Raw genomic sequence first — 144,179 nt, 5'->3', positions numbered from 1 at the left:
ACCACAGAACTGCTGCTCACTGGATCTTTTTTGTTTTTTGCACCATTCTCTGTAAACTCTAGAGCAGTGGTTCCCAACCTGGGGTCTATGGACTCCTTGTTCAATGGTATGGGTCCATGGCATAAAAAAGGTTGGGAACCTCTGCTCTACAGACTGTTGTATGTGAAAATCCCAGGAGTTTCTGAGAAACTCAAACTACTTTGTCTCGCACCAACAATAATTCCATGGTCAAAGTCACTTAGTTCACACTTCTTCAACATCTTGTTCAAAAAGATAGCATTTATGGAGTGATTTACAGTTGAATTCATTGTCAAATTTTGTCTGACAAGGTCACTGTGAAATTGCAAATTACCGACAAACTAGTCAAGAAGTGCACAACACTTTTTTGTTCGAACTTCTTCGAAGTCCATTACAAAGAGCTTTACAGGGCAGAAGAGACTAAGGTTTAGAAAGTGGATTCTAAAAGTTTTGGCTTTGGCAGCTGAAGACATTTTTTTGCCACTGGAGGTGTGCAAGAGGCCAGAACTGAAGGATCGCAACTATCTCTTGAAAGAACTACAGATGCTAGAAATCTGAAATACAAACAGAAAACACTCAGCAGGTCAGAAAAGCTGCCTGGTAGGTATCTGAAAAGAAGGACGATCATTTTTAATTTGAGCTATTGTCATATGAATAGTTCCAGTACATCAGTGCAAACCCAAAGGCAGTCTCTAAATGTTAATAGATTGGGATTGGAGCTGGATGATTGAGAAGTGCAAAGGGTGATGACAAAAGCAACCAAATCCCTAATTATTCTTCCATAATAATATCTTACTGTATTTGAAACTCCTATTTGTACAATATAATATCACTTCCATATTTGTGAAAGAACAAAGGTTCTGAGATCATACTTTTGAACTTGTTTTCCTTAAAAATTTCAAGCCAGAATGTGTACTAAGTTGCCGAAGATTTCAGCAGTCACTGGGCTAAATAATTTTATTGATAATTTCAAAGTAAGAATTTAGTAGCATTAAATAAATTGCTTATATTATATTGAATCAGAGGGGATAGCTTCACTCAACTTCACTTGCCCCATCGCTGAACTCTACTCACAACCCATGGACTCACTTTCAAGGACTCTTCAGCTCATGTTTTCCATACTTATTGTTTATATATTTATTATTATTATTTCCTTCCATTTGTATTTGCAGTCTGGTTGTCTACCTTGCTGGGTGCGGTCTTTTGTCGATTCTATTATGACTATTGGATTTATTGAGTTTACCCACAAGAAAACAAATCTCAGGGTTGTATATGGTGACAAAAATCTACTTTGAAATTCCAACTTTGATGAGTTCCATATTTTTTGCCTCTTCTTCTTTTTATAAAGATTGACTCCTTAGGGGAATTGAGGGTGATTTACTCCCACTCCAGACTCTGAGGTGGTTGGTGTGACCAATGTTGGAAATACAGACTCTTTCCACAGATGAGCAGGAGGGTCTGTTGGTGCTCAGTTCCTTCCATAGATATACAGGCCCCATGGTTTTTGGTTGCATGGACTCATTCGCTTTCCAGTATCATGGAATTCTTCTCCAAGTGTCTTCTCTGGATGTCCATGTTCATTTCCAGCAGGGGGCAGTGGTTGGCAACATGAACCTCCTGCTCGGGTTCCTTTGTGGACACTTATTGCAATGAATTATTTCAATGAGCAACAAAGGCTGATTTTGTTCAGAATAAAACAGTAGCGTTTGTTAATTTGATCCTTTTAAATAACAACCAAACAAACTAAACTTTCATTGCAATTATGATTGGTGCACATCTATATCGGAATATACCTTGGTATAGTTACATGCAGTGGCACCACCTATTGTAACCCAACCAGTATTACATTTGTACTACATCACTTAGCAAAGACTTTCTGCTAATACCAGCATGCAGAAACTGGCCGATCAGTCCTAGTGGAACTGTTGTAGCTGCACACACTTCTGTTCTTTCTGAAGATCTGCTATCGATGGCTAAAGTGGTATCATAAATAATTCAGTTAAACAACCTAATATTGCACAAGTTCATGAAGATAAATAATAATTCATTTCCACATATGAATAAGGAAGAACCTTGGGTGACTACTTCACTTATTTTTGCCAGCACACTCTCAGGGCTACTTGTCAGTGACTTCCCTCCTCCCTACCCCATCCTGAGTAAGTAGATGAACTAAATCAAATTACAAAGATGAAGAAATTCACCAGGTTGTGTGCTACTTATTTGCAGAGAGAGCAAAGTTCTCAGGTTTGAACTCTTTTCTGTGCTGAGTACTCTCTCACCATTTGATTGTGAACAGGATGGGACCAGAATTGCAGTTGATTGGATAAGAGACAGAAGCAGACTGAGATGCGTCTTTGACAGGAGAAGAAAATTGGTTCATCATTGACTTAGTGTTTCCAGCATGCCTCAAAGTTCACTCACTCTCGGAGCAGGCACAATTGCCTCACTAAGTACATTTTGTTTTGCCTGCTGCTGAGTTCTTTTTGGGCTTGTTGGATGTGGATATGGAAGGTCAAATTAATTTTCTGCTTTATCATCAGAAATTAGATAGGTAAGAGACAATCATTTCCTGGGTGGAAAGATCGACAACAACAAGCATCACATGCACTCACTAGTACAGCTTTTGAGCCTTTCCTGGTCAGTTCTAACTCCTAATCTTTTCAAAGATTTGCAAGATGGTGGGGACCTGTCCCTCGCACAACCACACCTGCATCTAGACCCTTGATGTGAAAGGATGGACAGAAATGTTGACGTGATTCCACCCAAAATTAATTTTACAGATTAAAATCTTGCCCAATCTAGGCTTTGCTCTGTTTTCTGTTCCCCACCAAGGATCCCATCCTCCATCTTGCACCTTAACAGTATATTGAGGGCTAATAATATTTCAGCATTGCTGAAAAAATCTATAATAGTTTCCAATGATAAACAATGTTTCAAAATGAACCGCATAGTAATCCATTCATGGTAAACCTCTCCTCTTCTGTCAGTTCAAAGTTTAAACTAAATTTATCATCACTATATACAACTCTGAGATTTATTTTTTGTGGGCATACTCAATAAGTCTATAGAATCATAACCATAGCAGAATCAATGAAAGACCTCGTAACTCTGGCGTTCAACCAGAGTGCAGAAGACCACAAACTGTGCAAATAGAAAAAGAAAGTAATAATAATAATAAATAAATAAACAATAAATATCCAGAACGTGAGATGAAGAATTCTTGGAAGTGAGTCCACTGGTTGTGAGAACATTTCAATGATGGGGCATCTGAACTTGAGTGAAGTTAATGAAAAATTCCAAATTATTTGTGGGCCGAAGGGCCTGTATTGTGCTGTAGGTTTTCTATGTTTCCATTCTTGGAACACTAGTCTGAAGTTAAAAGTTGTTCCTTTGGAATTGACTGTTAGTCAAATGATGTAATTAACCACCTCTTAATAAATTTATATTTCACAATTATTCACCTTTGCACTATTATTCAAATAATGCAGTTAAAAATTAAGTACCACTAAATAAGCTTGTACATTACAATTCAAGCAATTGAATAATTACTGTGTGTGGTGCAGAATATGGTTTAGTTCAAGGTCATACTGTATTGGAAGCTGTTTGTTAATCACCAGGTAATATATTAAATAAATATTATATGCTTAAACATATGCTTCATCAGCACATGGCTCGGGATAGCACCTGACTACACTCATGTCCCTCAAATGCACAACAACATTTAATACCACAGCGAGGTAGAGTAAACCATGGATGGGTGAGCTTACCTCAAAACCAACATGATGAATACTTAGCAGTGGACAGCCTAATCCTCTATCTCAAAAATTAATCTCTTTACTAAACCCGCCAATGCAGTGACGTGGTCATTCTGTGTAGCATTACTTTTCTGTTAATTTCTATTTGATGATTAAAGCATAATTTGGTAAATTAATTTGTTTTGTCACATGTACCAAAGTACAGTGAAAACTTTTTATGCAGCACGCCATCCATTCAGATTATTTCATTGCATCAGTATATTGAGGTAGCACAAGTGAAAACAATAGCAGAAAGCAGAATGAAGTGTGGTTGCAAAGTAAGTGCTGTGCAGGTAGAGAATAAGGTGGATGGCTGTAATGAAGTACATAGTGAGGTCAGGAGACCATCTTATCAACCTACCGACTGGCCCTATGAATTGTGTCATCCAGCAACCCATTTATTTAACACTAGCCTAATCACAGGACAATTTGTAATGACCAATTAACCTACTAACCAGTACATCTTTGGACTGTGGGAGGAGACCGAAGCACCTGGAGGAAATCCACCTGGTCAGGGGTGAACACTCCTCACGGATGGCGCTGGAATTGAACTCTGAACTCTGCAACGTCTCGAGTTGTAATAGTGTCATGCTAGCTGCTATGCCATCGTTACCGAACTACAGGACTACTCAATGATCTTATAACAGTGAGATAGAAGCTGTCCTTCCGTCTGGCTGTATATGCTTTCAGAATTTTGTATCCTCTGCCTGATGGAAGAGGGGAGAACAGACAATGGCCTGGGTGAGTAGAGTTTTTGATTATACTGGCTGCTTTTCTGAGGCAGCATGAAGCATAGACGGAGTCCATGGAGGGGGAGATGGCTTCTGTGATATGCTGAGCTGTGCCCACAATTCTCTGCAGTTTTTTTTTGCGGTCTTGGGCAGAGGAGCCAGTACATTTATTTTAGGCTGGGGTTTTTCAGTTTGGAGTGGAGGATTAACCTCCTCAGACATCTAAAAGCTTACCCAGGTGAGCACCCATTGGTACTGCTTGCTGCAGAGAGGACCTACAGCAAGGAAGACACAACCCAGAAAGGAGTTTAAAGGGACGGGAGATGGAAATACCTTTCCCAATGGAGGCCTCAGGGGTGGGGTGCAAATCAGGTGGATAATTGAGAATCCTCAAGATAAAAATTGGTTGGATTATACTGTATTTCTCATTGGCCTGCTATTCCTAAAGCACACAACACAACATTCTAAAATCTAACTGAGTGCTGTATGAATTCATGTTTAGACTATTGTCAGAGTCACTCATAAAATTTTATATTCCATACCTGAGTGATAGGTATGGAATATGAAATTTTCTGAATGACTCTGACCATATACTAAACAGATTAGGATAATTACCAATGAGTGCATAATTTAGGATAAAGATCAATGAATTCTTACCCTTCTGGAACCAACTCCGGAAGACTGGAAGCTTTGTTTTCTGGGATACTTGAACTGCATTGTGAAGAATGTCCGTGCACTGGTTGGGCTGGTTTACATTTTTTAAGTCGTCTTCCTCTCTTGTATGCGGCTATAAATAAGCAAATTATTACATGTGGGCATTTTGAAGGTGCTTTGTCATGACTCGATTGTAGATGGTCAATTAAACTGCAAATAATAGGAATGAAGACAATTAAAAAACACTCATGGAGTCTTCAAGTCAGAAGCAAATACGAATCTAGTAACACACATAACGTGAACACAGCAGGCCAGGCAGTATCTGTAGGAAGAGGTACAGTCGACGTTTCAGGCCGAGACCCTTCGTCAGGACTAACTGAAGGAAGAGCTAGTAAGAGATTTGAAAGTGGGAGGGGGAGGGGGAGATCTGAAATGATAGGAGGAGACAGGAGGGGGCGGGATGGAGCCAAGAGCTGGACAGGTGATTGGCAAAAGGGATATGAGAGGATCATGGGACAGGAGGTCCAGGGAGAAAGAAAAGGCGGGGGGGGAGAAAAACCAGAGGATGGGCAAGGGGTATAGTGAGAGGGACAGAGGGAGAAAAAGGAGAGAGAGAAAAAGAATGCGTGTATATAAATAAATAAATACTGGATGGGATACATCCCATCAATTCTGGACAATTTTACCCCACCTGAAAGTAGTTGAAACAGAAATAAAAATGTATGGTATAAAAATCTTAGATTCAGGAATATCAACAAAGATGACAGAGCAACTGAAACTGCTTTATTAATCCATAACAGGATTATGCAGTGATATTTTAGAGAGAACATGTAATTAACTTTAAATTTAATAAATATTGTACTTAGGTGTAGTGTTATTTAGGTAGACTGTATTTGAGGTTTAATATAGATTTTGCTAAGTCAGCACAGAAATTGATACAGCCAAACCTGATAGAATTTATATTTTAATACATCTATTTTATTTTAACCCTCTTGAAACAGAGTAGAGATCACCTAGGCTGATGTAAACGATTTCAGCAGGTGACTGGATGAAGAGCACAGATATTTTCAGTACTTTTTAGATTACTTTTAATTTCTTTATTTTTGTGACCAATATCACAATAATTCTGTTGATAACCTGTCTAGTAACCCTTACCAATGTTATATGATTGGCAACTTCCAAGAAATGTAAGCAGCAACGATTAATTCTAGCAAGAAAATTATGAATCGCCCCTTTCCCAAGGTTTTAGCTGTGACTCATTTGGTAGACTCTTGCCATATCATTAGAAGTTTCTGAGTTCGAATCCCACGCTGGAGATTTCAGTAGACAAATCTATGTTGGATGTAGTAGTCTACATGCTGTCTGAATATGTCTCTGTAAAACTGACGTATTATTCCCTTGTTGTGAGTTACCAAATCCTTGAAACAATACCCTTCATTTCAATATAGATCTATAATTCTTTAAAAGTGGTGTCACAGATACTGTAGATAGGGTCGTAAAGAGAGCTTTTGGCACATTGGCCTTCATAAATCATGAGTACAGGAGCTGGGGTGTTATGTTGAAGATTTATAAGATATTGACGAGGCCTAATTTGGTGTATCGTGTGCAGTTCTGGTCACCTACCTACAGGAACCATGTCAATATGATTGAAAGAGTGAAGAGAAAATTGACAGGGATGTTGCCAGGATTTCAGGACCTGAGTTACAGGGAAAGGGTAAATAGGTTAGGATTTTATTTCCAGGAGCGTAGAAGATTGAGGGGAGATTTAAAGTAAATCTCCCTCCCATCTTCTTCTATTCCCTGTTCTAGCCTCTTACCTCTTCTCATCAGCCTATCACCTCCTTCTGGATCCCCTCCCCTTTCTCCTATGGTCCACTCTCCTCTCCTGTCAGATTCCTCCCTCTCCACTACACCTAGCTTCGCCTGTCACCTCCTAGCTATCCTCTATCCTCTTTCCCCTTTCCCCTCTCCCAACCTTTTTATTCTGGTACCATCCCCCTTTCTTTGCAGTTCTGAAGAAGGGTTTTGACCCAAAACGTCGACATTTTATTCATTTCCATAGATGCTGCCTGACCTGCTGAGTTCCTCCAGCATTTTGTGCATGTGCTTTAAATTTCAAGCATCTGCTGACTTTCTTTTGTTTATGGTGTGCTATCTTCTTGGTTCATTGAGGTCCAGACTTGATCATATTACCTGACTATTAATTCAGAGACCTGGACTTATGATCCAAATGGTGATGAAATTGTAAATATGAATTCAGTTTAGAGAAAAAAGACAGTAAGTCTAGAGTAATGAGCGGTACAAGAAGTAAAAAAAAACCTGGGAAGAATAGATGAGTTAGCCTCTTCTCTCAATAAATGATCTTCCAGCAACTCCACCTCAATGCTTGAATAGTTGAATGACATGGATTCAGATGCCCAGTAAGGTTTCATACATTCCCTCTCTGAAAACTGTCTCCCAGTAGAAGGCAGGGCCTAGGTGGTGGGGGTCTCTGATGATGGGATGCTGCTTTCTTGTGGCAATGCTCTATTTTCCAATTGAACAGACCCAAACAATTTTGTGGCAGGATTAATGGAATGCCAACTCTCTCCCAGTGCCCTAACCCATATTTATTCTTGAACCCACATTACAAAAAAAACCCAAATTAACTAGTAGTTTATAACATCAGTGCTTCTGTGTGTATAATGACCATCATTTTCCTAATACAACTATGACGAGATTTCCAAACTAATTTATTAACTGTAAAATGTTCTGGGGACATTAAAATAGCTAAAGTAGTATTCTGTGATAGTGTAATCTTTGTTAAATGTTATGAGGTTCATTTTAATTTCACTGAACAGAAGGACAAATCTGAAAGATTAATTGATCTATCTGCCCTTCAATTTCTTAGTTCTAATTTACTGTTAATATCTTCATTTGTGTAACTTTCAATAGTTCAATGGTTCAATTTAATATCAGATATTCAGGTATTCAGGCTTGCTCTTTGCAGACATTAACGAAACAAGGAGAAATAACATTCCTAACCCAACAAGTGCGTTAGACACAAGAGATTCTGCAGATGCTGGAAATCCAGAGTAACAGACACAAAAGCTGAAAGGATTCTACAGGTCAGTCAGCATCTATAGAGGGGAATAAACAGTCAAAGCTTCAGGCTGAGTCCTGAAGAAGGGTCTCGGCCCAAAACATCGACTATTTATCCCATTCCATTGATGCTGCCTGACCTGCTGAGTTCCTCCAGTATTTTGAGTGTTGGGTTCAAGATTTGTCTTCAGGTACTGACACCCACATAGTAAAAAAATTAGCATTGTACTCTGAAACATGTAGAAGACAATGGAAGCCATTAGCATGTAATGTGTTCATTGCTCATGGCCAAAAATAAATGTCATCCTTTATGAAATGAGGTGGGCACATATTTTCACATGATTTGGGAGTGTTCCATGGTTTGTTCATTTTGGTGTAAAGTTCTTGATTTGTTGGGGAATTGGTCGGGTTCCACACTGCGCTTGTGCCCACGGCTTTGTCTCCTGGGTGATAGGACAATGATACCTAACGTAAACAATGACACATTTACTATTTTAAAGGTGGGTCTCATCACAGTTGCTAGAATTATATTGCAAATCTGGAAAAAACCCAGATGGACTGAGGAAATGATTAAGATTTCATCATGTGAACACATGTTGGGAAGAACTAACAGTGAGGGAAAAATGCAAGGTGCGTGGGATCAATTTTGGTTGTTTGTTAATTTAAACTTAAATTAGAACTTTGTTCTGTTTCTAAGTTTTATTTGTTTTTCTGTCATGGGATGGCTGTGTAAATATGCTGTACTGTATCTGCTCTATGATATGCTGTGCTGCTTTGTAAAATAAGAATAAATAATTATTTTTTAAAGTTAGTTTTGCTTACCCTGACTCTGAAAGGGCTAACTAAATTTAAACCACCTAGATCAAAATCAGATTTACATTGCAAATGCAGCAAGATGCTTCCTCCAGATCACTAATAAAGTAGAAAGTTTGCTGGTCTCCATGGTGCTATTTTGCTATTGGAACCTCCTCTTTATTTCTTCTCTATACTTTCTTTATACTTCTGAAATGCACTCACTGCAATCTGTAGACTCTAATTTTCTTTTAAGCAATGTACTTTTGAACTGTCTTAATGAAGTAACGGTTTCACAATCTACTAAAGGGCATGGCAGACTTAACTCTCAAGTATGCAAGTTCGGCACCTTTAGGCGGATGATGGTACGTTGCCATAGCTGGAAGAGAGTGAGGAGGGGAGGACTCCAAGCCCAGATGAACCACAAAGCAATGAAAATTCCTCTACCCAGCATCTTGTGAGCAAATGTATAGTTGCTGGAGGACAAGATTGAGGACCTAAGGGCAAGATTGCTTTATTGGAGGGAAATGAGGTATTGCTGTGTTCTGTGTTTTACAGAGATATGGTTTATTCCAAATAATTTGGATTCAGTGATCAGATCCAAAGGCTTTTCAAAACACAGGATGGACTGTTCTGCTGATTTGGAGAATGCAAAAGGTGGGGGTCTGTGTTTCAAGGTCTGCATTTAACACACATAAAAGTTGCTGGTGAACGCAGCAGGCCAGGCAGCATCTACTTTTGTGTGTGTTGCTTGAATTTCCAGCATCTGCAGAATTCCTGTTGTTTGCGTTTTTAAGGTCTGCATTTAGTTTGCTGACAACATCACTGTTGGCTGAATCTAAGGTGGTGACGAATCAGCACATAGGAAGGAGATGGAAAATCTTGCTGAGTGGTTCCACAACAACAACCTCTCATTCAATGTCAGCAAGACCAAGGAGCTGATTATTGACTTCAGGAGGAGGAAATCAGAGGCCTATGAGCCAGACATCACTGGGGGATCAGAGGTGGAGAAGGTCAGCAACTTTAAATTCCTTGGTGTTATCATTTAGATTAGATTAGTTTATGAAGACACTCAGTCCTTGTTTATTGCCATTTAGCAATGCATGCATTGATACGATGTTCCTCTAGTATGATATCACAGAAACACAAGACAAACCAAGACTAAAACTGACAAAAATCATATAATTATAAAATATATTTACAACAGTGCAAAGCAATACTGTCATTTGATGAAGAGCAGACCATGGGCACGGAAAAAAAAGTCTCAAAGTCCCGATAGCCCCATCGTCTCACACAGATGGTAGAAGGAAGCAAAACTCTCCCTGCCATGAACCTCCAGCGCCGCAAAGTTGCCGATGCAGCACCCTGGAAGCACCCGACCATAGCCGACTCTGAGTCCGTCCGAAAACTTCGAGCCTCCAACCAGCCCTCCGACACTGAGCACCGAGCACCATCTCTGCCGAGCGCTTCGACCCTGGCCCCGGCCGCCAAGCAACAGGCAAAGCCAAGGATATGGGGCCTTCTCCTCTGGAGATTCTGGATTGCACAGTAGCAGCGGCAGCAAAACAAGCATTTCAGAAGTTTCACCAGATGTTCCTCTGTGCTTCTCACGTCCGTTCTCCATCGAATCAGGATTGTGCACGGCATCCTACTTGACAGATAACAGATATTCATTCCGGAGTGGCCACTGCGCGCTGCGTCGTGTTGCCATCTTCTCTTCACAGTATTTATCCTGAACCCAGCACACTAGTGCAATTATGAGAAAAGCACAGTAACGCCTCCACTTAGGCGTTTGTGAAGATTTAGCGTGACACCTAAAACTTTGACAAACGTCTATAGATATATGGTGCATACTTTATTGACTGGTTTCATCACAGCCTGTCCTTGTACAGAAAATCCTGCAAAAATAGTGGATAGTTCATCACAGGTAAAACCCTCCCCAGCACTGAGCACAACTACATGGAATGCAGTCACAGAAAGGCAGCATTCATCATCAAAGACCCAGGCCATGCTCCCTTCTCACTGCTGCCATCGGGAAGAAGGGACAGGCCCCTCATGACCCACACCACCAGGTTCAGGAACAGGTATTACCCCTCAACCATCAAGCTCTTGAACCAGAGGGGATAACTTCACTCAACTTCACTTCCCCATCACTGAACTATTCCCACAGCCTACGGACTAATTTTCAAGGATCCCTCATCTCACGTTCTCGATATTTATTGTGTATTTATTATTTTATTCTCTTTCATATTTCCCATTTGTTGTTCTTTGCCAATTGGTTGATTGTTCATCCTGTTAGGTGTGGTCTTTCATTGATTCTATTAAGTTTCTTGGATTTACTGGTATATTCCCATAAGAAAACAAATCTCAAGAATGTATGCGATGACATACATGTATTTTGATAATGTATTTACTTTGAACTTTGAAACATTTTAATTGAATTAGGTTCTATGTTAAATCTGACCAGGCTTATTTTTAATTTAAATCTACAGAACCACCCATGTTTGAATAAACTTTTTAAAAATCAGAAGAATACTTTGAGGTCTTTGCAATGTCATTCAGTCTTTGAATGCAAGAAGAAATATTCACGTTCAGAAACAACTAGTGCTTTGCCTCTCTGTAAGCTCTTATCTCCATTTTGCAACACAAGCTTCACCCTGAGAAAGCACATGCGATCCTAATTAAACGTTGAGTTACAAAACGGCATGTTGTTTTGAATTGAAGGTAAATAGAGGTCTTGTTTAACAAGTACTTTTAAAGAATTCTCTGCTGATATCACTGTCTCCAGTGGCATAATCATTTTGTAATTAATTAACAGCAAATAAAAGCCATGTGTAAACTCAGTTTAATGTCTACCTCACCCTTTCTACATATATTCATCATAAGTAAATGTGGACTGAAGGTTATTTCAGGGAAATATGTTCCCAAGGCCTAGATAATTGGGAACTAAACAATGAAGTTGCAAATACTCAAACAACAGGAATTCTGCAGATGCTGGAAATTCAAGCAACACACATCAAAGTTGCCGGTGAACGCAGCAGGCCAGGCAGCATCTCTAGGAAGAGGTACAGTCGACGTTTCAGGCCGAGACCCTTCGTCAGGACTAACTGAGAGAAGAGTGAGTAAGAGATATGAAAAGTATGTAAGTTGCAAATACTTACAGGCAAGCAATCCATACATAGCTCAATTAATGAGCATATTTGCCACCCTGGGGCTTTTATCTTCAGTGAACATTTTCCTTGAACTTGGTGAATAGTTGCACAAAAACTGAGTACGTTAAGGCTAGAAGAAGGGTACCCAAATAGCGCAACAGTTAGTGCATCGCTACTACAGTTCAGAGTGTCGGAGTTTGGAGTTCAATTCTGGGGACATCCGTAAGGAGTTTGTACATTCTCCGCATGTTCTCCCGCAGTTCAAAGATGTATTGGTTAGCAGATTAATTTGTCCTGTGATTAGGCTAGATGGGTTGCCTGTTGTCATGGCTTGTTAGGATGCATGGGCCTGTCCTGTGGTCTAACTCTAAATATAAATGCCCTTTGAAATGCTATCCTACTGCTCATGATGGAAAGGAGCTGCAGAGAGTTGTAAACTTAATCAGCTCAATCATGGGCACTAGCCTATGTAGTTTTCAGGACATCCTCAAGGAGCAATGCCTCAAAAAGGCAGTGTACATCATTAAGGACTCCCATCACCCAGGACATGCCTTCTTCTCAGTGCTACCATCAGGAAGGAGGTACAGAAGCCTGAAGGCAAACACTCAATGATTCAGGAACAGCTTCTTCCCCTCTGCCATCTGACTTCTGAATAGACTTTGAACCCATCAACACTACCTCACTCTTTTTTTATGTCTTATTTTTGCACTACTTATTTAATTTAATATATATACTTATTGTAATTCATTTTTGTTCTCTATTATTATGTATTGCATTGTACTGTTGCCACAAAGTTGACAAATTTCATGACATATGCCTGTGATATTAAACCCAATTCTGATTCTGATGATTAAATATGGCTGCTGATTGGCTTCCTGTGTCTTCAAATGTTTGCTGGATCCTGGCAGGGACTGAGTGGCAGATTCAAAATCCAATGTTCTAAGTAAATTTATTATCAAATACATACGTATAGGTCACCATCTACTACCCTGAGATTCATTTTCTTGCAGGCATTCACAGTAGGGCAAAGAAATACAACAGAATCAATGAAAAACTACAAAGAATCCATATGCAAAAGACGGTAAACTGTACCATACAAAAAAATAAGTAAGTAAATAAGTAATATTGAGAATATGAAGTGTGGAGTCCTTGAAATTGAGTCCATAGGCTGTGGAATCAGTTGAGTGTTGGGGTAAGTGAAATTATCCATGTCGGTTCAGGAGACTCCTCAGCATTGAGCACATCTACAAGGAGCACTGTTGCAGGAAAGCAACATCCATCATCAAGGGTCCCTTCCTACCCAGGTCATGCTCTCTTCCCACTGCTGCCATCATGAAGGCAGTGCTGGAGCTTTAGTTCCTACACCACCAGGTTCAGGAACAGTTATTACCCCTTAATCCTCAGGCTCCTGAACCTTAGAGCATACCTGCCCTTACCCCAACACTGAAATGAGTTCACAACCTATGGACTCACTTCCAAAGAGTCCAGAACTCAAGTTCTCAATGTGTATGTATGTGCGAATCTTTTTATTTATTTATCCATCTATCTATTTATAAATCAATTAATTTGTTTTTGTCTTTTTGTATTTGCACAATTTGTTGTCTTTTGCACATGGGTTATTTGTCTGTCTTTGTTTGTGTGCAGTTCTTCATCAATTCTATTGTGTTTCTTTGTTTTTACTGTGAATTCCAACAAGAAAAGAATTTCAGGAAAGTATATGGTGACATGTATGTACTTTGATATGTGACGGGATCCTGAATTACCCCTATGAACTGTGCTCGTTTACCCCTATTAACTGTGCTTTTGAAAAGAGAGTAAAGGCATCCATTAGTCTTGCGAGACCATGGATCTACGCCTGGAAAGTCTTTACTCTCCAGGGCACATGCCTGGGCGAGGTTGTATGGAAGACCAGCAGTTGCCCATGCTGCAAGTCTCCCCTCTCCATGACACCAATGTTGTCCAAGGGAAGGGCATTAGGACCCATACAGCTTGGCACCAGTGTTGACGCAGAGCAATGTATGATTAAGTGCCTTGCTCAAGGACACAACACGTTCCCTCGGCTGGGGCTCGAACTCATGACCTTCAGGTAGCTAGTCCAATGCCTTAACCACTTGGCCATGAAAAGAGGGAGACAGAGTTATTTAACATCGATATCTTGTTTTGAAAGAGAGAGAGAGAGAGAGAGAGAGGGGGGGGGGAATACTAACTGTTGGACTGTCACCTTAAGGCACGAGGAAGAACTGGCTAACTTTTGGATTTCTGCTGAGTTGGAGAGAGAGATGGCACCTAGCAGCTCGTAAGTTGCTATGGTGACTGAAGGCAGTGTTATTTGATGGACACTCGATGTTATGATTTCCAGCAGCGTGTTGATACTTCTCAAGGACATCGCCTGCTTGCATTTCTCACACAGAGAGGAAGGAGGAGCTATTTGAATGACAGTTGACGCTCAGCATGGGAAGATAAAATAGGAGGTCAGATGACAAACCTCAGACACAATGTTTTGGACACGGAATGAGCTTTGTTGTGCCCGCAGAAAAAGTGGCTTTTGGAGGATCGATCAGGCGGATCGATCCGTCGCTCTTGCAGTGAAAAGGAAAAGGGGTTGACTGGTGGGGAATTGTCCATGTGTCCACCCTCGCCGGGGGATAGCTCCACCACAGAAAACCGGTCCCCTTTGTTGAAGTCACAGTCGGTGACTTTTAAAGGATTTTGAAGGACAACGAGGAGATCAATGGCATCAGCTCACCTGAAGGCTCAAATCTCTCCCTCTCTCTCTCTCTCCATCACTACTCAACTCAATACCACGAACTGAACTGAACTTTACTCATCATCGTAAGACTGTATCTTTTTACCCCTAGACTTAAAGAAGCTTGGTTTTTCATACATATATTTCCACACTTACTGATATACATAATCATTGCCAACCTGTTTGACTTATCTACATTTATATTACTGTATTGCGTAGTTACTAATAAATATTATTAGTTTATAGCAATACTGGACTCCAAAGTGTTTTCCATCTCTGTTGGTTCCTTATTCCCGTCACGGGGTATGTGACAGATAATAATAAATTTACTCTGAACTCTGAACTCCGAACTCCGGCAGTTGAAGGGCTTCTTGCTTAATCAAAGGCATCTCACAAACTGGTCGGTCCTCACTGTGAATACATTTAATTGGCACCCACTCTGGAAGGCACACAGAGTATGATGAACATTTAATAGCAGGAGACAGGGGAGTGCAGGTCAGTGGGAATCACTCTCAGCTTGGGGCCATTTCCATCCACATTATCAGGGAGTGACTTTTTGTGTGAAATTCCTGTATTTAAGTAAAGACTCCCTCACCTACTTCCACCATCAGTCTCGGGAAGCTGTACCTCTGAACAGGAGACTGGGCACATTGTCAGTTCTGTCAGTGTGCCACTGGACATTAACAAATCTGGCTCCTTCGAGGCTAGAACTGGATGATCTTGTGACAGCTTAAAGTTTTCCATCCATGGTTGTGTACGGGAGGTCACAGTAGATCTTTATGGAGCCATAGAGTCATAAAAAGTACAGCAGAGAAACAGGCTCTTTGGCTCATCTAGTCCATGCAGAACTATTTGAACTGCCTACTCTCATCGACCTGCACTGGGACCATAGCCCCCTATTCCCCTGCCATCCATGTGCCTATCCAAACTTCTCTTTAATGATGAAATCAAGCTCGCATGCATCACTTGTGCTGGCTGCATGTTCCACACTCTCGTGAGTGTAGAAGTTTCCCCTCATGTTTCCCTTAAACCTTTCACCTTTCACCCTTAACCTATGATCTTTAGTTGTAGTCCCACCCAACCTCCGTGGAAAAAGCTTCATAATTTTGTAGACTTCTGTCAAATCTCCTCTTCATCTTCTATGTTCTATAAGGAATAAGGCCCTAACCGATTAAGTCTTTCCTTATAACTCAGGTCCTCCAGACCCAGGAACATCTTGTAAATTTTCACAGGGAGTCAACTGCGTTTCTCTCCATCTTACCAGTGGTAGCATGCTAAGTGGGAATATATCAGAATTCCCAGTGTTGGGGGGGGGGCTGTTATTGGCAACTTACACATCAAATTACAGGTTCTCTACGTCAAATCTGCCAACACGGACTGGAAGCAAGTATTTTCCTTCAATGTCCGGTTGCTGGGTGACGATCAGCAGCCAACCCTGCAGGTTAATACCCTGTCTATTGAGAATAGTTTTATATCTTCACTCTTCCTGAGTCTGCCTTGCCAGATGCATTGAAACGATAAAGGTGTACTGTCAATGTGTCTGATGATGTTGAGTTATGGCACTCAGCATGACTTTAGTGAAAGTAACAATATCAGACAAGATCTGGCAGAGCAGACCATGGGTGGACTGGAACAGTTCCCCAGCTATCTGGCCCTCCATGTCAGTCATCACACCCTTGGCATGATGAATATTACCTTTCCCAGTAGTATCCTACATTTGGCTTTGTGAAGAGATGTCCTTATGAGGAACTGAGAAGCAAGCGGAAATAATGAAGGAGAAAGGGGAAGAGAGGAGATAATATAGAAAATCCCACTCTACCACGAAGAATTAATTCTACGGTGACACCAGTAACTGGAACACCAGTCTCTATCATCAGCCTTGCTTTCTCACTCCCACTGATCATCACAATGCCCAAGTCACCAAGGAAAGCTAATAGCCAACACAGAATAAATATTTAAAACAAATTTATAGAGTCATAGTTATGAAATACTACGGCACAGAACAGGTACTTCAGCCCATCTAGTTTGTGCTGAAAAATTAATCTGTCCCTTCCCATCGACCTGCACCAGACCATAGTGCTCCATGCCCCTCCCATCCATGTACCTATCCAAATTTTCCTTAAACATGGAAATTGACCCCACAGCCACCACTTGCACTGGCTGCTCTTTCCACATTCTCAACACCCTCCGAGTGAAGAAATTTCCGCTCACATTCCCCTTAATCATTTCACATTTCACCCATAATCCATGGCCTCCAATTGCAGTCTCACCCAACCTCAGTGGAAAAATCCTGCCTGGATTTACCCTGTCTATACCTCTCATAATTTTGTATACTTTATCAAATTTCCTCTTAATCTTCGATGTTCTGGGGAATAAATTCCTAACTTATTCAGCTTTTCACTATAGCTCAGATCCTCAAGTCCTGGGAACATCCTTGTAATTTCTTTTTCTGCATTCTTTCAATCTTATTTACATCTTTCCTGTAGGTAAGTAAGCAAAACTGACCACAATACTCCAAGCTAGGCCCCAACAATGTCTTTCATCTAACATCCATCTAACAATGAATTTCATCATTAGATAGATAGATAGATATTTTATTGATCCCAAAGGAAATTACAGTGTCACAGTAACGTTACAATGATAACATCCCAACTCCTGTACTCAATACATAAACTTATGCAGGCCCATTTCCTGAAAGCTTTCTTTATGACCTATCTACCTGTTCATGCCATTTTCAAAGAGTTGTAGATCTGTATTCCCAGATCCCTCTGTTCTACTGCATTCCTCAGGGCCCTACTGTTATTGTGTAAGACCTTCTGTACTGTGAAAAGCCTTAGGCATATACATCTAGCTAGGGTGATACAGTACTGGATCTACTAAACATTTACCAATATTAACAAAAACTTAAGACCCACAGATTTGCCCTGTTTCAAGGGCAAATAAAGAGAGGATGGAGATGGATGCCTTTCCACTGTGTTCAAATCAAATCAAAACTAACCCACACAGGAAAAATATAAAAAACACCCTACAGTACTGTGCAAAAGTCTTAGGTACCCTAGATGTATATATGTGTGCAAAAGACTTTTGCACAGGACTTTACCTTGGTTCATCCTCCAAAAGGGCAACTTCTCACACATGTCTGCATTAAATTCTAACAGCAATTTTTCAGCCCATTTTTCCAGCTGGTCCAGATCCTGCTGCAAGCATTGGTGGTCTTCCTCGATGTACACTATCCCCTCAATCTTGGCGTCATCTGCAAATTTGCTGATCCAGCTTACCACATTATCATCCAGATCGTTGATATAGATGACAAAAACAATAGACCCAACACTGATCCTGGTGGCACATTATCCAGTCAGAGATCTAGTCCGGTCAGCAAGACAACTATCTACATCCATTCCCTGGTTTCCTCTGTGAAGCCAGTGTCTAATCCAATTTATTACCTCTGCTTGAATGCCAAGCGACTAAACCTTCTTGACCAACCTCCCATGCAGGACCTTGTCAAAGGTCTGCTAAGGTCTGTATAGGCAACATCCACTGCCTTGTCTTCATCAACTTTCTAGGTAACTTTCTTGAAAAACTCTATTAGATTGGTTAGATGTGTCCTACCATGCACAAAGCCATGTCGACTGTATCTAATCAGTCCCTGTCTATCCAAATACTTATATACTGTATCCGGCCCCTTGGAATACCTTCTGATAACTTTCCCACTCCTGATGTCAGGCTCACCAGCCTCTAGGCTTATTCTTAGAGCCCTTCTTAAACAACAGAACAACATTATGTGTCCTCCAATCCTCCGACACCTCACCTGTGGCTAAGAATGTTTTAAATCTCAAAGTTCAAAGTTCAAAGTAAATTTATTATCAATGTACATATATGTCACCATATATAACCCTGCTATTCATTTTCTTAAGGGCATATTGCTGGGGCTCCTGTAATTTCTGCACTAACCTTCCACAGGGTCCAAGGGAACACCTTGTCAGACCCTGGGGGGGTTTATCTATGCTAATTTGCCTCAAGACAGCAAACACTTCCTCCTCTGTAATCTGCGTAGGATCCTTGCTATTGCATTTCCTCACATCTATCTCTATCTCCTGAGTAAATACAGATGCAAAAAATCTATTTAATATCTTTCCTATATCTTTCATCTGAATGCATAGATTACCATTCTGATCATCCAGAGGCCCAAATTTGTCCTTTGCTATCCTTTTGCTCTTAATATATCTGTAGAAGCCCTTAGGATTCTCCTTCACCTTGTCTGCTAGAGCAACCTCATGTCTTCTTTTAGCTTTCGCAATTTCCTTCTTTAGTGTTCTCTTGCATTTCTTATACTCCTCAAACACCTCAATTGTTCCTACCTACCTATACCTTCTATGCACCTTCTTCTTCACCAAGGCCTCAAGATCTCTCGAAAACCAAGGTTCCCCAAACCTGTTATCCTTGACTTTAATTCTGAAAGTAACATTCAGATGCTGTGCTCTCAAAATTTCACTTTTGTAGGTCTCCTGTTTATCAAGTATACTTTTGCCAGAAAACAGCCTATCCTAATCCACACTTGCCAGATCCTTTCTGGTAGCATCAAAATTGGCCTTTCTCCAATTTAGAATCTTCTGTAGGGCGAGACCTACCTTTTTCCATAATTACCGGGAAAAGGTTAGCTGAGATCTTCTGATAGAATCAGATTCATTTATTTATCAGATGCACATCGAACCATACAGTGAATCATGCCATTAGCATTATCAACCGACACAAACTAAGGATGTGCTGGGGGCAGCCCACAAGTGTCTCCACACGTTCTGGCACCAACATAGCATGCCCAAAATATTCAAATACTCAAAGAGTAGCACAAGCAACAACAACAACAAAACAACAGCAACAAAACAACATTAACAAAGAAAACCCCATTCCTTTCTCTCTCTCTCTCTCTCTCTCTCTCTCACACACACACACACACACACACACACACACTACAATTCTATACACAGAATTAGTCTAATACATTTGTATCCATTACAGTGAGGTGCTGTACAAGTAGCTTCCTCGGGTTTGGTGAATGGTTGCTGAATTGCAGGTAGAAAGACAGTTTATGACTTTGGAGGGTAACGTTGAGCAACTCTGAGCCTGGACTAAAACTGTTGTGACTCAATAAAATGACAGACATTCAGCCCGTCTCTCTGACAGCCAACAGCAAGGGAACTGGTAGATCAGCATAGGTAGGGGTAGGAGGGCTTGAATCCACTTCCAGCATATTAATCTAAAGCTCTATGGTGAGTAAAGGACATTACAAAACTTGGCACAGGTGATCAGACAGATACAATATAAAATGACATTTTGCCTAACAATTAAAACCATCAAAAACAGAATTTACAAAGCCTGCTCTCAGATTCTTTGACTGGAAGACACTTAATAAACAAATCTTATTTCAACATTTTAGCTCAAAATCCTGGACCTTCATGCCCCTGGTAGAGGAATTCTGTTTTTAAAGAGAGTGGTTTGCAAACAATTTTACCCCTGTAGGCAACATGGGCAGCAACAAAGGATCATAATCACTTACAGTTCAGCATTTCCTGTTCAGAAACCTGTTCAGTTAAGTCAATTGGAAGACTTTTACCTCATGTTACTGGGTTTGGTTTCTCTACAAACTGCACACACCCATCCATAGGCTTGTTTTAACACTGCACAAATTGGGAGGCACAGCCACCACATCTACACAACTAGTGTTCAAAACTCAAACAAGAGAAAATTTGCAGATGCTGGAAATCCAAGCAACACACACAAAATGCTGGAGGAGCTCAGCAGGCCAGGCAGCATCTATATGGAAAAAAGTACAGTCGACGTTTCGGGCTGAAACTCTTCGGCACGAAAGCTCGACTGTACTTTTTTCCATAGATACTGCCTGGCCTGCTGAGTTCCTTCAGCATTTTGTGTGTGTTGCTTAGTGTTCAAAGCTATTGCTTTGGCTGTGCTGTAATTTGGGATGTCTTGAACGGTGAGGAACAAAATAAGACAGCCTTTTGTTCAAAATAAATGCATGTCTATCAGAAACTGATGCACTCTTACCAGAAGTCCAGTAGTCCTGGAGCTTCTTCTTTTTCTTTTTTTTTGGCTGGTCGGCACCACGTTCAGATTGATGCTTCTCATTTTCCGGTTTAATCTCCTGGATTTCATGTGCTTCTTGAATGTCATCAGTCTAATATGATGAGAAAAACAAATTCAAAATGGAACATCACAAACAATAAGGCCTTAGCAGCTGCAATTCTCCTTTCCCACCACAGTTATTTTTGGACTATATTTTAGCATCTATTAAGAAGCAGAATTATTTGCTCCCTGCATTGAAAATCAATGATCGGATGCTACTATTGAAACTTCTGAGTGATGACTTCACCATTTTCAATTTTTGAAGGGCTTTTTAAACAGACTTCCTTAAAATGTTTCTTACTGAAAATGAATAGATTCTTTCCATCACCAGGGGCCTGATCAAAGGGCTTGGGGTATCCACAACCTATACTCCACTCCACCACTCTCCTTTAATTAGCCATCAAAATAAGTAAGCTGGAATATATACTCAGTGACCACTTTATTAGGTACCTCCTGTCATGTTCTTCTGCTGCTGTAGCCTATCCACTTCAAGCTTCATTGTGTTCAGAGATGCTCTTCTGCGCACCACTGTTGTAATGCGTGGTTACTTGAGTTACTGTCAGCTTGAACCAGTCTGGCCATTTTCCTCAGCCCTCTCTCATTAACAAGGCATTTTTGCTCGTGGAACTGCCACTCACTGGATGTTTTTTGCTTTATTGCACCATTCTCTGTACTCTCTTAGAGACTGTTCTGCATGAAAATTCCAGGAGATAAGCAATTTCTGAGATACCAACCCATAAGGTACCAACAATAATTCCATGGTCAAAGTCACTTAGATTACAGTTCTTCCCCATTCTGATGTTTGGTATGAACAACAACTGAACATTGACCATATTTTTGACCATATTTGCATATTTTAATGCATTGAGTTGCTGCTAAATAACTTGCTGTTTAAATATTTGCATTACAAGCAGGTGTACAGATGTACCTATTAAAGTGGCCAATATGTGTGTGAAGGCATCTACCCATTTACTCATAATTTTAAGGATGGGTATATATATCTTTCCAAAATCATAGAACTTGAACATAGAATATATACAGTATACAGTGATACGTACACAGTATGTCACTACATACAACCCTGAGATTCATTTTTCTGTGGGCATACTCAGCAAATCTATAGAATCGTAACTATAACAGGATAATCAGAATCAGGTTTATTATCACTGGCATGTGACGTGAAATTTGTTAACTTAGCAGCAGCAGTTCAATGCAATACATAATCTAGCAGAAAGAGAAAAAAAAGAAACATAATAATAAACAAGTAAATCAATTACGTATATTGAATATATTTTTTAAAATATGCAAAAACAGAAATTCTATATATTAAAAAGATTGAGATAGTGTCCAAAGCTTCAATGTCCATTCAGGATTCGAATGGCAGAGGGGAAGATCAACCAGAAGACAACAAACTGTGCAAAAGCAAACATAAATAAATAGCAATAAATAATGACAACATGAATTAACAAGATAAAGAGTCCTTAAAATGAGATCGTTGGTTATGGGAACATCTCAATGGATGGGCAAGTGAGTGAAGTTATCCCCTTTTGTTCAAGTGCCTGATGGTTGAGGGGTAGTAGCTATTCCTGAACCTCAGAAGAAGAGTCGGTCCTTTCTGTTTATTCTCTCTGGGTTCTTCACACATCTCATTTTAGGTTCCCTTCCCTTTCCTTTGATTCAAAGAAAAATACATGGCCTTTTCAATTATTCATGGCTACAAATTTCTGGAACAATCCAGAATCCTTTTAAAACTCTGAAATTGCCTCTTATTTTTTTCCATTTTCAGGGATGGACACTTTTCTGGCTAAAGACAACATTTATTCTCTCTCCACGATTGGTCTTTAACTAACCACTCAGTTAGATCATATTATAGGGTAGTTAAAATTGAATGACATAAGAGAACGGGTTTGGTTTCTCTAATAATCTGGTGACACTTATAGATTTGATTTGGCACAAACCACACATTTCACTGTATGTATCGATATTTTGATGAACATATGATAAATAAAGCTATTCTTTATCTTCCTTATCTTTAGACCATAATACATTGAAGAGAAATTAGGCCATTCAGCCCATCAAGGCTGCTCTGCCATCTTTAATCTAGTGGTTATCCAGTCTTTGTTTATCAATGTTAGCTTTTTATTCTGAATCGTTTTATGTACTGGGATTCTAGCTCTTGTTCCCAAATCAATCATGCAAATCTGGTTATCCTAGTCCAGTAACTTAATCACTTTGATTCTGTGACCCATAACTGTTGCCAGGGCAACTACCTCAAAATGTTCCGTGGCTGAGTGGGGTGGAAAAGGGAAAAAGAGAAATATGATCTTGCTGGTATTCTTCATCTGAATGCCTGTCTTGTGTGAAGGAAGAGCAAAATGCAACAGCTCACTCATGTTGAAAAAAAGAAATGAAAATGGAAGAGAGAAGAATTTTGCTGTAAAACAGGCAACACACACAAAATGCTGGAGGAACTCGGCAGGCCAGGCAGCATCTATGGAAAAGAGTAAACAGTCGATGTTTCAGGCCGAGACCCTTCATCAGGACTGTACTCTTTTCCATTGTTGCTGCCTGGCCTGCTGAGTTCCTCCAGCATTTTGTGTGTGTTGCTTGGATTTACAGCATCTGCAGATTTTCTCTTGTTTGCTGTAAAACAGGTCTGGTTACATCATTGCATTCTGGCTATTCTTTGTTCTAGGATTTCTTTCATTAGTCTGCAACATACAGTACCTCTACATTTATTAATATTGCACAATGCGCAAGACTGTACTAGGGCCAGATCCTCAGAAGATTGCCAAGATTCGGCATGACATTGAAAATGCTGACAAACTTCTAGAGATGTGTGGTGGAGAGCATATTGACTGGTTGCATCACGGTATGGTATTGAAGCACCATTGCCCTTGAACAGAAAATCCTACGAAGAGTAGTGGATACGGCCCAGTTCATCACGAGTAAAGCCCTCCTCACCATTAAGCACATTTACATGGATCGCTGTCGCAGGAACGTAGCATCCATCATCACGGACACCCGCCACCCAGGTGATGCGGGAGTCTCAGGACTCACACCATCAGGTTCAGAAACAGTTATTACCCCTCAACCATCAAGCTCTCGAACCAGTGGGAATAACTTCACTCAGCTTCACTTGTCCTATCAATGAACTGTTCCCACAACTTATGGACTCACTTTCAAGGACTGTTCATCTCATGTTCTTGATATTTATTGTTTATTTATTTATTTATTTATTTATTATTATTGTTTCTTTTTTTTCTGCACAATTCGTTGCCTTTTGCTCATTGGGTGTTTCTGTTCCTGTTGGGATTGACTGAGTATGCCCACAAGAAAATGAATCTCAGGGTTTTATAAGGTGACATATGGTACCTTTACAATAAATTGACTTTGAAATTTGGGACCATGCTTCTTGCTTGTAGCTCCAGCAACCTCAGTGTAGAGTTTGCACATTCTCCCTTGATTACATACATTACTCCCACATGCTCTAATTTCCAGAAATGTGCCGACTGGTAGGCTGGTCACTGTCCATTAATCCTTGCGTAGGTGGACGGCAGGAGAATCAGAATGGAGAGAGAAAAGTTTACAGGGGAATAAAGGGGAGAATGGAATTGATGGGATTACTCCGGGAGCCAGAAAATCCTTGTAATCTATTGATCTCCTATTCAGTACTGAAATTAACTATGTTAATCAGTTTTCCCTGTATGTATTATTATGCAGACCAGATTTAAGACCATAAGACCATAAGAGATAGGAGCAGAATTAGGCCATTCAGCCTATTGGACTGTTCGCCATTTCATCCCCACGGCTGATCTATTTTCCCTCTCCTGCCTTTTCCCCGTAACCTTTTGCACCTTAACTAATCGCACCCCATTCAACCTCCAGGGTACAACCACACACTGTGTAATATTAGCAACACATTACAATCTAATTTTAATTGCTGCACTATGTCACCCTATCAGAGAAATTCCCTTTGTTTTACCCATTGCCCTCTGCTCTTTCTCTGCTGTCTGGACTAACTTGCCACTCTCTTTTTCAGTTCCGATGAAGGGGTCTTGGACTTAAAGCATTAACTACTTTTCTCTCCACAGGTGTTGCCTGAAATGCCGAGTCACAGATTCACAGAGTCATGGAGAGATATAAGCACAGGAATGGGCCCTGCATCTCTCCGAGTCTGCACTGACCATCAAGCCTCCAATTTTACACTAGTCCCGTCCAGATAATTATTTCACCCCACTTTCCCATTAAAAGGATTTTACTACAGCATCTTCTATTTAATTACAAATAGTTGCTGAATGTTCCTGCTACTTACAGCAATTATTTATCTGATTCAGTCCTCCTTGTCAGAGTCTGATCAACTGTATATCAATGAATGAATCAAAATAAGCTTAGCAGGCAGGTCCAACAATTAGTTAAGACAATGACATTTTGTGAAGTGTTTGGAGTTTAAGAATAGGGAGATTTTGTTACTGTTATACAGGGTGTTGGTGGGGCCACAGGATATAGTAGAATTGGAGGGAGTCCAAAGGAGTATTGTGTGCAGTTTTGGTCCCCTAATCTGATGAAAGACATTCTTGCCATAGAGGGAGTACAAAGATGGTTCACCAGATTGATTCCTGGGATGGCAGGACTTTCATATGATGAAAGACTGGATCGACTAGGCTTATACTCGCTGGAATTCAGAAGATTGAGGGGGGATCTTATTGAAACATATACAATTCTAAAGGGATTGGACAGGCTAGATGCAGGAAGATTGTTCCCGATGTTGGGGAAGTCCAGAACGAGGGGTCACAGTTTAAGGATAAAGGGGAAGCCTTTTAGGACCGAGGTGAGGAAAAACTTCTTCACACAGAGAGTGGTGAATCTGTGGAATTCTATGCCACAGGAAACAGCTGAGGCCAGTTCATTGGCTATATTTAAGAGGGAGTTAGATATGGCCCTTGTGGCTAAAGGGATCAGAGGGTATGGAGAGAAGGCAGGTACAGGGTTCTGAGTTGGATGATCAGCCATGATCATACCAAATGGCTGTGCAGGCTCGAAGGGCCAAATGGCCTACTCCTGCACCTATTTTCTATGTTTCTATGTTTCTATCAAGCTAATTCCTGGGATGAAAAGGTTGTCCTATCAAGAGAGGTTAAGCAGAACATAGAAGATAAGATACGAGAAGATATGAGTAAGAGTAAGTAACTCAGCCTCACAATGTTTCCCCATCGTTCAATATGTTCACGGTTGGTCTCTGCTGGCCTCAAGTCCTTGTCCATGCCAGTTCCCCATACCACTTAATTTGGGTCTATATTCCTTGGAGTTTAGACAAACGAAGGGGGAACATATTCAAACATAAGGGGCCTTTACAGGGTAAATGTTCAGAAGTCCTCACTGGTGGGAAGTCAAAAAATAAGGGAGGTAAACTACAAAATAAGGACCAGTCATGTAAAATCGAGGTTATATGGTTTTACATGAATTTTCTCTGGAAATTTCTGCCCACAAAGATGGTGGAGGCCAGATCATCAGTTATATGGGTATTTCAGGTTGAGTCATAGTCATAGAAAATTACAGCACAGAAACAGGCCCTTCGGCCCATCACGTCCAAGCCAACCTATTTAAACTGCCTTGTCCCATCAACCGGCACTCGGAGCATAGACCTCCATTCCCTTCCCATCCATATACCAGTCCAAACTTCCCTTAAATGTTGAAATCAAAAGTGCATCCACCACTTGCACTGGCAGCTCATTCCACACTCTCACCACTCTCTAAATGAAGAAGACTCCCCTCATATTCCCCTTAAGTATTTCACTTTTCATCCTTAACCCATGATCTCTAGTTGTAATCTCACCCAACCTCAGTGGAAAAAGCCTGCTTGCATTTACCCTATCTATACCCCTCACAATTTTGTATACATCAATCAAATCTCTCCTCAATCTTCTACGTTATAGATAAATATTTGAAAGACTGAGGAGTTGAGTGTGGTTGGGAACCGGCAGAGGAATTGAGCATGGTTCAGATAGTCATTATCATATTGAATGACAGGGTAGGGTTGAGGGGCCTGGTGGCCTCCTGCCCCTACTTTATTATGTTCTAATAAAAAGACTAATAATCTTTAAACGCAAACAACAGGAATTCTGCAGATGCTGGAAATTCAAGCAACACACATCAAAGTTGCTGGTGAATGCAGCAGGCCAGGCAGCATCTCTAGGAAGAGGTGCAGTCGACGTTTCAGGCCGAGACCCTTCGTCAGGACTAGCTGAAGGAAGAGTGAGTAAGGGATTTGAAAGTTGGAGGGGGAGGGGGAGATCCAAAATGATAGGAGAAGACAGGAGGGGGAGGGATGGAGCCAAGAGCTGGACAGGTGATTGGCTACAGGAAGTTAAAAAAATTATTTTAACTTAAAGTCAAAATCAACGTTGTAAATTCTACAGTCACATTATTGTAACATTTATAATGGTAAAGGGGCAAAAAAAACTCTTTAGCGGTGTTGGAAATCTGAAACAATAAAAAACACAAGAAATATCTGTGAGGGCAGTGAAGATCAAAGTAGAAATAGCAAGTTAATGTTTCAATGATGTACCTTCATTCTAAAATGAATACTAAAGTAAAGCAAATGTTTCCTGTTCATTTGCTTGTTTTCAGTGCAACTGAAATATTAACCTATATTTTCTCCACAGACACTGATTAACCCATTCATTATTTCTGGTATCTTCTGAAATTATAACAGAACATGCTTATTTTTATTTATCAGGTGTCTTATTCCCCCAATTGAAATCTTCATCAGCAGATTCCTTCTTTACATAGTAAAAATCTTTATTTTAATTATTTTGAAAAATATAGCCTAAACAGAAAATTCATTGGTACACCAATAAGAAAGGTCCTAAGTAAAAGCAACTATGTTTGGATTTCTAATAATATCATAGATCTGAGTATCTGTAGAACATGACCCAAATCCATTGCAAACACTTTTATCCTGTTGCTGCAGGTGATGATCAGAGGAACATTACATAAGTATTAATGAGAGAGGAAAATTCCCTTTGGAGATATAATCAATTGACCTATTTTGTATAATGTAAACTTCATCCAACAGCGAAGCAATGCTTCTTTTCATATTGGGGTGCTGAATAATCACCAAATATACACTCAGTGGCCATTTAGGTACATTTGTCCACCTGCTCGTTAATGCAAATATCTAATTAGCCAATCATGTGGCAGCAACTCAATGCAGTAAAGTATGCAGACATGGTCAAGAGGTTCAGTTGCTGTTCAGACCAAACATCAGAATGGGAAGAATGTGATCATGGAATAATTGTTGGTGTCAGATGGGGTGGTTTGAGTATCTCAGAAACCGCTGATCTCCTGGATTTTTCATGTGCAATAGTCTTTAGAGATTACAGAGAATGGTGCAAAAAAACAAGCAAAAAATCAAATGAGTAGCAGTTCTGTAGGTAAAAACACCTTTTTAATGAGAGAGGTCAGAGGAGAATGGGCTGACTGGTTAATGCTGACAGGAAGGTGATAGTAACTGAGATATCCACATGTTACATAAATAATGTGCAGAAGAGCATCTCTGACTGCACAGCATGTTGAACCTTGAAGTGAGTGGACTACAGTAACAAAAGACCATAAACATACACTCAGTGGCCAGTTTATTAGGTACAGGAGATATCTAATAAAGTGATGACAGAGCGTAGATGTGCAGGCAGCAAGTGGAACGAAGATGACCTATGCTGTGAATGAATGATAATAGATGATTATCAAACTATTTCAATGAATGAGAAAAAAGCAGGCTCTGTCTGAAACACAAAATTTGATTTTCCTCTACACAAACCTCCAAGATGTTTAGTTAATATAAAGTCAGTAGAAGGAACTCCTAGTGCACTTTTCAAAGCCATAATAATTCTCTGTTGTTACAATAGCATCCTGGTCTCACTCTGAATGGCTTCTAAATGTGAACATATTATTCCTAATTTATACTGTTAAATTTCAAATGGTCATGTAAGAGAAAACACTATGAAAACATGTAATCACGAAATACAATTCTTTGCATTCCAGTCACAACAGAATTATGTGAACCAGATTATCTCTGTGACGTAAATTCTGTACCAACCTCACATTCAGAAAGATCATGTGACTCTGGCTGGGTGTTCAAAAACTGGAGATGCACTTCCACTGGGTGAAGAAAAAAAACTTAGTGAATTGCACTGGAATTTATGGTATATACATATATTAACTTGGCAGAAAGCAAAATTCAAATTTTTGTCGACTTGTAGTTTTTGCTTTTAATAAAACAAGTTCGACACTTAAGTTCTTGGAGAATTACAGTTGCAGTTTTGGAAAAGAAAACCTGCTGTATTAAAAATACTTCAGTGGTTTCAAAATCATACAATCTTTCTAGCATTTTAATGTGATATACAGTACATATTCATAATGAAGGTTCAAGATTTCAAAAAACGTTATTGTCATTCTAACCGTACATCAGCTCTGCAGGGCAGAATGAGACAGCGTTTCTCAGGAGCAGAGCAATGATAACATAACAAACGCAACACTAAATAATAAACATAACAATAAATAGTAAAACGCAACAGCCACATGTCAGTTAAAATCAAGTTATAAGTGTCCAGTGCAAGTTAAAAGTGTCCAAAGCAGAGTCAGGTGGAACAGCTATTTAGCAGTCTGACTGCCTGTGGGAGGAAGCTGTTTAGTAGCCTTGTGGTTTTAGTTTTGATGCTCCTGTAACGTTTGCCTGATGGCAGAAGAACAAACAGTTCATGGAGAGGGTGTGAGGGGTCTTTAATGATGTACCGTGTCTTCTGGAGGCATCGACTCTGAAAGAGGTCTTGGACAGAAGGTAGGGAGACCCCAATAACCTTCTCTACTCCCCTAACCACCCTCTGCAAGGCTTGTTTGTCGACAGCACTGCAGCTGGAGTACCAGATTGTGATGCAAAAGGTCAGCACACTCTCAACCATGCCTCTGGAGAATGTAGTTAAGATGTTAGTGGGGAGTGATGCTTGTTTAAGCTTCCTCATTCTCTGCTGGGCCCGTTTCACAATCCCAGTGGTGTTCCTGGACCAGGTGAGATTGTTCGAGATCTGCACCCCCAAGGAAATTGATGTTTTCCACTCTCTCCACTGTGGAGCCGCTGATGCTGAGGGGTGTGTGCTCAGGCTGAGACCGTCTGAAATCGACGATCATCTCCTTGGTTTTGGTGACATTAAGCATCAAGTTGTTATCCCTGCACCAGCTCTCTAGGTGTTTGACCTCCTCCCTGTACATTGTTTCATCAGTTTTGCTGATGAGCCCCACCACTGTGGTATCATCTGCAGATTTAATGATCAGGTTCTCCTTCAATCTGGCTGCACAGTCATGTGTTAGCAGTGTAAACAGCAATGGGCTAAGCACACAGCCTTGTGGGGATCCAGTGCTCAGTGTGATAGAGTCAGAGATGTTCCTGCCAACACGGACTGACTGTGGTCTCTCTGTCAAGAAATCTAGAATCCAGTGACACACGGCAGTGCTAAGGCCAAGCAGCGACAGTTTCTCCACTAGTCTCTGCGGGATGATGGTATTGAACGCTGAACTGAAATCAATGTACAGGATTCTGGCATAAGTGTCTTTGTTGTCCAAGTGAGAGAGAACTGTGTGCAGTGTGGTGGATATTGCATCCTCCGTAGAGCGATTTGGATGATAAGCAAACTGTAGAGGATCCAGTGATGAGGGGAGGCTGGCTGTGATATGAGGCTTGACAAGCCGTTCAAAACATTTCATCACTATGGGGGTCAGGGCAACAGGACGGTAATCATTCAGACAGGCTACAACTGATTTTTTTGCTACAGGGATGATTGTGGAGGTTTTGAAGCATCTGGGGACAATAGCTTGACTGAGGGAGATGTTGAAAATGTCTGTCAGGACATCTGCTAATAAATCAGCACATTCCTTGAGCACACGTCCAGGGATGTTGTCGGCACATTCATAAGCAATTCTAAGCAAGCAATACTATTAACACAAATAAAAAAGTTGAATTCCTGACAGAAAAAAATAATTATTTGATAATAATAATTTTCTTTTGGGAAAGCTACAAGTGAAGCTTCCATCATACATATGCATATTGATGTGTGACATCTGTTAAATTACCAAGAAGACAAAACACATGTTTTGCCGTTTGATTATAAGCATGTCATCTCGTGCATCAAGTCGGTAGCTGTTATAATACATATACATCATGCATAAAAAAATTATTTTTATTCTTTGGTTTAGATAATCCATTGTAGAGGAAGTTTAAGTATGAGAATTAGGTACTGCAAATTTATAATAAACTGTGGTAGTTTTCACCAATGTTTCCTCTAAGGTGTGCGTAAATCTTTTGCTGCTAGTGCACAAAGGAATTTAAACTGCACAGAAAACGTTGTCACCCTCCACCATATTGGCATGTTAATTATATTTCACGATTGTTCGCAATCACATTTCTTTTAACTGTTTATGATGTGGACAGTGTTGACAACATGGAGTTTGCAATGATTTGTCAGCAAATTTCAGAACTGGCTTATTTATACTGTTTTTATTGAAGAAATTATTCAATGCGCACATGTTGCTGTCACTGGGCAAAAAATTTCTCAGCACAATATTATTGTTCACACTAGAGGGAAATTACAAATTAGAGGGAGCATTGGTTTTCACCCTTTTTTGTATATACAATTTGAAATTGGAGATTACAAACTTAAAATTTTTGTTAACTTTTGAAAATTAATATTCTTACCACTTGGATTTCCACCATTCGTGGTTATGGGTCTCTTTGTGCATAGTTTCATTTTAATTCTTGGACTTTTGTCTGTCTCTCTGGAGTTAGAAGTGCTGTCATACTGTGCCTGTGAACAGAGTATCTGATTCTCCATCTCAGCTCATAAGTATAATTCATACAATACATCAATACTTATTCTACCTAAATTAGAAACTACACCAAACTGCAGGATATATTTTGTGGTGTAATTTAGTCTTAAGGGATAATAGCAATCAAAAGATAAAGTGTTTATTTTAGCTATTTTTTCTTAATTTTGAGCACATTCATTTAGGTTATGGCTTATTGATGTCTCTCTCTCTCTGCTCCCAGCAAAGGAAATGGGAAAAATACAATACTGTATGAAGTTCCTAGGCACATACACTATGTATAGCTAGGGTGCCTAAGGCTTTTGCATAGAACTGTATTTGTCAACACGGAGCGGAGAGCAAGTCTGTAAATCTGATGGTAGCAATGAATATTGGGAATGGCGAGGGTGGAGTGCCGTCGGAAGGGTTGGAACAGGTGACATTGAAGGAGTGCCGAAGGCGGGGGTTGGTGTGGGTATGGACACACCCAGCCCTGAGACACCAGGCATGGTCATTTGATTTCAAACAATTGGTTTATTGATCATTACAGAATGTCTCTCTGGTGCTTCCTGCTCTCTCCCCTCTCCCTTCCCCTTTTCCCAACCATGATTCCCCCCTCCCTGCCCGCTTCTCACCCTAAGTCCACAATACGAGGAGTAATTAATAAGTTTGTGGCCTAAGGTAGAAGGAGTCAATTTTTTGAGACTTTTATATCATTAAGGTAAAGAATATAACTGTTAGTCACTCTAGTACACTAGCTCAATATTTATACTAAATAGTGGACAGAGGAAATCTAGAGGAAAGGAAGACCCTTCTGGTTAATTATGGCAGCACAATGGTGAACTAGACACGTATAGCTAGGTCTGGCAGTCGGAGCACCCAGGAGTCCCAGTGCTGCACGTGTCAGTCCACTCTGCCCTTGGGTACCACCTCGGTTCCAGGACTGAGGTTGAGGCTTGTTGAAATGGGAACATAGAACAGCAAAGGCTCTTCGGCCCATGGTGTTGTGCTTACTTTAACTTGTTCCAAGATCAAGCTAGCCCATCCCGCTCATATAGACTTCATTTTTTCTTTCATGCTAGTGTCTATCTCAGAGTCTCTTAAATGTCCTAATTGCATCACCTCCACCACTGCTCCTGGCAGTGCATTTCATGCACTTACCACTCTCTGTGTAAAAAACTACCTTTGACACTCTGTCACTACTTTCCCACAATCACCTAACAATTATGCCCACTCATATTAGCCATTGCTGACCTGTTAAAACAATACTGGCTGACCACTAGATCTATGTCTCTTATCATCTTCTACACCTCTACCAAGCCACCGCTCATCCTCCTTTCTCCAAAGATGAAAGCCTAGTCCACATTCTTCCTATAATGAGATGACCAGAAACAAACACAATATTTCAAATGTAGTCAAACAAGAGTTTTATAGAGCTGCAACATTACCTTGCGTCTTTTGAACTCAGTCCCCTGACTACTGTAGTCCAACACGCCATACACCTTCTTAACCACCCTATGGACATGGGCCCGTAATCCCTCTATTCTTCCACACTGCTAAGAATCCTGCCCTTAACCATGTCCTCTGCCTTCAGATTCGCCCTTACAAGATATATCACTTCACACTTTTCCATATTGAACTCCATCCACCAATTCTCAGACCCAGCTCTGATTCCTATGAATGTACCATTATAACTTTCACAACTTTCTGCTCTATTCACACCACCACCAACCTTTGTGTCATCTGCAGACTTACTAACTCACCTGTCCTCTTCCTCATCCAAGTCATTCATAATTATCACAAACAGCAGGGGTCCCAGAACAAATCCCTGCGGAATACTGCTGGTCATATACCTCCAGGGAGAACATGTCCTTTTACTACATCCCTCTGCCTTCTGTGGTCAAACTAATTCTGAATCCATGCAGGCAAGTTTCACTTGATCCCATCCCTCCTGACTTTCTGAATGAACTGATCATGGAGAACCTTACCAAGATCTATATATTCCTTCTCCACATAAGACCATAAGACATAAGAGCAGAATTAGGCCATTTAACCTATTGAGTCTGCTCCGCCATTTAATCATGGCTGATCCCTTTTTCCCCTCCTCAGCCCCACTCCCCAGCCTTCTCCCTGTAATCTTTGATGCCACGTCCAATCAAGAACCTATCAAGCTCCGCCTTAAATACACCGAACAACCTGGCCTTCACAGCTGCCTGTGGTAATAAATTCCACAAATTTACTACCCCTTGGTGAAAGAAATTTCTCTGCATTTCTGTTTTAAATGGACACCTCACTATTTTGAGGCTGTGCCCTCTTGTCCTAGAATCCCCCACCATGGGAAACATCCTTTCCACATCTACTCTGGCTAGGCCTTTCAACATTCGAAAGGTTTCAATGAGATCCCCCCGTCATCCTTCTAAGTTCCAGAGAGTACAGACCCAGCTATCAAACATTGCTTGTATGATAACCCTTTCACTCCTGGAATCATCTACCACTCTACCTTCTTCAATTTGTGTTGTCACTTCCTCAAAGAATTTAATCAGGCTTGTAGGCATGATCTACCCCTCACAAAGCCATGCTGACTACCCCTAATCAGACTACGCTTCTCTGGATGTTACGGCCCAGCTGTTATCCTGACGAATCCTGTCGAGCATCCTGTGCCTGGAGAGATGTGAAGTATGGTCTGTGGTCCAACTGCCTCTAATAGTAATCATGGGGGATTGGAGAAGAATGGAAAAATAAAGCACGTTTTTGCTCTTAATAATTAGTACTGCGATATTTTGATTTTGCTTTTCATTCAGCGGCTTGTTTAGAGCAACACAGAATGGATACAGGCCTTTCGGCCCAATGAGTCTATGTTGACCATGGTGCTTACCCAGCCACTCCCAATTTCCTTCATTTGGTCCCTATCCTTATAAGCCCTGCCCCTCCATTTACCGAACCAAGTGCTTCTTAAATGATACTATTCTGCTGTCCTCAGCCACTACAGCTAGCAGCTTGTCCCATATACTTGCTGTCCTCTGCATGCAAGAGTTAGTTTATTAATTAATTTATTTATTGAGATACAGTGCAGATTTGGCCTTTCAAGCCACACTGTCTAGCAATCCCCTGATTTAATTCTACCCCAAACATGGGACAATTTACATTGACCAATTACCCTACCAACTGGTACGTCTTTGAACTGTAGGAGGAAACCGGGGCACCCAGAGGAAACCCACGCTGTCACGGGGAGAACGTACAAACTCTTTGCAGGTAGCAGCGGGAATTGAACCCCAGTGGCCGGCACTGTAAAGCGTTGCGCTAACCGCTATGCTACTTTTACACCACTATGCTCCTTTTAAATCTTTCCCCTCTCATCCTACATTGATGCCTCCTAGTTTTGTACACCTCTACTCTGGGGAAAAGTCTGTTACCATCTACCTTGTCTATCCCTCTTGTAAAGATTTCTGTAAGGTCAGTCCTCATTCTCCTATGTTCAAAGGAAGGAAGAGCTAACCCGCCAGATCTCCACCTGTAACTCATTTCCACTAGTCCTGCCAACATCCTTGTAGGTCATCTCAGCTCATATTCCAGCTTCAGCACATCTTTCCTACAACAGGGTGACCAGAACTGTACAAAGGACTCCAAGTGCAGCCTCACTATATAACTGTTACATAATGTCCCAATCTGATACTCAGTTCACTGAGTGCTGCTGACCCAGGTGCTAAACAGTTTGTTCATCATCCTCTCTACATGTTACACCACAATTTGTTATGATTATTTTTGTTTTATTACTTAAGTTATTTTTATGGTTTCTAAGTATTTCTGTAAATTACAGATATTGAGAAATATTGAAAGAATGTGTTCCCCTTGACAGCTGGCTAAACCTGACCACTGGTTGGTTGAGAAAGGCTACCAGGGGAGTTTTTTTTATACGAGAAAGGATCATTCTGGTCTCTTTATGGAGCTTCATTCCAGCATTTGATAACAGCTCCCTCTCAGGGGCTGGCAGTAGGAATCTGAAATTGTCTAGTCAAGCAAGATCAGTTTTCCATATTCAGCTAAGGCAACTTTGGGGAACAGAGAATGAGGGAGATCAGTATCAATGTTAAACTCATGCTTATAAAATCTGGCCATTTGGTTTTAAGTGCTCATTTCATAATATTGCAAAAAATAAAACCTAATGTTACATAAAGGATGTGCAAGACGGAACAAACATTAAGAAATTTGTTAAGTACATTGGAGTCTTCTCAGTGGAATTTAATTCATTATTTTCCCATTTCTGGATCCTTCAATTAATATATTTCATCTTTAATATCTGAAGATAAGAAAAGTGTTTTTCCTTCAGTATGAGCATTACATTTTTCAGAAGCTAGAGGTACTTAAAGTAATCATCACCACCCATTATTGCCTGTTCCCCTTTGGTGGGCTATGTTCCATTTTGATCTGCCATGGTTAAAAATGAAGATAACAGTAATTCCACAACTCTGGTACTTTATTAATTAGAAAACAGGATAACACACCTTAAAATTCAAATTCTTGTACACTTTGTCTTCATTTTCACGCATTTTTAATCCGTCTTTAGAATTCAACAGATCTTGTGTCATATCTTTGTCCCTACTGGGTGGTTCAACACTCCCCATCTTGGCGACTGTTTCATAAGAGTGCATTTTGTCCTGGAAATTTTCACTTGCTAAGCTATCATGAGAGCATTTCCTCTCCAGTGGTTCTTTATATCTTGCCTGCATTGCCTCATTGTGATTGGATGACTCACTTCTATATGTGGACCAAGCTGTCTCCTTATGTTTATTGTAATCCGACAAATCCAGAGGTTTCTCTCCGACTCCTTTGTCATTTTCCTCTGTATTTGCACAGAAGCCTGGTTGAACCTTTCCTTCTTCAGCTTGCTTTTCCATGATGATGCCAAGTTTCTCTCTGCTGTGCTCATTTCCCCTGCAGGCTTTGGACCAATTATGTTCCTCCCTATAATCGAGAAGAGAAAATGAATCACATTCATGTCTGGCTGATTGATTTCCTCAGAGTCCTTTATTTATTCCTGATCTGAAAGGAGGCCATTTGACACGTAGGAATGGAGCAATCCCATCTGTTTCTTTCCCTCCATGATTTGTCTGTAACTCACTTTCACAATTCCTAAGACACCCACCTACACTAGGGGTAATTTATGGTTACCTCAGAAACCATCATGTTGTGTAGGCAGAAGGGATTAGTTTAATTAGGTGTTTAATCATTAGAGTCTGTTCCTGTGCAGTACCTGTCATAAAGGGGGCATCATTGGTGGCAGACCCAAATGCAAGACACAGACACTGATGTACTAGGAACAGGACTTGACTAGAGAGCTGGGACAAGAACATAGATGGGCTAGGACATTGGCTAGGCAAGCGGGACCAGGACAAGGAACTGGGAACCAGGAGCCTGGGCTTGGACTCCGAGCCAGAGACTGGACAAGGACCCAGAACCTGGGTCTTGACTCGGGCTCGGACCTGGAACTAGGTGAGGACATGACGTGGCTACAGGACTGGACATGGCTTGGTACTCCATGGCGAGGATATGACGAGGCTTGTGTTCAGACTCCGAGCCAGAGACTGGACAAGGACCCAGAACCTGGGTCTTGACTCGGGCTTGGACTCCGGAACTAGGTGAAGACATGACATGGTCTTGGGAGACTGGACAGGACGAGGCCCATGGACAGGACAAGGCCATGAAGCCTTGACTTGGTACTCAGGAACAGCCGAGCCTTGGACTTGGGATGACAGGAACACAGAACACAGAGCCTTGGTCTTGGGGAGGACAGGGACACAGAGCCTTGGTCTAGAGCACGGAAACACAGAGCCTTGGACTTGAGAGACAGGAACACAGGGACATGGAACACAGAGAAAGGACCCCTTCTTGGGAACAGGGCTTGGGGCCGGGGCTCTACACAGAATGCTGAACATGATGAAACTGTTCCCAACACTAGGTAGCCGCAAACAGCCGGACCTACCTAGCGAAGGTGTGGACACCGAATCAGCATCCAACACTAGGTAGCGGCAAATGGCCAGACCTACCTAGCACAGGTGTGGACACAGAGACAGTTCCAATTTAATGATAGTCAGTTTCTTACCTTGAAACAGCAAGGCTCTGGCCTCGCTCTGGTGGTTGAACTTGACAAGGATGCAGGCAAAGGCTCCAGACACAGGTTGCAGGCAAAGCTTCAGAATAAAGGGGAAGGGAAGGGGACAGTCCAGCCTTCAAGTAATGGCAAAGACAGCTTGGCTTACCCAACAGAAGCAAGGACAGGAAGGTTCAGATCCAACCGCAGGGTAACAGCAAAGACAGCCTGATTTACCCCAACAGAGGCAAGGACAGGATACTGACAAGACAAACCAGCAACCACACTTCTTCCTCTTCTTCTTTTTTGTTTTATGGTGGTTGGCAACTAGTTTTTCAGTGCATTACCGCCACCTGCTAGACTTGTGGTGTTCCAACCAAATATGTCCTGGAGTTCTCTACTTTAGACAATCTAGTTCAGCCTGCAGTTCTCTATTAGCATCACTCTGTAGTTGCAATTCCTCGTGATTGCTTAATGCACTCATTAGATAATGCTGCAAACAGCTATTCTTCCCTAATTTTGTTGTTAATTTTTTCATGTTGTTGCATTACCTCAATTACATTGATTTCATCTACATCACTTGTAAGATTAAAACCGTCTTGTTAAAGAATAGTAATTATCACACGTTATACTTTTAAAATTGCTGTTTTTCCAAGTCTATCTACTTTTTCAGGTTTTCCTTTTCTTGGATCGTAGCCTGCAGTTGTTTACTGAGACCTTGGAGTTCTTCTTCATTTGCTTCCATGTTTTCATTTTATAATCTGAATGTAGACAATTCACTTTGCAACAAATTCCTTTTCCTTTTGTATCCTTGTAATAATTTCCTCCATTTTCCAATCTCTTTTCCACCTCACAGTTGTTCTTGTCAGGTACTTCTATTTGTTGTTGGAGTTCTACACATTTACCCTGCTTCAACCATAAAACCTGAGGATTTTCCCTAAGTTCTGAAACATATTTGACCATTTGCGATAAATGTACTGCCATTAAGATTCCATCTCCCCTGCCTGTGAACTGTTGGATCCTCCATTCAGTGTTTCTTTGACTTCGAGACAACAGAGGCTTATGGAGAAGAGGAGTTATAAGCCGTGTCTTCACTCTCTCATTATGGGCAATGTGAGATCGCTGGGTAACAAAATAGACGAGTTGACGGTGCTAGCCAGGAGTCAGAGGACATTTCGGGAGTGCAGTGTTATGTGTTTTACTGAAACATGGCTGCACGAGGACATACCCGACCAAAATGGTGGGCTTCCAGACCATTTGGGCTGACCGGAAGTGCACTGAGAGCGGTAAGCGTAAAGGAGGGGGGCTTGCTGTTCTGGTTAACAACAGATGGTGCAATCCTGTTCATATTACAATCAAGGAATGTGTTTCTAGCCTGAATATTGAACTTTTTGCTGTTGGACTCCAGCCATATTCCACCGAGATGCAACACTGGGTGTCATGGGAGGTTGTTCCTGCTGGTGGCCATTGAACTTTGCAGTTCCTCCTCTGGAGGGTCAGACACCGTGAGCCAATAGGCTGGTCCTGGACTTATTTCCATCTGACATAGTTTGCATATTGTTGTTTGATTGTTCGTGGTTTTGTATTGCTATATTTATGCTCTATTCTTGGTTGGTGCAGCTGTAATGAAACCCAATTTCCCTCGGGATCAATAAAGTATGTCTGTCTATCTATCTATCTATCTTCCCACCTAATCCCTTTAATGCCAAGATACTTTTCTGCAGACTTGACTATAATTTTAATTTTTTCAGTTCGTTTGCTTGTTTGCGCTGAATAATTAATTGCATCCACCATAAAAAAGTACGAAATCCTTTCTACTCATTATTAGTGTATTCTTATTTTTCATATTACTTTCACCAGTTTATTATTCCCTGTATTTGTTTGCCTGACAGCCTTTTTTTCAGCAAACTCTTTCACTGCCTCAGCAACCGCACTTGAACCCAGGGCCACTTATATTCCCCAACCCCAAGACAAGCATCAGGTGCCTATGGTTAAGCCCAACTGAAAGAAGGGACGGCCGGAAGACCCGGAATCCGGAGTCCACAGACCAGACTGCGAACCGGAAAGCGGATTTCACGGACCGGACCATGATGGTACCTTTCCATGTTCTATCTTTTGGGATATGGGAGGGAACATTGGAGGTACTGCACAGTCACTTCCTGAGGGTCCAACCCAGATTTATTGGAGCTGCCATGCAGTGGAACTTCCTGCTTCTTCAATTTGCCAACTATTGAGATGGCATGTAAATTGATTTACTTATTTATTATTATTATTATTTCTTCTTCTTCTTCTATATTATGTATTGCCTTCAACTGCTGCTGCTTAGTTCTCAAATTTCATGACACATGTCGGTAATACTGTAATTTGAAGTGCTGACCTTCAAAGCTTTGAATACTGAGTATTGTACAGCAGTAGACATTACTTTGGTTTCACATGACAACACAAGAAATACTGAACTGTAGTAATGAGCATCCTTTAGAACAATCTTTATTTATTTGAGGGCTCTTGTACCAAAAACTGGGAGAAAGTTTTGGCCAAATTGAAACTTGTTGGGTGAATGGAACACTCCTTCCTTGTAACCGGCTGGAACTTGTTACTAAGGAACTTACTCTGGCAGATTTACCAATATACATGCCTGATGATCAACTGTCTGCCCAATATAGAGCATGTGTGGAGAGTGACTCCATTAAGAGGCCCCAGACAAGATGGACAATTAGAATGAGCCAATTATTATTTGTCATCTACGCTCAGTGACCACTTTATTAAGTACACCTGTACACCTGCAAAATGCTGGAGGAACTCAGCAGCTTAGACAACATCTATGGGAAAGAGTAAACAGTTGATGTTCTGGGCCAGGATCCTTCTTCAGGACTGAGGAGAAAGGGAGAAGATGCCTGAATAAAAAGTTAGGGGAGGGGAGGGGAAGGATGCTAGCTGGAAGGTGATAGGTGAAGCCAAGTGGGTGGGAAAGGTCAAGAGCTGAAGGAAGAATCTGATAGTAGAAGAGAGTGGAGAATAAGAAAAAGGGAAGGGGGCGGAACCTAGGAGAAAGTAATAGACAGGTGAAAGGAAGTGAAAGGTCAGAGTGGGGAATAGAGGAAGGGGGAGAAAAATTTGTCCATTCCCATGGATCTCCCACCTGGCACTTATCCCTGTAAGCGTAAGTGCTACACCTGTCCCTACACCTCCTCTCTTGCCACCATTCAGGGCCCCAAACAGTCCTTCCAGGTGAGGCAACACTTCACTTGCGAATCTGTTGGGGTCATCCATTGCATCTGGTTCTCCCGGTGTGGCCTCCTCTACATCGGTGAAACCTGACGCAGATTGGGGGACCGCTTCGTCGAGCACCTCCACTCCGTCTGCCACAACAGACAGGATCTCCCGATAGCCACCCATTTCAACTCTGCTTCCCATTCCCATTCAGATATGTCCATCCATGGCCTCCTCTACTACCATGATGAGGCTAAACTCAGGTTGGAGAAGCAGCACCTCATATGCAGTCTAGGTAGACTCCAGCCCCTTGGTATGAACATAGAATTCTCCAAAATCCACTAATTCCCTCCCCCTCCCTTCCTCTATCCCTATTTCACATCACCTCCCTCATAGTTCCGCCTCCTTCTACTATTGTTCTCCTGCCAATCACCTCCCTGCTTCCCCTCCCCCACCCCTTTGTCTTAAAAATTACTGTTTTTTTCAACTACCAGCATTCTTCAAACCCTCCCCAAAGTTCTTCCTTCAGTCCTGACGAAGGGTTTCGGCCCGAAACATCGACTAATCTTTTCAACTGATGCTGACTGACCTGCTGAGTTCCTCCAGCGCATTGTGAGTGTTCCTTTGACAACAGCATCTGCAAATTATTTTGTGTTTAAGAATTTGTTTACCGGAAGGAGAGATCGATAGTCATGCCATCAAGTTGGAGGCTACCCAGATGGAATATAAGGTGTTGGTCCTCCACTCCAAGGGTGGTCCTCATTTTGGCACAACAGGATGCCATGGATGGACACGTCAGAATGGGAAGATGCACCCACTCATGGGAAAGGCTCTGGGAGTAAGCCCCTGAGGAAAAATCCGGGGTTGGAGTCCTTGAAGCAGTCCTGTTTTGAGTTCAGCACTGACTGGCAACTCCTGTGACACTGCTGGTGCCAAACTGTATTGGCCTCTGCTGTTCCTTTGGATTCATCAGTTGTGTGGAGAGGGAAGCCTGCTGCATGGACAGCAGCTTTCTCTCTATATCATACTGTCCTGGCTTGCGTATCATGTAGACAGTTAGGATGCAATATCTATATTTGACCCTGACCAACAGAAGGCCTCATAATATGCAATGCTATCCCTTCTGAGCTTTGTGGTGGGGTTAAATAAACAGGGTAGAACAATGAACATTTAGCACATATTAGTAGTAAAAAGTTTGCCCGACTTTTCTTAGAGCGTGTGTATAAATATTTTCTAATCAGTTTTCAGTAAGAAATCCCTTGTTTATTTTTGTAATTAGTTTATTTTTTAAAGATATTCTACTTAATTGCCCTTTGAAGCTACTCAGCAAGTTGTTCAGATGTATCGGAATTTGAGTAGCTTTTTTGAGGCTTCCTCAAAAAATACACATTTGGCTTCCTTAACCTGCAACAATAAGATATGTTAACTTACTTATAATGTCTCTGCTCTTGGAGTTTCACGTCAAGCTCTGCTGAAGCAATATCTTTTTCTGCTGCACAGCAAGTTGGGGAGCTAGACTGTATGACAGCTACCGTTCCATGAAGCTGGTTAGATATTCTTTGAGAGTGCTGGAAACAAGGACAAATATTGTCAGACATTTCACCATGTACGTTAGAGCTGAGTTCATGCTGTAGCAATGAAACATAGACAGCACAGGAACAGGCTCTCAGCTCACAATATACTAAAAATTTATGCTGCTTTGGATCTGGAGTAATAGTCATTTTGTTCTCCTTTATGTTCATGCATTGAAAAAAGACAATGAAACATCTTGAACCTTGAATAACTTGCATTTTTATAGTCACTTCTATTTCCGTAAAGTATTTCTACAGTGTTTGTCATCTACAAAATGCACCGCATTCAGTTGCCTTGGCAACGCTGGCCACATCTTGCATGCTGAAGACCTCTACCACCAAAAGTACCTTGGTAGCAGGGACACTGGGTCACCGTTGCTGGCAGGTTCCCCTTCAGGCCACAGACTATCCTGACTTGGAAAACTATTGCTGAAATAGCAGAGTGTAAATCCTGAACTGGAGGAGGGCAACAAGAGCAGCATCTCTCCCACGATAAAGTAATACCAACTTTGATGAAGCCAAACTTATGTTTCCCCAGACAGATCCTTTACTCGCAGTTGAAGAAAGGCCAGTGAACCCCTGGTGGGCAAGGGAAATACTTCAAAGATAATATCAGACTCAGCAAGAAGAAAATCAACATTACATCTAAAAACTGGGAAGATATTGCACTCAGTAGATACACCTGGATGAGATATGTTCAAGAGGGAGCTGCGCTAAATAGAATGACCTCTGCCGTGCCACAGAGAACAAGTGGCAGCTGCGAAAGGAGAGATTGGACAACCAAAAGACCCGACCATTAACCACAGCCACCACTTACTCTTGTCCCTGCAGCACTGGAAAATGTGGATTCTGGATTGGGCTCTACAGGCACCTGAGGACGCATCAATAGACAATCCCTTAGGAGAACATCATGCTCGACTCGAGTGATCGCACTACCACTAAATCGTAAAGGGAGCGATCCTATCTTCACTGGGAAGACTACAACCATTCAAAAAAGATGTCCTTTTGTTTGTAATGACGCTTTCTTAGGTAATTAGGGATGGGTAACAAATGCTGGCTTTGCACATGATGCCTACATCCTAAAAAAAATTAAAATAAAACACAAGGCATGTTATCAAACAAAAGAAAACACATCTGAGTCTGAGAAAAGGAAATGAAATAAGGAAAGACAAGCAAAGTCTTAATCAAAGCCTAAGATCTTCGGAGGCACAGTAAAGAAGAGTAAGAGATTGAGCGTTCGAAAGTGGAAGTTCCAGGAGTTTGGGGATAGAACAGAAATAAACTCAGAGACCATGTGGGGAAGTGTGATGAGTGGCGATAAGAGGCAACAGACCACCTTGACATGGGGAACTATTGCTGTCTTGCAGTCTAAATCCTGAGCAGTGATTCTATCTTCCTACCTAGAGCAGCAAGATAGGAAGTGGTTAGCATAATGTAGCGCAGTGGTTAGCATCATGTTATTACAATGCCAGCAAGCTGGGTTCAATTCCCGCCGCTGTCTTGAAGGAGTTTGTATGTCCTCTCCATGAACACGGGGATTTCCTCCCACATTCCAAAGACAGGTGGGTTAGTAAGTTAATTGGTCACATGGGTGTAATTAGGTTGGGCCAGAAGGGCCTGTTATCATACTGTATCTCAAAATAAATCAATACTTCAACAGAATGACTACAGCCATTAAAAAATGACCTTTCTGAAACAATACTGGATGACCAAAGGAGGGGTACGGTACTCCTTTCCTCTGCTAGTTTGCAGGTCACTATAGGCAAGGTGTAGCACCTGTTTAGCCCCCTGATCAGGGTCATGACAAGCCATGGGAGCAGTTGGTGGATGGTTGTATAAGCAACTGGTTATGCGACCACTAACACCAGGCAGACAATCTCTGAAGAGTATTGATATTGGCTGGGTGGTTGGGGGGGGGGGGGGGGTCATCCATCTTTTAAAGACACTGCCCAGAAGAAGGCAATGACAACCCAATTCAAAGACCATGATTGCTCACGTCATATGGCACAGCACATAATGATGATGATTATGATTAGATGACACTTTGCCGTAAAGATGTCAAGTGTACAACAGAGCTGTTTTCTGAGTGAGAACCAGTGTTAGCTAACAAGTGCAGTCATGAATCATTCTAACTTTAATTACAATCTAGACATCAGAATTTTAGATGAGGACAGATGCATCTGGCAGCTGTTCAAGTGACTACTGGGCAGTCAAGTCAGATGAAGGAACTGAAGCAGTAATGACAGTAATGCTGACAGACAGAAACAGGCAGTTTTACTGATGGAGCAGCTACGCAGGCTCGGCTCAGCATTTGATGTGCTCTTAAGGTTGTAATTAGCTCAGGTCATCTTCAGGCAATGTTCTGCAATGTGAATGATGGCAAGGGACTAACATTGTGGTAACCAGAGTTTGTGGCTTCAATTTTGGGTGACAAGATGGAAGTATGAAATGACAAGATGCTTGGGTAGGGTAGATAATCAATGTCTCTTTCCCTGGGTGGAAATGTCATATACTAGGGGAATAGACTTAAGATTTAAGGGAAAAATTTAGAGGAGGTTTATAAGGGAAGTATTTTTACATAGAAAGTGGTATGTACCTGTTAGGAAAGTGGTAAAACAGATACAAGAGCAAAGTTGAAATGGTGAAAGGCATTGATAGAGCGGATGTGGAGAGGACGTGTCCTATGGTGGGAGAGTCTAAGACCAGAGGACACAGCCTCAGAATAGAGGGTCGACCTTTTAGAACAGAGATGAGGAGGAATATCTTTAGTAAGAGAGTGGTGAATCTGTGGAATTCTTTGCCAGAGGCAGCTATGGAGGCCAAATCTTTATGTATATTTAAGGCAGAGGTTGATAGATTCTTGAGTGGTCAGGGCATGAAGGGATACGGGGGGGGGGCACGGTGTTGGGGGTGGGGGAAGTGTATTCAAGTTCAGAGGAGAAGCGTGATTTAGCAGAACAGTGGCTTCCTGGCCCTTTGCACAACGTACATCTATATGGTAGCGTAGCGGTTAGCACAACGCCTTGCAATACCAGCCACCCAGGTTCAATTCCCACTGCCTTTTGAAAGTTCTCTCTGTGTCCACGTGTGTTTCCTTCGGGTGCTCTGGTTTCTTCCACAGTCCAAAGGTATACCAGTCATTGTAAGTTGTCCCGTGATTAGGCTAGGATTAGATTGGGGTTGCTGGGCAGCATGGCTTAAAGGGCTGGATGGGCCTATTTGGTGCTGTATCTCAATAAGTAAATATTTAGATAAGTAAATAAAGTAGCAGTGATAGTCTTTACACCCTTTACTTTGTGTGTGTTCATGAATTTATACCTTCTGTTTTTGGAAGGGGGCCATATTCCTCCATAACCTCACGTCTACGGTACGTTCAACAACTATTGTTGTGGAGGAAGGCACGCAAACCCTTCCATTCCAATTTCAAAATCTGATTCACCAGTTATCAAGAAAACTAATTTGCAATTAAACAATAGGACTGAGATATTGTCTAAATCTGGAGCAAAAATTCTTAGTCTTTACTTTATAAAGTACAAAAGTAGGCACAAGGCACAGATTCTATTCTGACGTTTTGATTAATAGAAGTTCCACAGATATATCAGGGATTAAGTTTCATATCCCTTCCATGCAGAATGGTTGGGAAGAGTGTCTGTTTCTAGAATAGGCAGACAGCCTGGCTGATTACTATAATAGCAGCACACAGCCAACTTAATTGCACTCTCAAAGAGAGTGCATGCCTCTGTAAGAGACCAATATCATATAATTATCCTCAAAGCTAGAATGCACCAAATAATTCTCACTGTCACACCTCTTAAAAGGGACAGGCCATGCTGTAATGAATTTTTTTTAGGACATCATACTGAGGCACAGGCATCACAAACAGATTCTTTTTCTGAAGAATCAATTGAATGACTATCTCCCAGAACTTTCTGAGACGTCAAGGAATCCTGATTAGTGTCCCATCCCCCCTCCTCTGCATGGTTATTGTCACCTGGGAGACCTCTGCTTATTCTCTCAGAGATGCTGTGTTAATAAACTCCACTGCAATGGTGTCTGTGAACAACTGATTTCAACAGAACCCTTGAAGTCAAGCCAAATTCTTCATCAGCTGCCACGCCTTGTCTCACAGAGTATTTACCAAATTCTTGTGCAATTGTAGAACCAGATAGCAGAAATTTTAAATAACCTGTCCTCTCTCTCTCTCTCTCTCTCTCTCTCTCTCTCTCTCTCTCACTTTTCTCTCTCCTTCTAGTCTACACAATGCCTCTTCCACCTATTCCACCCATCTCCTAAACATTCTTCCTACTTGGTTCCCTCCCCCTGCTGTTTCTATCTGCTCAATTCCCTTGTTTGGTTCCATGTTCCACGTTCCTATCGAACTCCATCAGACATCAACTGCAGATCTTTATTGGCTTCATCTATCACCTACCAGCCACTGTTGCTATTCCCATCTTCTCCCCTCCATCTGCTTGTCACTCCTTGTCACCTGGATCCACCGATCATTTTCTAGCCCTTGCTCCACCCCTTCTCTTCTCCTGGACATCTCCCCCATTTCATTCAGTCCATATGAAGGGTCTTGACCCAAAACGTCGACTGTCCGTTTCCCTCCAGAGATGCTCCCTTACCCAGTCAGCTTTTCCAGCAGATTGCTTCTTCTTTACAGCAGAAATCAATCACTGGCAATTATTTATTTATTCAGCACGGAGTAGGCCCCTCTGTCCCTTCTGGTCCTCCTTGCCCTTTGAGCCACGCCACCCACCAATCCCTTAATTTAATGCTAGCCTCATCACTGGACAATTTTACAATGACCTTTCAGCCTACCAACCGGTACGTCTTTGGACAGTGGGAGAACGCACAAGCTCCTTACAAGCAGTGGCGGGAATTGAACCGGGTTTGCCTGTACTGCAAAGCATTGCACTAACCACCGTGCTACCATGCCACCCCTTGAAAATATGTGATTACCCCTCTGCGAACAGATGGTGGGTTATGTCCTGCTGTTACTGTACGTGTATTTAACTGAGGGTGACCACTCAAACAATTATGTCTCATGTCTTGCACTGTACTGCTACCACAAAACAATTAATCTAACAGCATGTGTCAGGATAAAAAATCTGATACTGAATCAAACTAAAGTGACATGACTGTCAACAAATCAGTGTTGCTTATTAACTGATGTGAAGAGCATCCTTCTCTTCATAACCCTGGCAGCTGTCAGGTGTACACAAACTGCTCTTGGCTGGATGCCCTGTAGTGAGAACCTTGCCACCAATACACCTGTATCAAGGCGGCTTGCAATCAAAGCACACCCAAGAAATATTTACCAGAGAACCCAATCAATCTGTGAAGTACTACAATGGACAGAATTGTCATAAAAATACTACAAACTGATATATAGCAAATTGCCTTCTGCATACTTTGCATGAGCTGTGTTTCACCAATGAAATTATTTCATTTGTACTTACCAAATCAACCAGTGAAAGGTCATGCAGATTGTGACAGGGTGATCTTTTTGGGCTTATGAAGTTCTCTAAAAAGTGAAAACAGAAGTTGGAATAAGACAACATTAATACCAAGGAGAGAATTTTTACTTTCTTCTGTATTTAAATATAATACAATTTAAAAGATGGCTGAAGATCCCATCCATCCAGTTTCTGCAATTTCTATGCACAAGGTCATTGTTCCTATAATTGCAGCTGAAATCTGAGATGTGCTGGTTCGAACCTTGCTTCATGAACATTGATTCAAAATCTTGAACAACCTGGAAGTCAATACTATTAAGGATGTATCTTTCGAATAAAATGTAAATGGAGGAGGCATTAAATAGTTTGGGTTTGTTTTCCTTGAGGTTGACCTTATTCAAATGTACAGGATTCTAAGGAGACTTCACAGGAAAGATGTCAGGAGATTTTCACGACTGGTAAAGTCTCGAACAAGGGGATATAACTACAAGATAAGAGAGTGGTCGTTTACAACTGAGGTACGTAGAGACTTCTTCTGTCAGAAGGTGAAGAATCTCTGAAATGTTCTGGCTCAGCAGATGATGGAAGCTGGATCATTAGAAATATTTAAAGTGGAGGTGGATAAATGTTAGATAGTATAAAGTGCAGAGGGGTATGGAGAAAGTGTGGAGTCTAGCATAGATCAGGCGTGATCATGTTAAATGGCAGGGTAGGCTTGAGGTCTGATGGCCTACTCCTTCTCCATTTTTCTTGGCATCTTGTGTGGTCCTATCTCCATCTCAGATGAACACAAGAAGATGCTAAAGAACTTTTCAAAGAAAATCAGAAGAGTTTTTCCGCAAGTGTAACACACGCAAGGTGCTGGAGAAACTCAGGCGGCCAGGCTGCATCAATGGAGAGGAATAAGCAGTCGACGTTTCAGGCCGAGACCATTCATCAGGACTGGAAAGGAAGGGGGATGAAGCCAGAATAGGAAGATGAGGGGAGGAGAAAGAGTACAAAGTGGAAGGTGATAAGTGAAACCAGGTGAGGGGGAAGGTAGGTGGGTGGGAGAGGGTGAATGAAGTGAGAAGCTAGGAGGTGATAGGTGGAAAAGGTAAAAAGCTGAAGAAGTAGGAATTTGATAGGAGAGAGTTAACCATTGGAGAAAGGGAAGGATGAAGGGTACCAGGGAGAGGTGATAAGCAGTTGAGGAGAAGAGGAGAGGTAAAAGGGGAGCCAGATTGGAGAATGAAAAAAGAGAGGGGGGGCGGTTGAGAAGAGAAAGAGAGATTGTTGTTGCCAGTAGTTATCCATCAACCAGCATCACTAAAGCATTACAGTTAACAGGATTTTACATTGTGAGAGCAGGCTGCCACTTTAATAGTGAAATATGGAGAGTCTTCACAGGTGATTAATTGGCTGCAAAACTCTTTGCAACAACTAAAGATGTTTAATGCAAGCCCTTCTTTTTAAATAAAAAAAGGCAATTATTTATTATATCAAAGTGCAGATTTGCTTCGGAAATTGCAGAGGCAGAAAATAGACCATAAGACCATAAGAGCAGAGTTAGTCCATTTGGCCCATCGAGTTTGCTCTGCCATTTGATCAGGGTAGATTTATTTTCCCTTTAAACCCATTCTCCTGCCTCCTTCTTGTAGCTTTTAGTGCACTTACTAATCAAGAACCCATCAATCTTTGCTTCAAATGTACCTAAATGACTTTTGACCTCCATAGCCATCTGTGGCGATGAATTCCACAGATTCATTAGTCTCTGACAAAATAAATTCCTCCTTTATCTCTGTTCTAAAGGGTTGCCCTTGCATTCTAAGGCTGTGCCATCTGGTCCTAGAAATCAGTCAGGTTCTCAGGCAAAAACTAAGAAGGGGCATGCCAATCTATAAAGTGAAGACATGGAGGTTTTTGGACTGAAATTATTCTTCAGCAGTAACACAATAAGCTCTCATGGCAACCAGTTTATATAGTGGCACTAAACCAATGTTGAATTGTAGTCCAACTTATACAGCACCCAAGTTTAATTCAAAGTTCAAAGTAAATTGATCATCAAAGTAAATATATGTCACCATATACAACCCTGAGATTTGTTTCCTTGCAGCATATTCAGTAAATCCAAGTACCACAATAGAGTCAATGAAAGACTGCACCCAACAGCACAAACAACCATTGTGTAAAATACAACAAACAGCAAATACAAATGAAAAAATAAATAGCAATACTAAATAAATAAAAATGAGATGAAGAATCCTTGAAAGAGAACACATAGATTACGGGAGCAGTTCAATGATGGGGCAAAGTGAAGCTGAGTAAAGTTATCCCCATTGGTTCAAGAGCCTGATGGTTGAGCTCTGTTAGTCTGCATGGAATACCAATATTACGTCAAGAGATATTCGGCATAAATAGTTCATAATACTTGAAATTAGTGATTAGTCTGTTGTGTTTTTTATGATGAAGTTCTATATATACATTATTACATCATAGGATTGCGACCTACTGAATTTTAGTTGAGGAATTGCCTGTCTTATATCAATGACTACAACTAGAGGTCATGGGTTAAGGGTGAAAGGTGAAATGTTTAAGAGAAAATGAAGGGAAACTCCTTCACTCAGAGGGTGGTGAGAGTGTGGAACGAGCTGCCGGAGTAAGTGGTGAATGCAATTTCGATTCCAACGTTTATTGGAAACAGTTACAGTTAGTGGAATGATTCATAGCTTCCTAACTCTTCTGAAGGTTGTCTTGACTTTTGATTGAAAAATGCCAGATTTATTTACTCTGTGATTAGTCCTACAGAGAAAGGTCGCTCTTCCAAGCAGCGGTAAGCTCTCCGGGGCATGGAAGATCTCCGAGTGCTGATAACCTTTTCGTGCTTCCTGTAGCTGCTCTACCAACATGAGGCTGGACGATGTCTTGGCTCTGGGAAGATCACAGCAGAGGGTAATAATACCTACACTTAGTTTTCTTTTTACAAATTCACATTCCGGCAACATCACTGACTTATAATTGAGAGCAGAAATAGTTCCTTTCTGATGAAAACTTCATGCTCTTCCTCACTTTTGTCACAGCCATAACATGCATTTTCAATATTGGCCATGCATCAAACATTACATACTTGCATCAGATAATGTAGTTGACCCTCTAGAAAGGATCGCCACAATACTGAGGTTGAACTCAATTTGAAATCACTCCTTTGATGAAACTTGGCATTTGTTTTAAAGTTCAAAAGTTCTGAGTAAATTTATTATCAAAGCAAGTGAAAATCACCAGAAATATTCTGAATTAAAAGAGAAACTTGAAAGACTTTGGAGGGTGAACAAGGTATACATTGTCCCAATATTAACATCTACAATTGTCGGGAGGAGAAGAGAAACAGCGCGCTGAGCGTGCGCAGCCCTCCGATGAAAAATGATATCGTATCTGTTAAATAGGGGCCGTGGACAATTCTGATTTGATGAAGATGGACGTGAAAGCACAGAGGAACATCTGGAAAAATTTCTGAAACGCTCGTTCGCTGCTGTCGTTACTGCGTGGTCGGGAATCTTTCGGAGGGTAGACCTCAAAATTCCCGGCTTTGCCTGCCGTTGGCGACCAAGAAGGAGGTCGAGTCATTTAGATAGTGATGGCGCTCAGTACTCGGTGTCGGAGAGCTGATCAGAGCTTGAAGTTTTCGGGTGACTCAGAGTCAGACCGTGGTCGGGTATGCCAGGGAGAGTTTTCCTTCCTTCTCTCTGTCTGCGTGAGATGTGGGACATTTGAGTGACTTTGAACTTTTACTGTGCTAATGGACTTCTTCATCAAGTTATGGTTTTGTTGCATTGTTGTAACTATATGTTATAATTATGTGGTTTTGTTAGTTTTTTTCAGTATTGGTCTGTCCTGTGTTTTGTGATATCACACCGGAGGAAATATTGTATCATTTCTTAATGCATGCATTACTAAATGACAATAAAAGAGGATTACGTGTCTTCATAATCTAACTGGTGTCATCCCGAAGGCATGACACAATAGCATTAAACAATTAGGGCTACATATCTTCAGAAAGCCACAATGCTAAAGTCCACTAAAGTTTTCCTAGCAATTGACAAATGAGCATTCCTCAAGCCTTACCAGCTTGAGCTGAGAAATGAAATAATGTTAATAATAATAGTAAACAAATAAATAAATAATACGGAGAACATGAGTTGTAGAATCCATGCAGGTGAGTCTGTAAGTTGTGGAATCAGTTCGGTTAAATGTTCCTGAACTTGGTGGTGTGGGGCCTAAGGCTCCTGTACTTCCTTCCTGATGGCAGCAGCGAGAAGAAAGCTTGTCCTGGATAGTAGAGGTCCTTGATTATTATGGAGCTTCAGACATGTTTGAATTAAAACTTATTTATTTGCTGCTGGCTTTTTTTTAGATTGTATTAGGAGAAAAATTGGCAACCAAAATAAGAAAGTAAATGAAGTAAAGCTTTTGGAAAGGGTTCTAGAAAACCACAAGGATTTTAATTTCCTTGAACTCAGATATTAACAATAAAGAAACGGCTGTGATTACCTTGTGAAGGAAGCCTGAAGTCGTGTTTATGTCTTTGTTGCCCTGACATTGGACTGAGAACAGCATCCACACTTTGCCTCCTTTTGTTGCTCAAGGATGAATCAAAAGGTATGCTATTGTCTGACAAGGAACGGTTTCCTCTCGGAGAACTTTGACTTTGCCTGTCAAAAACAATTTTTGTTAGATAACAAGTTAAAAATATACAGTGGAAGTATTACGTTTTGATATTGCTAATTTATGCATGTTAATTTGTACTTTTAATTATGTCATATCGAATGATAGGTTCCTTAAGCTTGTTGCAGCTGGGTGTGGTTATGGGGACAAGCTCTCACTAGCAATTAAATGCTCCCAATGGCGTGAGCCTCAAATAGCCTCTGACAACCAAGTTCAGCTCCTAGCCTTCATGTCTGGCATAGCTACTAAGTCTGGTGGAACTGTTTCTTCTGACAGGAAAAGGGGCAAAGACTGGTTACAGGCGCCTTGTCAGATGGGGCTCATCAGCCTTGGTTGGCAGCTCATCTCGAAGAAGGAAAACACTGGTCTCAAACCTCTGCTGCCTTGCAGCTATGCCTACTCATGGGGAAGGCTTCGGGAGTAAACTCCGTGGGAAAAATCCGGAGCTGGAGTCCTAAGGCAGTCCTACATTGAGTTCAACGCTGACTGGCAAGTCTTATGACGCTGCTGGTACCAAACTGTATCGGTCTTCTGCTGCTCCTTTGGGTTCATCAGATGCATGGAGAAGGGGAGCTTGCTCTCCATATTGTACTGCCCAGGCTTGAGTACCTAGACAGCTGAATGCAAATGCATGGTCAACTCTGACCAACGGAGGCGTCAGATAGAATGACAGGAGCCATTCTAAGCTAATCTTCTCAGGGTGCTACTCACAGGACTCTGCGAACTGTGTTGTTTAATTTTTAAAAAGTACAATTGCACAGGGTGTAATAGTTGTGACTTATACAGGGCATAGAACATAGAACAGTACAGTACAGGAATAGGCCCTTTGGCCCACAGTATTGTGCTGAACCAATTAAACTAAGGACACAATTGTTCTGCCAGCACAAGGTCCACGCTCATCCATCCTCTGTCTATTCATGTGCCTATTTGGAAACATAGAAAACATACAGCACAATACAGGCCCTTCGGCCCACAAAGCTGTACCCAATATGTCCCTACCTTAGAACTACCTAGGCTTTACCCATAGCCCTCTATTTTTCTAAGCTCCATGTAGCCATCTAGGAGTCTCTTAAAAGACCCTATCGTTCCCGCCTCCACTACCGCCACCAGCAGCTCATTCCACGGACTCACCACTCTCCGCCTTAAAAAAAACTTACCGCTGACATCTCCTCTGTACCTACTTCCAAGCACGTTAAAACTATGCCCTCTCGTTCTAGCCATTTCAGCCCTGGGGAAAAGCCTCTGATTATCCACATGATCAATACCTCTCATTATCTTGTACACCTCTCATCCTCCATCCCTCCAAGGAGAATAGGCCAAGTTCACTCAATCTATCCTCATAAGGCATGCTCCCCAATCCAGGCAACATTCTTGTAAGTCTCCTCTGCACCCTTTCTATGGTTTCCACGTCCTTCCTGTAGTGAGGTGACCAGAATTGAGCACAGTACTCCAAGTGGGTCTGACCAGAATCCTATACAGCTATAAAAGTTGCTGGTGAACGCAGCAGGCCAGGCAGCATCTCTAGGAAGAGGTACAGTCAACGTTTAGGGCCGAGACCCTTTGTTAGTGTTAGTCCTGACGAAGGGTCTCGGCCTGAAACGTCGACAGTACCTCTTCCTAGAGATGCTGCCTGGCCTGCTGCATTCACCTGCAACTTTTATGTGTGTTGCTTGAAATTCCAGCATCTGCAGATTTCCTCGTGTTTGCGTCCTATATAGCTGCAACATTACCTCTTGGCTGTTAAACTCAGTCCCATGATTGATGAAGGCCAATGCACCGTATGCCTTCTTAACCACAGAGTCAACCTGCTCAGCAGCTTTGAGCGTCCTATGGACTCGGACCCCAAGATCCCTCTGATCCTCCACACTGCCAAGAGTCTTACCATTAATACTATATTCAGCCATCATATTTGACCTACCAAACTGTAACACTTCACACTTATCTGGGTTGAATTCCATCTGCTACTTCTCAGCCCAGTTTTGCATCCTATCACTGTCCCGTTGTAACCTCTGACAGCCCTCCGCACTATCCACAGCCAACCTTTGTGTCATCAGCAAATTTACTAACCCATCCCTCCACTTCCTCATCCAGGTCATTTATAAAAATCACAAAGAGTAGGGGTCCCAGAACAGATCCCTGAGGCACACCACTGGTCACCGGCCTCCATGCAGAATATGACCCGTCTACAACCACTCTTTGCCTTCTGTGGGCAAGCCAGTTCTGGATCCACAAAGCAATGTCCCATTGGATCCCATGCCTCCTTAGTTTCTCAATAAGCCTTGCATGGGGTACCTTATCAAATGCCTTGCTGAAATCTATATATACACTACATCTATGGATCTACCTTCATCAATGTGTTTAGTCAAAACCTCAGAAAATTCAATCAGGCTCATAAAGCACGACCTGCCTTTGACAAAGCCATGCTGACTATTCCTCATCATATTATGCCTCTTTAAATGTTCATAAATCCTGCCTCTCAGAATCATCTCCATCAACTTCTGAACCACTGAAGTAAAAACATCAACAAACCAACCACTGAAGTAAGTGCTTCTCAAATAGCTCTCATCATATCCACTTACACCAGCACCCCTGCAGCATCTACAACTCTCAATATAAAATCACCTCTCCCCCACCTTAAATACATGGCCTTTAGCATTAGACATTTTGACCCTGGGAAAGATACCAACTGTTTATTCACTTCTCATAGTTTTATGAGCTTCTATCAGGTGTCCTTTCTAACTCCAACGCTCCACAGAAAACAACTCTTGTTTGTTTAAGCTCTCCTTATAGCTTATGCCCTTTAATGGCATAAAATTGAAGGGCACCTTCTCCATAGCTGCCACATCTTTCCCATAATGGGGCAATTGAACTGAATGCAGGTGCACTCCAATGACAATTTTATAAAGCTGCCATATAACTTCTTGACTCTTGAACTTGATGCTGTGAGTAATAAGTCAGGTAATAAAGGCTGATATTTCCTCATCCTGATCATTTTATGATGAGCTGAATGGGCAAAAAGGGGGCCAGATTGCACAGGACCAGGCATATCCTTGTGTGCACACTGTTGTACAGCCACACACCTTGGGTGTTACCCACCATGAGGGGCACGGGGCAAGCCCTGACCAGCCATAGGTGGTGCAACCAAAGACTCCACCCATGAACTGTCCTGATGTCCTTAAGGCATTCTGAGAACCAGCGACATTTAGAAGCAGTTGAAAAATACTTATATAATCTAAAAAATGTTAAAAATAAAAAAGTAAATTGATTTAAAACTACATCCAAGTAAATTAATTTAAAAATCTTAACAATAATTGAAATTAAATAAAATAGTCTTTACTTTCTTTCAAAGTTCAAAGTGAATTTATTATCAAAGTACGTATATGTCACCATATACTACCCTGAGATTCATTTACTTACTTGGGAGCGTTCACAGTAGACGAATAAATTCAACAGACTCAATAAAACCACACATAAACAAAGACTGACGAACAACCAATGGGCCAAAAACTTGCATCATACAGTTTGCACAGTTTAGGTAGATTGGTGATTTGTACATATCATCTCTTAGATTGTTATTGACCTCATGTAATTAACTGTCTATATAACTTAAATCGTTTCATCTTAAAGAAACTGAATTGAACGGGTTTGTAGTATGTCTGCCACCGAATGCAACATACAGCCAAGATATCAGATACCAAGTCTCATTAATCAGTGGATTTTTTGTGCAGAAAGCAAAACACTCAGAACTGCACTCAGGAGCAAGAAGTCAGTTGAGCTGCCATGTGCACCTTTCGATGGATCACCTGAACGACCATCCGTGGGTTTTAGGTTATTCATTCTTGCATTGAATCTAATGGGTCTGTAGAGATGTTTCCTCCATTCCTTGAGATACTTTGTCTGATCATACTATTCTTTTTCTTATTTCCTTTTATATTCCATTTTTTTCCACCTATGTAAATGTACAACATTCATCTGATGTTATGAAATGCAAATAAACTCCCTTTGAGGAGCAGCTTTAGTGCAGGGAGTTCCACGTTCAAATTACGCAATGCAAAAATTGTCTAATCAACTCTTATTTTTGATAACTTTACTTTATTAAATTATACAAAAAGAACATTATCAAATTGGTCGCCCCTTTCGTTATCATTGATTGGTCGAATTAATTCTATTAAAATGAATGTTTTACCTAAATTTACATACCTCTTTCAGGCTTTACCCGTTTTTATTCCTAAATCCTTTTTTGACTCTCTGGACTCTATTTTATCCTCCTACATATGGAAAAATAAATGTCCTGGATTGAATAAAGTCCATCTCCAGAAAGTTAAAAAGAATGGAGGTTTAGCTTTACCAAATTTTATGTTTTATTACTGGGCAGCTAATATACGGAATCTCACATTTTGGTTATACTATATTAATCATGAGGACTGTCCCAGGTGGGTTTCTTTAGAAGCTAACTTGGTTAATAGATTTTCTATTATCTCTCTTTTGGGATCTTCACTTCCTTTATCCTTAAGTAAGATAACAGAAAATGTGGTAGTCAAACATACTTTGAGAATTTGGATACAATTTAGAAAACACTTTGGTTTATCGAGATTCTCCCTTTCTAGTCCCATTTTTTAAAATTATCTTTTTAAGCCTCCTATGACTGATGTAGTTTTTAAACAATGGGAAGGATTGGGCATTACATGTTTCCAGCTTCTGTTTGTGGGAGGAAGTCTTTCTTCATTCGAACAATTGTCAACTAAATATAGTTTACCAAAAACCTATTTTTTTGGTACTTACAAATTAGAGATTTTCTGCATCTGAATTATATACATTTCCTAATAGTCCTGAAAAGAACATAATAGATGAAATTCTTAATATGAAATCATTTTATAATGGTTCAATATCCAATATTTATGATATGTTGTTGGGAATGAGAAATGATTCTTTAGACAAAATCAAAAATCTTTGGGAACAAGATTTACAGACTTCAATTTCTGAAGAAACTTGGAATGAAATTTTTAAATTGGTTAATACTTCATCGTTATGTGCTTGTCATTCCCTCCTACAATTTAAAGTGGTTCACAGGGCTTATATGACCAAGGATAAGTTATCTCGTTTTTATATGGATATATCTGCCTACTGTGATAGGTGTAACAATGGAGAAGCTTCATTTATTCACATGTTTTGGACATGTCCAAGTCTTGGAAAGGATGGGAAGGAAATATTCCAAACTTTTTCTGTACTCTTTAAAGAAAATTTTAAGCCTAATCCTTTGACTGCCCTATTTGGTATTGTTGGGAGGAAAGATATCATTTTGAAGACATCTGATTTGCATATTCTGGCTTTTATCCCTCTTATGGCTAGGAGGGCGCTTTTGTTTAAATGGAAGGATGCTGTTCCGCCTAATCATGCTCAGTGGTTACGGGATGTTATGGCATGCCTAAATTTAGAAAAGATTCGTTGTTTAATTTCTGAATCTAACAAAGATTTTCAAAATCTGTGGGGGCCATTTTAAAATTATTTTCATAATCTTTGACTTCTTGTTAAAATACAGAAGTTGGTTAATAGCATACTTTATTATCTGATAAGGGTTTTTTTCCCCCAAACAGCTTCGGCTTTGATAGTGGGCATAGATCTTTTTTTATATAAAAGTTTATATTCTAATACGCATATGAATTAATCTAATCTATATGAATACAGTATAGGGTAAGGAATTTGTTAATGTGATTCAATATACTGTATCTAGTATTATAATATTTTTTCTTTTGTTTTATAATATGTATTCTCTTGAACTCTGTATTCTTCTATATAGAAATCAATCAATAAAAATATTGCAAAAGAAAGATAATCTTAATCTTCCTCTGCCAGCTCCAGTGATGGTGCCTAAGGAAGAAACTCCTATCACAATACTAAAGAGCCCTTCCAATGCAGCTCATTATCTGTGGGAAGTTAGTCTCACTCTATCCTTGATCCAGTGTAGGTTTGTTTTTGGGAGGGCACAGGGCAGGGAGCCGTGGATACTGTGCAAGCGTGATGGGGGAGATCTTTCGCATTTTTTGTGAAGACTAAGGGGTCATGTTTGACCCACTAGGCTGGATGGTCATCTTTAATATTTGCCCATTAGTATCTGATTTATGTTTGGGCTTCACAGCCCTGGAAAAACAACCTTATATATAAGCAGGCATTAAAATGATAGAGAACTGGGCCCTTCTCCAACACCAGATGTAAAGAACCACTGGCTACACTTGCAATCAACATGTCAAACCGATCAGTTTCATGGGTTCCAAGTAAGTCAGTTCATTTGGAATTGTAATAAACTTGCTCAGCTTTGATGACACTCTGGATCGTAACAGCACAGCTATTTCATGAAAGAACAAGTGTGATTTGGTTTTCTTGCTTGGAAATGTTTAAACTGCAGTCGCTATGAACATAGAACATGTTCGAAATGTTCAAATGCCCACGATATTGAGCTGACATTTTAACCCATTCTAAGATCAATCTAACACTTCCCTCCTAAATAACTCTCCATTTTTTCTATCATTCATGTATCTATCTATAAGTTTCTTGCATGCACCTAATATATCTGTCTTTCCCATCATCCCGGCAGGGTGTTCCACACACCCATCTCTCCAGGTGTAAAGACCTCCCTCTGATATCCCACCCTATACTTCCCCCAATCACCTTACAATTCTGCCCCCTTGTATTAGCCACTTCTGCCTCGGGAAAAAGACCCCGGCTGTCCTCTCTATCAATGCCTCCGGTCATTTGTACACCTTTATCAAGTCACCTCTCATTTTCCGTCACTCCCAAGGGATAAGCTCTAGCTCGCTGATCCTTTCATCATAAAATTAAACATACTCTCTAGCCCAGGCAGCATCCTGGTAAATCTCCTAAACACTCTCTCAAAAGCTTCCACATCATTCTTATAACCAGAACCGAACACAATATTCCAAGTGTGGTCTAACCAGGCTGCAATGTTACCTTGTGGCTCTTGAACTCAGTCCCTGACTAATCATACGCCTTCTTAACAAACCTATCAACTTGTGTGGTGACTTTGAACTATGGGATCCAGGGATCTACTTTTGTATGAACATCTATTCTCTTCTTCCTAATTGACACCCTCTCAAGCAAATATTGTTAATTGAAGTATACGAATAATATTTCAAGGCTGTTAGTAAAATGGTAGCTCTATGTTCTACTCACTGTAAGAGGTACTTCAGCTTTCTCAGCTCCTGATGAAGTAACTTGTTTTCTTCTTTCAGTCCATTGATTTCATGAGCTGTAAAGTGCCCGATCAGAAGCAAATAAGAAGGAGTTTTGTTTTTAACCACATAGGCAATGGATTGATAAAGCAATGGTAAGGGTGCTTACTGAGAACAGAAATGTGCTGAAGGCTTTGGAATTGAGATGTTTCAAATTCCTGTTGCTTCTTCCTGGCCATCTCCTGTGTGACTGTACATCGATCACAAAGACCTGCCCGGAGCCTAGTGTTAGAGAATTGACAGTTGAATGAAAGCACCATTATAACTGGTGAAAGACTGGTGAATACACCATTATAAAAGAAGAGAGAGACTTGAATTTCTATGAGACCTCTCATGAGCAAAGGAAGACACAAGGCCAGTGATTAAACATTTCTGAAGAGTAGTCATGATTGCAAACACAGGTGATTCTTCAAATGCTGGAAATCCAGAGCAACACATACAAAACACTGGAGGAACTCAGCAGGTCAGGCAGCATCTCTAGAGAGGAATAAGCCGTTAAGATTTTGGGCCAAGTCCCTTCATCAGGACTGGAAAAGGAGCGGGAGATAAACCAGAATAAGAAAGCTGGTGGGAGGGGAAAGAGTACAAGCTGGCAGGTGATTGGTGAAACCTGGAGAGAGAGAAGGTGGGTGGCTGGAGGATGGGGGATGAAGTAAGAAGCTGGGAGGTGATATGTAGAAGAGGTTGAGGTTTATAGTTTGGTAATATAATAGAAAATGATACATACATAGACCACCTTCTATCATTCAAACAACCCAGAAGAGCTTTATTTGAAGTTATATAGTTATATAGCACGGGTTATTGTGCCATGTGGCCCAACTTTTTTATGCTGACCAAATTGTCTACTTGAGCTTGTCCACATTTGGCCCATATCCCTCCAAACCTTTCCTACCCATATGTCTAAATATCTTTTAACATTATAATTGTACTTGCCTCCACTACTTCCCCTGACAACTTGATCCACATACCCACCACCTTCTGTGTGAATGTGTAGTCAGTGTTGTAAAGTAAGACACAAATTTGCACACTCAACATAAAGAGTTGCCAATAGTTGCTCTTAGGGCTGATGACTGAGTGAGAAAGTACAGTATATTAAATGGTATGATAGCAAACAAGCTTAAAAAATTAATGTGTGAAGTTTACAAACTCATAAAACAATAAAGGGTAACAAGAAAACATCCAACTAGAACCATAGAGGTTTATTGTAATAAGACCATAAAACCATGAGGTATAGGAGCAGAATTAGGCCATTTGGCCCATCGAGTCTGTTCCGCCATTTCATCATGGCTGATCCTTTTCCCTCTCAGCCCCAATCTCCTGCTTTCTCCCTGCACTGTTTTGTGCCCTGACTAATCAGGAATCTATAAACCTCTGCCTTAAGTATACCCAATGACTTGTACTCCACACTGTGGCAATGAGTTCCACAGGTTCACCACTCTTTGGCTGAAGAAATTCCTCCTCATCTCCATTCTAAAAGGATGTCCCTCTATTCTGAGGCTGTGTCCTCTGGTCTTAGACTTCCTCACCACAGGAAACATCCTCTCCATATCCACTCTATCGAGGCCTTTCAACATTCCATGTTATTATGGAGTTGTGTGATCTGTCATGGATATGTTCGGGGGGTGGGGGGGGGGGCGGTGCTACGAGGGTCTTGTGGTGTCCTGGATGGCAGCAGTGAGGTAGTCAAGATGGAGTTGGTTATTATTGGTGCTAGGTTTTCTAAAATTGACTCCTTCTACCTTAGGCCACGAACATATCAATCACCCCTCGTACATTTGGTTACATGTTGTGGGTATCATTTCTAAGGGAATCCAGCATTAACTGAGCACCTTCCTTAGGTGTTTGGACCTGCACTGTCTCAGACTGCTGAAGGGAAATACGTTCATGGCTACCACTAATGATAATAGATTTCCTTACTCAGATCAACAGTTCATTATCTATTTATTTATAGATCATCAACATTGTTATGTGCCATGTCGTATGGCATGGGCGATCATGGTCTAATCCAGGACCATTATTGTTCTTGGCAAATTTTTCTACAGAGGTGGTTTGCCATTGCCTTCTTCTGGGCGGTGTCTTTACAAGACAAGTGACCATAGCCAGTATTAAAACTGATTGTCTGCCTGGCATCGGTGGTCACATAACCAGGACTTGTGATATGCACCAGCTGCTCACATGACCATCCACCACCTGCTCCTATGGCTTCATGTCATCCTAATTGGTGGGCTAAGCAGATGCTACACCTTGCCCAAGGATGACCTGCAGATTAGCGGAGAGAGAGAGTGCCTTATACCTCACTCTTCCCAGTTCTACCATGTCCTGCTTGGAGGTTTCTGACAAAATGACCATGTCAGGCCTCAGTGATGATGATGTGATGAAGTCAGGGAACGTTAATTGCTTGCCAAGATTGACTTTCAGTTGCCAGACTCTGCAGCGAGTAAGGCTGTGGTTGATCTCCAGCTTTGACAAAGGCTATGTATGGGCTTTCTGGATTGGCAGATTTATGCTGCCTTTGTTTAACTTGCCACTAATTTCTCTCCTACAAACACAGCTATCTTTGGGCACTGGTGATGTTCCAGTTCCCCACTCTTAACGCTGAAAACAGACATTATTAAGCTACAGCTGAATGCATGGGCCATTTCAACAGAGCCCAAACCTGATTTCATTCCTGTCCACATGTTTGATATCCAACTACTGTATATTCTAATTGACACTTCTATCATTGCCTTAAGTGATGCAGAGAGTGTTACTAAGCAAAATTTCTGCCAGAACTCTGCAAGGTCAGGTGATTTGAAAGTTTGGTTAGAACGAGGGTGAGGGGGGAGTGGTCAGGGGAAAGTGTAACTGATGGAGGGAGTTCCACTTCTTAGTGGCTGGACAGCTGAAGCCACAATGGCCAGTAGTGGAGGATTTGAAAAAGCAACCTGGGAAAAAGTCTGACAAATCATTTTCCCTCTGTGTAATGAGGCTATTTGCAATGCAATCATGCAACCAGTTATATTTGAATCATCCCATTGTAAAAAAATAACATTTTTGCCCAATGTATGTCCTTAAAACTGAAAAACACACAGAGAAATAGAGTTAACTTTTTAAGGTCAGAACTGATGAAAGGTCAACAGCCTGATATGTGTTCTATGATTTTCTCTCTTCACAGATGCTGTCTGATCTTGAGTATATCTACCATTATTTGGCTTTATTCATCAATATTCACAAGGAAAAGAACAATTTGGAAGAAATTATCAAAGCTTTGAGAGCTGCTTTAGCTGAGGTAAAGAACCATGAACTTGAAGAAAGGAGAGGCAAGTTTTCCTACCTGTTTTCCAAAATCTTGACATTATCATTCATGATCTTGTGTTGTTCTCTCAGCTGATGGTTCTTGCTGAACAACTCTTCCAATCTCTGGGCATCACTGCAACACAATGTTACGATTATACCTCAGAATCAATCGGAATCAGAATCAGGTTTATTTTCACCACAGGAGAAAGGTTTTGTGAATATGTGCTCTGTGTACTTACTTCCTGCTCATTCATACTACTGGTATTTATGGTAGCTTTGAGGATCCTCCATCTTTGATGGTGTTCAGGGCTTCCTTCATCGTCCTAGTAGCTTCCTTTCAGTTTTCACTACTGTCAGTCATGCAAGTCTCAGGTGGAGACTCAGGAATACCATCACAATCAGATATAGAAGGATTCTTCATTGGTGTTTCCATAGCAATTTTGTTTTAAAAGTTTGGATTGTTTGCCCTGAGCTGATCTCCTGAACATGGAGGACTGATGAACCAGGACGACCATGGACCAGAAGGACTGGTGGACCACTCTTAGTCTGTCCTCTACCCTTTGACCTGTTTGGCATGGGTGACCCTACCACGAGCCAAAGCATAAAGCCCTGACTCCAGCCAACACAGCTCTCCGGGTCATTGAGGCATGTTTGAGGTCCTCTTTGAGGAGTGCTCTGTATAATCATTCTTTATGTTCCAGAATTGCAATTTCTAGCAACACTCGTTGTAAATGTATAGTGTAGAATACAGAATCAAATTAGGAATTGATCCTGACACATATAAGGATGAATTAATCACATTTATATTTGGTACATTTATCTCCACAACTGAGAGCAGTAATAGCCTCTGTCTGTACATCACTGTGATATATTTACTTTTACTGTGCAGGGTTATACTTTGTACATTGTCACAGTTGGTAAAACTTGAAGGAACAGAACAAATGTCCCTATCCTATTAAATAGGTTTGAATTAATTTCCATAATTGTGTTAAAGGCTGGGCAGTACAAATAATAAGAACAAATTGCCCTCTGGAATGTTCTTTCAAAGTTAACAAAGTCACAGTATTGTAGCTCGCCTTGTAGGAATGCCCATGGCAATTGGTGGCCATGGTCACCATGGCACAATATCAACAAGAAAAATACCTCAGGAAATATAATTAATTAACCTCTTGGCTTTGAAAGTGACAGACGATGGAATAGCTACAGAATGTAAAAGAAGGAGAGAGACCACAGGCTTATTTCAAAATAATTAACCTCGGCAGGGATGGAGCTGGCTGAAATTTGAACTGAGCACTAATGAGTAGATTCTTCATGTACAGCAATTGCTTGAAGGCACTATCATCAACTTCTGCTTACTACTGAGAGCTTGATAATTGTCCTTGTGTCGTGGACACATGAAATATTTTATATTATTGGAGGAACAGCATTGATAAGTGGGGCTACCATAACTTAGCCAAGGGAAGTCCAAGACCCTTCAGTAAATCCATACTGAGCACAAACAATTAGCATCTAGCCCACATTTATTCCAACAGTTTATTGATTCAGGGGCTTTCCTCAGGTCCAAAGTGAAACTGCCTACCTTTTGCTGTTTTTGCATTCACCTTAAGCCCTTTGCTGTAATACCAAAGACACTGTCCACCACCATATTGCCCCAGCATCACCTCTCTCCACCTCCAAAGGCCAAATTGTCATGGGACCATTTCAGCTATGCACTCTAATCCTTCAACAGTTCTTCTGCTTTGAACAATCTCCCCCTTCTGTCTCATTTTCTCAAACATAGTTATACTTGTTGGAGAAGAATCACCCCAGCCCCAGGTCTTCGCTGCAGGAACTCTTCAGGGTATTGATCTAAGCCCAGATGCCTCTAACTGTTTAATAAATAAGCTTCCTTCCATCATAAGTTCAGAATGGGGATGTTCACTGATGATTAATTCCATATGTAGCTGCTCAGTAACTGGAGCAGTCTCTCCCAACTTGCAGCAATGTCTGGAAAACATTTAGTCATGGTAAGATAAGATAAATGGAAGATAGCACTTGTTTTATACAAGTATCAGCAAGTGAACATCTCCAAGAACTGGGTGTCCAACTATCTAACTTTGAAATGTATTTTTTCTTAACGTATTCAAGTTCCTCATTAGAAATATTCTTGCGGTTCCATTGACCAGAAGCTGAACTCAGTGGTCACTTTATTAGGTGCCTCCTGTTCAGAGATGTTCTTCTGCACACCATTGTTCTAACAAGTGGTTATATGAGTTACTGTTGCCTTCCTGTCAGCTTGAACCAGTCTGACCATTCTCCTCTGACCTTCTTCTTTAACAAGGCGTTTTCACCAGCAGAACTGCAGTTTACTGGATTTTTTTTTTTGTTTTTCACATCATTCTCTATAAATCTAGAGAATTCTGTGTGAAAATCCCAGGAGTTCTGCAATTTCAGAGATACTCAAACAACCCCATCTGACTCCAACAATCATTCGTCAGTCAAAAATCATATTTCTTCCCTATTCTAATGAACTGAACATCTTGACCATAGATTTCTCGAACTTCCAGTAATTCCCCCACCATTCTTCATCCCCTTTTCCTTCTCTCACCTTATCTCCTTGCCTGGCCATCACCTCCCTCTGGTGCTCCTCCCCCTTTTCCTTCTTCCATGGCCTTCTGTGCTCTCCTGTTATATTCCCCCTTCTCCAGCCTTGTATCTCTTTCACCAATTAACTTCCCAGCTCTTTACTTCACCCCCTCTTGGTTTCACCTATCACCTTTTTTTCCTTCCTTTTCTCCACCCATCTTCTAACTCTGGCTCCTCATCTTTTTTCTCCTATCCTGCTGAAAGATCTCGAAATGTCGACTATACTATTTTCCTAGATGCTGCCTGGCCTGCGAAGTTCCTCCAGCATTTTGTGTGTATTGCTTGGATTTCCAGCCCCTGCAGATTTTCTCGTGTTCGATCTTGACCGTGTCTGTATGCTTATATGCATTGAGTAGCTGCCTCATGATTGGTCGAATAGCTATTTGCAATGTTGAGCAGATGTTCAGACTTACCTAATAAAGTTGCCACTGAGTGTAAATTGGATCAGACTTCTAAATACTGTGGCTAAAAGAGCAGAGGTGGGTATCTTGCGGTAAGTGGCTTTCATCCCTAGACCCCAAGATCTGTTGATCAATTATCAGGCACAAGTTGAGAACATAATGAAATATTCCTACTTGCCTGGATGAGCAAAATAAAAGCTTCAATATCTTAATGGTGTCGAGCCCCAAGAAGTTCCACATCAAAGATAAAGCAGGTTTAACAACAGGTACCCCATTCGCCTCAATAAACTTTCATTCCTTCCCACGTTGTTGGAATTGGCTAATATTCTATTAGCCAATTCACTACTTAACAGGAAGTTAATTCATTTTGGAAAATGGAAGTTTACCAGAGAAAGAAGTCCACACAGTCACAGAGCGAATTTGCAAACTCCACTCTAGTTCGGGACTGAACCCCTAGGTACCTGAATCTGTAAAGCAACAGCACTAACTGCCTCCCTCATGGACAACCTTCCCTTTGTTAGCTTTTTGTGTTCCATACAGATCACTGGAGAAAAGAGTGTGCTGTGATATACTAAAGAACGCCCATTTCAAGTGACACATAACAGACAGCAGGGTGTCACAGTAATGTAGTGGTTAGTGTAACATTATCACAGTGCCAGCGAACACCGATCGGAGTTCAATTCCTGCTGCTGTCTGTAACAAGTTCTCTCTGTGGGTTTCCACCATATGCTCCAGTTTCCTCCCACATTCCAAAGACCTATGGGTAGGGTTAGTGAATTGCAGGCATGGTATTTTGGTGCTAGAAGTGTGACGACGCTTGCAGGCTGCCCAGTGCTTTCCTCGCTGATTTGATTTGATGCAAATGATGCATTTCACTGTGTGTTTCAATGTACATGTGACAAATAAAGCTAATCGCTTTGAAGACTAAAGAGATGGGAGTGAGCGAAGATACTCCATTAAAGTGAAAGCAAACCAGAGAGAGAGAGAGAGAGAGAGAGAGAGAGAGAGACAGAGACAGAGACAGAGACAGAGACAGAGAATTCAAATACAAGAGTGCTGCTAGGAATTTCTACTAATCCTGAACAATGACTCATTTACAGGCGTCTGTACGTGTTGGACAGCCAGTTGATGAGGCATGTGAAAGTAATGTGCAGAAGCAACAGAGTGCTTAAGATTAGGAAGGACAGGTAGTAATGCTTTCTCTATTGGTTAATAAGTGGACGACAAGAGGAAACACTTTTAAGGTCATCATGGAAAGCATTTATGAGATCTTGAAATATATTTTACTTGAAGAACAATGGCAATCAAAAGCATAGTATGTTGTACTCACAGACATCGTTCCATGTTTATTTCAGTTAACTTTGTGTACAGTCCTGAGCGGTACCAGTGAAAGGGAAACACATGAGAGAAAAATAAACTTTAGAAACAATGTAATCATTTTCAGTATTCCCACACAGTTTTCCTGAGAGGATGTGACTGTTTGTGGTACAATAAATTTTGCAAGTAGTCGTACTTGCCAAAAAATACTTTGGGCGAAGATTAAAGATAATCACGTTATTATACTTTATATTTAACTGTGGCTGTTCAGAACAAAGGCGTTTATAATGAAGAGGAGTGTATAGAACAACCAGTGTTTCTTACCTCGCACTTCTTGTTCATGCAGATCTTTGAGCTTTGCCCAGACATCTGTAAAGTTGTCTGCAGCCATTCCTCACTGCCCTGCAGAGATTACAAAATCATCACAGAGTTAGGTTGAGCTTTGACACAATGCATCAGCATGCAAATGCATAAAATTAAATAAGGTAGATATATTTTTATTGCACATATAACAGTATGTTTATTGCCTTTAACACAGTAGAAACAACCAGGGATGCTTCACGGTTGCATAATCAAGCAAATATTTTATATTGCCCTAAGGGCATAGAACAGGCGTTGTCAACCTTTTTAATGCCATGGGCCTCTACCATTAACCGAGGGGTCAGTGGACCGCAGGCTGGGAACCCCTGGCATTGGAGGCCTTTTGGTTCATCAAGACTGTGCCTGGTCTATTAGTAAACCCACCAATCACATTCCCTGCTTAATCTCTCACACAAACCCCGGATCCCCCAACCAACCAACGTCTTTGGGTTATAACAGGAAGCTGGTGCTCTGAAGATCAACCCACAGTGTGACATGAAAAGAAGTCATCTGTTAGATATATGGGTAATGGTCAAATAAAAAAAATGGCTGGAGTTGCTTCGCAGTTCAGTGCATGGGTATTTATTAGCTGTGCCAAAAAGCAAACTTACAAAATTCAGCTAAAATGGCGAAAAGAAAAATACCAGTATTCACAAAAAGATATCTGGAAGAAAACACAATAATATCTCTGTACTATTTTGTCCAGTGTGAACTGCCGGCAGCCCCGATCTCTCTCTTACCAAGAGAGAGCTGCCCCAGGACAGACCATCTTTAATTACCCACAAAGTTAACTTAAGACAACACATGAATTAGAATATGATGCACCTCACAATGTAGTTACAATCATATTACAAAATAAACAGAAGTATCTATCTTAAATACATTACACAAACAGCACATACACAAATATGCATCCCCATTACTAAAGAAATGGAATATTCCACCATGTATGGCAGGAAAAGCACCAGAAAGCCAAACATTTAGGACCCATTATTCAAATATACCAGGGAAAATATAATGACAGCACAATGACAAGGGTGTGTGTGTGTGTGTGTGTGTGTGAGAGAGAGAGAGAGAGAGACACACACACACTTCGGCGTAGAGTCTTTCAGAACAGGAGCCTTCCTCCCTCCACAAAGGTCACTGTATACCAAACGGTCTGTGTCGCCACCCTCCTTTATAGCTGTGAAGCTTGGGTAACCTACAGCCGTCACATCAAGTCCTTGGAGCGCTTCCACATAAGCTGCCTCCAGCGCATCCTGGGAATTACCTGGCGTGAGCGGGTGCCTCCCACTGAAATACTTGTAAAGAACCAACTACAGAAGTATTGAGGCCATGATCACCCAGCGTCAGCTGCAGTGGCTGGGGCACGTGATAAGGATGCCCCCGTGTCGGCTACCCCGCAGAGTGTTATACGGCCAGCTACATCATGGTCGACGCTCAGCTGGAAGGCCGAAGAAGTGTTATAAGGATCAGATGAAGAATGCTTTAAGGAAGTGCAAGATCAGACCAGAGGACCTGGAGGATGTTGCTGCTGACCGTACCACTTGGTGGCAGCTGTGTAGGGATGGAGTTCGTATTCTGGAGATGGAAAGAACAACCGGAAGACAGCAGAAGAGAGCCAGGAGAAATGCAGCCATGGTTGCCACCACTACCACATATACATGTCCCACCTGCAATAGAGCTTGTGGGTCCAGGATAGGACTGTATAGTCATCAAAGATCTCACTGTTAAAGGAGTGGACGTCGTCATCGGATTTCGATGGACAACTGAAGGAGTACATTTACCCCATGGAACACCACAAGCTATCACCAGCTAACCAGAATAGGTCTACTTTATTCCCACTCTTGGGAATTCCAACTGATTTGTCAGGCAAGATTTCTCCAAGATTTTGGTCTACTTTATCATGTGCCTCCAAGTACCCAAGAATCTCATCCTTAATAATTGTCTCCAACATTTTCCCAAACACTGAAGTAAAGCTAACTGGCCTAGAGTTTCATTTCTTCTACCTTCCTCCCTTTTTCAATTTTCCAGTCTTTCGAACCATTCCAGAATCTAGTGATTTTTGGAAGGTCATTACCAATGCCTCCACAATTTCATCATCTAGCTCGTTCAGAACTAGATCTTATAGAAACATATAAAATTATGAAAGCCATAGATAAGATAGAGGCAGGAAAGTTGTTTCCATTGATAGGTGAGACAAGAACTAGGGGATGTACCCTCAAAATTCGGGGGAGTAGAGTTAGGACATATATGTAGATATTAAGAAAGGGGATGTGCTGCAGCTTTTAGAAAGCATCAAGTTGGATAAGTCGCCAGGAACGGATGAGATGTACCCCAGGCTACTGTGAGAGGCGAAGGAGGAGATTGCTGATCCTCTGGCGATGATCTTTGCATCATCAATGAGGACGGGAGAGGTTCCGGAGGATTGGAGGGTTGCAGGTGTTGTTCCTTTATTCAAGAAAGGGAGTAGAGATAGCCCAGGAAATTAGAGACCAGTTAGTCTTACTTCAGTGGTTGGTAAGTTGATGGAGAAGATTCTGAGACGCAGGATTTATGAGCATTTGGAGATTAGGAGTAGTCAGTATGGCTTTGTCAAGGGCAGGTCATGCCTTACGAGCCTGATTGAATTTTTTGAGGATGTGACCAAACATATTGATGAAGGAAGAGCAGTAGATATAGTGTATATGGATTTCAGCAAGGCATTTCATAAGGTACCCCATGCAAGGCTTATTGAGAAAGTAAGGAGGCATGGGATCCAAGGGGACATTGCTTTGTGGATCCAGAACTGGCTTGTCCACAGAAGGCAAAAGAGTGGTTGTAGACGGGTCATATTCTGCATGGAGGTCGGTGACCAGCGGTGTGCCTCAGGGATCTGTTCTGGGACCCTTAATCTTCATGATTTTTATAAATGACCTGGATGATGACGTGGAGGGATGACACAAAGGTTGGAGGTGTTGTGGATAGTGTGGAGGGCTGTCATAGGTTACAGCAGGACATTGATAGGATGCAAAACTGGGCTGAGAAGTGGCAGATGGAATTCAACCCAGATAAGTGTGAGGTGGTTCATTTTGGTAGGTCAAGTATGATGGCAGAATGCAGTATTAATGGTAAGACTCTTGGCAGTGTGGAGGATCAGAGGGATCTTGGGGTCCAAGTCCACAGGATGCTCAAAGCAGCTGTGCAGGTTGATTCTGTGGTTAAGAAGGCGTAGGGTGTATTGGCCTTCATCAATCATGGAATTGTATTTAGGAGCCAAGAGGTAATGTTGCAGCTATATAGGACCCTGGTCAGACCCTACTTGGAGTACTGTGCTCAGTTCTAGTCGCCTCACTACAGGAAGGATGTGGAAGCCATAGAAAGGGTGCAGAGGAGACTTACAAGGATGTTGCCTGAATTGGGGAGCATGACTTATGAGAATAGGTTGAGTGAACTCGGCCTTTTCTCCTTGGCGCAACGGAGGATGAGAGGGGACCTGATAGAGGTGTACAAGATGATGAGAGGCATTGATTGTCTGGATAGTCAGAGGCTTTTTCCCAGGGATGAAATGGCTGCCACAAGAGGTTTAAGGTGCTTGGGAGCAGGTACGGAGGAGATGTCAAAGGTAAGTTTTTTACTCAGAGAGTGGTGAGTGCGTGGAATGGGCTGCCAGTAACGGTGGTGGAGGCGGATACGATAGGGTCTTTTAAGAGACATTTGGATAGGTACATGGAGCTTGGACAAATAAAGGGCTATAGGTAAGCTTAGTAATTTCTAAGGTAGGGACATGTTCAGCACAACTTTGTGGGCCGAAGGGCCTGTATTGTGCTGTAGGTTTTCTATGTTTCTTTGTTTCTACAAGGTTGGATAGATTTTTGCATAGTAGGGGAATTAAAGATTATGGGAAAAGGCAGCTGGATGGAGGTGAGTCCATGGCCAGATCAGCCATGATCTTATTGAATGGCGGAGCAGGGTCAACGGGCCAGATGGCTCCTATTTCTTACGTTCTTATGAACACTGGAGTGCAGTGTGGTCATCTGGTCCAGGTGACTTATTTACTGTCAGACCTTTCATCTTCCCAAGCACCTTCTCCACAGTAACAGCGACCACACTCCCAGACACTCTTGGATTTCTAGCAAACTGCTAGTGTCTTCCACAGTGAAGACCGATGCAAAATACTTATTAAGATTGTCCACCATTTCTTTTATCCCATTACTATCACTCCAGCATCATTTTCCAGTGTTCCAATATGTATTCTCACCTCCTTTGCTCTTTATATATCTGAAAGAGCCTTTGGTATCCTCTTTTATACTATTGGCTTACCTTCATAAGTTATCTTTTCTATCCTTATGATTGTTCTTAGTTGCCTTCTGTAGTTTTTTTTTAAAGGCTTCCCAATCCTCTAACATCCTACTAAGTTTTACTATATTATTTGCCATTTTTTCTGCTTTTACACTTTCTTTGGCTTCCCTTGTCAGGTACAGTTGTCTCATCCTCCCTTTAGAATCCTCCTCCTTCACCTTTGGGATGTATCTATTCTGCTCCTTCTGAACTGTCCCCAGAAACTCCAGCCATTGTTGTTCTGCCATCATCCCTGCTAGTGTCCCCTTCCAATCAACTGCACCCAGCTCCTTTCTCTTGCCACTGTAATACCCTTTACTCCACTGGAATAGAGACTCTCTTTTTCTCCATTTCCTTTTCTTCTTTAAATATGTCTCTAGAAAATTACCTTGACCAAACTTCTGGAAATCTAAAACAGAACAAAATTGCTGGAATCACTAACATGTCAGGCAACACCTTTGGAAAGAGATATGGAGTTAACATTTCAGGACAAGAATCCTTCATTAGAACTGTTCTTTGTGGTTGATTAGTGAAGGAGTTAAGGGTTCAAAGTTCAAAGTGTATTTATTATTAAAGTATGTACATGTCACCATATACAACCTTGAGATTCATTTTCTTGTTGGCATACTCAATAAATCTATAGAATAATAACATAACAGAATCATTGAAAAACTGCCCCGACTTGGGCGTTCAACCAGTTTGCAAAGACAACAAACTGTGCAAATACAATTTGTAAATTCATTGTAAACAATAACTATCAAGAACATGAGATGAGGAGTCTTTGAAAATTAGTCTTGAATTGGTTGTGGGAATATTTCAATGATGGGGCGTGAAGTTGAGTGAAATTATCTCCTTTGGTTCAAGAGCCTGATGGTTGAGGGTTATTAACTGTTTCTGAACCGGGTGGTGTGAGTCCTGAGACTCCTGTACCTTCTTCCTGATGGCAGCAGTGAGAAGGGAGCATGTCCTGGGTGGTGGAGATCCCTGATGATGGACGCTGATTTCCTACGAGAGCAGATGTATCCACTACTTTTTGTAGGATTTGTAGGATTTTCCATTCCAGGGCATTGCTGTTTCCATACCAAGCTGTGATACAGCCAGTCAACATACTCTCCACTACACATCTATAGGAACTTGTCAAAGTTTCAATGAGAAGGTGGGGTAACAAAATTATTCATGGTTCACGATTGAATGGCAGAGCAGACTTGATGGCTCAAAAGGCCTGATTTTTCTCCAGATGGTCTTATGCCATCTATAGGAAATGTCAGGATAGGTATCTCCACAATGATGATTTAAATAGCCCTGTTGAGGAAGGGCTATTAGTGAATTACACAGAATGAAGCAGCAAGTGAGGGCAGCTAGCTGCTTAATGCAGATCTAACAGCTGAGGATTTAGAGATTTACAAATGCTTATTCCATGTTAGCATTACCTAGGGTGACATTGAATGACAGACATGAAAATCAACCTGGAGGGTCTGATCAAGTTGTTGGGCAAATGGTCACAAGTAAGGAAATTTGGTATTTTCAAGGGAACACACTAATTTGAATCCAAGTGCTTTCTGATAGTGAGGGAGAAAAACTGGTGGTGTGAGTTGCAAGCTTCCTTGTGGCAGAGTGACACACTGTAGTCCATTGTGACTTGAAGTCCTGCAAATTCAGTGAGGCAATATACCAACATGCATTCCGTTCCATGTACACTTAATGTTAGTTTTCAGTAAATCAGATCAATTCTGACTAGGTTCTTCCCTAAGGCATCCATATTATTCTGTAATTGGGTTTTAAAGTCCAACGTAAGTTTGCTCTAATCGACCAAAACATGATGGAGGTCAAAGAAAAGCTATTGATTTCCAATTACCACTGCAAGGATGCTATAAAACTAAAACGACTAGTCACTAAATTGTCAACAATGTCAGGGGATTGTTCCCCACTAAAGGCACTTTTTGTCATTCTCCTGTCAATTTGTTGAATGTTAAAAAGGGAATAATTCAGCTGTAGATATTGTTGATCCTGATTTGTAGTTCCTTTGCCGGGTAATACATTGAAGACTTAAGTAAAGGGAGCTCCAATCTTCCACACAAAAGAAATGTCCAAGATTTTTAGAGCCAATGCTTTAAGTTCCTCAGCATCCGCATCACCGAGGACCTCACGTGGTCAGTACTCTCCAGCTGTGTGGTGAAAAAAGCACAACAGTGGCTCTTTCACCTCAGATGGTTGAAGAAGTTTGGTATGGGCCTCCAAATCCTAAGAACTTTCTACAGGGGCACAATTGAGAGCATCCTGACTGGCTGCATCACTGCCTGGTATGGGAACTGTACCTCCCTCAATCGCAGAATTATGCAGAGAGTGGAGCGGACAGCTCAGATGTTCTGTAGTTGTGAACTTCCCATAATTCAGGACATTTACAAAGACAGGTGTGAAAACAGGGCCTGAAGGATCGTTGGGGACCCGAGTCACCCCAACCACAATCTATTCCAGCTGCTACCATCTGGGAAACGGTGCGCAGCATAAAATCCAGGACCAACAGGCTCCAGGACAGCGTCTTCCATCAGACCATCAGACTGATTAACTCACGCTGATTTGAGTGTATTTCTATGTTACATTGACTGTTCTACTTATTATAAATTACAATGATTGAACATTGCACATTTAGACAGAGACGTAACGTAAAGATTTTTACTCCTCATGTATGTGAAGGATGTAAGAAATAAAGTCAGTTCAATTCATTTCAATTCAAGAATCCTAACATTTGAATTTAAAAAGCAGTATACAGGACTCATTTAGAACTCTAGTTTAAGTGGGAGCTAAAACCAATTGATTCATGAAGATGTCTGATATGAAGAGATAAGTTCTTGGTTTGAAGTGTTAATCATGGGAACGAGCCTCTCCACAATTGAGGACATCTTCAAAAGGTGGCAGCTCAAGAAGGTGGCATCCATCATTAAGGGCCCTCGCCATCTGCGACATGGCCTCTCCTCACTACTGTCATCAGGGAGGGGATACAGGACCCTGAAGACCCATATTCAAATGTTTTAGGAACAGCTTCTTCCCCTCTGCTTTCAGATTTCTGAACAGCCCATGCACACAACCTCTTTTGCACCTTCTTTCTATCGATCTAGCTATCGTCATGCATTGTAATTTTTTATGCCCTTTTTATACCTTGCACTCTACTGCTGCCATAGAGTAACAATTTTTACAACAAGTCAGTGATAATAAACTTGTAATTCTGATTCTAATTTAGTTTCTCCATTTCACAGAAGTGAAGACCTGCTAAGTATTTTCAGCATTCCCAGAAAACATGTTATCTTTTCTTTCTGTGATATAAAGTTGAAGGGTTGAGTGTGACTGGAGAAAAGTAACCTCTGTAACTTCTAAAATAATCCTAGAAAAAAAGTTAAGATACATAGAGGACTATCCAGCACTGAAAGATGGAAAAGACAATATAACATCTTAGTGAAAGAATTGTTATCGGACTTGGTCCCAATGAAGCACATGCACTTGAAATGCAAAATTATCTTTCTGTATTTGGATGTAATTGGTCCGGTTTGTACGTTGAATAAAATACTCTGCACCTCCCCTGCCCTCCCATCAAAACCCTCCCCCTCAACCTCTAGTTGGATAATTCACTTGTTGTGCCTTTGTGAATGTTGTGAAAGAGGCTATTGGATCTTACAAAATACTTCCTGAACATGGGTTATAGAGGCCAAGAGTCATACAGAAGTCTTCTTCAGCTGTCCATCGATTTCGATGTTGACTGAGGCCTGGGCAAGGTTGTATGGAAGACCAGCAGTTGCCCATGCTGCAAGTCTCCCCTCTCCACGCCACCGATGTTGTCCAAGGGAAGGGCACTAGGACCCATACAGCTTGGCACAGGTGTTGTCGCAGAGTAATGTGTGGTTAAGTGCCTTGCTCAAGGACACAAACGCTGCCTCAGCTGAGGCTCGAACTAGCAACCTTCAGGTCACTATACCGACGCCTTAACCACTTGGCCACGCGCCACAGAAGTACAGCACAGAAATAGGACCTTTGGCCCAGCTAGTCCATGCTGAAACCATTTAAACTGCCTATTCCCTTTTATCTGCACCAGGACCATAGCTCTCCATACCCCTACTATCCATGTACCTATCCAAACTTTTATCGATGTTGAAATCGAAATTGTATGCACCACTTGCGCTGGCAGCTCATTCCACTCTCACCATTCTCTGAGTGAAGAAGTTTCCCCTCATGCTACCTTTAAACATTTCACCTTTCACCCTTAACCCTTGCCCTCTAGTTGTAGTCTCAACCAACCTCAGCGGAAAAAACCTGCTTGCATTTACCCTCTCGATATCCCTCATAATTCTGAAAGCCTCTATCAAATCTCCTCTCAATCTTCTATGTTCTACAGTCATAACCTATACAACCTTTCCTTCTAAGTCAGGTTCTCCAGACCCAACAACATCCCTGTGAATTTTCTCTGCACTCTTTCCACCTTGCTTACATCTTTCCTGTAGGTAGGTGACCAAAACAGCACACAATACTCCAAATTAGGCCTCACCATCGTCTTATACAACCTGAACATAACATCCCATCTCTTGTACTCAATACATTGATTCATGAAGGCCAATGTGCCAAAAGCTTTCCTTACAACCCTATCTACCTGTGACACCGCTTTCAACAAATTATATACCTGTATCCCCAGATCCCTTTGTTCTACCACAGTCCTCAGTGACCTACCATCCACTGTGTGAGATCTACTCTGGTTGGTCCTATCGAAGTGCAAAATCTTGCACTTGTCTGCATTATTAAACTCTATCCTTTGGGCTACATTCTCTGTGAGAATACATTAATTACATCTATGAAAGAGAGTATTAAAATAAATGGGAAGTTAAAAGAAATCAGCAAGCATATAGTAGCTAAAATTATAAGCAATATTAGAAGTAACATGAGGAATTAATAGCAAATATTTTGCATCAGAGAGCAACAAATATTATTATGCACACCTTTCAGAAGTAGCTGCAGGAATCAACTCGGTAACTTCCTTCACCCACACTTTCCTCTGGGAACATATATAGTTCACTCCTTAACTGAATGTGATTGGAGATACAGACAATTCAATTTACATTTCAACTTCCTGCTCACTTAAGGATGCTGTTATTAATCATTTATTCTGGCTTTTTCAAAGGCGGATTACTAATCAACGACCTCTGGTCTGGGCAGAAACTCTGTCCACTCGAAATCAGCACCTTGACAAAGGTGTGAAATACCACGGGGAAACGCAACTGTGTAATCAGTGGACTTTATCAATTCAAAATTATCAAACAGAGAGCTCTGGGTGCGCTGTTCTATCTAGAATCCTCACCTTTATGCAAATAGCTGAGCAGTAAAATTTTAAAGTGACATCATCACCACAAACTACGTAGCTTAGAATGCAGGAACTGGTCGCACATGTAAGCTGGGAAGACGTGTCACATACACATTGGTTATATTTCTAAGATGGCTGAATGGCTGAAAATATCTGCATATTTTAATAAGACGGATGTAAGTATTAAAGATGTTCAAAGGGAAGTAACTCACTGTAGAAAGCAACTAATACTGGTTGATGGATATTTATAATAGGGTTTCATAGGCCCCTTGGTTTTCCTGGTAGAGGTCAGCATTCTCGACTTAAATATAACAATCATGATTAACAAGTGCACAAATAATCTCAAATGGGCAATGTGGCTGACAATGAGGAGGAAAGCAGGAGGATGTCAGTGGCCTGATCATAGAACAGAGCAGTACAGGCCTTTCGGCCCACATGATGTGCCGACCCTTTAATTTGCTCTAAAATCAATCTGTCTCTGAAGTCTATCTAACCCTTCCCTCCCACATAGCCCTCCGTTTTTTTCTTTCATCCATGTGTCTGTCTATGAGTCTCTTAAATACCCCTGGTCGACCAGGTGGGCAAGACAGTGGCAAATCTAGCTCAATGTGGAAAAGAATCAGATAATTCACCGAAGAAGCTCCAGCAAAGCAACAAAAAACACCATGAATGTGGGATCTTGGAATGCCGAAGAGTTGTAGTTCTAATTGATAAAGAGAGTGAAGAGAGACATTGGGATCGCCTTTGTTGGGCAGGATAACCTCCTGCCCAACACAGGCAGAGCTTTATGGGAAAGGGTTGACATGACCAGACAAAATGAAAAAGGAATTTATAAATAGGTCACCAGGGCTAGAGAATTTTAGTTGTGAGGATTCAGGAGACTGAACATAGAACATAACAGCACAGTACAGGTCCTTCGGCCGACGATGTGCCAACCTTTTAACCTACTCTAAGATCAATATAATCTTTCCCTCCCCCAAAGCCCTCCATTGTTTCTTTTTTTTCCTTTTTTTTTGGCGTGCGAGTCTGTGTGTGTGTGCCTGCGCATGTGTGTGTGTACGTCTGCGTGTCCGTGTGTGCGTCCATGATGATGATGATGATGTCTTTTTCACGGTTTTTACAAGGCACGGAGCGAGAGAGAGAGAGAGAGAGACACTGTGTGGCACACCACTCCTCACACAGACATTTTTGCAGTACTTTCCCTTTATTTTACGAGGTTGAGTTGCAATCTCGACACTCAACCCGGCACGGATGGAAAATGTACTCAGGAGCAGACCCGACTAGTTTCGGACCCGGCTCCCGGGTCCAGCGCCGATGTCGTTGCGCCACTGGCCGGCCCAACCCCCCTCCATTTTTTCTATCGTCCGTGTGAGTCTATTAAATGTCCATAATGCATTCAAGATTTGTTTATTACCATTCTTCAGCACAGGAGTGCAAAGAGAACCAAAAAAGTGTTACTCCAGATCTGATTCAGATGAAAGAACGCAATAAGCTTAAAAAACACAATTAAAAATCACAACAAATATAAATATAAAAGCTATCCTATAAGGCACATTGTTGCAGTGTGGCTGTATATACCTAAGATTAGCTTATATACATAGATTGATTGTATGTACATATAAAGTGATGCGAGGTGCCAGAGTATCTGTGCATAAGGTGCCTAACTGCCTCTACCACCATTCTTGACAGCGCCTTACCAACACACAACACTCTGTGTAAAATACTTACCTCAGACACTCCCCCACCCCTATACTTTCCTCCAATCACCTTTAAATTATGCCCCTTCGTGTGAGCCATTTCTGTCCTGGGAAAGGTGACTCTGGCTGTGCAATGGCTGAAAGGGGATCCAACCACTGGATTAAGTTATAAAAGAAATTGTCAATCTCTCCCGGTGGAGAGGTCTATAACACAGGGGCATTGATTCGAGGTAACTGATCGATGATTTAAAAAAACACTTTCACCCAACAAGTGTCGAAGAGCTTGAAACTCATTGCAAAGAATAAAGTTTGGAGTTTGAAGTGTTCATTCTACGTCAGCGGTCCTCAACCACCGGGTCGTGGACTGGTACCGGGCCGCAAAGCATGAGCTACCGGGCCGTGAGGAAACGATAGGAGTCAGCTGCACCTTTCCTCATTCCCTGTCACGCACTGTTGAACTTGAACATAGAGTTGCCAACTGTCCCGTATTTGCTGGGACATGCTGTATATTGGGCTAAACTGGTTTGTCCCCTATTTCCCCCGCTAAGGTAGAGCGTTCCTATGAAACCTTTCGTGCTGAAATGGTGTGAAGTGAAGAAGCAATTACCATTAATTTATATGGGAAAAAGTTTTGAGCGTTCCCAGACCCAAAAAGTAACCTAAAAAAAAGGCATCCATTAGCCTTGCGAGACCATGGATCTGTGCCTGGAAAGTCTTCACTCTCCAGGGCACAGGCCTGGGCAACGTTGTATGGAAGACCAGCAGTTGCCCATGCTGCAAGTCTTCCCTCTCCACGATACCAATGTTGACAAGGGAAGGGCATTAGGACCCATACAGCTTGGCACCAGTGTCGTTGCAGAGCAATGTGTGATTAAGTACCTTGCTCAAGGACACAACACGGTCCCTCGGCTGGGGCTCGAACTCACGACCTTCAGGTAGCTAGTCCAATGCCTTAACCACTTGGCCACGTACCCACCTAACAAATCATACCAAATAACACATAAAACGGAAAGTAAATAACACTAACATATAGTAAAAGCAGGAATGATATGATAAATACACAGCCTATATAAAGTAGAAATAATGTATGTACAGTGTAGTCGGGAAGATGAAGGCAAAACCAAGAAAATTGGCACGTACACACATGCGCACATTAGATGCGCATGTCACACATGCGCACACAGGTGCTCGCGCAAGGCTTCATGGTCATGGTAGATTTTCCTGGGGTAAAGTGTCCCGGGATTTGACTGCTACTTTTGTTCCTTATTTGGGAGTGAGAAAGTTGGCAACCCTAACTGTAAAAGACATGTTGAGGTGAGTTTAACCTTACTTGAACACCCCCCCCCGCAAGAATATTGTCAATATTAAACCGGTCCACGGTGCAAAACAGGTTGGGGACCCCTGTTCTACGTAACAAGCAGCAAGATGTCAGGTGAGGAGTTGTACCTTGTACTGTTCCATGCTGGCAGCTACACGGTGAAATTAGTCTTCCTCAACCCAAATACATTGGGTTAAGGGCTCCTTCAATGGTGTAAATTTTCTATAGCTCTATGACTTGTAGCCATAGAGTAGAAAATCAGTTAAAATGATCTAAACTGGGAAATGCATTTCCCCAGCTATGATAAACAGAAGTTGATTTTTTTCCAGTTATGTTTCACTGAGTGCATGTCATACGGTCTACATTCTATCAGTTTTCATTTGACAATTAGAAATAAAGAGGCTTCCATCAAACTAAGGTACATGTGATGAATGCCTTCTACTCTACACCTAAATGAGACAGAAAGTGTAGACAGATGGCTCCTCAATGTGTAAGTATCTCTCCTCAGTTCATAATTCCTCTGGATCAGACGCAGCTAAAGACGAAAGCATGAGCTGCACGGGTGCGTGGTTGCGCAATAACTGAAATGCTCCTGCAAACATAGATCTTGTTGCCATGCAGCTGGAATTTTCTTTTATATAATGTTAACATACTTCCTAAATTATGGTAATATAATTTTGAAATCTATATGAATATAATTGTGAAATACCCTATAACTAATGAGGTGTTAATGAATATAATCCATAAATTTAAATAATAAACAACCACAATCTTTATTTTTGTCACGTGACCGGCAACAATGAATATATAATTGAGTCAGGGTTTTATAAACAAACATAAACATTTATCAAACCCTGTTCAACAACAGCGAAAAGTATTCAAACGACTAACTGCTATACGGCAACTCTGGAACAGTTCTTAAAAGGGTAAATTCGAAAACAGTTCTTAAAGTGGTAAATTCAAACAGTCTTAAAATGGTAAATTACTAAGAACAGGTACTTCCGGTAGAGCTCATGGAGTGAAGTCGTGTTCTTGACTTACTCCATTACCTCTGAGTTTTTCTTCTTATGATCAGCTATATTTTAATTAATTTTAATTGATTTACCTTTTTTTATTTTTTTACTGTTTTATAATTAGCTGATCTTTTTTATATTTACACTTTTTTTAGGGAGCGTATACCGGAAGTCATGGGGATAGTTTTAGTGCTTGCTTCTTTCTGGCTGGTCTGTGTTAGATTTAGCCTTGGGGTCATGGGGTGGGGGGTGGTGGGAAGGGCTTTACGTTTTAGTTTCTTTGTACACTATTGAAGTATTAGTTGCGTTCTCCTTCCCGGTATCCCTTATATGTTCTGTTCCCTTTCTGGGTTCATGGGTCGAGCCTATCGTCAATCCTCCTTGTTGCGGGTTGACTTTAGGGTTTATGGAGTCTATTATTAATTTTGTCTCCTGGAATACTAATGGTCTTAATCATCCTATTAAAAGGAAAAAAGTTTTTAAAGTGTTCCGGAGACTTAAAGCACAAATTTTATTTTTACAAGAGACACATGTGCGGAGGGGGGACAGACTACGTTTTTTTAAATTCTGGAAGGAACAACAGTTTCATTCGAACTCCAACGCTAAGATTCGAGGCGTCTCTATTTTTATAGACTCCTCAGTTACTTTTATACAACATGATATTATTTCTGATCCGAATGGTAGATTTCTACTGGTTAGTGGTCTACTATTTAATAAAAAGGTAGTTTTGGTTAATGTTTATGCTCCTAATATGGATTGTCCGGAATTTTATAAATCATTATTCAATCAGTTCCCGAATTTGAATGAGTTTTCATTGATCTGAGGCGGAGATCTTAATACCTGTTTATCTCCAGCTTTGGACTGTTCGGCTCCTCTACGGACCTTACCTAATAAATCTGCAACTTTGATTAATTCATTCCTCTCTGATTCTGGGTTGATGGACATTTGGCGTTTTTTGCATCCTCGGGAAAAAGATTTTTCTTTTTTTTCACATGTTCACCATTCCTATTCAAGAATTGATTATTTCTTTATTGACTCTCGTCTTATTTCTTCAGTGATTAAATGTGATTATGACTCTATAACCATTTCGGATCATGCTCCACTTAAGCTTTCTATTAAAATTCAGGCCAATACACAAAATAATAGACAATGGTGTTTTAATTTGCTGTTGCTTCAGGACTTGGACTTTGTTAACTTTATGAATGAACAGATTGATCTTTTTTTTACAATCAACTATACAGAGGATATTTCTGTGAACATTCTTTGGGATACTTTTAAAGCTTATATTCGTGGTCAGATTATCTCGTATTCTGCTGCTTTGAGGAAGAAGCTGAAGCAGGAGGAGTTGGTAATTGTGGACAAGATTAAGGAAATTGATAAGAAATATGTTACAGCTCCCTCTGAGGAGTTATATAAACAAAGAACCGAACTTCAAATGGAACACAGTTTATTACTTTCGTCCTCGATTGTAAACCAATTAAAGAAAACAAGAAGTGAATTTTATGTACATAGTGACAAAATTGGCAAACTGCTGGCTAACCAATTGAAGTCTAATTATGCTAAATCTCAAATTAATCAGATTTATAATCAAAATGACCGACTGAAACTTGATCATGCGGGGATTAATCAAACCTTCTGTGATTTTTATTCTTCCTTATATCAATCAGAGTCTCTTCGAGACTCTAAATATATAAATGATTTTTTAGATAATCTAGACTTCCCTGAGATTTCACAGGATATGTCTTCTATGCTAGATACTCCCATTACCACTGATGAGATTAAGAATGTTATTTCCTCTATGAATTTGGGGAAAGCTCCTGGCCCTGATGGGTTTACCGTAGAATTTTATAAATGTTTTGCACCTTCATTAATTCCTTGGTTCTGTAGGGTTTTCGAAGCTTCATTAAAACTTAGTAAACTTCCCGAATCTTTCAATAGAGCGTCAATTTCTCTAGTGTTAAAGAAGGATAAAGATCCTGCTCAATGTGCATCTTATAGACCAATATCTTTATTAAATGTTGATTCTAAAGTTTTTTCTAAGTTATTAGCAAACAGATTAGAAAAAGTACTTCCTTTTATTATTTCGGAAGACCAAACGGGTTTTATTAAAGGTCGTTACTCTTTTTATAACATTCGCACACTGTTAAATATTGTTCATACCCCCTCACAAAATGTTCCTGAGTGTGTTATCTCTTTAGATGCTGAGAAAGCTTTTGATAGAGTAGAATGACCTTATTTATTTAAGGTGCTTGAAATGTTTAATTTTAGCTGGAAATTTATATCCTGGATCAAACTGTTATATCATTCTCCAGTGGCCTCGGTCCGTACTAACTCTCTAAGCTCACCTTTTTTCCCTCTTTTTCGACGCACTTGACAAGGTTGTCCTCTTAGTCCTTTATTATTTGATATTGCATTAGAACCTCTTGCAATTGCCATTTGAGAATCTCCAAATATTACTGGGATAACTTGGGGCTTAAAGTCCCATAAAATATCACTCTATGCTGATGACTTACTCCTATACATTTCTAATCCTCAAAAATCCATCCCTGCTGTTTTAGAGTTATTAGCACAATTTAGTCTCTTTTCAGGTTATAAATTAAATCTTAGTAAGAGTGAACTTTTCCCGATTAATAAACAACTTCCCTTATATCATAACTTTCCATTTAAATTGATGAATAATTATTTTTCATATCTTGGGATTAAAATTACTTGTAAATACAAAGATTTATTTAAGATTAACTTTTTACCCTTAATTGACCATATTACTGAACTTTCACCTAAATGGTTTCCTTTATATTTAACTTTGATTGGTCATATTAATGCAGTTAAGATGTTTTTTTTGCCAAAATTTCTATATATATTTCAGGCATTACCAATCTTTGTTCCAAAATCTTTTTTTGATAAAGTTGACTCAAAAATTTCTTCATTTATTTGGCAAAATAAAAACCCGAGACTGGGTAAAATACATTTACAGAAAGCTAAGAGAGATGGAGGCTTAGCATTACCCAACTTTAGATTTTATTATTGGGCAATTAATATTCGACATATGAAATTTTGATTACTTGACCAGGATATACTATCCATTCCTAAATGGGTAGCATTGGTATTACAATCTGTTCAGGGCTATACACTTGGCTCTATTTTAGGTTCCTCTCTTCCTTTTGATTTGAAATGCCTCAAACAGGTATCTAACCCGATAGTTAAATATACCTTACGTATTTGGTTTCAATTCAGAAAATTTTTTGATCTTAACCAATTTGGACTAGCGATTCCTATTTTAGGTAACATATTTTTTCCTCCCTCTTTTACGGATCGTGCTTTTCAAATTTGGAAGACTAAGGGTATTTCACGGTTTTTGGATTTATTTTTAGATGGTTCCCTTATGTCTTTTGAACAATTATCTAATAAATATAATTTATCAAGAATACATTTTTTTAGATATCTACAAGTTAGAAACTTCCTAAGTACTATACTTTCTTCTTTTCCAATGCTTCCTCCTACATACATTTTAGATACTATAATTAACCTTAATCCATGTCAGAAAGGTGCATCGGCTAAGATTTATAATATTATTACGAAACTTAGGAAAGCTCCATTTGATAAGATTAGGGTAGATTGGGAACAGGAATTGGGGTCTATCATTTCCGTGGATGACTGGGGGCAGATTTTACAATTAGTCAATACTTCCTCTATTTGTGCTAAACATTCCCTAATTCAATTTAAAGTTGTTCATAGAGCACATATGTCCAAAGATAAATTAGCTCGCTTTTATTCTCATATTAATCCTTTTTGTGATAGATGTCCGGGGCAGATAGCCTCTTTAACTCATATGTTTTGGTCTTGTCCTACTCTGGAAACTTTTTGGAGAGACATTTTTAATATTATCTCCAAGGTACTGAATATAGATATCTCTCCTCACCCTATTACTGCTATCTTTGGATTACCTAAAATTTCCAGTAATCTTTCTCCTTCAGCCCGTAGAATGATTGCATTTCTTACTTTAATGGTGAAAAGATGTATCTTACAATATTGGAAAGAGCTTAATGCTCCAACTACCTTTTTTTGGTTTTCCCAGACGATATTATGCTTGAACTTGGAGAAAATTAGAAGCAATCTTTATGATTCCTCACTTAAATTTGAACAGACCTGGAGATCTTTTATTCAATATTTTCATTTAATGTAATTTTTTTTTCTCCTCATTTTTTTGCTCCATATTTATATACCCTTCTTGTTTTTTTTACTGTTTTTAATGGAGGTCGGGTTTGAGGACGTGATTTTAAGTTCTTTAACTCTATTTGGTTCCAATTTAGCCCATTGCTTTGCTTTGCTTTTAGTTTAGTTGCACGGTGGGTTTTTTTTCCCTTTTCTCTATTGGTAAATATATATAAAATTAGTATACTATTATGTTACCTTAGTATGTTATGTTTAAATTACATTGTTTGTATCATTTTTTTTGTATTAATATCTCCTGTAATTTTATTATATTCTAACAGTGTATTAGTGCCTATATGGCTTACCTTTTTGTATACTTATTCAATAAAAAGATTTAAAGAGAAAAGAAAGAAAGAACAAACCATATTCTGGAAGAATTAAAACTAGAATGTTTATTTACAACAGCAAACACGTCTTTAACATACAGTCTCTAGATCATTCTCCCATTTCTGCGCATGCTCCGAACTCTGTCACTTTAAAAAAAACCCAAACTCACAATGTGTGAGGAAACTGGAATAACTATGAGGAAACCCACATATTCACGAGGAGTACGTACGACCTCCTTACAGACATCCGTGGGAATTGAACCCGTATCCTGTAAAATGTTGTGCTAATTGCTACACTACTGCTCTGATTAAAAAAAATAATTTCTATGGGCAGCACAGTAGTGCAGCAGCTGCTGACTCCAGCTTCAGAGAGTTGGGTTCAATCCCAATCCCCCGTGCCGACTATGTGGAATGTATACATGCAGGCTGGGAGGTTAATTGTCAAAGTTCAAAGTGAATTTAGTATCAAAGTACATGTATAGGATGGTGGTGGATATTGGTAGCTCGGATTGAGGCACTTCATGTCGCAGTGACATCCTCAGTGCGCAGTTGTTGGTGTTCCGGGAGTGCTTGCATTTATATAGGTCCCGCCCCCCCCCCCCCCCCCCATTCGCTTGCCTCGGTCTTGATTGGCTACCCTTCAGTTGACTCCGAATTCCATTGGCTCGCTTTTCTTTGGCTCTTAGGGGGAATTGTAGATGGCGTCTATTTTGATATATTTGTTTATGGAGTTATCAGAAGGGAACCACACTTCTAAAATTCCTTGTGCCTGCTTCGTGTTTTCCTGCACCAGCGTCCCAGTTAAAGTGGTGTCCTTCTCGGTCTTCATGTACTGAGATCAGCGACAGTGGATCATGTCTCTGAACTGCCAGTTTGTGTTCTCATAAATGAGTAGAGAGTTTAGTCCTGTCTGGCCGGTGTAGTTCTTGTTGCAGCCTCCACAGGCGGTCCTGTACACCACATTGATTTGTCGGTTATCTTTACTGGTACTTTGATTTTTGAGACAAGTAGGGCAAGGTCGTGCATTTCACTGTGCGTTGAGTAAGGTCTGAGGACTTTCTCTCCTTAGTAAGCATCTCCTGATGAAATTCCGTGGGTAATCGTTGTTCTGGGAGGCTTTGAACAAGTGCTTGTCTTCCCTGGCCTGAAGTTCAGTGGTGCTGCAGTGTGTTTGTGCTCTCTTAAATAAGGTGCGAAGCAGCTTTTCTTGGGGCAGGCTGGGTGGCTGATCTTGGTACATGAAGACCGAGATCAACACCACCTTAACTGGGACACTGAGGAGGGTCTGGTGCAGACAAATATGAAGCAGGCATGAGAATTTTTAGAAGCGTGGCCTCTCTTTTGATAACACTATAAACAAACATATTGAAATAGATGCCGTCTACAAACCCCTAAGAGCCATAGAAACGCGAACCAATAGAATTCAAAGCTCAACTGAAGGGGTAGCAATCAGGCCCGTAGCAAGCAAATGGAGGTTGGGGGCTATTTAAATGCCAGCAGTCCTACATATAAACACCAATAACCGCACACTGAGGATGTTACCTCTACTGGTCATGAAACATCTGCAAGTTAGTTGCCAAGCTCAGCGAACACCACCACATCAAAATACATAAACGTCACCAAATGCAACCCTGAGATTTATTTTCTTGCAGGCACACTCAATAAATCTATCAAATAGTAACCAATACAGAATCAATGAAAGACTGCACCAGGGTTGAATTAACAGGCCGTCTTAAATTGCCCCGAGTGTCTAGCTGAGTGATACCATTTAGCCGAGGTTGAAGGGGCGGAGAGGGGGTAAATCTGGGGAGAATAAAACGGAATTAAGGTAGGCTCAGTATAATTGGGTGCCTGATTGTCGGTGTAAGTTTGGAGAACCAAAGGGCTGTTTATTGAGGGACATGATTCTGTAGTTCTTCTGAAAGGCATCTGACAGATTCTCTTACAGGAGACCGGTAGTTGAAACTTATGTAGCACCTAGTTGTGCCAAGCTGGCAAGTGTGTGGCTGACAGGAGACAGAAGGTAGATCACTCATACTGACAGGTCAAGGCTAGTAGATTTGGGCAAGGATCGGTACAGGGGCTGCAACTAATCAAGTGACTTGGATGTTAGAATGGGAACTAACTCATTATGCTGAAAAACAGGCAGGTGGTATTTAAGGTGGTATTGAGAGGTGCTGCGGCAACAACCTTGTACTCAACATCAGTAAGACCAAAGAATTGATTGTGGACTTTAGAAAGGGTAAGACGTGGGAACAAACGCCAGTCCTCATAGAAGGATCAGAAGTGGAAACAGTGAGCAATTTCAAGGTCCTGGGTGTCAATATCTTTGAGGATAAATCCTGAGCCCAACATATTGATGCAGTTACAAAGAAGGCATGACAGTGGCAATATTTCATTAGGAGCTTGAGGGGGTTTGAAGTGTCACCAAAGGTATTCACAAATTTCTACAGATGTAGTGTGGGGAGCATTCTAACTGGCTGCATCACTGTCTGGTATGGGAGAGGGTGCACTGCACAGGATCAATATTAGCTGCAGAAAGTTGTAAATTCAGTCAGCTCTATCATGGGCACTAGCCTCCCCAGCATCCTCGACATCTTCAAGGAGCAATGCCTTCATTATTAAGGACCCCTATCACCCAGGGCAAGCCATCCTCCCATTGCTACCATCAGGGAGGAGGTACAGGAGCCTGAAGGCACACCTCAACGATTCAGCAACAGCTTCTTCCCCTCTGCCATCAGATTTCAGAATGGACATTGAACCCGTGAACACTACCTCACTACTTTTTCTCTGCACTACTTACTTAATTTAACTTTTTTTAATATATATACTTCTTTCTATAATTATGGTATTTATTATGTATTGCAATATACTGCTGCCACATAACAAATTTCACAACATATGCTGGTGATATTAAACCTAATTCTGATGCAATACTTCAGTTGAAATTTGATGACTTTCTTTCACAGGGACGTAGTTGTGGGAAATAGTTTCATTCTTCACCCCCACTCTACCGATGTACTGATGATGTACAGATTATACTAAAGCAGGTAACTACTAGGAGGTAAAGATGAACATGTATCTGAAGGGGCTTAATTTTAAGATGACTGGAGAAAAATGTTTTTAAACACAGAGTGTGCTGGGTGCATGGATGTGTGGAATGTGTTGCCAGGGGTTCTGGTAGACACAGGTGCATTAGGACATTTGAGAAACTCTTAGATAGGCACAAGGATGATAGAAAAATGCAGAGCTATGTAGGCAGGAGGGGTAGATTGATCTCAGGGTAAATTTAAGGTCAACACGACATTGTGGGCTGAACTCACTCTCAGCTCCACATGTATATAGCTAGGGTGCCCAAGACTTTTGTACAGTATTGAATTTGTCAACACGGAGCAGAGAGCGAGTTTGTAAGTCTGATGGGAACAAAGGATATTGGGAATGGCAAGGGTGAAGCGCCGTGAGAGCAGTGGAGAACAGGTAGCAGAGAAGGAGTGCCAGGGCTGGGGTTGACGTGGATGCAAACACACTCAAGATCATTTAATTGCAAACAAATGGTTTAATGATCATTACAGAATGTCTTTCTAGTGCTTCCCACTCCTTCCCCTCTCCCTTCCTCTTTTTCCAACCATGATTCCCCTCTCCCTGTCCTCTTCCCACTCTCTGTTCACAATAGAGACCCGTATCAGAATCAGGTTCATCATCACTCACATATGTCATGAAATTTATTTTTTGCAATAGCAGCAGTACAGTGCAATACATAAAATTACTACAGTATTGTGCAAAGATCTTAGGCACCCTACTATATATATGCCCAAGATTTCTGCACAGTACTGTGTTCTCTGTATATTCCGCTTTGTGTATTCCATGACATAGAGGAAGTCCATCTCAGAATATTGTGTCAATGCTGGCTCACAATGCAGTCTAATCCTACTAATTTTCCCAGAAACCTATTCTACCTACATTCTAATCAGCATTGCGCCCTCCCAGAGCTGCTAAAACAAAAATATTCATCACCATCATTATGTGCTGTGTTGTATATTGTGGGCAATCATGGTCTCGTGACTATGATTGTTCTTGACCAATTTTTCTACTGAAGTGGTTTGCTATTGCCTTCTTCTGGGCAATGTCATTACAAGATGGGTGACCCCAGCCATTATCAATACTCTTCAGACATTGTCTGCCTGGTGTCAGTAGTTGCATAACCAAGACTTGTGATATGCACCAGCTGCTTGTATGATCATCCACCATCTGCTCCCATGGCTTCACGTGACCCTGATCAGCGTGGGGGGAGCTGCTAAGCAGGTGCTACACCTTGCCCAAGGTTGACCTGCGGGCTAGCAGAGGGAAGGAGCACCTTACACCTCCTTTGGTAGAGGCACATCTCCACCCCACCACCCTAACAAAACTATCGGGGTAAATTTAATATCCTTAAAGGGGTGCACAGCATTCTGGCTGAGTGGATCAGCCATCTGTTACAGAGCCTGTCCAGTTCAACATTAAACCAATGGAAATTAAACTGAGGGAAAAAATAGTTGATGATGAGTCTTAAAGATTAAAAATTGAGTTCAAATGTTAAGGGAAAATTGAAGAATGTTTAAATTTTGAAAGTTGATGTTACAAGTTGGGATATTCATACAGGGATAATTAGACAAGATGGTGACTCGGCTCAATACAACCCATTTTTGATGAGTAAATTAAAATTATATTATCACTAAACAATCAATGAATCAAACATAAATTTATCACTGCCCAATATTGTTATAAAGTTACAAAATTATAGAGAGATGTAACATAGAAACTGGCTTTCTGGGCCAATGAGGCCATGATGACAGTGATTATACTAATCCTACCCTAAGATATTTTACAGATTACCCACCTGTTACAACAACTCAGATGTTCTCTCCCCACACAGTCTGCCCAACCTGTTCGGTATTTCTAGCAATGCACACAGAATGCTTTAGGAACTCAGTAAGTTCGGCAGCATCAATGGAGGGGAATAAACAGTCGACATTTCAGGCAAAACCCTTCAACAGGATTGGAAAGGAAGAGGACAAAAACCAGAATGTGAAGGTGGGTGGTGGATGAGGAATACAAGCTGACAGGTGATAGGTGAGACCAGGTGAAGGGGAAGGTGAGTGACTGGGGGAGGGCCAATGAAATAAGAAGCTGGGAGGGGATAGGTGGAAGATTTAAAGGCTGAAGAAAGAATCTAATAGGAGAGGATAATGGACCATGGGAGATAGGGAAGGAGGAGAGTACCTAGAGGAAGATGATATGCAGGTATGGAGAAGAGAAGTGTTGACAGAATAACTAGAATGGGAAATAGAAAAGGAGAAGAGGGAGGAGAGAAATTACCAGAAAAAGGACTTCCAGCGTTCTCATATGTATCAGCTTTCTAACAACTGTTGGCTTTTGCATCTCATATTTTCAGATAGTTCTTGATTTTTTTTTTCCCTCTTGGTAAGAGCCCTCATTCATTTGCAGCTCAGGGATTTGAAAAGCATCCTGGACAGACCTGGTCCTTACCTGTTCACAGACACACCTTCCTCCACGCTGCAGTTTAAAATTGCTTGCTTTCTCATTTTTTTTTTCAATTCATCTCCCTCTGTACATGTTGCCAGACCTGGTGAGTACATTAGCACTTTCTATTTGTAATTCATTAATCTGTCAAAAAATGGTTGTACTGCTGGTACTGTGTGTTGTTAAGTTACTCTGAAGCACTGGTCACTTTATCGGGTACACCCGCTCGTTAATGCAAATATCTCAACAGTCAATCATGTGAAACAACTCAATGCATAAAAGCATGCAGACATGGTCAAGTGGTTCAGTTGTTGTTCAGATCAAATGTCAGAACAGGGGAGAAATATAATCTAAGCCACTTTGATCGTGGAGTGAATGTTGGTGCCAGATGGGGTGGTTTGAGTATCTTAGAAACTGCTGAGCTTCTCAGATTTTCACGCACAGTACTCTCTAGAGTTTACAGAGAATGGTGCAAAAAACATTAAAAATAAAATCCAGTGAGCAGCAGTTGATGGGCAAAAACATCTTGTTACTAAGAGTGGTCAGACTGGTCAAGCTAACAGGAAGGTGACAGGAACTCAAATAACCACACGTTACACCAGTGGTATGCAGAAGATCATCTCTGAATGCACAACACAATGGACCCTGAAGTGGATGGGCTACAGCCCCAGAAACTCATAAACATACAGTACACTCAGTGGCCACTTTATCAAGTACAGGAGGTACCTAATAATGTGGCTTCTCTGTGTATGTGTTTCCCTATCCATTCACACTGTCTTTCCAGTTCAATTCATTGTATGTTGTCCAGAGAATGCTCTTAAGGATGTGGACTATCTCAGATGTGGTTATTAAGAAAATAACCATTGTTTACCTTACACTAAGCGATGACATAGAATTATTAATTACAAGTATACAGTTGGAGTTTACAACATCTTCTTCCTTGATAGGTTACAAGTCTTATCCAAGTCTAAACCAGAATTCACTAATTTGCACAGGGGTTAGGATATAAGGTTAAATGGGAGGAGTGTTTAGAAAGTTTGCCATTTTAGGAATTGTGGATATGTGAATGAGGACAAGGATCTATAGATTCCATCGCTTCCTCACAATGGAAAGGGACACCTCTTGTTATGGTGCGGATCAGGTTCCCTTTAAATTTCCTTTGTTTGTGTTATGATCGGGTCAGTTGACTCCTTGTTTCTCTTTAATTCCCTGTTTTCCCGTGTCCCTCGGGCTTGGTGATTAAAGGTAATTTACTCTCAACTGAACCAGCAGTTTATAAGTCTCCGGCTTTCAGCCGTTTGGGTCAGAGCATTAACAAAGTCACTGAAGCTAGTGCAAGCCAATGTCATCTGGCCGGAGCCAACTAAGTTTCTTGCCAGAGCAAGTCAAGTCTCCTCCCGAAGCAAGTGCCAGCAATTCAATAGACAATAGGTGCAGAAGTAGACCATTCGGCCCTTCGAGCCTGCACCGCCATTCTGAGATCATGGCTGATCATCTACTATCAATACCTGGTTCCAGCCTTGTCCCCATAACCCTTGATTCCCCTATCCATAAGATACCTATCTAGCTCCTTCTTGAAAGCATCCAGAGAATTGGCCTCCACTGCCTTCTGAGGCAGCGCGTTCCACACCTCCACAACTCTCTGGGAGAAGAAGTTCCTCCTCAACTCTGTCCTAGATGACCTACCCCTTATTCTTAAACCATGCCCTCTGGTACTGGACTCTCCCAGCATCTGGAACATATTTCCTGCCTTTATCTTGTCCAATCCCTTAATAATCTCATATGTCTCAATCAGATACCCCCTCAATCTCCTTAATTCCAGAGTGTACAAGCCCAGTCTCTCTAACCTCTCTGCGTAAGGCAGTCCGGAAATCCCATGAATTAACCTAGTGAACCTTCCCTTGCCAGAGCGGGTCCGTCAAAGTTAACCCGCCAGGGTGAGTCAAAAGCTCGCTGCTGCTTGGAGTGTACTTGGCGCCCAATTATAGTACTGTCTATCGTTGTGTGGTCTCCGTATCCACGTCCTGTGTCTAAAAGGGGTCCTGGCCCTGTACCCTAGACAGGTCCTGACCCTGTGTCAAAAAAAGTCCTGGCTTCATATCCTGTGTCTAATGAGGATTCCCGGCTCAGTGTTTTATGTCCTGTATTTGAGTTCCAAGTATCAAGTCCAGGCTCCGAGGTTCCAAGTATCAAGTCCTGGCTCCGCGGTCCGGGTTCCGAGTCCTGGCTCCGCGGTCCGGGTTCCGAGGTCTGATAAATGAACTTGTTTCTTGGAATGGAGGATTTTGTTCAGTGGTGTACTACAGGGCTCAGTGCCCAGACTTTTGTAGGTATCAATTTATAGAAATAATTTGGGTGTAAATGCACAAAGCATGATTTAGTATCATTGAGATACAGTGTGGAATAGGCCCTTCTGGCCCTTCAAGCGTGCCACCAGCATCCTCCAATTCAACCATAGCCAAATCACCGGACCATTCACAATGACCAATTAACCCACCAACTGGTACGCCTTTGGACTGTGGGATGAAACTGGAGCACCCAGAGGAAACCCACACGGTCACAGGGAGAACGTACAAACAGGCAGCAGCAGGAATTGAATCCAGGTCACTGGCACTGTAAAGCGTTGTGCTGACCACTACACTACCAATTTTGTGGATGATACCAAATAATTGGTGCTATAGACTGTATAAAAGGTTATGAAATGTCACGAGGTAATCTTGATCAGCTTGATCTGGGCTAAGGACTGGCAAATGCCTATGAATCCAGATCAGCATGAGGTATATCATTTTGGACGATCATACCAGGGTAGGATTTATACAGGAGGGCCTTGAGAAGTATTATGGAACAGAGGGACCTAGAAGCACAAATACAGTTTGGGAAAAGAGCATCTCAGGTAGATAGGATGGGGAAGAAGATGTTTGGCATGCTGGTCTTCATTGGTTGTGACATAGGAGTTGGGAAGTTTTGTTACAGTGACCTATCAGACATTGATGAGGCCACACTTGGAATATTATGTACAGTTTTGGTCACCCCTGTTATAGGAAAGATGCTATTAAACTTAGAAAGAGTGCAGACAAGATTTACAAGGAGAGATTGCGTGAACTAGTTCTTTACTCCCTGTAACCTAGGAGACTCTGGGGTGATCTGATAGAGGTTTTTCTTTAATTCTTACGGACATAGACAGAGTGAAAACACGGAGTCCTTTTTCCTGGGAATAGGTGCTAAAACAAGAAAGCATAGGTTTAAGATTACTGTAAAAGCGAGAGATTTAAAAGGGATATTGAGGGCAGATTCTTCAAGCAGATGATGGTGTGAGTTACAATGAGATGCCAGAAACAGTAGTTTAGACAGACACATTAGCAATGTTTAAAAACCTTTGGATAAGAGCATGTATAGGAGAGGTTTAGAGGGCTGTGGGGGCTAAATGCAGGCAGATGGGCAACACAATTAGAATGGACGAGTTCATTCTGGCCTGTTTCCCTGCTGTAAACTCTATGGCTTTACAACAAAAAAACTGTTTTAGTAGGGCATAGGAGTTGGGAAGTTATATATGCAAGTCATTGGAGAGGCTACAGTTGTGCACAGTTGTAGTTATGCCTGTGATATGAAAGATGGTGGGGTGGATATATGTCTCTACTAAAGGAGGTGTAAGGCTTGCTTTCCGAAAGCCTGCAGGCCATCCTTGGGCAAGATGTAGCTCCTGCTAGCCCTCCCGATCAGCGTCATGTGAAGCCATGGAAGCAGGCTTGCAAGATGGTCGTGTGAGCAGCTGGTGCATTTCACAAGTCCTGGCAATGCGGCAATCTCTGCAGAGTATCGGTAATGGCTAGGGTCAGCTGTCTTGTAATGACACTGCCCAGAAGGCAATGAAAATCATTTCTGCAGGAAAATTTGCCAAGAACAATTATGGTCATACACAATGATCACTCGCGATATACGACATGGCACTTAACGATGCTGTTGAATAAAATTAAATGAATTCTAGATCTGTTAGAAATGCATGTTCCCATTTGAGGGAGTTAGATATGGCCCTTGTGGCTAAAGGGATCGGGGGTATGGAGGGAAGGCTGGTACAGGGTTCTGAGTTGGATGATCAGCCATGATCATACTGAATGGCAGCGCAGGCTCAAAGGGCCGAATGGCCTACTCCTGCACCTATTTTCTATGTTTCTATGTTTCTATGTACAAAACTGTCTTATTGGTGATTTAAGAGGCATTCAGAGGCACATGAAGAGGCAGGGAATGGAGGAGTACTGAACATGTTCAGGCAGCTGGGATTAGTTTAAATTGGAATCATAATCCGTGAGTGGGAGGGCCATGTATTATATAGGAATAAGTTGGAAGAATTGGAAAAAATTGTAACACTCACTAATAAGCAATTCTGCAAAGGGAGAAAAAACATTTATACAGCATCTTTAATGCAGTTCTGCATCACAGGGGATTGATAGCAGAACACAAAGACGGACTTGACTAAATTAGCTGAAGCATTGCCCATAACTGCAAAAGTCAATATTTTAAAATAATCAGTTGAAAATTTCTTTCCAAGATTGGAAAATTTTGATTGAACATTTTTCTATAGTTTTGCTTAACAACAGATACAGTGCTTATTTTTGTTTTGTGGAATCATCTTCAGATTCGGCCAATAGTAAAGGGTTGCCAGAGCTCACGTGAGTACAAAATACTGATTATATTGAAGGAAATGAGCGACTCATGAGAACCCTCAATGAGTTTTCTCAGCTGAAATCACATGACTTGTCCCTCAGAGCAAGTTCTAAGGATTGTCTGGAGCACTGGCCCTTTGACTGAAATTTGGTCATCTTGAAGGGATCCTTTTCAGCCTCTAGTTTGAAATCAGAGGGAATGCATCACATCTATGAACTGTCTTTGTGGATATTTTTCCTTTCATTTACTCATACTTAAAAAGTTACAATTTTAATTGGTTTAACAATATAATAAATTTAATGCACAAGATCCAACTGATCAACTGTAATTATATTCTTTGCATTTTCAATTTCACACCTCTGATATCCTTTTGTCTTCTAGTGACAACAGGCACTTTGGCTGCCTGAGCCTTTCATCCTGTAATTTCTTCCAAAGTCTTTGTCTTTTTAGATCACAGCAATTAAACAAACATTTGTTCTAAAGTACCTTGTTAAATTCCAGTAAAACTCTTTGAGACTTCTTTTGTATTAAAGACACAATATAAAATTGTTGTTCAGTTCTACCCCCACTTAATTAAATTAACTTAATTTGGATCAGACTGGCCTCAGAATATGGAAATGATTGTGCCAGCAGACACGTTGTGATTGAAAATCGATTAATGTTATTAAACTATTCGCAGTCTGAAATTCTAAAACAAAACCTTCACAAAGACTTCTCTCTAGACTTTGCCTCAGGTACACCTGCTTGCTTAACAGAAAAGTTTGTTTTTCGCAGACATTAATCAGGTTAGTGAGGGTGAATGTCTGGGTGATCATTACTGTTTTCTTACGGCACACACAAATGTTTGAGTAATTGTATATCTCAAGGTCAATAAACAGAATTACAGAACGTCCCCACCCACATTCATCAAAGACATCAGACAGGGAGTCAATGAATAAGGAAGCAGTTACAAGGTAAGACTGGGTGGAAGGGCGATGGAGGAGGCATACGGAGGGCGAAGTAAAACCATAAAGTTAGAATGACCCGTAACATCCCAAGACATATGGGAATGACTAACCATGTTCTGTTCCTTATGACTTCCATATTTTTCCCCAATCTTAGTCTTGTTCCCCCAGTCTTCATACAATTCAGGAATTGTTTTGTGCAATGAGGAAAACACAGCTAATTGCATGATATTTGCAAATTTTGCTGATCTGACAGCAGATGAAATGTCTCACAGTGTGCAGGTTCCTGCAAAACTAATCTTTGAGAGGAGCACAATTATTTTACCTTGATTACAAGATGAAACATGCCCACGTTGCCTAGTCTGCAACACTCTATGAACTAATGATTTCTGAAGCACCTAGAAAGTCTTTGGAAATAAAAAGTGTTTCCTTTTTTTTAAAAAAAGCCTTAATTTATTGAAATGCCGACTGAAAGTTACTCCAATCGGATGTGTTGGTAATCAGGCATTTGAATTAATACCCATATTGGTTGTGTAAATAACTTTGTAATCATAAGTACTTCATTTCAATGCATTGTAGTAGTATTGCAAGTGGAACATCAAACTCTGATTAGAATCTCACAAATTTCGCAGATGTATTCGTACATGTCAGGAAGACAGTCATAGCAAAGCACTAGCATACAGATAATGCAAGAGACTGAATTTGAAGCACACTTCAAAGAAAACCAGAACAGATAAGGGTTGTGATAATTTAGAAAAGTCACATACCTACTCCAGAGCACTTGTTGAAAACAGATTTCATGTACTTTTGTGTAACTTGTACTTTCCAACCAAATCCGAGACAAAGCCCGACTAGATGCATGAAGGCAACAGAATGGCAAAAAGCACTCTTAGCTCATACTTGCCAATCTAGTTTGTGTCTCTTTTCCAGGACTAGCAGCTGCACCAAAGAAAGAAAGGTTCAGTAAACCTGACAGACAGGTTTTGCTATAGGTTTATAACAGGTAAAACTAGTCCCTTCAATATTATTTAACTTCTTAATAAATGTTTCCTTTGTAAGCTTGAGTCTATTTTCTCCAAGATACTTTTTTGTCTGAAAGCGTTTATTTTTTCTGTAAAAAGAACCTTTTTGCTCTTTATTTATATCTCCCAGCGCCCTATTAATTCGCCCTATTAAGTGGGTTGTTCCAAGTGTCTAACTGGACTGAATCCACTCGGTGTTCTTTAATCCATTTCAGACGTGGATGCCACCTTCATTTGGTTTTTGCAGCTGCTGTTAAGGTTTTGATTGCTCCATTTTGCTCTGAAGATAGTAGATTTGCTAATAGTTTGTACAAAATCTAAAACTGGCTTATTATAGCATTCTCTAAACTACACAGAATTCAGCATGCTTGGGCATGGTTGAAAATGGATCCAATAGGAGTGGAATTTATAATATTTGTCAGATGATCAAATGCTGCTGACTCCTCTGGAAATATTCAGCACAATCAACTGACATTTGACCATACGTGACATTTGGGAAGATGTTGGAGTAGCTTTGATAAAGTCAACTGATAACACTATGAATTTGAACCTTGAACTATATACATGCCTGTAGTTAGTTACTCTGTTACTCTACAGAACAGAAATGACTGATTTATTGTTATTCTGAGCTAATATCTAATATCTATTGAATCCTACTGAGTACTGAGAGGCTTCTTACTGGAGAAGGGTTACAGCTCGAAATGTCAATTTTTAATTCATTTCCATAGATGCTGTCTGACTTGCTGAATTCCTGCAGCATTTTGTGTGTTGCTCAAGATTTTCAGCATCTACAGATTCTCTTGTGTTCAGAATACAGTATTGAAAGGCCTGGTTAGAGTGGACGTGAAGAGGATGGTTCCAGTAGTGGGAGAGTCTAGAACCAGAGGGCACAGCCTCAGAATGCAAGGATGTCCCTTTAGAACCATAGAACACTACAGCACAGAAAACAGGCCATTCAGCCCTTCTAGTCTGTGCCAAAACATTATTTCGCTAGCCCCATTGACCTGCTTCCAGTCCATAACCCTCCAGACCTCTCCCAGCCATGTACTTATCCAATTTATTCTTGAAACTTAAGAGTGAGCCTGCCTTTACCACGTCAGATGGCAGCTCGTTCCACACACCCATCACTCTCTGAGTGAAGAAGTTCCCCCTAATGTTCCTCCTAAACCTTTCCCCTTTCACCCTAAAGCCATGTCCTCTCATATTTATCTCTTCTAATCTAACTGGAAAGGGCCTATTCACATTTACTCTGTCTATACCCCTCATAATCTTGTAAATCTCTATCAAATCTCCCATCATTCTTCTACGCTCCAAGGAATAAAGTCCTAACCTGTTCAATCTTTCTCTATAACTCAACTTCTGAAGACCCGGTAACATCCTAGTAAATCTTCCCTGCATTCTTTCAATCTTACTGATATCCTTCCTGTAGTAAGGTGAACAGAACTGTACACAATACTCCAAATTTATCCTTACCAATGTCTTATACAACTTCCCCATTTAGAACAGAGATGAGGTGGAATTTCTTTAGCCAGAGGTGGTGAATCCATGGAATTCATTGCCACAGATGGCCGGGGAGGCATTGCATGGTTAAAGTGGAGGTTGGTAGGTACTTAATTAGAAAGAGCATCGAAGCTTATAGGGAGAAGGCAGGAAACGGGAGAAGGCAGAAAATAAAACAGCCCTTATTGAATGGCAGAGCATAATCAATGGGCTGAATGGCCTAATTCTACTCCTGTGTTTTAGGGTTTATACGCAGAACAAGTAAGAAAGATGAATACTGGGAGCCATAACCTTGAAGAACAGGTGACACGTTCTCAATGAAATTATAGCAGTCAAATCAAAATAAATTAAGAATAGAAACATAGAGTATTAGAGCAAAGAAACAGGCTTTTTGGCCCATCTAGTCCACGTTGACATGTTCTTCCGTCTAGTCCCATCTACCTGCATAAAGTAATGCTTTGTTGAACTGCAATTGTATATTTATTTATTTATTTATTGAGATACAGGGCAGAGAAGGCCCTTCTGACCCTTCAATCTCCGCCGCCCAGCAATCCCCCGGTTTAATCAACGATGGGACTTGAACTCGGATTGCCTGTACTGTAAAGTGTTGTGCTAACCACAACACTGCTGTACCACCCCTCCATTACAAAAGACTCACACTTCAACATGAAGTTAATAATTTAAAAATAATCAGGTAGGGGAATGTGTACGAGGGGTGATTGATAAGTTCGTGGCCTAAGGTAGAAGGAGTCAATTTTAGAAAACCTAGCGCATTTATTTTTCAACATAGTCCCCTCCTACATTTACACACTTAGTCCAGCGGTCGTGGAGCATACGAATCCCTTCTTTGTAGAAGTCGACGTCTTGGACCTCCAGAAAGTGGTCCACAGCAGGGCTGATTGATAAGTTCGTGGCCTAAGGTAGAAGGAGATGAGTTATTAACTTCAAACTTTCTGTATAATCACTCAAAGAGTTGAACTGCACGTGCATGCAACAAGAGCCATATAACTCAGATTAGGCCACAAACTTATCAATCACCCCTGCTGTGGACACTTTCTGGAGGTCCAAGATCGCTCCATGACCGCTGGACTAAGTGTGTAAATGTAGGAGGGGACTATGTTGAAAAATAAATGTGCTAGGGCCTATTCCACATAATGAATTGATAAATAAAGAAATAAAATGCTAGAAGAACTCAGCAGGTCAGGCAGCATCTGTGGAGCAAAATAAAACACAAGCTGGTGGGTGACAGGTGAATCATGGTGAGAGGGGGAAGGTAGGTAGGTAGGTGGAGGAGAGGGGAGTGGGAGTGATGTGAGAAGCTGGTAGGTGATAGATGGAAGAGGCAAAGGTTCGAACAAGATGTAATCCGACAGGACAGGACAGTAGATCATGGAATAAAGGGAAAGAGGTGGAGAACAAGAAAGAGGAAGGTGTGGGTGATGGGCAGATCATGAGTGCAGGGGAGGAGAAAGGGAAGAGTGAAGGGGCCAGAGGAGTAAGGTAAGAAAGGAATGTGAGGGAAGACAGGGGACGGGTGACTGGTAGTCAGAGAAATCGATGTTGATGCTATCAGGTTGGAGATGGAATATGAGGTGCTTCCTCCTCTAAGCTGCATCGAGCTGCAATTTGGCGGTGGAGGAGACTATAGACAGACAGGTCAGTGTGGGAATAGAAAAAGGAATTAAAATGGCTGGCCACCAGGAGATCCTGGCTTTATGACAGACTGAATGAAAGTGCTCGATGAAGCATTCTCCCGGTCTGGGCCTGGTCTCACAGACATAGAGGAGGCCGCCACGGGAGCACAGATCCAATAAGTGACACTGAAGTATGTCACGAATATTTGGAATTTTCTGTCTCAAAAGTCTGGAGGTCAGTCACTGAGTTTATTTCAGACCAAGGAGGTTAGATTGTTGGACTTCAAGGGAACTGATAGAAAAAGTTTTTAAAAATGCAAACTACTGCAAATAAAAATGCATAAAGTACTGGAAATATTCAACAGAATAGAGAACATCTATGGAATGAGGAACAGAATTAACATTTTAGGTCATTTCCCTCAACAGTTGCTGCCTGTCATGCTGATTACATCCTGCAGTTTTTCTGTTTATTTATGAGGTGTTTATTGAGTGAGAAAGTACGGTTGAAATCAAGTTCCAGTCACTGGATGTCTGAGCAAGAGGGAGGGAATACTTACAACTTCAAATTTCTCTAAGGTAACAACTATCCCAAAAAAGATATGACAGCACCTCTACTTTTTAGAAGTTTTCATAGAAGTGGCATGTCATCTAAAATTTTGACAAACTGCTATAGATCCACAGTGGAGGTTATCCTGATTAGTTTCATTTGGCCTGGTATGGAAACACCATTGCCCAGGAACAGAGAAGGCTACAGAAAGTGGAGGATGCAGCCCAGTCCACACCACTGAGAACATTTACAAAGAGTGCTGTCCCAAGAAAGCCTCATTCCTTCCTAAGGATCCCCACCATCCAGGCCATGCGTTCTTCTCCCTACTACCACTGGGCTGGAGGTATAGAGCCTTAGGTCCCACATCACCAGGTTCATGGACCCCACCATTAACCAAGGGGTTGGTGGACCACAGGTTGGAACCCCTACCCTACAACCATCAGGCTCTAGAACCCACATAGTTCACTCACCTCAACTCTCAAGTGACCCCATACTAGAGACTCACATTTAAGGATTCTACAACTCATGTTCTCAATATTATTTGTTCTTTTATTTGTGCAGTTTGTCTTCTTTTGCACACATTAGTTGTTTGTCAGTTTTTGTTTAAATATTTTTTTCATTATTTATTCTTTATTCCCCTGTAAGTACTGGCAAGAAATTTAATCTGGAGGACATGAATGGTGGCATAGATGTACATTGATAGTAAATTTGACTCTGACTTTGATCTGAGTTTGACAAGATGAAGCTGTTTATTTTTTGAAATTGAAGTCTTAGGCTGTGGGTCATTGCTCAGATCCTTGCCTCTAACCTGAAATCTCTTGTTCCAAAGTCCATTTCAGAGCAGTACTGAAGCGTGCCAAATTGGCAGAAGTTCTGTTTTTTAAATGAGCTGACAGCCTGGCAGTCTACCTGGCTTCTTGCTTTGGCTTTCTATTATTTTCTCAGAATTCTCCCAGGGTAAATATTAAGCCCCAAACAACATCACCAAAAACAGATTATCTGTTCATCCTACCACATGTTCAAAGTTCAAAATAAATGTATTAATAAATTATGTGCAATATACAGTATTGTGCAAAAGTCTGTGAAGCATGTATAGAAGCAGGGTGCCAAAGACTTGCACAATACTGTAGTAATTTTGTGTATTGCACTGTACTGCTGCTGCAGCAAAAAGAAATTCATGTCACATGTGAGTGATGATATACCTGATTCTGATAGAGGTCTCTATTGTGGACTGAGAGTGGGAAGGAGGCAGGGAGAACGGAATCTTGGTTGGGAAAAGGGGAAGTGAGAGGAGAGGGAGCAGGAAGCACCAGAGAGACTTTCAATAACCCAGCTGTTTGGAATCAAATGCCCTTGCCTAGTGTCTCAGGGCTGGGTGTGCCTGCAGCAATACCACCCCCCCCCCCCCACTGCCTGTAGCACTCCTTCTCAGCCACCTGTCCCACACCCCACCCATGGTGCTCCATCCTCGCCATTCCCAACATCCATTGCTCTTGCCAGATTTACAAACCTGCTCTCTGCTCCACATTGACAAGTATAGTACTGTGTGAAAGTCTTAGGCACCCTAACTGTATATATGTGTCTCAGACTTTTGCACAGTACCATTTGCTCCCATATTCTACCCTGAGATTCATTTCCTTGCAGGCATTCAGAATAGAACAAAGAAATACAATTGAATCAGTGAAAAACTACACACAAAGACTGACAAACAATGAATGTGCAAAAAAAGTCAAACTGTACAAATACAAAACAACAAATAACAATAATAATAATAATAAAAAACAAACAATATGGAGAACATGAGCTGCAGAGCCCTTGAAAGTGAGTCCAGAGGTTGTAGAATCAGTTCAGTACTGAGGTGAGCAAATTTATCCAGACTGGTTCAGGAGCGCGAAGGTTGAAGGGTAATAATTGTTCCTGAACCTGGTGGTGTGGGTCCTAAGGCTCCCGTACCTCCTTCCATAGATAGAGGATAGAGGTATATAACATGGAGGAGCATGTAGGATATTGCTGAATGCAGATTGCCATTTAACAACATTTAATTATATGACAACATGATAATGTGAAGACTGCCGACTCTAAAACCAGTGCCATTAGTGGGAAAGAGACACCGGGGAAGTCATGGCAGGGAAGGCTGGGTTCAGAGCTTAGTAACGAAATAGAGAAGGAAAGGGGAAAGGATAAGTTTTGCTGAAGATTATTGTTGGAGGAGCTGCTGAATTAAAGATCTCTGTGCTATAATGCATTTCTCCAGAGGCTGTTTTCCCAAAGTGTGTACATTTATTTTTTAAACAAGTGGGAAGGTACAGTCGGTTGTGATGAGAGTTTCAGTGGGCAGGAATGAATGCTGATCATACAGTGATGGTGATGAATACAATCAAGATCTGCTGGTATAGATCTGAAATGAATTGACTTTATTTCTTACATCCTTCATCTACATGAAGAGTAAAAAATCTTTATGTTACGTCTTCATCTAAATGAGCAATGTGCAATTTATAGTCATTTATAATAAATATTATGTACAACAGGACAGTCGATATAACAGAAATACAATTATATCAGCATGAATTAATCAGTCTGATGGCCTGGTGGAAGCAACCGTCCTGGAGCCTGTTGGTCCTGGCTTTTATGCTGTGGTACCGTTTCCCGGATGGTAGCAGCTAGAACAGTTTGTGGTTGGGGTGACTCGGGTCCCCAATGATCCAGCGGGCCTTTTTTACACACCTGTCTTTGTAAATGCCCTGAATCATGGGAAGTTCACATCTACAGATGCACTGGGCTGTCTGCACCACTCTCTGCAGAGTCCTGCGATTAAGGGAGGTACAGTTCCCATACTAGGCAGTGATGCAGCCGGTCAGGATGCGCTCAACTGTGCCCCTGTAGAAAGTTCTTAGGATTTGGGGGTAGATACCAAACTTCTTCAACCAGCTGAGGTGAAAGAGCCACTGTTGTGCTTTTTTCACCACACAGCTCGTATGGACAGACTATGTGAGATCCTCGGTGACGTGTATGCCGAGAGACTTAAAGCTCTTCACCCTCTCGACCATTGATCTCAATAGGGGTTAGCCTGTCCATTGATGTCAATAGGGGTTAGCCTGTCTCCATTCCTTCTGTAGTCCACAACCAGCTCCTTTGTTTTCGCGACATTGAAGGAGAGGTTGTTTTCTTGACACTACTGTGTCAGGGTGATCACTTCTTATCTGTAGGCTGCCTCTTTATTATTTGAGATTAGGCCAATCAGTGTAGTGTTATCAGCAAACTTAAATAGCAGCTTGGAGCTGTGGGTTGGTGACGCAGTCACGGGTATAAAGAGAGTAAAGGAGGGGGCTTAGTACACAGCTCTGAGGGGCACCTGTGTTGAGGGTCAGAGGGGTGGAGGTGAGGGAGCCCGCTCTTACCACCTGCCGGTGATCTGACAGGAAGTCCAGGATCGAGCTACACAAGGCAGGATGAAGGCTGAGGTCTCTGAGCTTCTTGTTGAGCCTGGACACAAGCTCTACAACAAGCTCAGATCTATCACAGATTTTAATGTCAGGGACTTGGAGTTTTTGTTTAGCTTTTTTTTTTGCCAGAAGTATCAAGCCTATTGCAGTTACACATTGAAAGACATTTTACTGCAATTGGTACATGAGAACCGCTTAGAGCTCAACGTGCTGTGAAAATGTCAAACCAAGCTTAAAATGTCCTAATGCGATGCTGTTGCAATGGCATCAGACCTGTTTTATTTGCTTGGTAATGTATTTGTAATGTACTTGTTTGTGCACTCATCAGGTGCTGAAGTACTTAGAGGTACTGTGAAATATAAACCTTTCTTCTTTAAAAACTTGTTTCTATAAATCACAGCGATTTATTGATTGAATTTTTGACTATTTAAATTGCATATATGTAGTTATGTTGGCGGGTTGGAGATATGTTTCCATCAAAAGGGGTGTAAGACGCTCCTTCCCTCTGCTAACCTGTAGCTCACACTTGGGCAAGGTGTAGCACCTGCTTAGCCTCTCAGTCAGGACCACGTGAAGCCATGGGAGCAGGTGGTGGATGGTCGTATGACATATCATGTCCTGGTTATGCAACCATTGACTCCAGGCAGATAACCTCGGCAGGGTATTGATAATGGCTGGGGTCACCATCTTGTAAAGACACTGCACAGAAGAAGGCAATGACAAACCATTTCTGTTGGAAAAATTTGCCTGAATAGTCATGGCCACAAGACTTTGTCTACATCATACAGCATGACACAGAATGATGATGGTGATATGCAGTTGTTCGCATGCCGTCACTGGGTCAATATCTGAGTGTACATTGCCTTGACTCGAGGGACTAACTTATGGAGAGAGATTGAGCAGGTTACGATTGTTTTCCTTGGAGAGTAGGAGAATGTGGGGTGATCTTACCGAGATGTATAAAACCATGAAGGTCTTAGAGAGGATCAATGCACAGTCTTTTCCCAGGGTTGGAGAACCAAGAATATAAAGTCATAGGTTTAAGGTGAAAGGGAAGAGATTTAATAGGAACCTGAGGCATAATCTTTTTCCCCCAGAAGGTGGTCCATATATTGAATGAGTTGTGGAAGCAATAAGAAATTACTTGGACCCACTGCAACCTACCTATTGCCACAATAGGTCAATGGCAGATGCAATCTCAATGATTCTTCACATGGCCCTAGGTCACCTAGACAATACAAACATCTATGTCAGGATGCCGTTCGTCGACTATAGATCAGTGTTCAATGCAGACATCCCACCCTGCAAAAACTCATTTCAGGGAGGTAGCTCCATCAGTTTGCTGGAGACTCCTGGAAATTCCGGGAGAGGTGGGATGTCTGCAATAAAGTAGCTCCTTAGCAGCTAGCCAGCTAGTTTAAATAACGTTAGCTATGCTATTGAATGAATGACACCTGTTATACTCACCTCAACATGTCTTTTACAGTCTTAACCCATCACGGGCAATAGAAAAGTCACTGTTCCAAACAGTGCAGCTAGCAGCACTGTCATTATTTTTGACCCTTATTAGGCAGGGGTACACTTTAGTGTAGTCTGGGGTGACGTACATTTTATAGTTTCATTTTTTTTGGAACACTCTGCCATGGCGCTTGCTCTCTCTTGCTCACGTGCTCTCTCTCTCATGCTCTCGCTTGCTCTCTCTCTCTCTCTCAAAAAAATCAATTTCCGGGATATTGTACATAATTTGCGGGCATCAGGGAGCCACTATCAATATGTGGCAGACTCCCAGAACTTCCGGGAGAGGTGGGATGTCTGTTAATGCCTTCATTCCCACAGTCCTGATTGATAAGCTATAGAATCTGGGCCTTGGTACCTCCCTCTGCAATTGGATCCTTAACTTCCTAACCAGAAGACCACAATCTGTGTGGATTGGTGATAATATATCCTTCTCGCTGACGATCAACACTGACGCACCTCAGGGATGGGTGCTTAGCCCACTGCTCTACTCCCTCTGTACCCATGACTGTGTGGCTAGGTATAGCTCAAATACCATCTATAAGTTTGCTGATGATACAACCATTGTTGGTAGAATCTCAGATGGAGATGAGAGGGCGTACAGGAGTGAGATATACCAGTTAGTTGACTAGTATCACAGCAACAACCTTACACTCAACATCAGTAAGACCAAAGAGTTGATTGAGGACTTCAGGGAGTGTAAAATTGAGGACACAGGGAGTGTGAACAATCCTCATAGAAGGATCAGGAGTTGGTATCAAGATCCCTGAGGATCTAACCTGGTCCCAACATATCGATACAACTATAAAGAAGGCAAGACAATGTCAGCAGCTCTATTTCATTAGGAGTTTGTGGAGATTTGGTTTGTCATGTAGAACACTCGAACTCTTCTACAGATGTAAAGTGGACAGCATTCTGACAGGCTGCATCACTGTCTGGTATGGGCGGGTGTCATGTCGGCTACTGCACAGGTTTGAAAGAAGCTACAGAAAGTTGTAAAATTAGTCAGCCCTATCTTGGGTACTAGGCTCCGTAGTATCCAAGGCATCTTCAAGGAACGGTGTCTCAGAATGGCGGCATCCATTATTAAGGACCCCATCACCCAGGACGTGCCCTCTTCTCATTGTTACGACCAGGAAGGAGCTACAGAAGCCTGAAGGCACATACTCAGCGATTCAGGAACAGCTTCTTCCCCTCTGCCATCCAATTCCTAAATGGACATTGAACCCATGAATACTACCTCACTTTTCTTTTATGTTACAGTGCACATAAAAAGTATTTACTCAACCCCCTTGGAAATTTTCATTTTTATTGTTTTATAACATTAAATCACAGTGATTATTTTAACACTGATCAAAAGAAAAAGACTCTTTCATGCCAAAGTGAAAAGAGATCTCTACAAAGTGATTAAGTTAATTACAGATATATGAAACACAAAGTAATTGACTGCATAAGTATTCAGCCCGCTTCAAGTCAGTACTTAGTAGATGCACCTTTGACAGAAATGACAGCCCTGTGTCTATGTGGGTAGGTCTTTATCAGGTTTGTACATCCAGACAATGCAATTTTTCCCCATTCCTCTTTGCAAAATTGCTCAAGTTGTGTCAGATTGCATGGGGATCGTGAGTGAACAGCCCATTTCAAATCCAGTCACAAATTCTCATTTGGATTGTGGTCTGGATTCTGTCTTGGCCATTCCAGGATATTAATTTTGTTGTTTTTGAGGCATTTCTGTGTAGCAGGCTTTATGCTTGGGGTCATTGTCTTGCTGGAAAATACATTTTCTCCCGTGTAGCAGTTCTCTTGCAGACTGCATCAGGATTTCACTGTATTTTGCTGCATTCGAATTACCCTCTACCTTCACATGTCTTCCAGGACCTGCTGCAGTGAAGCATCCCCACAGCATTATGCAGCCACCACCATGTTTCAGGGTAGGGATCTAATCCAATCCAATTCAGAGTGCTACTGAAGGGTCTCGGGCTGAAACGTCAACTGTACTTTTTCTGTAGGTGCTGTCTGGCCTGCTGAGTTCCTCCATTTTGTGTGTGTCCCAGTAGTGGTGGTATGTTTTTGATGACGTGCGGTGTTTGGCTTACACAAAACATAGTGTTCAGTCTAATAGCCAAAAAGCTCAATTTCTGTTTCATCACACCTTAAAACCTTCTTCCAACTGACATCAGAGTCTCCCACATGTCTTCTGGCAAATTCTAGCCGAGATTTTATGTGAGTTTCTTTCACCATCGGCTTTCTCTTTGCCACTCTCCCATAAAGTTGTGACTGGTGAAGCACTCGGGCAATGGTTGTACGTGCAATCTCTGCCATCTCAGCCACTGAAGCTTGTAACTCCTCCAGAGTTGTCATAGGTCTCTTGGTGGCCTCCCTCACAAGAGCCCTTCTTGCATGAGTCACTCTCAGTTTTTGAGGATGGCCTGCTTTGAGCAGATTTACAACTATGCCATATTCTTTCCATTTCTTGATGATTGACCTAACTGTACTCCAAGGGATATTCAGTGACTTTTTGTGGAGTTGCCTGGAGTGTTCTTAGTGTATTTTTTGACAGGATACTGACTCACCAACAGTTGGACCTTCTAGAAACAGGTGTATTTGTACTATAATCAATTGAAACACCTTGACTGCACACAGGTCTCCAAAAACAGATCTCCATTTAACTAATTATGTGTCTTCTAAAACCAAGTGGCTGCACTGGTGATGATTTGGTGTGTCATATTAAAAGGGATGAATACTTAGGCAATCAATTATTTTGCATTTTATATTTGTAATTAATTTTGATCACTTTGTACAGATCTGCTTTCACTTTGACACAAAAGTTTTTTTCTGTTGATCTAAATCTACTGTGATTCAATGTTGTAAAACAATAAAACATGAAAACTTCCGGGGGGGGGGTGGATAATTTTTACAGACACTATATATCTGTTTTCGCACTGTTTTTAATTTAACTATTTAATGTTCAGATATATACTTACCATAATTGATTTACTTATTTTTTCTATATTATTTTACTGCTGCTGCTAAATTAACAAATTACATGACATGTGCTGGTGATATTTAAAAAAAATAAATGAGGAAGTGGTTGTGGCAGATACATTAACAACGCTTAGGAGGTTTTTGGGCACAGGTACGTGGATAGGAAAGGTTTATGGGCCTGAAGCAAGCAAAAAGGATTAGCTTAGATGGCAATTTTGTTCAGCAGGGACATTTTTAGCTGAAAGGCACGTTTTCATGTTGTATGACTCTCTGATGCAATAAAATATGTTTAAATGGGCACATGAATAGGCAGAGTATATAGACCTTGAGTCAGCACACACATCATAGGCTCAAAGGGCCTGTTCCTGTGTTGTACTGTTCCATGTTCAGTCCAGCATCCTCTGCCACTTACCCCTCCCCCTTCCCCCCCATCACAAAGGCAGAACCTTGGTAATATGGGCGTTCTATTCCCCTCATATCCTTCTCTTCTTTCGCCTCTCTTTCAAGCCACTCAACAACACCTATTAAAAGAGCCATAATCATGGAACACCATAGCACCAAAAAAGGCCCTGTTATTTTGCCTCATCCTATTGACCTGCACCTGGACCATAGACCTCCATATACCCCTCCCATCCATGCACTTATCCAAACTTCCCTTAAATGTTGCAATCAAGCCCACACCCACCAATTCCTCTAGCAGCTTGTTCCACACTTCACCACTCTTCGAGTAAAGAAGTCTTCCCTCAGGTTCTCCTTAAATATTTCACCTTTCACTCTTAATCCATGATCTCTAGTTCTATTCCTACCCAACCTCAGTGGAAAAAGCTGGCTTGCATTTACGCTGCCTATTCCTCTCATAATTTTGTGTACCTTGATCAAATCTTGGAGGTTCTATTTCAAACTATTGCTGGGGTAGCTGTGCTTTTGTTTACCCGCACCATTTTCAGGATAATATCAGTTGGAAGGGAAAGAATAGTTGGCTGATGATGAGATCCTTCACCTATGACAAATAGCAATGAAAATATAACGTGGTGATGGCTTTTGTTGGGAAAGCTGATGGATTTGATCATGCTAATGAAGGCTCTGAGTTGTATATCGACAGGATTGAACTGTATTGTAACATGAACAACGTGGACGAGGAAATGAAAGACCTCATGCTTCTTAGCTTAATGGGTGCTAAAATGTATAGACTCTTACCCAGCGTAGTAATTCCTGAAAATCCAGCAAGCAAGACATTCAATGAAACTGTTGCAATTTTACAAAATCACTTGAGCCCTAAACTGCTGGTAATAACTGAGAGATTTAGATTTTACAAAAGGAACCAGTCAAAGGATGAAAGCATTTCTGAATAGATTGCAGAACTACACTAACTTTCCCAATGCTATGACTTTAGAGATGGACTTTCTGATGCATTAAGGAACAGGCTTGTATGTGTCAAAACACTCAAAAGAGGCTACTGTCAGAAAGAGACCTAACCTTAGAATGGACATTGACCATTACAATATCATTAGAGACTGCAGCTAAGGATGCAGTAGAGCTACAGAAAAATAGTTTAGAATAGGAAATGCACAGACACAACATATGTTAGTAATCTCTTTTACCAGAGCTTTGTTTAAGCTCAGTTTAGCTCTGTTAACCACACCCTGCTATCGTGGACATCCTGTGCAATTCTGCACAATGCTACCATCCCTTCTCATCTGGACGGTGTGAGCGTGCACCCATCACTGTATAATATTACTGTATTTCTTACACTACCATCTTATCAGTGTGAACTTGTAAATCTTGCACATCTTATTTCTAAGGTAACTTTAAAAAATTCTTTCTTCTCTTCTAATATTTGTATATCTGTGCACTGTAATTTCCTTTGGGATCAATAAAGTATCCATCTATCTAAAATGCTTAGAGTCATTGGAGAACAACTCTGAGAATTTCCAGTTTCTTAATTGTTGGAAAATTTACTGGGAACTCTTTAACTTTCAAATCATTAAACTTCAAAGTTCAGAAGTTCGAAGTAAGTTTATTATCAAAGTACATATGTCACCGAATCCAAACTTGAGATTCATTTTCTTGCTGGCATCCTTGATAAATCCATAAGAAAATAATAATCATAATAGAATCAATGAAAGACTGCACCAATATGGACATTCAATCAGTATGCAACCTGCATCTTGCAGATCATGAGGTATTTTTAAGAAACCAGTAAATGAAGTCTATCTTGTCTTCATCACACAATATTCTAGAAACCTAATTGGTTTAAGTGTGGCTTTGCTTTTAACAAACGTTTTTTGCAAAGACTGAGATTGTCAAAATTCAAGGCTCAAAGAAAACAAGATGGCTTTATGAGGTGAATTAAAATAATGAACGTTTTAATATAAAACTTGCAGATATCAAGTACATTTCACTATCTCAGTGTGGCCAAAGGCATTTATACATCTGAGAAGTGAAAGACATTCAGTTAAGTATCCTGGACCAGAAACATTCACTGTTTCTGTTGCTGTAGATGATATCTAACCTCCTGTATGTTTCCAGAATTTCTTGTTTTTTTGTCATACCTGAGAAGATCTTCTCTGAATATAGTTATTGTTATTACATGGAGAAAAGTTTCAACTGGAAATATGGTTTAAATTGAAACTGTAGTTCAATACAATAGTGTTCATTGGTTGTATAAATCATTGGTGAGACTGCATTGAAGTGCTGTGAAGCAGTTTGGTCACCTTGTTATAGGAAGCAGTGGTAAAGGTCTCCAGCTTTGGAATGAAAATTGCAGAGGAGCTCTATTGGACCACCAACACCTCCTTAATAGTAGGGAAGGTTCAGAATTGCCTAACTATCTTAGGAGTTTAAAGAGAGCAACTCTTCCTCGAAAGCCTCTATCGATATGTAATTGAGATCACACTGACCTACTGCATGATGGTATGGCACACTAGGTACAACAAGATTGACCAAAAAGTACTTCAAAGAGTGATCAGGACTGCCCAGAACATCAGTGGGACACAACTGCCAGATATGGAAACCTCTACAACTTACAATGTCTATGGAGGGTTTGCAAAATTGTGACGGACTCATCCCACCCCAGTAATCATCTGTTCAATTTCCCACCATTCATTAGGCGATGCAGAAACTTTTCTGAATGGACAACTTTTTCCCAAGGCTGTTGTGCAACTGAACAACGCCCCATTTTAGAGCTGTTTGTTTTTTTAAAAATTCAGTTGTAACTTAGGCTACATCCAGACTAGACCGGATAATTTTGAAAACGCCGGTTTCACGTAAAAACGATAGGCGTCCACACCAGGCGTTTTTCAAAATACCTCCGTCCACATTAGAATGGATATTTGGGTGAATCTCCTCCTACTGGGCATGCGCAGGACACACAGAAAACAAGTAAAGAGGAAAAGGTATACTTGGTGTGCGTTTGTCCAGTTGCAGACTAGAAAAACTTAAAAGGGAATTGCCAAATGAAAGACTTGGTGCACATTTGTCCAGAAACATTTCCTACAGCCATAGTCTCTTCACCAATGAAAGGGACGATAGCTACAACTAAATGCAAAAGCTTGTTACTGGGCAAAAGTGAAATTTGCTGTTACCTCATTTGTTTGCCTTTACTTTTGCCATGTCTTTGTGTATTATTTTGCTGTATTTAACATGTGCAATAAAATGAGTTACCGGGCAAAAGTGACAATTGCATCTATTGAATGTTTGCACAAGCAATACATTAATAGTGTACGGGGTCTTTCTTTTGTTACATTTAAAATGGCGATTTTTGTTATGTTAATCTGTGGAATGCGGCTTTGTTGTGTTTTAACGCTGCAGAGAGTTTGCGCTAGCAGTTTATTGTGGTTTAGAGGGTGATAAGAGGGTGCTATTAGCCAATGGGTGGTTATGTATCGTTTTGTTTTCGGATGCCATGCTGTATGATATGACTGTGGACTGAGTTTTGGCGGGGAGTCGGGAGGAGAGACGAGGAGGACGGCGGACGTGCGGAGAGGCTCCGGTCGATCACTTCGGGTGGTCCCGAGCCGTGGGTCGACGGAATGCGGGTGGTCGTCTGACGTCGAACTTGAGCTCCAACGGTAGCGCGCGAAGAACTTGGACTTTGAATAAGTGTTGGCGCCTTTTTTTTTCATTACTTTCCTCTCTGTATCACATGTATATTAATGCCCTAGAATTAGTAATATCTATAAAGTGTATGTGTTAAAATTTACTGGGTGTGCTGGCTGATGATTGATGTTTGTGATTGATTCGGGCGACGATTGACCCTGAGGGGACTGCTGAAGCAGGTGCTGGGCGGGATTTCCCCTAGACATACACGAGCCAAAATAACGGAACGTTACAAGTGGGGGCTCGTCCGGGATTTAGGACTACAGGGTAAGCACAAGTTGGCGGACCGTTGGGCAGCCACCCCATATGTGGTGGAGAGTCAGATGCCGAATCTCCCGGTTTACCGGGTGAGACCTGAGGGCGGGCAGGGGCCTGTCAAGGTACTCCATCGGAACCACCTGTTGCCTCTGGGTCGAGAGGTGAAGATGGACCTAGAGTCCGAATGGGAGTTTACTCCTAGTACGAGGACTCTGCGAGGGCGCGGGGCACGGGAAGAGGCCGCTGCGAAGAAAACGGGGCCGGTCCCCACCTCGAGAAGGGATACGTCATCGGAAGATGATGATTCGGACGTGTGGTACCTGCTTCCGTTCGCTGATTCCCCGGTGCCAGGAGAAGAGACTCTTGGCCCTTCCATCACTGAGTCAGGGGGACCGAGGGAGGGTGTTGCAGAGCCGCCTGTATTACAGCCGGCATTGGGGGAGGAGAGGGTGGAGGCAGAACCCGAGCCAGAGGGCTCACCGGGGCAGAGGGATCCCGGTGAAGGGGAAGGTCCGACAGATCGGCTCGAGGGGTCACCTGGGGTGTCTGAACAGGGAGAGTCCACAGAGGAAGTCCTGAGGCCTCAGAGGAGTAGGCATCCCCCGGAAAGACTCACTTATATAGCGCCGGGAGAGCAGGGTGTAATCTCTACTGCCCTGCAAAGTTATGTCACTGCTTTATGCACCTGGGTTGGGTTTTGTGTTTTACAAGGAGTACTAGTGAATTCTGTTAACGTCATGAGGGCATGACTTTTTTTAGGTGGGGGGAGAGTGTACGGGGTCTTTCTTTTGTTACATTTAAAATGGCGATTTTTGTTATGTTAATCTGTGGAATGCGGCTTTGTTGTGTTTTAACGCTGCAGAGAGTTTGCGCTAGCAGTTTATTGTGGTTTAGAGGGTGATAAGAGGGTGCTATTAGCCAATGGGTGGTTATGTATCGTTTTGTTTTCGGATGCCATGCTGTATGATATGACTGTGGACTGAGTTTTGGCGGGGAGTCGGGAGGAGAGACGAGGAGGACGGCGGACGTGCGGAGAGGCTCCGGTCGATCACTTCGGGTGGTCCCGAGCCGTGGGTCGACGGAATGCGGGTGGTCGTCTGACGTCGAACTTGAGCTCCAACGGTAGCGCGCGAAGAACTTGGACTTTGAATAAGTGTTGGCGCCTTTTTTTTTCATTACTTTCCTCTCTGTATCACATGTATATTAATGCCCTAGAATTAGTAATATCTATAAAGTGTATGTGTTAAAATTTACTGGGTGTGCTGGCTGATGATTGATGTTTGTGATTGATTCGGGCGACGATTGACCCTGAGGGGACTGCTGAAGCAGGTGCTGGGCGGGATTTCCCCTAGACATACACGAGCCAAAATAACGGAACGTTACAATAATGTCACACGAGCATGGTGGTGGACGTACTGAAGTGCAGAACATGGGCGCGGGGGCAGAGTCGGGCGTAGAATTGGTTTCCAGGAGAGTCTTTACCCGAAGTCTTGGGTTTGGAGAGAATCCAGGAGCGATGCTAGAATTCGAACTAACAGTCCTAAGAACCATGGAACGAGGTTACTCACACCGGAGTCCACCAACGAACTGGCAGCTCCTTGTTGTGATCACAGGGTCTTTATCCTGCATTTTTTGATGGAAAGCAGTTGTGTGTAGTTAGTGGAACCTGGGAATGTTTGGGCATTAAACGAGGGGATTGCGGCCCAGTTCCTGAGGTAAATAGTAAGGTGGGGGATTGCCAGAAGGGTCCGTGACAAATAAAGCACCTTGTTAAATGTATGAAACATGTCTGCATCAGTGTTATCTTGTACTTCCATACACTGTTACATTAGGCTGTTACACATCTATTGTCAGATATTGTTGTTGTGGAGGTTGCGTTCAAGAAAACAGTGAAATGCTGCGCTGCCGCCACCATTTGTTCCGGCACCTCATGACAGCGGTTTTAAAATTTGCCGGTTACCCCATACTCACTACAACAGCCAACCAGCGTATTCAGATTTAAACACTCTGGAGAGTGTTTCAGAAAAGCTCCATTTTCGGGGGAGGAAAACGTCGTTTCAGTGTGGACGGAGGGTAATAACAAAAAGAAAAAGCTTCGGTTACGGATTTATCCGGTCTAGTGTGGACGTAGCCTTAGATGTCACTCTAAGTAACTCAGATGTCCAGCATCTGCAGATTTCCTCGTGTTTGCGTTTTAAATTTGGCCATTGTGTTTCTAAGCTGTTTTGCACTGAATGGGGTAACACTGCAATCTCATTATCCTTGGCAATAACAATAGCGCTCTATCTCAAATAGAATCGATTAAACTGTAAAAGGTGCGGAGAAGATTTACAAGGCAGTTGTCAGGACTAGAGGGATTGAGTTATGAGGAGAAGTTCTTTATTCCTTTGAACATATGAGAATGAGGGGCTAACTTTTGGAAGAGTTGAAAATTATGAGAGGTGTACATAAGGTGGATGACAACAGTCTTTTCCCCTGGGTAAGTGAGTCCAAAACTAGAAGGGATGGGTTTAGGAGAGAGGGGAAAGGGGCAACTTTTTACACAGAGGATGTAGGGTATATGGATTGAGCTGAGAGAGGAAGTAGTTGAGATATGTACATTAATATCATTTAGGAAGCTTTAGGTTAGGCACATAGAGGGGTGGGGTATGTGCCAAGAACTAGAAAATGGGACCAGCTGGGTGAGCACTGTGGTTGGCATGGGTGGGACGAAGGACCTGTGTTTATGGTGTATGCTCTATGACTCTAACTGTTTTGGTGGCCAATTTTGAAAGGAACACTCAATCGCCAGTGGAGGAAAAGCAGGACTCTGTGGTTAGGGTTGGATATTTACTGTCAATGCTCATTTCTACTTGGTGAGGTGCATGAAACTCGGCAGAACAAACTGTGCTGATGTGAGTATCATCAGAAGCAGAAACTGAGATGCAGGAAAATTATTGTTCAGGTGTCAGAGAGGAAAAACAATGTGGCTTCAGTACTTACCGGTGTAATGGGACCATTTAAATACCTGGCACCTTGATCAACTTTCCCAGATGATGAGTGATCTGAGCCCAGCAGAGCTAACCTGACATGATCAGCTTTTTAAAATACTTGCGGTGTTTTGCAGGAGCACCACACTGGGGTGAGGCAGCGAGGGGCTGAGGGTTGAGCAGGGGTCTAGGACTCCATCGGTGAACACTGAACACAGAATAATAAAGCACATAAAAACCTTAACGTGTTCACACTTTCCTCATAAGACATGCTCTCTGATCCAGGCAGCGTCTTGGTGAATCTCCTCTGTCTTCCTATAATGAGGCAACCCGAACTGAACACAATGCTCCAAGTGAATTTTTACAGAGCTGCAGCATTACCTCATGGCTCTAGAACTCAATTCCCTGACTAATAAGAGGCATAGTAGGTAGCTAGAGACTTCATCCCAGGGCTGAAGTGGCTAATACAAGCGGGCATAACTTTAAGGATCTGAGGGGATATTATAGAGGATGAATGTCATGGCACCCCAAGATATAGGAGCAGAATTCGGTCATTTGGCTCATCTAGTCTGCTCCGCCATTTCATTGCGGCTGATCCATTTCTCTTTCAGCTCCAATCTCCTGCATTCTACCCCTACCCCTTCATGCCCCGACTAATCAAGAATCTATCAACCCCTGCCTTAAATATACTCAATGACTTGGCCTCCACAGCCTGCCTGTGGCAATGAATTCCACAGAGTCACCACTCTCTGGCTAAAGAAATTCTTCCTCTTCTCCATTCTAAAAAGACATCCTTCTATTCTGAGGCTGTGTCCTGTGGTGATAGACTCCCCACCTTAGAAATCATCTTCACAGCTACTCTATCGAGGTCTTTCAACAGATTACCCCTCATTCTTCTGAATTCCAGTGAGTACAGACCTAGATGCTCCTCAGATGATAAACCTTTTAATCCTGGAATCATTTTTGTGAACCTCCTTTTCACCCTCTCCAATGTAAGCACATCCTTTCTAAGATAAGGGGCCCAAACCTGTGTGCAATATTCCAAGTGAGGCCTCACCAGTGTTTTATAAAGTCTCAACATGACATCCTTGCTTTTATATTCTAGTCTACTTGAAATGAATGCTAACATTGCATTTGCCTTCCTCACCACAAACTTAACCTGCAAATTAACCTTTAGGGAATCCTGCACGAAGACTCCCAAGTCTCTTTGCACCTCAGTTTTTTGAATTTTCTCTCCGTTTAGAAAATAGTCTACGGTTTTATTTCTTCTACCAAAGTGCATGACCATGCACTTCCTGACACTGTATTCCATCTGCCACTTCCTTGCCCATTCTGCTAAACTATCCATGTCCTTCTATAACCTCTTTGTTTCCTCAACACTACCTGCCCCTCTACCTATGTTTGTGTTGTCAGAGGCAGGTTTATTACACAGAGAATAGGAGGTGCATGGAGCACACTGCTGGGGTGCTGATAGTGACAGATACATTAGGGACATTTAAGTGACTCTAAGATAGGCACATGGCTGAAAAAATGGGAGGAGGGCTATGTGGGGGGTAGAGTTAGATTGATCTTGGAGCACATTACTGAGTTGGCACAATATTGTGTGTCAAATAGCCTGTATTGTGCTGTGCTGTCCTATGTTCTATGTTCTAATGAAGAACAAGACACAATACCTCTGCTAAACCACTCCATCAACAATCATTGGCAGGGTTTTAATGTTTCCATTCTTACCTTTTTGTTTGGTTTGACAGTGTTCTCTGGATTTTTTGTTAATGTTTGGCCAAATCCAATAATAAAGCTTGTGAAGCAACTTCATTTAGGAGACAAAATGAACTTTGGTCTCTTTGAAGTGTGATTGATTTGAATGGATGGGAAAGAAGATGGGCAGCCACCCAGAAACCATAAAATCTGAAAGGTTGTTAACCTGAGGTAAAAACTGGAAGTACTGGAGGTACTCAGCAGGTCAGGCAGCATATGTGTAGAGAGAATCAGTGATGTTTTGGGCCAATGCCTTCTCATCAGATTCCAGAAGTTAGTTAGATAGTTACTGTTTGTTATGCCTCTGGCATTTAGGGCAGTAACAAAGGCCCTCCATTTTTGTCTGTCCTTGGCCATCTTCTCTATTGTTCAGGTGAAGTTCAAGGTTCTTATTTCTGCTTCTGTGGTATGGTATCAAGTTGTCTTCGGTCTCCCACATTTCCTCCTCCTTTCAGGAGTCTAATAGAGTGCTGTATTGAAGATGAAGTTGGCCTCTCTTCTCGTCGAGTGCTCAATCCAGCTCCAACGTTTTGTCAAGATGTCATGATGAGACTGAAGGAGCAGGGTGTGGTTGGTGATCTTTCTTGGCCAGAAGGTATGGAGGATCTCCTGAAGGCTCATGGTGTGGAATGACGACGGCTTGGCAAGGTCGTTCCCTGTCATGCGCCAGCATTCTGACCTGTACAGAAATGAGATGAGGAAGAACTTTTAAAATATGAAGTATAGAAATCTGTAAGCCCCAAAAGGCCATTTGACCATAAGATGTGGGAGCAGAATTCGACCATTCAGTGCAAGGCAATTATTGCCAGAACTTTTGGAACTTTTAAGAAGGAGATATGTTGATTTTTGCGGGCAAAGGCATTAAGCAGAAGCAGAAAGTGGGTTGCAGACCAGCTACCAATGAACTGAATGGCAGAGCAGATGCAAGAGGTTGGCTGGCTCATTCCAGACCTATAACTCAGGTTGTATCCAGAAACACATTCAGTGGCCACTTTGTTAGGTACACCTGCTTGATAGATTAGATTAGATTATGAGGACACTCAGTCCTCGTTTATTGTCATTTAGAAATGCATGCATTAAAAAATGATACAATGTTCCTCCAGAATGATATCACAAAAAAACAGGACAAACCAAGACTAAAACTGACAAAAACACAAAATTATAACATATAGTTACAACAGTGCAAAGCAATACCATAATTTGATAAAGAGCAGACTATGGGCATGGCAAAAAAAAGTCTCAAAGTCCCGGTCAACTCATCATCTAATGCAGGCGGCAGAAGGGAGAAACTCTCCCTGCCATGAACCTCCAAGCGCTGACAACTTGCGGATGTATTGGAAGCACCTGACTGCAGCTGACTCTTGAGTCCGTCCAAGAACTTCAAGCCTCCGACCAGGCCCTCCGATACAGCCTCTCCGAGCACCATCTCTGCCGAGCGCTTTGACCCTGACCTGGCGGCCGAGCAACAAACAAAGCTGAGGACTTGAGGCCTTCTCCTCCGGAGATTCTGGACCACACAGTAGCAGTAGCAGTGAAACAGGCATTTCAGAAGTTTCACCAGATGTTCCTCCGTGCTCTCACGTCCGTCTCTATCAAATCAGAATTGTGCACGGCACCCTACTTGACAAATAACAGATATCACCAGCGGAGTGGCTGCTGCGAGTTGTGTCGTGTTGTCATCTTCTCCTCCTGATTAGCAAAGGTACCATGGGGAAAGGATGTGGGAGTGATTATTTACCATCGGTGGATAATGCAAATATCTAATCTGCCAATAGTATGTCAACAACTCAATGCATAAAAGCATGCAGACATGGTCAAGAGGTTCAGTTGTTGTTCAGATCAAAAATCAGAATGGGAAGGAAATGCGATCTAAGTGACTTTGATCGTGGAATGATTGTTGGTGTCAGACGTGGTGGTGGTGTTGGAATCTGTTGATCTGCTGGAATGTTCCAAGTCTCTTGGGTTTACAGAGAATGGTGCGAGAAACAGTAAAAAGATCCAGTGTGTGGCAGTTCTGCGGGCAAAAATGCCTCGTTAATGAGAGAGGTCAGAGGAGAATGGTCAGACTGGTTTAAGCTGATAGGAAGGAGACAGTAACTCAAATAACCACCTGCCACAACAGTGGTGTGCAGAAGAGCATCTCTGAATGCACAACATGTCAAACCTTGAAGTGGATGGGCCACAGTACCAGACGACCATGAACATACACTCTCAGTGGCCAGTGGTGCAGTGGCATCTACACCGGACTTTGAAGCAAATGGTCTCGGGTTTGAATCCAGCCAGTTTCTTGCACACTTTCCAGCTGTGCAGGGCTGAGCTCCGGGCTAGCAACTTGGCCTCATAAAAAACAGACAACTGCTAAAGAAGTGGCCAGGTTGCTGCCTGATCCAGCACAAGGCACTCAGACAACTTTACTAGGTCCAGGAGGGACCTAATATGATGAGTTTGAGTACAGAGACGAAATTAAGAACCTGGTGGCATGGTGCGAAGACAATAACCTATCCCTCAACGTCAGCAAGATGAAGGATTTGGTTGTTGACTTCAGAAGGAGTAGCGGACCGCACGACCCAATTTACATCGGTGGTGTGCAAGTGGAACAGGTCAAAAGCTTTAAGTTCCTTGGGGTCAATATCACAAATGACCTGACTTGGTCCAACCAAGCAGAGTCCACTGCCAAGAAGGCCCACCAGCGCCTTCACTTCCTGGGAAAACTAAAGAAATTTGGCCTGTCCCCTAAAACCCTCACTAATTTTTATAGATGCGCCGTAGAAAGCATTCTTCTAGGGTGCATCACAACCTGGTATGGAAGTTGTCCTGTCCAAGACCAGAAGAAACTTCAGAAGATTGTGAACACGGTGCAGCACATCACACAAACCAATCTTCTGTCTTTGGACTCACTTTACACTGCACGCTGTTGGAGCAGTGCTGCCAGGATAATCAAGGACACAACCCACCCAGCCAACACACTTTTTGTCCTTCTTCCCTCCGGGAGAAGGTTCAGGAGCTTGAAGACTCATACGGACAGATTTGGGAACAGCTTCTTTCCAACTGTGACCCGGATCTGGTCTGTACCCACCAAATATCCGGACCTGCCTCTCGGTTTTTTTGCACTACCTTACTTTCCATTTTTCTATTTTCTATTTTTTGATTTATAATTTAAATTTTTAATATGTACTAATTTTTACTATTTTTAATATTTAATATTTAATATTTGTTATCCAGGGAGTGGGAAGCGCAGAATCAAATATCGCTGTGATGATTGTACATCCTAGTATCAATTGTTTGGCGACAATAAAGTTTAAAGTACACAGTGGCCACTGAGTGTATCGCTGCAGTAAACACATTAGCAAAGGTACCATGGGGAAAGGATGTGGGTGTGATTATTTACCATTAGTGGAAAGAATCCAGTCAATGTGGACCTGTTATCTGCAAAGTTAACCATGTAAATTGATGCATCTCAAGGGCACTTGATTAAGTCAAAATCGGTTGCTTTAGTTATGTGGAACTTCCTGTCACAAACCTGTTTCCAACACTCTGTGCACTTTATCCCAAAGAGCGCTTGTGTTCCAGAGAGAGGAACAAGATGATGGTAACTCCCAGTATGTAAAACCATTCTGGTCAAACTGCATACCTTTCAGAACCAGAATCAGGTTTAATAACACTCACGTATAGTACTGTGCAGAAGTCTTGGCATATGTATGTAGCTAGGGTGCCTAGGACTTTTGTATAGCACTGCAGTAATTTTATATTTGTATGTATGTATTGTAGTGCTGCCACAAGAAAAAAACAAATTTAATGACATATGTGAATTATGATAAAGCTGATTCTGATATGGTTTTCAATTGTTGACTGAGAGTGGGAAGGGGGCAGGGAGAGGGGAATCATGGTTGGGAAGAGAGGAAAGGAGAGGGGACGGAACGGGAAGCGCCCGAACGACATTCTGTAATGATCAATAAACCAAATGTTTGGAATCAAACGACCACGTCTGGGCTCTCAGGGCTGGCTGGGGCTGCACCTGCTCTACCAGCACCCCGACACTTTCTCTCTGCCGCTCTTCCCATGGCCCCACCCTCGACATTCTCAGCATTCTTTGTTCCAGCCAGATTTATAAATACAGTCCTGTGCAAATGTCTTAGGCAAATTAGATATATATGTACATGCTTAAGACTTTTGCACAGGACTGTATGCCATAAAATTTATTGTTTAGTGGCAAAAGTACATCGCAATACAGATTTTAAAAACTATAAATTACAATAACATATATATGAAATTAAATTTAATAGGTAGTGCAAAAAAGAGCACAAAATAGAAAACAAATAGTGAGGTAGAGTACATGAATTCATTGATCATTCATAGATCTATTGGCGAAGGGGAAGAAGCTGTTCATAAAATGTTGAGTGTGGGTCTTGAGGCCCCTGTACTTCCTCCATGATGGTAGAGATGGCATGTCCTGGGTGATGGAAGCCCTTAATGATCGATGCTGTCTTTTTGAGGCATCACCTTTTGAAGATATTCTATAGGCCTTGGACGCTAGTCCCCATGATTGAGCTGGCCAAGTTTGCAACTTTCTGCAGCTTTTTTCCAATCTTGTGCGGTGGTCCCTCTGCACCAGAAGGTGATGAAATTTGTTAGAATGCTCTCCAGGGTACACCTGCAGAAACTTGTGGGAGTCTGGTGACATACCAAGTCTCCTCAAGCTCCAAGAAATGTAGCCGCTATCATGCCTTCTTTGTAATTGCATCAATGTGTCGGGCCCAGGATAGATCTTCACAGTTCTTGACACCGAGGAACTTGAAAATGCTCACTCTCACCATTGCTGTTCCTTCGACGAGGACTTGTGTGTGTTTCCATGACTTCCCCTTCCTGAAGTCCACAATCAGTTCCTTGGTCTTACTGATATTGAGTGCAAGGTTGTTGCAACACTACTCAACCAGCTATTTGCTCCTCTGCACCACCTCATTACCATTTGAAATTCTGCCAACTACAGTGGTGTCATCGGCAAATTTATAGGTGATTTTTGAACTGCAAGTTCACTGGAGATTAGCCAATGAATAGATGCACATTCTTAAGCTAAATGAAATTGTCCTAGTGTCTGAGCCTACTAAGCAAGTGGAGCTGCTGGAGCTGACAGTCCCATGGGAAGATGGCTTGGAGGAGGCCTTTGAAAGGAAGCTCTCCAAGTACGCAGGACTGGTCAGCAACTGTCAGCAGGCTGGATGGAGAGTGAGGTGTCTCCCAGTGGAGGTTGGTTGTAGGGGATTCGTAGCCCGTTCTTTAGTTAGAGCCTTCAGCATTTTGGGCATTGAGGGAGAGAGGAAGAGGAGAGCCATCCGCAGTACCACCGATGAAGCAGAGAGGGCCTCAAGATGGCTGTGGCTCAAAAGAGGGGAGACATGGAGTCATAAGTAGCTAGCCATCTGGACACAAGCTGGGGTCTGATCAGCCCCGGCTGGGTCACCTGGAGGAGGTTGTATGATGTTGAAAGACCCAAAACACCCGATGATTCCAGGAACATCACTGAAGATGTGTCCAGAAGCATCAATAGATGTATGTACACGCCAAACTAAATGAAATGCATTATATAGAAGTTGATCATTTGGAGAATGGGCCAATAACATTTGTACAAAAATGGGAACAGAACAATATTAAGTTCTAAGTAAAGGTAAATCTAATTCGTTACCTCACCACAAGATTGAACCAGATGAAATAAAGTCCAAAAAAGTAAATTTGTAGTAAATGGCAGAATAGTATACTTTTTACAAGGATTACAGGATAGGCTTGAATAATGCAACCCACAATAATATTTTAGGGAGGTTTGAAATTACATTTCAAAGTTCTATGGGAAGTTTCAAACATCAAAAATCAACTTTATTCACCATTTATATTTACATTTTTCAGGAATTTGCTGTTGTGTGTTGGTATGACATTCAAGAATTATAAGAATAAAGAATTATATAAAATAAATAGAGGTTAAAATACAGATATGATATAAAATAGACATAAATACATAAATATCATCATGAATTTACATGTAAACAGCGTTTTAAAGTGCAATGCAGTGACAGAGATAATAGATGGAGGGGTGTGGGGGTGGATAATCAGATTAATTGCCTGGGGAAAGAACCAATTAAGATGGCATCCTGCAAAGACCTTATGGCAGTTTTATATATTTTCCCCATGTTCTTGGAATCTAAAGGACTTTCCCCACCCATTCTATTGAGATTACATGGAACAGAGTTCAAATTGTGTTCCACTGAGCATAGTTTATATACTTTAGTACGGAAACTGTACTGCAGTGGACAGGAAGGCTGTACAATAGGTAGTCAAAACTGCCCAACACATCACTGGCACCAGCCTACCCACCATGAAGGACATATGTACAGAAAGGTGCCAGAAAAAGGCCAGCAATATCATGAAGGATCCCAGCCACCCTGCTCCTGGACTGTTCACCCCACTCCCATCAGAGAGGAGGCTATGCAGATTCCACGCCAAAACCACCAGATTTAAGAACAGTTACTTTCCCCAAACAGTTAAGCTAATCAACACCTCCACCCACCAACCAACCCCTTCATACTCCCCAACACCACTACTTTATCATTTCCTGTCAGAGTCAAACTTATATACAGAACCTATGTGCCTAGCATCACTTTATGGACATGCAATCAATCTATGTATGTAAGCTCTCTTATGTATTCATATTTAAGAGCAAGGATATAATGCTGAGGCTTTATAAGGCATTGATCAGACAGCTCTTGGAGTATTGTGAGTATTTCTGGGCCCCTTATCTAAGAAGTGTGTGGGCACGTGGCAAGTGGTTAAGGCATTGGACTAGTGACCTGAAGGTTGTGAGTTCGAGCCCCAACCGAGGGAACCTGTTGTGTCCTTGAGCAAGGCACTTAATCACACATTGCTCTGTGATGACACTGGTGCCAAGCTGTATGGGTCCTAATGCCCTTCCCTTGGACAACATTGGTGTCGTGGAGAGGGGAGACTTGCAGCATAGGCAACTGCTGGTCTTCCATACAACCTTGCCCAGGCCTGCGCCCTGGAGAGTGAAGACTTTCCAGGCACAGATCCATGGTCTCGTAAGACTAACGGATGCCTTTTTTTTCTCTAACAAAGATGTGCTAGCATTGGAGGGGTTCCAGAAGAGGTTCATGAAAGTTATTCTGAGAATGAAAGGGTTAACATATGTGGAGCGATTGATGACTCTGGGCCTGTACTTGTTAGAGTTTAGAAGAATGAGGGGGATCTCGCAGAAACCTATCGAATATTGAAAGTTCTAGATAGAGTGGATTTGAAGAGGAGTCCAGGACCAGAAGGCACAGCCTCAGAATAGAGGGACATCCCTTTTTAAAAGAGATGAGATGGCATGTCTTTCGCTAGAGCATCGTAAATCTGTGGCATTCCTTGGTACAGATGATTGTGGAGGCTGAGTCATTGGGTATATTTAAAGTGGATGTTGATAGATTCTTAATTAGTAAGGGCCTCCAAGGTTACAGGGAGAATGGGATTGAGAGAGATAATAAATCAACCATGGTGGATTGGTAGAACAGGCTCAATGGGCCAAATGGCCTAATTCTGCTCCTTAAGTCTTTTGGTGTTATGGTGCAATTCTCAGAACTCATTCTGACAAATCATCATTATTGTGTTCTTTATCTTACTTTTTTTTCACTGTATTGGACCCGGAGTAACAATAATTTTGTTCTCCTTTACACTTGTGTACTGAAAATGAAATTAAGCTATCTTGAATCTTGACATGTTAGGGGCACAATCACCAGCAAATCCCAGGGGACACAGTGGTTGATTTCTGAATGACGGTGAATGCTCACAGCTGCAATATATATCAGAAGAGAGTGAACGAGCCAGAGGAGTGGGAGTGAGCCAGCATTAGCAAGTACCCATTGACTCTCAAGAACAATAAACTAATCAACAGGATCACCTATTGATTTACAGAGCAACTTGAATGAAGCTCATAAGTCAAACAAGTTTAATTGAATTCTAAAGCTTGCATTGTTCCTTGTACAAACACGAACATTGGCGCCAAGGTCAAAAGCATGGAAGTACAGTTTCCAAAACAAGAAAAAATATTTATAAGATATTGATACATGAATTCAAGTTAAGAACACATGTCAGCAAATAATCAGAATAAAATCATTGTGTCTATATCCGTAAGTCAAGTCAATGTGTGGAACGGAACATGTTACAATGGACTGTGTATTATAACATGAAGTACTGATTGGTGGGTAGGCATTAAGTTTTAAACCCTGAACATTCCCCTCCATTTGCCTAAACCTTACTGACTTCAAAAGGAAAAAAAGCAAGGAAAATATAACATAAATGTCAGACTAGCTTTTAGCTCCATATTTTACACCTTCACCCTGAGTTAAGGAGCTATCCAAAGCAACACACACACACACACAAGGTGCTGGAGGAACTCAACGGGTCAGGCAGCATCTATTGAAATTAATAAACAGTCGATGTTTCAGGGCAAAAACCCTTATTCAGGAAGTGGGAGGACACCAGAATAAAAAGGTGTGGGGAGGGGGCGGAGGATAGTTAGAAGGTGAAGCCAGGTGGGTGGGAAAGATAAAGGGATGGAGAGGAAGGAATCTGATAGGAGAGGAGAGCAGACCATAGGAGAAAAGGAAGGGCAAAAGGACTCAAGCAGAGGCGACAGGCAAGTGAGAAAAGGTAAGAGGTCAGAGTGAAGAGTAGAAGAGGTGGGGAGTAGAAGAAGTGGGGAGGGGGAGGAAAACTTTTTTACTAGAAGGAGAAATTGAAATTCATGCCATCAGTTTAGGTTGGATGCCTCACTTATCGCCTTCTGGCTATCTTCCTTCCCCTCCTCCCTCCCAACTTTGTATTCAGGTGTTTTCACTCTCAGTCGTGAAGAACAGTCTCAGCCTGAAACATAGACTATATATTAATTTCAATAGATGCTGCCCGACCCTGCTGAACTCCTGCGCATTTTGTGTGTGTTGCTTTGAATTTCCAGCATCTGCAGAATTTCTCATGTTTATAAGGAGCTATCCTGGTGGGTTTTAATGTTAAAATCCCAGAGTTTCATATGAAAGTTGTGACCAGCTAACTTTATTAGAACATTAGAAAGTTTTTGACAAGAAGAGGGTATTCAGCCCTACAAAGCTTGCTAAATTCCTATTCACATCCAAGTTGCTCGAATTTCCAGCATCTGCAGAATTCCTGTTGTTTCCTATTCACATAGTGCGTTGAAATATCTATCGAGTTTAGATTGGAGGGTCTCTGAGGTACTACTCTGAACTACACAACTAGGTAGTTTGTTCCACATGTCCACAACTTGTTGTGTAAAGAAATGCTTCCTGATGTTAGTCTGAGATCTCCCCTTAACCAGTCTTCACTATGGTCCCGTATCCCTGATGATGGATTAATTTTGAAGTAGCAGCTGGCATCCACTTTACTTATACTGTTAATGATTCTGAACACTTTTATCATGTCTCCTCTCATACTTAGGCTAAAAAGATTAAATTCTTTCAACTTTTCTTCACAGCTCACACCCTGTAGACCTGGAATGAGTCTAGTCATCTTCGAACTCTCTCCAGTGCCTTCACAGCCCTCACACAATATGGAGACCAAGATTACACACAGTGCTCAAGGTGTGGCCTCATAAAAGCATTATACAGCTCAAGGTTCTATTAGCCTTCCTATTCGCTTCCATGCATTGTCTAGATGTTGATAATGATGAGTCTACCAGGATGCCCAAATCCTCCTCATACAGTGCACTTTTGAACTCAAGACCCCTATTGTATACTTATATCTAAATTTCTACTTCCTATATGTAATATTTTACATTTACTTACGTTAACATTCATCTGCCATTTATCTGCCCACATCTGGATTTGGTTTAGATCTAATTGTATTGATTCCGTTGACTGCATGTTATCAGCCCATTCCCCCTAATTTTAGAAACATAGAAAACCTACAGCACAATACAGGCCCTTCGGCCCACAAAGCTGTGCTGAACATGTCCTTACCTTAGAAATTACTTAGGGTTACTCATAGCCCTCTATTTTTCTGAGCTCCGTGTACCTGTCCAGGAGTCTCTTAAAAGACACTGTTGTATCCGCCTCCACCACCGTCGCCAGCAGCCCATTCCATGCACTCACCACTCTCTGCGTAAAAAAAACTTACCCCTGATATCTCCTCTGAACCTACTTCCAAGCACATTAAAACTGTGCCCTCTCGTGATAGCCATTTCATCCCTGGGAAAAAGTCTCTGGCTATCCACATGATCAATGTCTCTCATCATCTTATACACCTCTATCAGGTCACCTCTCATCCTCCGTCACTCAAAGGAGAAAAGGCTGAGTTCACTCAACCTATTCTCATAAGGCATGCTCCCCAATCCAGGCAACATCCTTGTAAATCTCCTCTGCACCCTTTCTATGGTTTCCACATCACTCCTATAGTGAGGTGACCAGAACTGAGCACAGTTAATAATTTTGTGTCATCAACAAACTTTACTAGTTTATTTGCTATGTGCTTATCCAAATCATTAATGTAAGTTAAAAACAGCAGCGTCTCCAATGCTGATCACTGCAGAACCCCACTATTAGCATCTTCTAGGTATGAAAATAAACTTCTCAGTATAACTTGTTTTCTGTTTTTGAGCCAATTCTGCAACCATTGGTACACTTTACCCTAAGTTCCTACCTTCTGTAATTTTATTATTAACCTCTTGGGGGGTACCTTGTCAAGAGCCTTCGGAAACCCCAAGTAAATGATATCAACGGCTCTATTATTTTCATAAGTTTTAGTTGCCTCTTCATAGAATGCCAACATATTAGTAAAACATGATTTCCCCTTTCTGAAACCATGTTGGCTTTCTGCTAACATGCCTGTTCTTATCAGCTGCTTTTCCAGGTCCTTCTTTATTATTGTTTCCATTATCTTACTGGTCTATAATTACCAGGGTCATCCTTCTTTTCTACAGGGATAATGTTAGACCATTTCCAGTCCTTAGGAATTTCACCAGTCTTCACTGACTTTTGAAAAATACACTTAGGGGTTTGTATATATAATCACAGACCTCTTTAAGTACCTTTGGATATACAGTATGTTGTCTGGCCCTGGAGATTTATTAACTTTCAGTCTTTTCAGCAGAAGCAGGACCTCACTACTTAAGATCTCTAAGTCATCTAACACAACCTTATTTTCTCTGCATTTCATGGAATATTGCAGGTGAATACTTTAGTGAAATATAAGTTAAAGGTATCCACCTTTACGATCTTGCCTATCTAGGTAAAGTATATCCTTTAATACCATATTCATCACCATTCTTTGAGGTCAGCCAGATTTCAGTTATTGCTATTATGAAATACTTGTACACACTTGCATATAATTCCAGTTTGTTTATTTGATTCTTCATGCTTCTTGTATTTATACAGGCTACCCTTAGTCTATTATTGATGTTTTTCATCCTATTGCAAATTATTTTTATATTTTTGAAGTTTGTAATTGGTTTATGCCTACACTATGTTATTCTCCACTATGGTGTTTAAACAGTTGAGCCTGTTCTGTTTTAATTTCCCTGCCCACCCCCCACCCCCCACCCCCATTCCCTAGTTTAGACCAGGGGTCCTCAACCTTTTTTGCACCGTGGACCTGTTTAATATTGACAATATTCTTGCGGACCGGCTGACTGGGTGGTGGGGGGGTGGGGTGGTGTTAATCACGACCAGAATATAAGTGATAAGTCAACTATAAATCACTTATAAGTGGCTAATACACTGAATTTTGTTTCTAAAAGGGTTTATGTAACCAATTTAATATTAAACACACAGCGCATATTTTCCTTGCATGAATATTGATAGGTCAATTATAAGTCAATAGCATCATAACATTTTAAGTAACGTTTGGATATTAAACACACAGTGCATATTTTCCCCGTATGAACATATAAAATCATTGCAACACACCAATATCGCTGAATCAGTGGGAGCCCTGGGCTTGTTTTCCTGCAACAAGACGGTCCTATCGAGGGGTGATGGGAGACAGCGATACTCGAAGGGGGTTCCTTATGTCCAGTCTATTACGCAATTTAGTTTTCATTGCATTCATTGCAGAAAACTCCGCTTCACAGCGATATGATGTTGGAAATGGAAGCAACGTTTTCAGTGCTTTCGTGGCTAGCTTGGGACATTCAGCCTTGACTTTGATCCAGAATGCCGACAGATGTTATGTCAAACATACTTTACAGTCCGCCGTCATTTGCAAGCTCGAGGAGTTGATCTTCTTCCCACGCTGACATAGATGATTCACCGGGGACATTCACAAATGGGTCACAGACCCATTCCTTTGCACGTCTTGGGTCATTTGCGGTTGGGTCACTGATGACTTTGTGTGCGTAATGACCTTGTGTGTGTTCAAGTCCAACAGTGCGTGACAGGGAATGAGGAAGGGTGCAGCTGACTCATATCGTTTCATATCACCAAATCATATCGTTTCTTCGTGACCCAGTAGCCCATGCTTTGCGGCCAGGTGGTTGGGGACCACTGGTTTAGACAGTCCTCAGCTAACTGATGCATATACCTGCCCAGTACATTATTGTCCCTCCAGTTCAAATACAACCTGTCCCTGTGGTACATGTTCCATCTGCCCCCAAAGGCGCCTCAGTGTCATGTAAACCTATGCACCTTTAACCTACGCCATGATTTGAGCCACGTATTAAATCTTCTAATCTCATCCCTCTTACCTGGACTGACGTGTGGCATAGGCAGAACTTCTGAGAAGACCACCTTGTCAGTTCTGTCCCTAAGCTTCCCTCCTAACTCTTTAAATTTGTCTTGGAGAACTGACAGTCTGCCCTTACCTTTGTCATTTGTTCCGATGAGGACAATGGCTAATGGATCCACCCCAGGTCTAGCCGGGAGCTTACCAACTCATCCATGAAGGTCTCCTACTTGGCAACACCCTGTACCTTGTCAGTACACACCTGATTCTCAAACTCAGTGAGAATTAAGTCCCCTACTATCACTACTTGCTTTTTAAGGGGTTTAGGTTTCGGATTAGAGAGGGTCCTGTGAGGTTTCTCAGTCCCGCCTACAACCTCAGAGATCTCATGGTCGTCATTGAGCATTGTTTGATGTTCAAAATGGTTGGACACCTCCAACTCTGAGGTTGTTGCCCCTGGACAGTGTGCATTTCTTACCCTTGCTTCCTTTTCACAGTCACCCACCTGTCTCTTTCTTTCTGGCTGTCTTGGGGTGCACACTATCTCCCTAGCGGACATCTGGAGCACATCTGCCAATTCTCTACAACGTTGCAGATTAGCTACCTCCTCCTCAAGTTCAGCCACCTTCTTCCCAAGGTGTTGGATTAGCTGACATTCCTCGTATATGAAGTCTCCAGGGGAGCAAGTTCCCATGAATCCAAACACAAGGCAAGACTGACTTTGCAGAGGCTGAATTATTACACTTTTAGGGGGAAAGAACTACTGAAGTTCTGAAGAACAACTGAAGATTAAGTGACTGTATTATTTAAATTCTTAAAAGAAAGCTACTATTTATACTACTATTCCTACTTTGCTCCCGATGTACCAGTTAGCACCTTACGCTTAATATGTACTTGGACCTTCCCAGGACTTTCTAGATTTGCGTTCCCTGATTGATTTAATTTCTCTGCCTGTAAACTATACCCAGAAGTAACTCTTAGTTCTGCTTTGTTAAGTCTAAAACAACTTCACCACTATCTAACTATCAGCTCACTTTTTCGTTGAAAAACGCCAGGCACCTCTTTTACAGCTCTTGCTAGCAAACTAGTTAGGTAAAGGCGAAAAACGCAGTTGCCCTAAGCAAGGGATAGGCTGGAAAAAAAATTCCTTTACAGTCTCGAACCTTTTCCTCACACTCTCTCAAACAGCATGCACAGTGGGGCCAGAGTCCTCTGCACCAACACCAGCACCAGCACAACCTGGAAGTTGATGAAAGCGCAACAAAGACCATTAGCTAGTTAGGTAGTGGTACTAGTTAGCAGAATCACCTTACAGCACCTGCGATCATCATTTGGGGTTCAATTCCCGTCACTGTCTATAAGGAGTTTTTACATTCTCCCCGTAATCGCCTGGGCTTTCCCCTGGGTGCTCCAGTTTCTGCCCACATTCCAAATGCATACTGTTTAGTGAGTTGTGGACATTTAGTGTGGAGATATTCACGAACTATCCTCACCACAATCCTCATGGACTTGATGTGACGTAAATGACACATTTCATAAAGCTAATCTTTATCACATGTACATCGAAACAATGAAACATACAGTGAAATATGTCAATAACTAACACAGTCTGAGAATGTGCTGGGTTCAGGCCTGTAAGTGACTCCAATCTTCCAGTGTCAACGTAGCATGCCCACAACTTACTAACCCTGAACCATATGTCTTTGGAATGTGGGAGGAAACCAGAGCATGCAGTCACGGGGAGAATGTACACACTTCTTACAGACAGTGGTGGGAATCGAACCCTGATCTACCATTTCTGGCACTATAAAGCAGTTGAGCTAACCGCTACACTGCCGTGCCTCCCCCCGCAGTTGAGCGAGGAGGCAAACAAAGCAAGGGAGTAAATAATGAATGGTCTGATACTGAGGACTGTGGAGGAATAGAGGGACCTCGGTGTGCAGTTCACAGATTCTTGAGGATATGCATGATACTTGCCTTTACTGTGATAAAACTTTGTAAAACACTAGTTAGGCCATAGACCCTCCAAGAGGATCACAACCTTGAACCCTTGTGTGCCTCAGTAACCTGGAGAGCTATGTTGGCTGGAGTCAGGGCTCTATGCTTTGGCGCTTGATAGGGCCACCCATGTCAAACAGGTCAAAGGGTAAAGGTCAGACTAAGAAAGATCCACCAGTCCTCAGCTCAGGGCTATTAACCCTGACTGGTAAAACAGAATTTTTACGGAAATAGCATCTGCGTGTGGCAGTATTCCTGAGCCTCCACCCAGGACTTGCATGACTGACAATAGTGAAAACCGAGGGGAAGCTACTGACACGGTGAAGGAAGCCCTGAACACCACTGGAGATGGAGGACTGTCATTGCTGCCCGAAATGCCAGTGGCGTAAAAGGCAGTAAGTAAGGCCTTAGCTAGAGTACTGTGAACAGTCCTGTAGGAAAGACGTGACAGACCTAGGAAGGAAGAATGCTGAGGAGAATTATGCTAGTGTAGCCATAAATGGTGAGTTTTGGTACTGAGGAGAGCTGGCTGGTTGTGTTTCTTTCCCTGAGAGTGAAGGAAGCTGATGTGAGACTGAAATAAGGTGAAGACCTGGGAGTTGCTCAAAACAGAAGAAGTCAATACCATGGGAAATAAACTTAAGACAATTTTTTGGCACGTTAAAGGGATGATAAATATTCTCATGCAAAGAGAGGTGGGGCTTTGGAACATTGTCTGAGCAGGTGGTGGAGGCCGGAACTCTCATCATAATTAGTAAGTATCTTGTAGTGTTGTAACTTGCAGAGCCACACACTGAATTCTGAGGAGTACTGTCGGTATAGCTGAAAGGACTTGCTTTTGGCTGGCACTGACACAAGGAGTGAAATGGCCTGCACTTCACTGTAAATATCTAAGACTGTATATAACTCTTCAAAAGTCACAGTAAAAGTATATATCAGGATTAAGAAAAACTGTAAATGTTGGAAATCTGAATGGAAAATGGTGGTGATGCACTACAGTTTAGGTAGCAACACACACAAAATTCTGAAGGAACTCAGCAAGTCAGGCAGCATCTTCGGAGGGGAGTAAATAGTCGATATTTTGGACCAAGGTTCTTCAACAGGACTGGAAAGGAAGGGGGCAGAAACCAGAATAATAAATTGGGGGGGAGGGGAAGGAGTACAAGCAAGCAGGTGATAGGTGAAACCAGGTGGGTAGGTGGGGGATGGGGGAATGAAGTGAGAAGGTGGGAGGTGATTGGTGGAAGAGGTAAAGGGCTGAAGAAGTAGGAATCTAATAGGAGAGGACAGTGGGCCATGGAAAGGAAGGGAAGTAGGAGTGGAAACCAGAGGGTGGTGACGGACAGGTGAGGAGTGGACAAGGGATGAGAGGGTAACCAGAACGAAGAATGGAAAAAAGAGAGAAGAAAGGAGGGAGGAGAAATTATCAAAGGTTGGAGCAATCATTGCTCATACCATCATGTTGGAGGCTACTCAGATGGAATATGAAGTGCTGCTTATCCAACCTGAGCTTGGCTTCACCACGGCAGTAGAGGAGGCTATGGGCAGACATCTCTGAATGGGAATGTGAAGTCGATCTGAAATGGATAACCACAGTTAAACCCTGCCTTTTGTGGTGAACAGACGAAGCAGTCCTTCAATTTGCATCTTCAATTTGAGATTGAATGATATCAGGAGAGGTCAGGTAGCATCTGTAGATAGGGAAACTCTTATAGTACACACCGGACCATGCCAGCCTCCATGGTTTCAATGCACTGATCCTTTGGAGTATGGATAGCTGTCATGGTCTCTTTAAAGATTCAGGCCTGCTTTCTTTAATTGGCAGCCAATGTTTGAAACCAGGATTTAAATACTTAAAGAGCACCTGAACTCGAGTTTGGTGCTCAATTGTCAACTCAACTTTAATTCAGTCTGCGATTGTCTCGTTTGGATTCTTGTCTAGTCTCGTTAGTTTCCCGTCTAACATTGACTCTAGTCTCGGACTCTCCAGCACGTTTGGTCCTTAGCGTCCTTACCTCGGCCTCTCATCACAGAAACATAACTAATGTTTAAGGGTAACAGACACAAAATGCTGGAGGAATTCAGCAGGTCAGGCAGCATCTATGGAAATAAATAAAGAGACGATATTTCGGGCTGACACTCTTTATCAGAAGGCAGGGAGAAGAAGCCAGAATAAGAAAGTGGGGTTGGGGAGGAGGGACTGGAGTACAAACTAGAGGTGATAGGTAAAGTCAGATGAGGAGCAAGGGAGGTGGGTGGAGGAGTGGAGGGGATGAAGTGAGAAGCTGGAACGTGATAGGTGGAAAAGGGAAAGGGCTGAAGAAGAAAGAATCTGATAGGAGGGGACAGTGGACCACAGGAGAATGGGAAGGAGGAGGATCCTTTGCCAGAGCTGGGAAAGAAAGGAAGGTTAGTTTTAAATTGCAGAGAAGGTCTGAGGAGGATGGGCAGTTCAGAAGGATAACCTGGATAAGCTGAAGCCAAGGCTGCTGTGGAGCTAAACCGAAGTAGTCATTTGTTCGATGGGTTAGTAGGAACAAAGGACAGAGAGGAAGTGGACAAACAATTGGAAATGAGAGCAGTTGGACACTAAGGATGCAAACTTAAGGTTGTAGTGTACAGCGTAGACACCCCAACATTTCAGACAGTGCTAACAAGGGGGTAAGATCGAGGCAACTTCATGGATAAATGTAGTAGGCAGCCGTCAATCCCAGGGGATCATGAGTTTGTGCCTCTGCTGGACTGTGTCCTCTCCAGGGCGCAAGCCTGGTTGGGAAGATTTGAAGAACCGGCTGTTGCCCATGCAACGGGTTCCCTCTCTCCACGTCACTGATGTAGTCCAAGGGAAGGGCAAGCGCCAACACAGCTTGGCACCAGTGTTGTCACAGAGGTTGCCAGAGTGACGTTGTAAACAAAATCTTCCTTGGGGTTTACTATCGAAGCCTTTCCCATGGGTGGGAACGGCCACAAGGCAGTGGAGGTTTATGATCAAAGGTTTCCTTCTAGGCTGGCTGCCGTCCAAAGTTGATGAGCCCCACCTGCCCGAATGAATAATAAATGACTTGCAGCAGAACTAACCAGTTCTGATGCAAACAGAGAGAGCACGTTGAAGAATTGGACACTGAGGCTGGGAGACTGTAATGTAATTCTATTTCTCTTTCCTCAGATGCTGTCTGACCTGCTGTGCACTTCCAGCATGTAACATTGCTGAAAGAATTCACTTGAGAAAGGTTTTTTTTTGATTCAGAAGTTGGGATGAGAGTGAATAATGCAAAATCATCTTCAGTTTCTTTTCAAGGTCGATGGAGCACCCTCCTGTTATTTCAGCTCCACTTTTCTATAAAATCCTTAGGTCCCACACTGTAGCTTTAGAAGAAGATAATGCCAGATTTATCAGTATTACAGTGGAGTGAAGGGAATTATAGAGGCATGAGAGAGGAGCTGCCCAACGTTGATTGGAAGGGGACATTAGCAGGGGTGATGACAAAACAACAATGGGAGCAATTTGGAAGGCGCAGGATAGATGGATCCAAAGATGAAGTATTCTAAAGGGAGGATGAGGCTGACGAGGGAAGTTAAACGAAAGCATAAAAGCAAAAGAGAGGGCAAATAATACAGCAAAAATTAATGGGGAGTTAGAGGATCGGGAAGCTTTTATAAGCCAACAGAAGGCAATTAAAAAAACAGAATGGGAGAAACGATGAAATATGAAGGTAAGCTAGCCAATAATATCAAGGAAAATGCTAAAAGATTTTTTCAGTAATATATAAAGTAAATGGGAGATGAAAGTGAAAGTTGGACTGCTGGAAAATGTTGCTGGAGAGGTAGCATTGAATTGAATTGACTTAATTTCTTACATCCTTCACATACGCGAGCAGTAAAAATCTTTACTAAATGTAAATGTAAACCTTTACTAATCTCTATCTAAATGTGCCATATGTAATCATAGTAATTTTATAATAATTTATAATAAATAGAACAGTCAATGTAATATAGAGTACACTCAAATCAGCGTGAGTTCATCAGTCTGTTGGCCTGGTGGAAGAAGCTGTCCCAGAGCCTGTTGGTCCTGGTTTTTATGCTGTGGTACCGCTTCCCAGATGGTAGCAGCTGGAATAGATTGTGGTTGGGTTGACATGGATCCCCAGTGATCCCACAAGCCCCTTTTACACACCTGTCCTTGTAAATGTCCTGAATCATGGGAAGTTCACAACTACAGATGCGCTGGGCTGTCTGCACCACTCTCTGCAGAGCCCTGCGATTAAGGGAGGTACAGTTCCCATACCAAGCAGTGATGCAGTCAGTCAGGATGCTCTCAATTGTGCCCCTGTAGAAAGTTCTCAGGATTTGGGAACCCATACCAAACTCCCTCAACCGTCTGAGGTGAAAGAGGTGCTGTTGTGCCTTTTTCACCACACAGCTGTTGTGTACAGACCACGTGAGGTCCTCAGTGATGTGGATGCCAAGAAACTTGAAGTTGTTTACCCTCTCAACTCCAGATCCATTGATGTCAAAGGGGTTAGCCCGTCTCCATCCCTGCTGTAATCCACAAACAGCTCCTGTGTTTTTGTGACATTGAGGGAGAGGTTGCTTTCTTGACACCACTGTGTCAGAGAGATAACTTCTTCCCTGTAGGCCACCCCCTTATTGTTTGAGATATCAATGTAGTGTCATCAGCAAATGTAACTAGCAGATTGGAGCTGTGGGTGGCGATACAGTCATTGGTATACAGGGAGCAAAGGAGGGGAGCCTGTACACAGCCCTGAGGGGCTCCTGTATTGAGAATTAGAGGGTTGGAAGTGAGGGAGCCCACTCTTACAACCTGCTGGTGATCTGACAGGAAGTCCAGGATCCAGCTGCACAAGGCAGGGTCAAGCCCGAGGTCTCTGAGCTTCTTGTCGAGTCTGGATGGAATTGTGGTGTTGAATGCTGGACTGTAGTCCAAGAACAGCATTCTTACATAAGCATCCTTCTTCTCCAGATGTGTAAGGACAGTATGTAGAGCAGTGGCTATTGTGTCATCTGTTGATCAGTTGTGTTGGTAGGCAAATTGTAGGGTGTCCAATTTGTTTGGTAGCAAGCTGCAGATGTAATCCTTGACCAGCCTCTCAAAGCATTTGCTCATTATTGAGATGAGTGTGACAGGACACCAGTTGTTCAGGCATGTTACCTTGGTCTTTTTTGGTACAGGGACAATGGTGGACAAAGAAATAGCAGTATAATTTAGTAAGTATTTTGTGCTGGTTTTCACTATAGCAGACACCAGCAATATGCCAGATATTCAAGAATGTTTGGGGGCAGAAGTAAGTGTGGTTGCTATTACTAAGGAGAAGGTGCTTGGGAAGCTGAAAGTTCTGATGGTAGATATAATCACTTGGAGCAGATGGATTACACCCCAGGGTTCTGAAGGAGGTAACTGAAGAGATTGTGGAGCCATTAGCAATCACTTTTCAAGAATCACTAGATTCTGGAAAGGTTCTGGAGGACTGAAAAATTGCAAATGTCACTCCTCTCTTTAAGAAGGGAGAGAGGTAGAAGAAAGGAAGTTAGCCTGATTTCAGTAGTTGTGAAGATATTGGAGTCCATTATTAAGTATGAAGTTTTGGGGTACTTGGAGGCATGTAATAAAGTAGTCCAAAGTCAGCATTGTTTTCTTCAGGGGAAATCTTGCCTGACAAATCTTTTGGAATTCTTTGAGGAAATAACAGGCAGGATAGACAAAGGAGAGTCAGTGGATACTATTTATTTGGATTTTCAGAAGTCTTTGACAAGGCGGCAGACATGAGATTGCTTAACAAGATATTACATTTTATTACAGGCAGGATACTAGCATGGATAGAAGATTGGCTGACAAGCAGGAGGTGAAGAAAGAGAACAAAAGGGGCCTATCCTGGTTAGCTGCTGGTGACTAATGGTGTTCTACAGGGGTCGGTATTGGGGCTGCTTCTTCTTGCATTTTATGTCAATTTTTGGGATGACAGAATTGATGGATCTTGGCCACGTTTGCAGAAGATATGATTCATCTCATATTCTCAATATTCATTGTTAATTAATTAATTTATTAGTTCATTTTTTCCCTATATTTTTGCATTTGCACAATTTGTTGTTGTTTTTTGCACACTGGTTGTCTGCCCTATTGCTGTGGTCTTTGATTGATTCTATTACAGTTATTGGATTTATTGAGTACACCCGCGAGAAAATGAATCTCAGGGTTGGACATGGCGACATATATGTATTTTGATAATAATTTTACATTGCACTTTGAAATTGTAATAACGTGATTAACTTGCTTGACTGCATTCCAGAGGTCTGGGGTTCTAAGGCCTACCAAAGTAGTTGAGGATTTTACTGTCCTGTAAAAGTGAAAAAAGTTCTGCAGTTTGAGGACATGAACCCCAAAGTGTCCCAGTAAAAAATAGTAAATGGAATCTTGTAAATTGAGGGGTATCTGTAACGAGGCAAACAGAGATCATTCTCGTCTAGTGCAACTCCCTCTTGAACAGATTATTTCAGGTGTATCAATAGAGGGGAATGTCTTCCCAGATTTTAGATATAATTTTGAATTTTTTCATGCTGATTTTGATGTGATCTTTGAAGAATTTCCTTTTCCTGTCATGGACTTGCTGACTTTCCTTCAACTCGAAGTAAGAGATCTGTTTGGGGACACATGAGTTAGGCATCCAAATGATGTGTCCTATCCATCAGGTTAGTGTTGCCTTATCGTAGTGGAGATCTGTTCATGTTGGCCTCCTCCAGTATGATGACGTTAGTGAGTCTGTCCTTCCAGCTGATCCTCAAAATCTTTTGAAGGATCACTTGTGGTATTGTTCCAGGGCTTTCGGGTGTCAACCGTAGATGGTCCATGATTCAGCTACATACAGTAATGTAGGAAGGGTGACTGCTCTATAGACCAAACATTTTGGACATGCAGGTCATGGACTTCAAAGACAATTTTCCTTTATCTTGCATAGGCTCCACTAGCATTACTCAGACAGTGACTGCTACAAAAAACCTTCAGGACAATGTGAGTGATGACCAACCTGATTCCGATGTGGGTCGCTATTGTAGACTGAGAGTGGGAAGGGAACAGGGAGAGGAGAACTATGGCTGGGAAAAGTGGAAGGGAGAGGTGAGCGAACAGGAAGCACTGGAGAGACATTCTGTAATGATCCACAAGCCATTTGTTTGGAATCAATTCATCTTGCCTGGTGACTCAGGGCTGATGGTATCTGACCCTTGTCACCATCCCCACCCCTGGCACTTCTTCTCTGCCACCTGCTCCCCACTTGCCATTCCCAACATCCTTTGCTTCTGCCTCGTTTGCAAACTTGCTCATTGACAGTACTGTGCAAAAGTTATGGGCACCGTAGCTATATATATGTGTGTCTAAGGCATTTGCACAGTACTGCATATGCCATCTTCTGATCTCTGAATCGTTTCTCATGGTCTAGGTTCTTCACAAAATTAGGAAGCCTTGACCTTCACTTTCCACTTTGCCAGGAGTTTATTGCTTTATCTATAAACACAAGCAATTCTGCAGATGGTAGAAATCCTACCTAACATACACAAAATGATGCAAGAATTCTGTAGGTTAGGCAGCATCCATGGAAATGAATGAATAGTTGACAAAGGAACGTTGACTTTGTTCATTTCCATGAACGCTGAGTTCTGAATTCCTCCAGCATTTTGTGTGTGTTACTTCAACTAGTTGTTGTGTATATGGAAATGAGTGATCTTTAAGTATTGAATGTATTACATTGAACATCCAAACCTCTTATAGGTCTAATCCACACAGCATCCGTCTGCATCCTATTTGCACCCTTACCAGTTTACTCCTATCTTTCCTGTGGTCCCGTTCGGTACTTCATCTTTTTCCTCTTCTCTCTCATGATGAATCCCAAGACAAGGTCAGAGATTTTGAAGGAAAAGGCCCACCTGATGGTCCTTTTACACCATACCAAAAAACTGAGCTGAGGCTGAATATATTTGCCTCTGGTGGTTTAATCCAGACCCTCGCCAATATTGTTAGCTTCTGGGTGTCATCTGACAACTTGAACTCCTAATACTGCTTTCGACCATTGAAGGGTGCAGGAAGATATTGATCAATTGGTGTGGTGGTCAAAGAAGTTGCAAAAGGAAGTTGTTCTGTAGTAGAGATTTTTTTAAAGAGATTATATTTTTTTACGTGTACAACGAAACATTGAAACATACAGTGAAATGCATTGCCTTGTGTCAACCACAAACACAGTGTGAGATGTCCTGGGGCAGCCCACAAGTGTCACTGTGCTTCTGGCACTTACAGTTTGCTGTCAACTTACTAACATTCACCCTAACTGTACCTCTTTGGAATGTGGGAGGAAACTGTAATACTGGGAGGAAACCCACACAGTCACTGGGAGAATGTATGAACTCTTTATAAACAGTGGCAGGAATTCAACCTCAACCTTATAGCTGGTGCTTCTTACTGATGAGGCATGCCAAAGGCCATCTGCATCACCCTGTCTACCTGCACAGCACTTTCATAGAACCATGTACTTCTACTCCTGGATCCCTCTGTTCTTCGAGTTGTTCCCTGACATCAGTAAAAGGACCCTAGGCAATCAGGTGGCTTGTGGGTATTCTTCTTCTCAGGCTTCCATGGGTTCAAAGATCCAAAGTACATTTATTGTCGAAGTATGTATGCAGTATGTATAATCCTAACATAAGTCTTCCTGCAGGCAACCACGAGACAAAGAATGGATTCCGTTTGAAGAAAACATCAAACACCAAATGTGCAAAGAACACCAAACGGCAAAAAATGAACAAAAAACGTAGAATCAAAGGTTCAAAGAAAAACACAGAATACTGGTTTCCTAACAAAATCACCCTTTATGTCAATGACCAGGTGCAAAAGACACCAGTAGTCTTGGCCAACAAACTCATACCTGCCCCTTGAATTGACCACAGCTTCAAGTTTGTCAGTGCCGTTTTCATCAGAAACTTTGTCTTTGCCTTATTGAGTTGTGCGGTAAAGAGTTTAGACTGGCATCTCTGGTTCTATACCTAACACAGCAACTTATTCTTCAGCTTTTTGCCAAAGAACATTTCAAAACTGCGCCATCAAATTTGGTCTTTCAAAGTGACAATGCCATCGCCATTGTCCTCCCTGAGCCTCGGAAGTTGTAATGTTGCAACATTTCAGATGGTCCAGGGATGAAGTGTGGAAATGTGTTTTAAATCTTACAAAAACTTCAGCAAGTGGGCCTTCTCCAGGATTCTGTGGTCCCATGCAGTGACCTGCGCAGCATTGGGGTGGAGCCTAGCTCTGTTACTGACACGGTGTGTCCTGTTCCTGACAGGGATAGGTAGGGTGGAAGAGATTCTCTGTGTTGGTGCTTCAGCATCGTTGTCTGCAGCATCAACAACATTAGTCTTGAAGAACAAGCCTAAACATTCCAAGTCACATAATAGGGGGTGGTACTGTGGTGCGCCTGGTAGAGCTACTGTTTCAGTGCCAGGAAACTTGGTTCAACGCTGACCTCTTGTCCTGACTATGTGAAGCTTGCACCTTCTCCCTGTGACTGTGTGGGTTGCTTCCTGGTGCTCTGTTTTCCTCCGTGTTTAGGTTAGTATTTAACCAGACACTGTAAAACGCCTGTAACATGTTGGTGGGTGGTAGAAATGATGAGAATGAGGGGAGAATAAAAAATGGGATTAATGTAAGGTGAGGTGAGGTGAGGGCCGTCATTGGTCAGAGCTGACCGTGGATATTGCATCCTAGCTGTCTAGGTACACAAGCCTGGGCAGTATGATGTGGAGAGCAAGCTCTTGCCCATGTAACAAGCTCTTGCCCATGTAACAAGCTCCCCCTCTCCACACAACTGATGAGCCCAAAAGAATGGCAGAGACTGATGCAGTTTGGTACCAGCAGTATCGCAAGAGTTGGCAGTCAGCGTTGAACTCACTGTATTTCTGCCTGAGGGACTCCAGCTCTGGATTTTTCCCACAGGGCTTGTTCCTGAATCCTTCCCCATGAGTGGGTACAGCCGCAAGGCAGCAGAGGTTTGAGATCAGAGTTTTCCTTCTCCTAGATGAGCTGCCGACCATGGCCGATGAGCCCCATCTGCCAAAGTGACTGGTTTTAAGGCACCAGTAACCCGCCTTTGCCCCTTTTCCTGTCAGTAGAAACGGTTC

General features: G+C 41.7%; 1 protein-coding gene across 1 annotated transcript; it reads right to left on the bottom strand.

Annotated features, from left to right (window-relative positions):
- Window positions 1-31,728: 31,728 nt before the first annotated feature.
- On the bottom strand, window positions 31,729-119,318 carry rbbp8l (retinoblastoma binding protein 8-like). The gene is made up of 12 exons (XM_072279734.1): window positions 119,271-119,318; window positions 68,180-68,257; window positions 67,869-67,911; window positions 63,550-63,645; window positions 60,346-60,458; window positions 60,178-60,253; window positions 52,816-52,976; window positions 48,292-48,356; window positions 42,690-42,826; window positions 36,463-36,922; window positions 31,854-31,962; window positions 31,729-31,733 (listed from the first exon to the last, which is right to left on the bottom strand). The coding sequence occupies exons 2-12, from the start codon at window positions 68,244-68,246 to the stop codon at window positions 31,729-31,731; spliced, it is 1,332 nt and encodes a 443-aa protein (XP_072135835.1). The 5' UTR covers window positions 68,247-68,257; window positions 119,271-119,318.
- Between the last annotated feature and the right edge of the window lie 24,861 nt (window positions 119,319-144,179).

Source organism: Mobula birostris, chromosome 2 (genome assembly GCF_030028105.1).
Source record: "Mobula birostris isolate sMobBir1 chromosome 2, sMobBir1.hap1, whole genome shotgun sequence".
In the NCBI taxonomy this organism is placed as follows: Eukaryota; Metazoa; Chordata; class Chondrichthyes; order Myliobatiformes; family Myliobatidae; genus Mobula; species Mobula birostris.
This window is presented reverse-complemented; position numbering and strand designations above follow the sequence as displayed.

Coding starts and splice junctions, on each gene's coding strand:
- rbbp8l (XM_072279734.1), bottom strand. CDS start 68,246: ATGGCTGCAGACAACTTTACAGATGTCTGGGCAAAGCTCAAAGATCTG. Junction 48,357..52,815: donor CTTCAGGCTTCCTTCACAAG/GTAATCACAGCC, acceptor TTCACTTTTTAG/AGAACTTCATAAGCCCAAAA. Junction 31,963..36,462: donor ACAAGAATTTGAATTTTAAG/GTGTGTTATCCT, acceptor CTCTGTTCACAG/GCACAGTATGACAGCACTTC.